The sequence below is a fragment of the Oncorhynchus masou genome, chromosome 2, assembly GCF_036934945.1.
Source record: "Oncorhynchus masou masou isolate Uvic2021 chromosome 2, UVic_Omas_1.1, whole genome shotgun sequence".
Classification (NCBI taxonomy): Eukaryota; Metazoa; Chordata; class Actinopteri; order Salmoniformes; family Salmonidae; genus Oncorhynchus; species Oncorhynchus masou.
Genome location: NC_088213.1, coordinates 45,435,301 through 45,579,479, shown reverse-complemented (window position 1 = coordinate 45,579,479; position 144,179 = coordinate 45,435,301). Strand labels below are relative to the sequence as shown.

Genomic DNA, 144,179 nt, shown 5'->3' with positions numbered 1-144,179 from the left:
CACATACACACAAACACACACACACACACATCACTCTACCCCTGGGGTCTCGCTCAAACAGCTGTTACTTCCTCGACACTTTAAACACTTCGCCGGTCACAGGTTGAGGAATGGTTCCAAAAAAATCACAACATTCACCTAAAATGAACCCTACAAATAGCAGTGTTGGGCGATTTTGGAAAGCGATAGTCAATACATAAAAGAATAATACTGGTAGGAAAGGTTTTCATCCTTAGCTCACAATCTGGGGATACTATATGATTAGAAAGGTTCAAAATGTAAAACAGAATAGCATAATTAAAAGATATATGGCACATAGGAACCAAATGAGGGTGGTCTATGGTGATGGGTAGGATGGGCTGAGAGTGGCTGAGGGGTGGGATTAAAGAGCTTATGGTTGTTAATGTATTATTATTTTGTGATTGATTTATGTACATGTACCATGTATGTAAAATATGTATGCTAAATGTGTATGTAATATCTATTTGTAAAATGTATGTATATGTAGCAGAAAAGCTGTAAAAAAAAAAAGAAAATAAAAAAAGGTGTGTCCTCCGAAAGGGGGGGTTAAATAATAATAAACTAAAAAAAATACAAAAAATCGAAAGGAAAACCAAAAAATACAAACTCTGCTGCTTTTCTGCTCCTCTCTCCTCCCTCCACTTCTCCTCTACCCTTCCTTTCTTTCCCTCCCTCCCTCACTCGTCTCCTCCTCCACTTCTTCTCTCCCATGCTCCTCTCCTCCCTTCTTTCATTCCTCATCTCCCCTGCTGCCATTTTACCATCTACCACTTTCTGGGCCACCGCTGCAACGAGCTCCTGTAAAACAGTAACCTGTGTGTGTGCGTGTGTGTGTGTGTGTGTGTGTGTGTGTGTGTGTGTCAGGATATGTTTTATGCCTTAGACCTTGTATCCTCTGGAGGAATGCTGTATTACTTCTCTCACTGGGTCCTTTACCTCCTCACTCACTCACTCACTCACTCACTCACTCACTCACTCACTCACTCACTCACTCACTCACTCACTCACTCACTCACTCACTCACTCACTTTCACTAAATGTTTCAATTCAATGTAAGGGCTTTATTGGCATGGGACACATATGTTAACGTTGCCAAAGCAAGTGAAGTAGATAATAAACAAAATTGAACCAAGCAATGCAAATGAACAGTAAATATTAGACTCGCGAATGTTACAAAAGAATGAAGACGTTGCAAATGTCATATTATGTGCAAAATGTAATAGTTAAAGTACGAAAGGGAAAATAAATTAACGTAAATATGGGTGCATTTACAATGGTGTTTGTTCTTCTCTAGTTGCCATTTTCTTGTGGCAACAGGTCACAAATCCTGCTGCTGTGATGGCACATTGTGGTATTTCACCCAATAGATATGGGAGTTTATCAAAATTGAGATTGTTTTCAAATTCTCTGTCTTTCTGTGTAATCTGAAATATGGTCATACATTTAGCAGGAGGTTAGAAAGTGCAGGTCAGTTTCCACCTCATTTTCTGGGCAGGGTACACATAGCCTGTCTTCTCTTGAGAGCCAGGTCTGCCTACAGCGGCCTTTCTCAATAGCAAGGCTATTTTCACTGTGTCTGTAAATAGTCAAAGCTTTCCGTAAGATTGGGTCATTCACAGTGGTCAGGTATTCTGCCACTTTGTACTCTGTTTAGGGCCAAATAGAATTCTAGTTTGCTCTGTTTTTGTTAATTCTTTCCAATGTGTCAAGTAATTCTATTTTTGTTTTCTCATGATTTGGTTGGGTCCAATTGTGTTGCTGTCCTGTGGCTCTGTGTGGTCTGTTTGTGTTTGTGAACAGAGCCCCAGGATGCTTAGGAGACTCTTCTCCAGGTTAATCTCTCTGTAGGTGATGACTTTGTTATGTAAGGTTTCGGGATCAATTCCTTTTTGGTAGTTGTAGAATTGAATTGCTCTTTTCTGGATTTTGATCATTAGCGGGTATCAGCCTAATTCTGCCCTGCATGCATTATTTGGTGTTTTACGTTGTACACAGAGGATATTTTTTGCAGAATTCTGCATGCAGAGTCTCAATTTAGTGTTTGTCCCATTCTGTGAATTCTTGGTTTGTGAGCGGACCCCAGACCTCACAACCATTAAGGGCAATAGGTTCTATAACTGATTCAAGTATTTTTAGCCAGATTCTAATGTCAAATTTTATATTCCCTTTGATGGCATAGAATGCCCTTCTTGCCTTGTCTTTCAGCTCGTTCACAGTGGCCTCTCTCTCTCTCACTCTCTCACTCTCACAAAAATTGCCAAAAACATGTAAATGTCAAATATCAGGTTATACAGCGGAGTTATAATGTGCAAGTATTGTGCATTCGGAAAGTATTCATACCCCTTCACTTTTTACACGTTGTTACATTACTGCCTTATTCTAAAATGTATGAAATAAATAAAAAGCCTCAGCAATCTACGCTCAATACCCCATAATGACAAAGCGGAAAAAAAGTAAATGTAAGATACCTTATTTACATAAGTATTCAGACCCTTTGCAACCTGTTTCTATTGATCATCCTTGAGATGTTTCTACAACTTGATTGGAGTCCACTTGTGTGAAATTCAATTGATTGGACATGATTTGGAAAGATACAAAGGTGTGTGTGTGTGTGTGTGTGTGTGTGTGTGTGTGTGTGTGTGTGTATGTATATATATATGTGTGTGTGTGTGTGTGTGTGTGTGTGTGTGTGTGTGTGTGTGTGTGTGTGTGTGTGTGTGTGTGTATATATATGTATATATATATATATATGTATATATATATATATATATGTGTGTGTGTGTGTGTGTGTGTGTGTGTGTGTGTGTGTGTGTGTGTGTGTGTGTGTGTGTGTGTGTGTGTGTGTGTGTGTGTATGTGTGTGTGTGTGTGTATATATATATATTTATAGATTTATATTTTTATATTAATTTATATAAATATATTAATTTGTATTTATATATATATATATATATTAATGTATATTTATATATTAATTTATATTTCTATATATATATATTTATATTATATTTATATATATATTTATATATTATATTTATAATATATTTAGATATATATTTAGATATATTATATTTATATATATTTATATATATAATATAGTGCATGTCAGAGCAATAGCCATGAGGTCAAAGGAATTGTCCGTAGAGCTCAGAGACAGGATCTTCTCGAGGCACAGATCTGGGAAAAAAATTCTGCAGCATTGAAAGTCCCCAAGAACACAGTGGCCTCAATCATTTTTAACTGGAAGAAGTTTGGAACCACCAAGACTCTTCCTGGAGCTGTCCAAACTGACCAATCAGAGGAGAAGGTCCTTGGTCAGGGAGGTGATCAAGAACCCAATGGTCACTCTGACAGAGCTCCTCTGTAGAGATGGGAGAAGCTTCCAGAAGGACAAACATCTCTGCAGCACTCTACCGATCAGGCCTTTTTTTTACTTTACCTTTATTTAACTAGGCAAGTCAGTTAAGAACAAATTCTTATTTACGATGACAGCCTACCAGGGAACAGTGGGTTAACTGCCTTGTTCAGGGGCAGAACAGATTTTTACCTTGTCAGCGCAGGGATTCGATCCAGCAACCTTTTGGTTACTGGCCCAACACTTCAGCCACTAGGCTAACTGCTTGCCTTTATGGTAGAGTAGCCAGACGGATGCCACTCCTCAGTAAAAGTTACATGTCAACCCACTTGGAGTTTGCCAAAAGGCACCGAAAAACAAGATTCTCTGGTCTGAAGAAACCCAGATTGAACCCTTTGGCCTGAATTTCAAGCGTCACGTCTGAAGGAAACCTGGCACCATCCCTACGGTGAAGCATGGTGGTGGCAGCATCATGCTGTGGAGATGTTTTTCAGCAGTAGTGACTGGGAGACTAGTCAGGATCGAGGCAAAGATGAACGGAGTAACATACAGAGAGATCCTTGATGAAAACCTGCTCCAGAGAGCTCAGGACCTCAGACTGGGGTGAAGATTTACCTTCCAACAGGACAACAACCCTAAGCACACAGCCAAGACAATGCATTAGTGGCTTCAGGTCAAGTCTCTGAATGTTCTTGAGTGGCCAATTTAGAGCCCAAATTTGAACCCAATCGAACATCTCTGGAGAGACCTGAAAATAGCTCTTCAGCAATGTTCCCCATCCAACCTGACAGAGCTTGAGAGGATCTGCAGAGAAGAATGGAAGAAACCCCCCAAATACAAGTGTGCCAAGCTTGTAGCGTCATACCCAGGAAGACTCGGGGCTGTAATCGCTGCCAAAGGTGCTTCAACAAAGTACTGAGTAAATGCTTATGTAAATGTAATATTTCAGGTTTTTATTTGTAATAAATTAGCAAAAACTTCTTCACCTGTTTTTGATGTTTTTGTCATTATTGGTTATTGTGTGAGGGTTTGAGTATTTCAAAAAAAAAGTTAATTCATTTTATTTTAAATCGGTAACTTAATTAACAAAATCATGAAAAAGTCAAGGGGTCTGAATACTTTCCGGAGGCATTGTAGTTAAAGTATGAAAGGGAAAATGAATAAACAGATAAATATAGGTTGTATTTACAATGTTCGTGCTCCAGTGGTTTCCCTTTTCTCATTCCAATGGGCCAAAAATATTGCTGCTGTGATTGCACCCTGCGGTATTTTCCCTAACAGATATGGGAGTTTATCCTTGTTTGATATGTTTTCAAATTCTTAGCGGGTGTGATCTATCGGAAATATGTGTCACTAATGTGGTCATACATTTGGCAGCAGGTTTGGAAGTATAGATCATTTTCAACCTCATTTTGTGGGCAGTGGGCACATAGCCTGTCTTCTCTCGAGAGCCAGGTCTGCCTATGGCAGCCTCTCTGAATAGCAAGGCTATGCTCACAGAGTCTGTACATCGTCAAGGATTTTCTTAATTTCGCGTCAGTCACAGTGGTCAGGTTTTCTGCCACTGTGTGCTCTGTTTAGGGCCAGATAGTACTCCAATTTGCTCCGTTTCTTTTGTTTGATTCTTTCCAGTGTGTCAAATATTTATAATTCTGCTTTCTCATAATTTGGATGGGTCTTAAAGTGTTTCTGTCCTGCGGCTCTTTGTTGTCTGTTTGTGAATTGAGCCCCAGAACCACCTGGCTGAGGAGACTCTTCTCAAGGTTCAGCTCTCTGTAGGTGAACGCTTTGTGGTGGAATATGTGAGGATCGCTTCCTTTTAGGTGGTTGAAGAATTATTTTCTTTTCTGGATTTTGACAGTTAGCGGGGATAGTCCTAATTCCGCTCTGCGTACAATGTTTGGGGTTTTGCATTGTACACAAAGTATATTTTTACAGACCTCTGCATGCGGAGTCTCAATTTGGGTGTTTGTACCATCTTGTGAATTCTTGGTTGGTGAGTGGACCCCAGATCTCACAACCATAGAGGGCAATGTGTTTGATAACTGATTAAAGTCCCAGCATCGTCCAGGTTTGGCCGTGGTAGGCTGTCATTGTAAATAAGATTTTAATTTAACTGACTTGCCTAGTTAAATAAAGATTCAAATTTAAATTAAAAGTATTTTCTCTCCCTCTCGCTCTCTCTCTCTGTGTGCTGATGCTTGTAATGCTTATAAAGGTTTGGCATGAATTCAGTCATTGCACTTCAGCAGTGTGTTTGGTTAACCCAACAGCTAGCTGTGTGTCCTGGATCGATGGCGTTAACACCTGGGACACGATCAGGAGGCAGACGTTGTGGAACTTTGCAGATAGACATGTCGTGAATAGAACTGTATCCACTTTTATATTATGTTCACTCTACCTATTTGTACCCAATGTTTGTAAACTTTGTGCAAACTCCTCTGTATGTCTTCTCTCTCTAAATCGTGTTTATCACTAGCAGCACCATATTACCAAGTAAAATTCTGAGTATGTGTAAATGTACTTGGTGAATAAAAGTGATTCCGATTTTGGCACGATTCCTAATTCTACATGTCAGAGAGCGTGTTTGTTCTACATAACGTATTTCTAATCCCTGCTCCCAGTCTGCACTGATTGAATTCCAGCTTCAGTCTTTTGCTATACCGACACAACTCTGGATATCCGTGGGTTCTCCCAGTCAACTTCTAGTGCCTAATGCAATATGTTAATGTGACGCTCTGATAAGAGCCACTCTTATCATACAGCATAGCTGCCGCTTATCAGCCCTTGTTAACTGGTGCAGCCTATTGGTGAGGTGTGTGCATCCGTGTGTGTGTCTGTGTGCGTGCATGCGTGTGTTTTTTTTCAGCCCAACCCTCTCAAAGGCCCAGCCCTCAGCAGCTGAGACGTATGTATGCATGTATGTTTGTGATTCCGATTAGACTAAGTGTCAGTGCCACAAGATATTACTTTTTATGGCAGTATTACTTTTACGATGAGTTAAAACTGGACCCTTCTCTTCTCGTATGAATGTGGAACAGAGATTAAACTCTGTAGAGAGATGAAACACTGATGTAAATGAATGTGTTTTTGCAATTTAAGGGTAATTGTGTTATTAGCACAGACATGCACATGTGTGCACACACACACACGCTGCTCAGCCAGCGGTGGTCAGATGTACTCTTTGACATTGTGACCTGTTACCATAGCGACGGATGGTCATTAATCATACAGAGGGAGGGGGGATAGGCTTCCAGCCTCTCTAACGTTTTAGAGCGGTGGGCCAGTAACCGAATGGTCGCTGGTTCGAATCCCTGAGCAAAGAACTTAACCCCCTAATTGCTCCTGTAAGTCACTCTGGATAAGACTGTCTGCTTAATGACTAAACGTTCCCCTCTGCCCTCCATGACCCATGCATGATGTATGACTTCAGAGTGACCCCTCTTTGTCCAATGGGACCCAGCAGTAAACCCTGAAGGTTCAAGCTTGTAAGTACCCTCTCCCGGGCCTCTTATTACTGATTGATGAACTGGTGGCGTGCTCTCTGGAGTGGACGACAAAAACAACGATGATTTCATGAGCTATTGACTAACGGAAAGGCCTGTACCTCACACTCTTTCTCATATGCCCACATTTTGTCATTAACATTCTCGCTCTCTACCTTGTACACTTTTCCCTATGCAATTTCCTCACCATATGTTCCGTCTCTCCCTTCATTTTATCCTGTTTTCTTTCGTTTCTTCGCTCTTTTGCTCAGTGGTAAATTGGCAGGGATGGCGGCAGACATTTCCGTATTAAGCCAAAATCTCTTTATTCCACCCATGGCTGATTTATGAACGACCACGCCCCACCCGCCCTCTCCTCTCTTTTCCCCATCCCTCTCTCCCCTCTAGACGCTCCCCTGTTCCTCTAACGGTAATGTTTTCTCCATTAACCCCACCTGATGGCTGTGCAAGTAATTATAAGTCTATTGACGGCCCTGTGGCCACACACAATGAGAAATAAATAATGCGTTCGCCCAAGCAGAAACACATTAGTTAGCTCTCTCCCTCCCTGCTCCCATCTCACTCACTCACTCACTCACTCACTCACTCACTCACTCACTCACTCACTCACACAAAACTCAAGAAGCTATAGGCCTTGATTTTTCCACAGAACTGCATTGTGCCTTACATCTCTCTTATTGGCTATTGTATGAGTTCTGACTCGCAGAGAGCCATGCTCTATTATCTTCCCTTCAACAGCAAGGCTGTGCCCTTTATCCACATACTGTGTGTGTTCCACTCCTCGTCCACTCCACTTTCAATCCACTCCCCCACCGCCATTATTATATGTATACAGTGTTCACAAATAGAACTGGTGAATGACGTGAATAGGTTGTTGAGTCCATCTGTATTCTTCTCTGACGTATGTGGAATATTGTATGTATGACCTATAGCCGTATCATTTTAGAGTGGAGCCGTGGCCATATTATCCAGCCTTTTTTTCCCACATGGGGCATCTTCCTATAGTACATGTCTAGCTTACCGCTCTGTTGGTAAATCTAAATGTGCATGTGTATGTGACTCCTTTCCTTCCTTCACACTTGACTCCTTTCCTTCCTTCCTTCCTTCCTTCCTTCTGTACTGGTGAAAGCATACATTTGGTTGGCGTCACACGTATCACTTTGACTTATCACTTGCTTTTATATCAGTGCAAGATAAAGTAGAGGAGAAGAAGCCCCTTTATTTTGAGATGCAAACATTGGTAACATTATTATCGTTTCATAGTCATCTTTTCCAGAGGTTAGGTGTCATAGTGTCATACATAAAGTCAACCCCTGCTCCTCCGGACCTGCTGATGCTGTTAAGTTACTGAGGCAATTTCAAGTTGTTATAACTCATATTTCATTCACTTTGGATTCATGCCACATTACTTATACTGGTTTGATTTATCGCTGGTTGTTAAATCTAAATCTCCACTGTGTGGTGTTGTGTGAGACATTAGGCAAGCCTAGGCGCCAGAATGATTTGCTGTGGTAGAGTCGAGCATGAAGACTTCTGATTGCTTGATTGATTCGAGGTCGTTGTTTGTTTGTTTACTCACTCGGATGTCTACCTCCGCAGTATGCCGAGAACGCTTGTCAGACTCGTGGCTTAGGGGTCGGCAATAACCATTAACTAGTGTAAGTCAAACTATGCTGTAACTAAGATGGTAAATCAACGTTTTTTTACAACTCATTTATCGAAGGCTCCCTTTTTGATTCATGCCATGTTGTGAAAATGTCGCCCGATGCCGTTGTATGCTCAATAATTTAATTAGGCACTCTGTGTATGAAGTGCTATTACACTTCACTGTGCCTGGAGTTTAAGACCCTCTCCAAGTTATAGAGGCTCAAAGAGGGAAGGAGGCAGAGAGAGAATGGGGTTGGTAGAAGTTCAATAGGAAATATTGAAGTACTTCTACTTTGTTACCTCCCATTACACGAAAGCATGCAGGAGGCACGTTGAAACAACGTGTTCACATCTAACGTTCATCCAACATCCATGCCACATTGTGGTGTATGTGTGTGTACTTTCAAACGGAGTGGGACAAAGCAGAACACAGACACAGAAAGAGATTATATAAAAATAAACTAATAAGTTATATGATTTAACTGTTCCTCCGTACTGGTTCAGATTCTTATGGGCGCGTGTAATCACTATCAGCCAGGATATCCTCTCAATACATTCTAGTTCTGTGTGTGCATGTGCGTGCGTTCGTGCGTGCGTGAGAACTGAGGTCATTTCGCTGCACTCGTTTTTCCTATAGACATCCAAAGCAAAGAGTCTGACGAGAGAGCCTTGGTAACCATCCCTCTCTTCCACATGGATAAACAGAGAGAAATGAAGACAAGGAGGGACGAGAGCGGGAGTATAAAGAGAGACTGGGGAGGATGGTTGAAATAATGGCCCCCTGTCCAACACGTTCCACTCATCCTGCTCTTTTCATATTGCGTTGGGTGAAGGGTTCCACCAGACAGACCGAGAGGAGTCAGGGTGTGCATGTGTGTGTATGTGTGAGACCTGTAGAGGTGTTGCCCCTCCTGATGCCCACCATTGTGCTCCGAAGAGATGGGCAGCACTTACTCAGTACCTATTATGCGGAACACTATAGGTGAATGGGAGTCAGGGGTCATAGAGCTGCAGAGACATGCGCGAGACTGACAATGTGGCCGATTATTCCGTTTCGTTCAGTTGATTTTAATCCATGACACCAATGTTAGCTAGTCCTTTAGGATAGGGGATAATTATGTTCTGAATAGGTAACTGGTACCTGCTTTATCCTCTCTTCCCCCTGCTCTATATAACATATGCATAACTGTTTAATTGCTAAATAGCCACTAATAGCTCTCCATGCCCCGATGCCTACATGGCTGAATAGGCTGATAGGTGCTTTACATAGAAATACCCCTGTACTATTGTGTGAGCGATTGTGTCTGTAGCAGCTGCCCCCAATAGACCAGTACATTCTTGTCAATATGGCCCAGTACATATTTTTTGAAGGTAATTACAGTATAATGTGACACAACATAACTTTTGTTGCTGTACAAGGCACTCTTACGTCCTCACAGTTGCGTGGTAGAATAAATAACACTGCTACCTCTATGCCCCAAAACTGCTATGTCGCGTTTTGAAGTGGCGTGATCTGTGTAGTACAATATAGATCGGGTTGGAGTTCCTAATGGCATGACTTTCTGTTGCTGCCATGTGTGTCTGTAAACTCAATTTGTAGATCTGTAAATTCAGTGGGAGATGCTTTGTCAGCTGGCTGTGTTCCCGACCTCCCTGTACCCGCGTGTTTAAAGGAAAGGTTCACTCATTTTTGGAATGTTATTGTTTTATGTGCATCTCTGAGGGATGCTCTATTGATTCCCAGCGTCATGTTTTCACGTGTATCTGAGCTGTTGCCGTTCAAGCGAGCAAGAAAGTATGACGTAGCATTGCGATAAAGCCACTCTCACTACGCTGGAGGTTAATAGGAATATGACTTTTAGATCACGAAAACCCCTGTCATATGTCGGATTTCAATACTGGCCGATGTCATAACGCAGAGCGTTGTCTTATCTTGAATGAGCCATTGATCATATTTTTGCGGTTTTCCTACTTCGAGAAATGTGTACTTTTAACAGAGGGTCTAGCACATTTCTTCTATTTGTCTGCCTCCTCAGTCCAGGGTGCATTGCATGGTGATGTTACATGGCTGTTGTGGATGTCAGACTCCATTCTGTGAGACATATCGATCTACAGGTTGAACGTGGTGAGATTGTTGACTCCTCAATTGATAGTGCAGTTTGCAGTAATACTTTGGTATTATTGTGTGTGGCTACATTTGCTAGCGAGCTAGCTACCTACCTAGCTAGCCAGCCAGCCAGCTCATAGAGAGCATTGCATTGTGGGTTTTGCTGCAACATATTATCACATGTTGCTAACAACCTTATTAAAATGACAAAATGAAACATTTGTTCACAAAAAATATTGTTCTCATATATTAGTGTTGTTTAACACTGTAAATTAATGAATTCATTATTTAATTTGTGGTTCTGGATAGGTTTTTCCTCCTTTTTTGTTGATCTACAGTGGTTCCTCCTTTAAAAGTTGCGTTGTACTGCAGCACACCTGGCGTGCTGCTGCAGCATTCAGTGGCATGTCATTTAATTATCAGTCATTTTTTCTGTTAGTGCAAGTAATTGCTAGTTTGACCACCAGAGGGCATATTTGAGAAGCATTTGATAGTTTTCCATATTGGCATTACCAGAGTATGTTAAACCTTTTTAGTAATAACATAAAATATGGGATTGATTTTAAGAAATTTGGCTTAATTCATTTAATTAATATTATGGGGTTTTGGTTTCGAAAACTAAACCCTCAGGGTTTGTGATAGGATGGAATGGAAAATATGGCGCTGTACAATGTGATGGTCGGGAGTAGGCTACAGGATTGGAAGATTCTAAATTGTTTGCCTTCATGAGACAACTTTGTTCCAATAATTCCGTAAATCAGTGATATTTATTCCCATAGTAATTCGTAATGGATCCAACTAAATCAACATCTGCATTTTGGAAGAGTATTTTTTTAACCATTATTATTTAGCTAAATAATCCCAGCAGGGCACGAGGAAGGAGCATGCTGTCCTTGTAAATAAGAATTTGTTCTTAACTGAGTTGCCTAGTTAAATAAAGGTTACACTAAGGGCATAACATTTCTGCACCCTAATTTTCTAATTCTTGTCTAAACAAAAAATCTCATTGATTTATCAAGACCAGTCCCCATGCTTGTCTCAGAGCAGTGCTAAAATAATTGTAGGCTTTTTCTTCTAAGTTTTATATGCTCTTTAAATAAATTAAACCTACACCATTAACAGCACATTACTCAACAATAGTGAGACTCATTTTGCCTGTGATAGGCCTATAGTATATCGAAAAATATTTTTTTCATTGACGTTACTCTCTGCCAATAATTGCATTTAGAGGATTGGAGGACTGTAAATTAATATCTAAGGGGCATTTTCCAGTAGGATCTGTAAGAATATATAAGGGGCTTTTATATAATTCTAAAATAATTAATAATAATAATAATCGCTTGTTTAAAAAGTAACAATATTTTGGAGATTTCGAGTTCATTTAACCTAGAATGAGCGAGAAAAGGGAAATTCTTGAACACGGTGTGAGACATTCTCACTCATTTGTAAGTAAAGCCAGTTTGTTATTTAGAATTGTTTATTTCTCGAGAAACCTAACTTGATTATTTAGCAGACATCACTTGCTTATATTCATGAAGATGATGAGCGATCGGCAAAGGCAATCTGTAATCTGCTGGCATCACGGCACGACACAGTCAGAAGACAGTCTAAGAAACTTGCGTGGACTTATGGATCGCTCGGTAAGAAATGTTCTATATATAAAGTTGAAGTCAGAAGTTTACATAAACTTCCGACTTCAATTGTAAATGTACATACATTTAGGTTGGAGAAATTAAAACTCGTTTTTCAACCACTCCACAAATGTCTTGTTAACAAACTATAGTTTTGGCAAGTCGGTTAGGACATCTACTTTGTGCATGAGACAAGTCATTTTTCCAACAATTTTTTACAGACAGATTATTTCTCTTATAATTCACTGTATCACAATTCCAGTGGGTCAGAAGTTTACATACACTAAGTTGAATCTGCCTTTCAACAGCTTGGAAAATTCCAGAAAATGATGTCATGGCTTTTGATGCTTCTGATAGGCTAATTGATATCATTTGAGTCAATTGGAGGTGTACCTGTGGATGTATTTCAAGGCATACCTTCAAACTCAGTGCCTCTTTGCTAGACATCATGGGAAAATCAAAAGAAAAAATCCAAACCCGCCATAAAAAAGCCAGACTACAGTTTGCAACTGCACATGGGGACAAAGATTGTACTTTTTGGAGAAATGTCCTCTGGTCTGATGAAACAAAAATAGAACTGTTTGGCCATAATGACCATCGTTATGTTTGGAGGAAAAAGGTGGAGGCTTGGAAGCCGAAGAACACCATCACGACCGTGAAGCACGGGGGTGGCAGCATCATATTTTGGGGGGTGCGTTGATGCAGAAGGGACTGGTGCACTTCACAAAATAGATGTCATCATGAGGGAGAAAAATTATGTGGATATATTGAAGCAACATCTCAAGACATCAGTCAGGAAGTTAAAGCTTGGTCACAAATGGGTCTTCCAAATGTCAATGACCCCAAGCATACTTCCAAAGTTGTGGCAAAATGGCTTAAGGACAACAAAGTCAAGGTATTGGAGTGGCCATTACAAAGCCCCGACCTCAATCCCATAGAAGATTTGTGTGTAGAACTGAAAAAGCGTGTGCGAGCAAAGAAACCTATAAACCTGACTCAGTTACACCAGCTCTGTCAGGAGGAATGTGCCAAAATTCACCCAACTTATTGTGGGAAGCTTGTGGAAGGCTACCCAAAACGTTTGACCCAAGTTAGCAAATTAAAGGCAATGTGTATAAATACATACACACACACACACACACACACACACACACACACACACACACACACACACACACACACACACACACACACACACACACACACACACACACACACACACACACACACACACACACACACACACACACATACACACATACACACATACACACACATACATACATACATACATACATTTTAACTCAGTTTTTCACAATTCACAATTCCTGACATTTAATCCCAGTAAAAATTCATTTTTTTAGGTCAGTTAGGATCCACTTTATTTTAAGAATGTGAAATGTCAGAATAATAGTAGAAATAATTATTTAGTTTGGCTTTTATTTCTTTCATCACATTCCCAGTGGGTCAGAAATGTATATACACTCAATTTAGGACCGTTTTTACAAAAACTTCTGCCTTCTTGAAGGCCAACAGGTCTCTGAGCAATAGTTTTCCCTTGGGCTAGCTAGCTAGCTTTTGTTTTTGGTTAGTTTGCAGCGCTGCACAGGTGTTATCAAATAGGATGTTGCTGCTAATGTGTTAGCTTCTCCCTTTTCAAGAATGAGGCATGTTTCAAATGATCATCATCATCTGGTGAGTGAAACTATTTTTTATTGCAGTGCATTTGCTATTGTTAACCAATCTATTTGAAAATAACTTATCTGTGTGAAACATTTTTGCATTGTAGCAACATGAAATCTTATGAATATCTGTTCAAATACACCCCCAGGAAGAATATGACACTTAAAGAAAATCTGCTACCACTTAGATCAGGTCCTTTTCACTTTTTCATAAATTCTTTGAATGTTTGGGAATGATGTATACTAAGGCATTTGAGAAAATTCTATAGCAATATAGAGTGGCAAAGCGGCCGTGCATTTGGACAATTTATAGACACTGCAATAAAACTAAAACAAATATCTGTCTTGTCCAAGGCCAGAGTCTACACACAGACCGGTGCTCTGTAGCCGATCAGAGCTACAGTAGGCCTTTCCAGTGCATTCGGAAAAGATTAAGACCCCTTGTCTTTTTCAACATTTTGTTATGTTACAGATTTATTCTAAAATAGATAAAACAAAATAATCCAGGTTTTTAGAGATGTTTGCAAATATATTTAAAATTAAAAACGGAAATACCTTATTTATATAAGTATTCAGACCTTTTGCTATGAGAATTGGAATTGAGCTCAGTTGCATCCTGTTTCCATTGTTCATCCTTGAGATGTTTCTAAATCTTTATTGGAGTCCACCTGTGGTCAATTCAATTGATTGGGCATGATTTGGAAAGGCACACATCTGTCTAAATAAGGTCCCACCATTGACAGTGCATGTCAGAGCAAAAACCAAGCCATGAAGTCGAAGGAATAGTCCGTAAAGCTCCGACACATCGAGGCACAGATCTGGGGAAGGGTACCAAAAAATGTCTGCAGCATTGAAGGTCCCCAAGAACACAGTGGCCTCCATCAGCACTTCCTAGAGCTGGTCGCCCGCCAAACTGAGCAATCGAGGGAGAAGGGCCTTGAACAGGGAGGTGACCAAGAACCCAATATTCACTCTGACAGAGCTCCAGAGATCCTCTGTGGAGTTGGTTGTCCTTATGGAAGGCTCCCCCATCTCTGCAGCACTCCACCAATCAGGCCTTTATGGTGGAGTGGAAAAACAGAAGCCACTCCTTAGTAAAAGGCACATGACAGCCCACTTGGAGCCAAAAGGCATCAAAAGGACTCTCAGACCATGAGGAACAAGATTCTCTGGTCTGATGAAACCAACATTGAACTCTTTGGCCTGAATGCCAAGCGTCACATCTGGAGGAAACCTGGCAACATTCATATAGTGAAGCATCGTGGTGGAAGCATCATACTGTGGAGATGTTTTTCAGCAGCAGGTACTGGGAGACTGTTCAGGATCGAGGGAAAGATGAACAGAGCAAAGTACAAAGATATCTTTGAGCGCTCAGGCTACCTTTCCAACAGGACAACAACCCTAAGCACACAGCCAAGACAACTCAGGAACTCAACTCACAACTAAAGTTTCTGAATGTCCTTGAGTAGCCCAGCCAGAGCCCAGACTTGAACCCAATCGATCATCTCTGGAGAGACCTGAAAATAGCTGTGCATTGACGGTCCCCATCCAACCTGACAGAGATTGAGATGATCTGCAGAGAAGAATGGGAGAAACTCTCCAAATACAGGTGTACCAAGCTTGTAGCGTCATACCAAAGACTCGAGGCTGTACTTTCTGCCATAGGTGCTTCAACAAAGTACTGAGGAAAGGGTCTGAATATTTATGTAAATGTGATATTTCAATGTATTATTATTTTTAAATTTTTTTCAACCCCTTTTTCTCCCCAATTTCGTGGTATCCAATTGTTTAGTAGCTACTATCTTGTCTCATCGCTACAACTCCCGTACGGGCTCGGGAGAGACAAAGGCATCCAACCCGGAAGCCAGCCGCACCAATGTGTCAGAGGAAACACTGTGCACCTGGCAACCTTGGTTGGCGCGCACTGCGCCCGGCCCGCCACAGGAGTCGCTGGTGCGCGATGAGACAAGTATATCCCTACCGGCCAAACCCTCCCTAACACGGACAATGCGTCGCCCCACGGACCTCCCGGTCGCGGCCGGTTACGACAGAGCCTGGGCGCGAACCCAGAGTCTCTGGTGGCACAGCTGGCACTGCAGTACAGCGCCCTTAACCACTGCGCCAACCGGGAGGCAAATTGATTTATTTTTGTCCCAAAATTTAAAAAAAACAACGTTTTTTTCATTGTCATTATGTGGTATTGTGTGTAGATTGATGAGGGGGAAAACAACTATTTAATCAATTTTAGAATAAGGCTGTAAAGTAAAAAAATGTGGAAAAAGTCAAGGGTATTTGGTATTACATTAGGATCCCCATTAGCTGTTGCAAAAGCAGCAGCTACTCTTCCTGGGGTCCACACAAAACATGAAACATAATACAGAGTTACATAATTGACAAGAACAGCTCAAGGACAGAAGTACATACATTTTGAAAAAAGGCACACAGCCTACATATCAATGCCTACACACAAACTATCTAGGTTAATTAGGGGAGAGGCATTGTGCCGTGAAGTGTTGCTTTATCTGTTTTTTTTAACCAGGTTTGCTCTTTATTTGATCAATATGAGATGGAAGGAAGTTCCATTCAGTAAGGTCTCTATATAATAATGTACGCTTTCTTGAATTTGTTCTGAATTTGGGGACTGTGAAAAGACCCTTGGTGGCATGTCTGGTGGGATACGTGTGTGTGTGTGTGTGTGTCAGAGCTGTGTTTAAGTTGACTATTTGTGATTTTCAACACATGAATGTTTCAGTATAAAATAAAGAAGTGATGCAGTCAGTCTCTCCTCAACTCTTAGCCAAGAGAGACTTGCATGCATAATATTTACAGCCATCTGATTACAATGAAGAGCAAACGTGCCACTCTCATCTGGGCCAGCTGCAGCTGAACTCGGTCGTTCCTTGCAGCACTGGACCACACGACTGCACAATAATCAAGATTAGACAAAACTAGAGCCCTCAGAACTTACTTTTTGGAGTGTGGTGTCAAAACACCAGAGCATCTCTTTATTAAGGCCAGACCTCTCCCCATCTTTACAACCATTGAATCTATATGTTTTGACCACAATCTAAGGTAACTGCAAGTAATTTAGTCTTGTTCAACAGCCACACCATTAATTGCCAGATTCAGCTGAGGTCGAGAACTTAAGGAATGATTTTTACCAAATACAATGCTCTTAGTTTTAGAGTTGTTCAGGACAAATTTATTACGGGCCACCCATTCCAAAACAGACTGCAACTCTTTGTTAAGGGTTTCAGTGACTTCATTAGCTGTGGTTGCTGATGCATATATGGTTGAATCATCAGCATACATGGACACGCATGCTTTGTTTAATGCCAGTGGCAGGTCATTGGTAAAAATGGGAAAGAGTAGAGGGCCTAGAGAGCTGCCCTGTGGTACACCACACTTTACATGTTTGTCATTAGAGAAGCTTTCATTAAAGAAAACCTTTTGACCTCTGACCAATCATATCGAGTGGTTTCCATGACGAATTGGACGCTATACCCTAAAATGTTTGGTATAAATATGAGTTGTGAACCTAGCTACGAACCTCCTAAGCGGGTTGTATGAACTTCAAAATAGTCTGACATTAAGTAGAATATAATGGATTGAGTAGAATATAATATAACTTTGTTTCAAGGATGCAAGTCGTAAATAAAGGTAGTTATTACCAAGGATGAGATCACCACATTGTAGCATGTATATTGAATATATTCACTGATCATGTACTCTACCTAGGCAAATAAAGGTGCAGTTTAGGTTTGAATGTCTGAGACATTCTTTTTCAGCCATATCCAATACCAGGAGTATCAGACTCCGGTCTTTGAATGATGCTGTGTCTGCATGTATGTATTACAATTATACACTTCAACAGTGTTTATCAATCCTGGTCCTGGGACATTGTTACACATTGTAACTATGTAATAGACTAGAAACATGATTTAACTAGTTCAAGGCTGATTTCTAATCCATTTATACAGAAACAGAATTTAAAAAACTGTACACTGCACTTCCTATGCATCATGTAAACACTCTAAAACTGGTTCCTCTCAATATCTAATTTCCTTCATTTGCACTGATCTGAGGACACAGGATAGGTGTAGTATTTCATAAAATTAGAGACTTATTTTCAACCAGTAGAGAATGTGAAAAGCTTTCTTGAAAGAAGTTCCTTATCCAAGTGTTATAAATACATAACGCTGTAACGGCGTTCTTGTTTAGTTGAAGGAGAGTCGGACCGAAATGCAGCGTGTAAGTTACTCATGTTTATTTAAAGAAGACAAAACGAACGAACTAACACGAATAACTAAATAAATACAAAAAAACAACAAACAGAACGAAACCTAATACAGCCTGACTGGTGCAACCTACACAGAGACAGGGACAATCACCCACAAAATGCAAAGCGAAAAACAGGCTACCTAAATACGGTTCCCAATCAGCGACAACGAGAAGCACCTGACTCTGATTGAGAACCGCCTCAGGCAGCCAACCTAATTAACACACACACACACACCCCTAACCAGCTACAATCCCAACTACTACAAAACCCCAATATGAAAATACAATACAATATAACCCCATGTCACACCCTGGTCTGACTAACTAATAAACTAAAACACACAATACTAAGACCAAGGCGTGACAGAACCCCCCCCCCCCTAAGGTGCGGGCTCCCGAACGCACCTCAAAACCATAGGGAGGGTCCGGGTGGGCGTCTGTCCATGGTGGCGGTTCCGGCTCCGGACGTAGACCCCACTTCATAATTGTCATTGTTCCTCCCCTTCGCGTCCATGGATAATCCACCCTAACCGCCGACCATGGCCGAATAGTCCTCACCCAGAACCCTACATAAAAGAGGAGCAGCTCGTGACTGAGGGGCAGCTCGGGACTGAGGCAGCTCGGGACTGAGGGACAGCTCGGGACTGAGGGGCAGCTCGGGACAGAGGGGCAGCTCGGGACAGAGGGACAGCTTGGGACAGAGGGGCAGCTCGGGACAGAGGGGCAGCTCAGTACTGAGAAAAAGCCCAGTACTGAGAAAAAGCCCAGTACTGAGATGAAGCCCAGCCAGGAAGTAGAATCCGGCAGATCCAGGCTGACTGGCGGATCCTGGCTGACTGGCGGATCCTGGCCGACTGGCGGATCCTGGCCGACTGGCGGATCCTGGCTGACTAGCAGATCTGGAAGAGTCTGGTTGACTGGCAGATCTGGAAGAATCTGGTTGACTGGCAGATCTGGAAGAGTCTGGTTGACTGGCAGATCTGGAAGAGTCTGGTTGACTGGCAGATCTGGAAGAGTCTGGTTGACTGGCAGATCTGGAAGAGTCTGGTTGACTGGCAGATCTGGAAGAGTCTGGCTGACTGGCAGATCTGGAAGAGTCTGGTTGACTGGCAGATCTGGAAGAGTCTGGTCGACTGGCAGATCTGGAAGAGTCTGGCTGACTGGAAGAGTCTGGCTGACTGGAAGAGTCTGGCTGACTGGCAGATCTGGAAGAGTCTGGCTGACTGGCAGATCTGGAAGAGTCTGGTTGACTGGCAGATCTGGAAGAGTCTGGCTGACTGGCTGATCTGGAAGAGTCTGGCTGACTGGCAGATCTGGAAGAGTCTGGCTGACTGGAAGAGTCTGGCTGACTGGCAGGTCTGGAAGAGTCTGGCTGACTGGAAGAGTCTGGCTGACTGGCAGATCAGGCTGCTTCATGCTGACTGACGGCTCTGGCTGCTCCATGCTGACAGGCGGCTCTGGCTGCTCCATACTGACTGACAGCTCTGGCGGCTTCATGGAGACTGGCAGCTCTATGCAGACTGGCAACTCCATGCAGACTGGCAGCTCTTTGCAGACTGGCAGCTCTGGCTGCTCCATGCAGACTAGCTGCTCCATGCAGACTAGCAGCTCAGGCTGATCTATGCAAACTGACAGCTCTGGCTGCTCAAGGTAGACTGGCAGCTCAGGCTGCTCTATATAAACTGACAGCTCTGGCTGCTCAATGCAGACTGGCAGCTCAGGCTGCTCTATACAAACAGGAGGCTCCGGCAGCGCTGTAGAGGAGGAAGGCTCTAAAACCGCTGAACAGACGGGAGACTCCGACAGCGCAGGAGAAGGAGAAAGTGCTGGCTGCGCTGAACAGGCGAGACGCACTGTAGGCCTGATGCGTGGTGCTGGCACTGGTGGTATTGGGCCGAGGACACGCACAGGAAGCCTAGTGCGAGGAGCTGCTACTGGAGGGCTGGGGTGTGGAGGTGGTTCTAGAAAAAGGACAGGCACAGGAAGCCTTTTGTGAGGAGCTACTACCGGAGGATTGGTGTGTGAAGGTGGCACAGGATGGACTGGACCGTGAAGGAGTACTGGAGAGCCTGAATGCAGGACTGGCACAGGACGTGCAAGGCTAGGCAGGTACTCAGGAGGCTTAGTGCGTGAGGCTGGCACACTTTCCACCAGCCGACTAACACGCACCTCAGGACTAGTATGGAGTGCTGACCCAGGTGCCATCAAATCCCCGACACGCTCCGTCGGCCGAATATTATATCTAAAGCACCAAACTAGCAACTCCCTCATTAGACTCTCCTCCAATTTTCCCATTAACTCCTTCACAGTCTCTGCTTCGCTCACCTCCAACACTGGTTCTGACCTCCTCCTTGGCTCTTCACAATAAACAGGGAGAGTTGACTCAGGTCTGTCTCCTGACTCAGCCACTCCCCCTGATAGCCCCCCCCCCAAACAAATTTGGGGCTGCTTTTCGGGCTTCCAACCACATCGCCGTGCTGCCTCCTCATATTTGCGCCTCTCCGCTTTAGCCGCTTCTAATTCCTCCTTGGGGAGGCGATAATCACCAGGCTGAGCCCAGGGTCCTTTTCCGTCCAGTTCCTCCTCCCATGTCCAATTCTCCAAATGGTGTAGCCTCTCCCACTGAAGCTGCTTCTGTTGTTTCTCGTGTAGCTCCCGTTTGCGCTGCTCCTGCCTGTTGACACGCTGCTCCTGTTTACTCTTCGCCTGCTGCGCTTTAGGGCGGGTACACTCTTCTGGTTTAGCCCAGGGTCCTCTTCCGTCCAGGATTTCCTCCCATGTCCAGAAATCCTTAAAACGAGGCTCCTCTTTACGCGGCTCCTCTTTGCGCTGCACCTGCCTGTTGACACGCTGCTCGGTCCGTGTTTGGTGGGTGATTCTGTAACGGCGTTCTTGTTTAGTTGAAGGAGAGTCGGACCGAAATGCAGCGTGTAAGTTACTCATGTTTATTTAAAGAAGACAAAACGAACTAACTAACACGAATAACTAAATAAATACAAAAAAAAACAACAAACAGAACGAAACCTAATACAGCCTGACTGGTGCAACCTACACAGAGACAGGGACAATCACCCACGAAATGCAAAGCGAAAAACAGGCTACCTAAATACGGTTCCCAATCAGCGACAACGAGAAGCACCTGACTCTGATTGAGAACCGCCTCAGGCAGCCAACCTAATTAACACACACACACACACCCCTAACCAGCTACAATCCCAACTACTACAAAACCCCAATATGAAAATACAATACAATATAACCCCATGTCACACCCTGGTCTGACTAACTAATAAACTAAAACACACAATACTAAGACCAAGGCGTGACAAATGCATGCATTATAAATATTATATTTGTAATATTATATTAGAAATACAAGTTCAAATTGAACTTCAATGCACATCTGGTGTCCATTATAAAAACAGAGGAAGAAAGAGAAGGTGGGAAGAGATGTGTGAGAGAGTGTAAAAGACAGAAAGGGAAAGAGGTAAGACAACATATGATTAATGAATTACAGTGCTACTAAACTTAATATTCTCTCAGTTCCTCACAATTACATTATACATCATAGTTCTAGGGTTTCTAGCTGTGTCTCCTTACCAGCCTTGTGCTCCCAGTTGGCATGAAGGTTATCTTATGAGCGGATGAGGTGGCGATGAAGGGACTGGGGTTTGGCATCCTCTCTCAAATCCAAACATACCTGCGGACAAGAGACAGACAGATGGATGGAGAGAGAGAGCATGATTAGGCCTTGTGTTTTGTTTATTCTAACACTGTCAGTCATCATAATCATCAGGAGGTGAAATGCAAAACTGACCTTGGATCATTAACTCTGGGACAACAACATCTCTATCTGTATTTCAATGTAAAGCATCTCTTGAATAACACTTCATGTTGACCCGACCAAGTGACCTCAAACCTCTGATCATGCCGTGCCCTCTATGTAGCCAGTTTTTATTTTATTTCAACTTTATTTAACCAGGTAGGCTAGTTGAGAACAAGTTCTCATTCACAACTGCGACTTGGCCAAGATAAAGCATAGCAGTGTGAACAGATAACAACACAGAGTTACACATGGAGTAAACAATAAACAAGTCAATAACACAGTAGAAAAAAAAGAAAGTCTATATGCATTGTGTGCAAAAGGCATGAGGAGGTAGGCGAATAATTACAATTTAGCAGATTAACACTGGAGTGATAAATGATCAGATGGTCATGTGCAGGTAGAGATACTGGTGTGCAAAAGAGCAGAAAAGTAAATAAATAAAAACAGTATGGGGATGAGGTAGGTGAATTGGGTGGGCTATTTACCGATGGACTATGTACAGCTGCAGTGATCGGTTAGCTGCTCAGATAGCGGATAGCAGTTCAGATGCGGGAGGGTTCACCGACAATGCTGATATAACCTAGAGGATTTAGGGAGAAGAGGGGGACAGGTGTAAAGTGAAGGAGAGAGACTTGTTGAGAAAATCAGGTAGTTAAAGAGAGTGTTCAACAGGCATCTGGGTGTGTGGCCTCACCTGGTGTCCACACTAAGTGGCTACAGAGTACTTTATACTGATAAACATGCACAGACACTCGTGGACAAACAATATAGCATAGTTATAGAAATAATGAAGTGTCTTACTATTCTCCATGGTTGGTCCTTTTGCCTATTCTTTGAAGGTGGAATAAGACACAGTACCACACCTGAGCCTGCTTACAACACAATCCATCAATCAGATTGATACACAAGTGTGTAGGTGTGGGTTATAGGGTGTCTAATTGTTCTATATTTTTCCAATATGGATGACTCTTAATAGAGCCTGTTTTGTTTTTGTACAGACATCACCCTTACCTAAACAGCACCCTCACCTGAGAAATAGAAGTCAAAGGGAGAGAAACTCGGAATTGAATAACTGCAGTTGACATAGCTAAGTAAATGGAAAAACACTATTTTTTTTACAAGCCTTTGGTCGTGTATAGTGTAGTCTATGGTGTTGCCAGGGAATAGCACCATCTTTGTTAAAGTAGGAGGTGAAGATCTCCTACACACGGATTGCCTCCCATGCTGCGATGTTGACCCCCATCCTTTAAACATCCTGCAGAGCAGCAGACCTCTCTGGCACATGGTGGCAAGATGCAGATCCCCTCCAACCTCATGAATTTATTCAGGACACAGTTAGCTTTCACATGCCTGAATTAGATAGATGCATGCACACTCGTGCACATGTAGCATGTGACAACAGCATGATCATATCAAGAATAGCATCACAAATGAATACATACATACCGCTTGAAGCTTGATGATGAGTTGATCATTTGAATCAGCTGTGTAGTTCAAAAACAAAAAATGTGCAACCCTTTGAGTCCCTAGGACTGAGAACCACTGCTCTTCATTGGGACCTCTTCATCTACAGACAGACTTTCATAGCTCTCTGTATCCGAGGACAGAAGACATCACAAGAAACAGACTTCATTATACTCAAATTAGACAGCACTGAATGTTATGTTACTATTATCTCTGTCCTCACTTCTAGGGACTGGAACTACACAAAAGTACCTGCCCTATCCAGATTAGCCTACTCTCTCACTTTGAGGGGCTGCCATCTTTTCACCCTTCTCCATGGCTGGTAGCTAGCTACCGACAAATGCACATATAGATAGCTAATATGAAGTTAGGTAGCTGGTGATATTGAATCGACTTAGCTAGCTAGCTATACAGTATGTAGAGTTTGTTAGACAGCTAGCTACATTAGCAGCTCATTTGAGTAAGCCTACACTGTAGCTGTAGCTTTTTTTACATTTTAAAAATGTATTTACTTACTTGAATAGGTTCTCCCAGCCATGTGGACGATTGGAAACAACGCAGCAAAGTTTTTTTTGGTCACCAGAGCAGTTTAGAGCATATTACAGTGCCTTGCAAAAGTATTCATTCCCCTTGGCATTTTTCCTATTTTGTTGCATTACAACCTGGATTATAAATGGATTTTTATTTGGATTTCATGTAACGGACATACACAAAATAGTCCAAATTGGTGAAGTGAAATGAAAAAAAACACATTTTTTTATATAAAAAAATATACAGAATTTGATGGTCTAAGGCCACAACAATGCTTAAACCACATCAATCTGATTGGGTGGGCCTCTCAGGGCCTGGCTCCCCAGTGGGTGGGCCACCCAGGCCCCATCCATGTGTATGCCCCTGACGCAAACAGTGCATGATGACAATTGCGCAACACAAATAGCCTAGCAACCAACACTCCAGACTAAATCTTTTCAATATCTGGTTTACATACCCATTGTTGCCTTAGTTAGCATTTACTGGTAGACAAGTGCACAACTTTGGTTTTAGAAGTGGGATTTTTTTAAATCCAGCCAGATAAACACTCCTAACAGCCTACCCGACCACTCAGAGGCATTTGTATGGTCCTAAAGCACACCGTTGCCTGGTTTTGTATCACATTCCAATGATAAAACGGGGGGCAAAAATGCTATTTATGAATGTACAGTATGTGTGGGGGGGGTTTCATCTTCAACTGAAATGTCTTTTCTACCCTACCGGCTACCAATGTCTTTCTTCTTTGAGCTGCTCCATGCCAAAACCAGTTCAGAGCTGCACAGTCTTGCTCCCTGCAGATTATATTCTGCTGAAACTAGGCTATGTGTGCGGCGCACGTTTGAATATATTTCACATGCTTTGCCATTGTGTAGGCTACTTTGTTCATGATTGCTCTATTGTTCTACATAATTCATAAGTCATATACCTCCACTACACTACTTTGATACGCATCAGTAGGGATTCAGAAGTAAGTGTACACAATGCCAACTGAAAATAAAATGTGTATACCCTCCACTACACCACTGGCCTTTGTGTTTTACAAAAAGTCACATACATGAAGACCTATAGGTTCTCTACTGTATGGACCTGTCACACACTGAAGACCTATAGGTTCTCCACTGTACTAACCTGTCACACACTGAAGACCTATAGGTTCTCCACTGTACTAACCTGTCACACACTGAAGACCTATAGGTTCTCCACTGTATGGACCTGTCACACTCTGAAGACCTATAGGTTCTCCACTGTACTAACCTGTCACACACTGAAGACCTATAGGTTCTCCACTGTACTAACCTGTCACACACTGAAGACCTATAGGTTCACTGTACTAACCTGTCACACACTGAAGACCTATAGGTTCTCCACTGTATGGACCTGTCACACTCTGAAGACCTATAGGTTCACCACTGTACTAACCTGTCACACACTGAAGACCTATAGGTTCACTGTACTAACCTGTCACACACTGAAGACCTATAGGTTCTCCACTGTATGGACCTGTCACACTCTGAAGACCTATAGGTTCTCTACTGTACTGACCTGTCACACACTGGAAGCCTATAGGTTCTCTACTGCATGGACCTGTCACACACTGAAGGCCTATAGGTTCTCTACTGCATGGACCTGTCACACACTGAAGACCTATAGGTTCTCTACTGCATGGACCTGTCACACACTGAAGACCTATAGGTTCACCACTGTCTAACCTGTCACACACTGAAGACCTATAGGTTCTCTACTGCATGGACCTGTCAGACACTGAAGGCCTATAGGTTCTCTACTGCATGGACCTGTCACACACTGAAGGCCTATAGATTCTCTACTGCATGGACCTGCCACACACTGAAGACCTATAGGTTCTCTACTGCATGGACCTATCACACACTGAAGACCTATAGGTTCTCTACTGCATGGACCTGTCACACACTGAAGGCCTATAGGTTCTCTACTGCATGGACCTGTCACACACTGAAGACCTATAGGTTCTCTACTGCATGGACCTGTCACACACTGAAGACCTATAGGTTCCCTACTGCATGGACCTGTCACACACTGAAGGCCTATAGGTTCTCTACTGCATGGACCTGTCACACACTGAAGACCTATAGGTTCTCTACTGCATGGACCTGTCACACACTGAAGACCTATAGGTTCTCTACTGCATGGACCTGTCACACACTGAAGGCCTATAGGTTCACCACTGTCTAACCTGTCACACACTGAAAGCCTATAGGTTCTCCACTGATTGGACCTGTCACACACTGAAGGCCTATAGGTTCTCCACTGTATGGACCTGTCACACACAGAAGACCTGTAGGTTCACCACTGTATGGACCTGTCACACACTGAAGACCTATAGGTTCACCACTGTATGACCTGTCACACACTGAAGGCCTATAGGTTCTCCACTGTATGGACCTGCCACACACTGAAGGCCTATAGGTTCTCTACTGCATGGACCTGTCACACACTGAAGACCTATAGGTTCTCTACTGCATGGACCTGTCACACACTGAAGGCCTATAGGTTCTCTACTGCATGGACCTGTCACACACTGAAGACCTATAGGTTCTCTACTGCATGGACCTGTCACACACTGAAGACCTATAGGTTCTCTACTGCATGGACCTGTCACACACTGAAGACCTATAGGTTCTCTACTGCATGGACCTGTCACACACTGAAGGCCTATAGGTTCTCTACTGCATGGACCTGTCACACACTGAAGACCTATAGGTTCTCTACTGCATGGACCTGTCACACACTGAAGGCCTATAGGTTCACCACTGTCTAACCTGTCACACACTGAAAGCCTATAGGTTCTCCACTGATTGGACCTGTCACACACTGAAGGCCTATAGGTTCTCCACTGTATGGACCTGTCACACACAGAAGACCTGTAGGTTCACCACTGTATGGACCTGTCACACACTGAAGACCTATAGGTTCACCACTGTATGACCTGTCACACACTGAAGGCCTATAGGTTCTCCACTGTATGGACCTGCCACACACTGAAGGCCTATAGGTTCTCCACTGCGCATACATGTCTATAATAGATAAGGCTCTTAAAATACTAATGTTTCAAGAAAGGAGTGTATATATTTGGCTTGGAAAAGCAGTTTTATGCGCTGACAGAATGGAAGCTGATAATTATTTGTTTTTTACCCGGCTGGTGTCTGGTAAGTCCTCACTGTCCGAGACCTAGTCAAGACCAAGTACAAATGTATCCGACACAGATACATTTGCACATTTGTGTTGGATACATTTGTACTCGGTCTTGAGTACTACAAGTCTACAACACTGGGTTTAAGGATTCAAAACATGACGATTGTACATCACATGTAGACAATGCTTTTAAACTTGGATTACTGGTGAAATGAAACTTTGGGGCTCAGTTAGAAACAGGGGTGTGCATTCATGGATGTCAAGGGAAGCCAGGCTTCCCCAAAAAATGGTCCAATAAAAAAAATCTAAAAGTACCTTTCCTCTCTGTGCTTCATTCATTTCCCTTCAATTCGCAAGATGCTGAATGTATCTCACTGGAGAAAGCACAGGAGTGAGAGAAACAGGGCCCCTATGTCTCTGTATGTGAAGACCATCTACAGTGCATTCGGAAAGTATTCAGACCCCTTGACTTTTTCCACATTTTGTTATTTTACAGCCTTATTCTAAAATGGATAAAATTGTTGTTTTCCCCATCACCAATCTACACACAAAATCTACACACTTTTTTTTTTTTTGCAAATGTATAAAAAAATCTGAAATATCACATTTATGTAAGTATTCAGACCCTTTACTCAGTACTTAAATTAAGCACCTTTGGCAGCGATTACAGCCTTGAATCTTTTTGGGTATGACCTTATAAGCTTGGCACACCTGTATTTGGAGAGTTTCTCCCATTATTCTCTGCACTACAACTCAAACTCTCTCTGGTTGGATGGGGAGAGTTGCTGCACAGCTATTTTCATGTCTATCCAGAGATGTTCGATCGGGTTCAAGTCCGGGCTCTGGCTGACCCACTCAAGGACATTCAGAGACTTGTCCCGAAGCCGCTCCTGTGTTGTATTGGCTGTGTGCTTAGGGTCGTTGTCCAGTCAGGTCCTGAGCCCTCTGGAGCAGGTTTTAATCAATGATCTCTCCAAGTGGGATGTTTTACTGAGGAGTGGCTTCAGTCTTGCCACTCTACCATAAAGGCCTGATTGGTGGAGTGCTGCAGAGATGGTTGTTCTTCTTGAAGGTTCTCCCATGTCCACAGAGAAACTCTGGAGCTCTGTCAGAGTGACCTTCGGGTTCTTGGTCACCCCCATGACCAAGGCCCTTCTCCCCCGATTGCTCAGTTTGGCTGGGCGGCCAGCTCTAGGAAAAGTCTTGGTGGTTCCACTGTGTTCTTAGGGACCTTCAATGCTGCAGAAATGTTTTGTTACCCGTCCCCAGATATGTGCCTTGACACAATCCTGTGTCGGCGCTCTACGGACAATTCCTTCGACTTCATGGCTTGGCTTTCCAAATCATGTCCAATTAATTGATTTTACCACAGGTGGACTCCAATCAAGTTGTATAAACATCTCAAGATGCACTTGAGCTCAATTTCGAGTCTCATAGCAAAGGGTCTGAATAGTTATTATTTTTACTAGATTTGTAAAAATGTCTAAACCTGTTTTCATTTAGTCATTCCGGTGTATTGTGTGTGTGTGTGTGTGTGTGTGTGGAGTGATGTTTTTTAAATGTTTTATCCATTTTAGAATGAGGCAGTAATGTAACACAATGTGGAAAAAGGAAAGGGGTATGAAAACTTTCCGAATGCACTGTAGGTTTACATTCCAGCACTCTCACACAGAAAACCCCCAAAGGCAAAAAGCTTCCTCAGCAGAGATTCTATAAAGGTAAATAAATAAATAACAAATCATTCAGGACTATATTTGGTGCCGCACAGTGGAGGCTCCTCAGAGGAGGAAGGGGAGGACCATCCTCCTCAGTGAATTTCGTAAAAATCTAAATAGTTAAAGTTATCCTCTTCAGATAAAACTATACTAAATATATTAATTTCACCAAAGAATTGATTAAAAGACACTGTTTTGCAAAGAGGGTGTACAGTAGCCTCTGTAGCACTCTGTAGGGTAGCACCATGGTATAGCCGGAAGACAGCTGGCTTCTGTCATCCTCTAGGTACATTGACTTCAATACAAAAACCGAGTAGGCTCATGGTTCTCACTCCCTTCCATAGATTTACACAGTAATTATGACCATTTCCGGAGGACTTCCTACAACCTATCAGAGCTCTTGCAGCATGAACTGACTTGTTGGCCACCTATTCCACGGATCAGAGAATGAATCTATAACCGAAAGCATAAGCTACAGCTAGCTAACACTGCAGTGCATAAAATGTAGTTGACTCAGAGAGAGAGAAAGACAATAGTTGAACAGTTTTGAAGAAATTATTTGAGATATTTTTCTTTGTTTTACATACAGTGGGGAGAACAAGTATTTGATACACTGCCAATTTTGCAGGTTTTCTTACTTACAAATCATGTAGAGGTCTAATTTTTTTATCAAAGGTACACTTCAACTGTGAGAGACGGAATCGAAAACAAAAATCCAGAAAATCACATTGTATGATTTTCAAGTAATTAATTAGCATTTTATTGCATGACGTAAGTATTTGATCACCTACCAACCAGTAAGAATTCCGGCTCTCACAGACCTGTTAGTTTTTCTTTAAGAAGCCCTCCTGTTCTCCACTCATTACCTCTATTAACTGCACCTGTTTGAACTCGTTACCTGTATAAAAGACACCTGTCCACACACTCAATCAAACAGACTCCAACCTCTCGACAATGGCCAAGACCAGAGAGCTGTGTAAGGACATCAGGGATACAATTGTAGACCTGCACAAGGCTGGGATGGGCTACAGGACAATAGGCAAGCAGCTTGGTGAGAAGGCAACAACTGTTGGAGCAATTATTAGAAAATGGAAGAAGTTCAAGATTACAGTCAATCACCCTCGGTCTGGGGCTCCATGCAAGATCTCACCTTGTGGGGCATCAATGATCATGAGGAAGGTGAGAGATCCGGCCAGAACTACACGGCAGGACCTGGTCAATTACCTGAAGAGATCTGGGACCACAGTCTCAAAGAAAACCATTAACACACTACGCCGTCGTGGATTAAAATCCTGCAGCGCACGCAAGGTCCCCCTGCTCAAGCCAGCGCATGTCCACGCACGTCTGAAGTTTAGCTAGGTTGTAGCCAACTCTTGATGGAGGTGATACAGGGAGTATCATGTAGTAGTCTCAACCTATACATGTTACATTGAGTTGGGTGAATGGAATATGAATGACGTTCATCCAATATGCTGTAATTGAAATAAGGCCATGTTCAAAGAAATTATCATCCTCCCTCATCTTAAACAGCAACGACCGCCACTGGTGTAGCATCACCCAACCTCACCCCTCACCCCTCACCTCGGATGCCGAGGAAGGACAAAGTGACAAGCTAAATTGAGGCACAAGAAATAATTAAATATTTCAGGAAGGTCAGGGGGAGCAGCTGCTTTCTGCATGGGATTGGGAGTGTGTGTGTGTGTGTGTGTGTGTGTGTGTGTGTGATGACTGAGGTTCTATGTTTGGTTGATCCTATAGTTCCATTCGGACTGACATTCTGTGCAGAGGCAGGGTGACACATGAATGGAGGCAGGGTGACGCAGAGGGAGGGAGGGTAAGATTGAGAGGCAGAGTGAGAGAGGGGTAGGAAGATAGGGGAGGAAAGACAGAGGATGGAATGGAGAGGCAAGGTAAGGCTGAAAACTTAAAGACCTGAACTTTCATCTCTCTCCTCTCTTTGCCTCTCTCTTTCTCTAGTAAATTAAATTCAAAGGGCTTTACTGGCATGGGAAACACATGTTTGCTTTGCCAAAGCAAATGAAATAGATAATGAACAAAAAGGAATTAAACAATAAACAATAGTGGTGCGGTAGGTAGCCTAGTGGTTAGAGCGTTGGGCCTGTAACCAACGCTAGTTCGAATCCCTGAGCTGGTAGGTAAAAATCTGTCGTTCTGCCCCTGAACAAGGCAGTTAACCCACTGTCCCTAGGCCATCATTATAATTAAGAATTTGCTCTTGACTGACTTGCCTAGTTAAATAAAGGTAAAAAAAATGTACATTACACCCACAAACATTCCATAGGAATACTTTTCAAATGTCATATTATAGCTAAATGCAGTGATGTAACGATGTGCAAATAGTACAAAAGGGAAAATAAATAAAGATACATATGGGTTGTATTTACGATTGTGTTTGTTCTTCACTGGTCACCGTTTTCTTGTGGCAAAAGGTCACAAATCTTGCTTTTGTGATGGCACAATGTGTTATTTCACCCAATATATATGGGAGTTTATCAGAATTGGATTTGTTTTCAAATTATGTGTGTAATCTGAAATAAATTATGTCTCTCTAATATGGTCATACATTTGACAGGAGGTTAGAAAGTGCAGCTCACTTTCCACCTCATTTTGTGGGCATTGTGCACATACTGTAGCCTGTCTTCTCTTGAGAGCCAGGTCTGCCTAGGGCAGCCTCTCTCAATTGCAAGGCTAAAGCATAGCCTTCCTCTCTCAATAGCAAGGCTATGCTTTACATAGTCAAAGCTTTCCTTAATTTTGGGTCAGCCACAGTGGTCAGGTGCCACAGTTCAGGACCAAATAGCATTCTAGTTTGCTCTGTTTTTTAAAAATAATTATTTCCAATGTCAAATAATGATATTTTTGTTTTCTCGTGATTTGGTTGGGTCTAATTGTGTTGCTGTCCTGGGGCTCTGTGGGGTCTGTTCATGTTTATGAACAGAGCCCATTAACCGGCTCTCTCTGGGCAGTGTTAATAGTGATGATGTGATTGGTTTCATAAGCACTTTAACCTGGTGTAAAATACTTGCATGCATGTGTGGGTATAAAGGGGTCTGAGTCATAGCGATAGTGTGTGGTAGGTACACCCCTCCACTTCTACACTTCTCTGCCTCTGTTCCTTCTATACTCACTGTGTACGTGGTCCGTATTTATATGGCTGTAGCAGGGTAAGCCCATGCGTGACTGGGGTATGTTGTGGGTGTCTGGTTTCGCAGTGAACAGATAAGGCTTCTCATCCACTTCTAACCAGACTATAAGTTACCTGTGTTCCTTGGTTATTACATTAGAGCGACGAGACAGATATTTCACCGAATGGTAGTGAGAGGAAGCCCAGTGGCCGTTAGTGGAGAAGATGGAAAGAGGGGTATTTTGTCTGACATTCTGAAAATGTTCTCATCAATGTTTATTTTTGATTTTATTTTATTTTTTACCTTTGTTTAACTAGGCAAGTCAGTTATGTCATGACTTTCCTTTGACGATCTGAAGGATCAGGTTACAGCGTGTCCGCTCTACAGCGTGCTCTCTCTCGTAGAGGGGGAGAGCGGGAAGTCTGCCGTTTTATGACGGCCATTAAATAGGATGCCTCTATGCTCTGTAGTGTTTGAGATTGGAATGTAAAACTGTGGAACACCGAGAGATCCTTGCACATCAAAAGTTGCAATATTTAAACCATATTTATATTTTTGAGAATGGGAGTGGTCCGCGGACACTTAAGGAACAATCCTGCCAAAGTTGTTTCATTTGGTGACCTCATGAAGGGCAGGAGACCCATATTACTGTATCTCTGTTTCTTTGTGTACACTTTTTAATTATCAGATTTACATCTAGATATTGGAGTAAATATGAAACTATTTGTGAAAAGATGTCATGTGATGTTAGACTTCTAAATGAGTGTATGTATTTTTATATAAAGTTTAACTAGTCAGTGGCCACGCCCCCGTGAGGCCATGGAATTGGCCATTTTACCAAACTGCTTCCTACAAAATGTACATTAGGTCAGAGAACGCTGGGACAGGGTCCCCACATTGGAATGGATACAATTCTATAGGCCATTAGGCCAGAAAATATGGAGCTGACGCTATGTTGAATTGGTTAATAACTCAACTCTATAGGCCCAGGAGACCAGAGGGTGTGTAGTGTTGACTACACGGCTGGAAATGGTTCAACTCTGAGACTATCGATCACTACAGAATAAGATCAAATCTTAGACGTATAATTACTGGTCTGCAGCTGGAAATTACGTAAGTCTAGTACGAGAATACCGTCAACCGAGGGAAGCATCTATTCTATGCAACGACCATCTGTACGCCTGATGTATACATTACGACAGACACTATCCAGAATTGCTGAGAAAGCGACAACTACGAAAGACATTGACTCTCTGATGAACTGACTCTCCAGCAGACAGACCGGCGATTCCAACAGAGAAGATAACATACGGGCGTAAATATATACATTGCAATTATTTTCGAATGAGCGGCCGTTCATGTGCAAATTATTAGCATTTCAATAAATATAATTATCAACTGTATAGTGAATCCATTTTGTCTTTCTTGCTTTTCATCTGTACCCACCCGTTTCCATTGTCTACCAAGCCATCATACCGGTATAGCCCACTAGTGACTTATCAATGCATTGTGTTAGTAACCAATAACTATATTGTTTGTTTATGTATTTCTGTGAGTTGATTAGTTAGTTCGTAAATAAATAATAAAGCCAATTTGTATATCGCTGACTCATTATGGAAACTAGGGTTTGTGCAGATATCCAAGGGTTTGCAACGTTCAGTAATGAGAACTGATGAGGTAATGATGATACATTAATACAAGACTATCTGAGGAGTCGATTCAGGATAAAGAGACTCTATAAACATTTTCCCGTGGTTCCCCGACTTCCTAGCTAATCAAAGTTTACACGATTAGTTTAATCACATAATAATAATTACACAGAGAATTTATTTGATAAAATAACAGTCCTCACATTCAATGATAGTCACAGACTCGACAGTTAAGAACAAATTCTTATTTACAATGACGGCCTACTGGGGAACTGCCTTGTTCAGAACAGATTTTTACCTTGTCAGCTCAGGGATTTGATCCAGACAACCTTTTGGTTACTGCCCAGTGCGCTAACCTCTAGGCTACCTGCCACCCCAATCAATGAAACATTTGATCTTAATACAGTTTTCTGTTCCCAAAACTAGAATCTGTTTACCCTGTTTTTTTTTACCCTTTGCCTACATCTTTTTTTAAATTGCGTTGTTTAGAATGAGTGCAAAGGCAAATTGAGTTATTGCACACTCGCACTTCAGAGTAGGCATTCCCTAATGGGAATATGCAAATGTGTGCTAGAACGCGCCAATAGGATCTCGCTAGCTAGTGCTTGGTGATGCCCACCTCCTGCTTGTTCTGCCCACGATGACTCATTTGTTCCCATTTGAAACGATGTGCTGTGGTCTATCTTGGTTAAGTTATAAAGAATCTTTGCCTTGTTACAGGGGAGGGCCTCCAGAGAACAGACAAACTCACTCACTAGCTGGTGGAGGTGAAAGGAAGCTTAATTAGAAGCCAGTTCAACTATCTTAAAGTAAATTGCTTGTGCTGGGACGCACACTAAAAAGATCAAAGAAAGAAAGGGGGAAACAAAATAATGATAGGGAGAGGGAGAAGGAAACATGGCAGGTGGGCAGCTGAAAGGTTATGCTGAAAAATCTGTCAGTGCCCTTGAACAATGCACTAGAACCCTAATCGCTCCAGGGTCGCCATTGATAATGGCAGACCCTGTGAACCCACTCTCCCAGGGTCTCCGGGGGAGTTGGGATGTGCAAAAAAAAACACATTTCCAATTCACACACGCGTATAATACACACACTTGTACAATAATATATAATAATACATATAGTATAATACACACACTTGTACACTTGAAATAGGACAAATATAAGCACCCACACACGCACTATCAATGTCACGCCTTGGTCTTAGTATTTTGTGTTTTAGTTAATTAGTTGGTCAGGCCAGGGTGTGACATGGGTTTATTGTTTGTTGTAATTCTTAGTGGGGTTTTTTAGTTATTGGGATTGTGGCTGATTAGGGGTGTGTGTTGCATAGGTTTGGCTGCCTGAGGCGGTTCTCAATCAGAGTCAGGTGATTCTCGTTGTCTCTGATTGCGAACCGTATTTAGGTAGCCTGGGTTTCACTTTGTATTTTGTGGGTGATTGTTCCTGTCTCTGTGTTAGTTTCACCAGACAGGCTGTATAGGTTTTTTCACGTTCTGTTTGTTGTTTTTGTTATTTCATGTATCGTCATTTGTTCTATTAAAAACATGAGTAACCAACACGCTGCATTTCGGTCCGACTCTCTTTCGACAAACGAAGAACGTCGTTACAATCAATGTTAACCATAAATAATGCAGACTGTATTTTGCCAACGCCCCTAAATTCAGCGCCCCGAGCGGACTGTGTGTGGACAAGTCAGAGCCCTGAGTGTTTGTTTGTGTGTGAGTGCTTGAGATTGCTGTCTTTGAAGACATTTTAGCCTAATGCAATTCCATCTCAGTGGAGGTTAGGGGGTGACTTCAAGCTAATTCTCTGGTAAATGTCAAACCCAGGTGCTTTGAATACATGTTTACATCATAGAGTGTTTGCGTGTGTGCACGTGTGGTTAACATTGCTGTGTGACCAACAGGAAATCCCCTTTGAAATGTTATGGACCAACAGTTAACATTTAACTGTGAAGTTTAGGCATTCATTCCAGCGGGTTAGGGCTAAGGTTTTGGGATAGGATAAACACACACACACTGGAAGCACAAGGTGCTGGGATTCAGTCAGGTGTGTGTGTGTGTGTGTGTGTGTGTGTGTGAACCCTCCCCTTTTAACACATTCTGATACCTTGACTGTAAGTTTGGTGAAAATCTCACCTATTATCGCCATAGATATCACACGCCAGTGTGTGTGTTTGTATATACGTGTGTCTGTTTGTGCATGTGTACTTGCGCTTGTGTGTGTCCCCTAGCCTTTTGTCTGCTGCTGTTCCCTTAGGGGTGCGTTCAGAGGCTAGCATTGATTCACACTTGACACCACATCCAGCTGCATCCACAGAGAGTGGGGTGGATTGGTGACAATGTGTTGAATGCAGCTGTAGTTCTAAAGGGTTGCTAAGTTGAACCGAGCTCATTCTGAAAATTGTCTTCAACTTCATCCAGGTATTCAACAATCTCCCAGAATAGCTTTACTGCTCACCATGTGGTGGAGCCCTATTCTGGGAAGCCCAATGTAGCAACCCTAGATTGCTAGCACACTGGTGTGGTCGTTGTTGCGTCGCTAACTGCATTGTCAGTGGGAGATGTGCTGTGGTGTGTGCTAAGCTAAAGAGGTGGCTGTGGGAAATTGCTACTGTTGCGCTGTATGCTAAGCTAATTTAGTGTTGTGCTGCTTTGGGAGCTATGGCTACTCCTGTGCTCTATGCTAAGCGAATGTAGCACAGTGCTACTTTGGGGAACATGGGTGTAATGGAGTAGAGAGAGATTACTGTTCTACATTAGCTTCATTATCTCTGTGGTCGTTCCTGAAGAGACAACAATTTCGCGTTAGCTTTAAATGGGATTGTTCTTAAGGTGTGTTGTGTGTGTGTGTGTGTGTGTGTGTGTGTGTGTGTGTGTGTGTGTGTGTGTGTGTGTGTGTGTGTGTGTGTGTGTGTGTGTGTGTGTGTGTGTGTGTGTGTGTGTGTGTGTGTGTTTTGGCTAGTCATGCATGGGATTTTTTGAGGGATACAGACACACGGGTCGCACTCTTAACACACACAATTGGTCTACACACCAAACTCACTCACTGCTCTCAAACTTGGCCAAACTATAAATCTCAATTTGAGAGGTTTTATTCTGGATTTGTATATTAGAAATTTAAAAGAAAATGTATCCTTATCTTTGGCCTGTTACCTTATTGTGACGACATCCAAGCTCTCTTGCGCACAAGGAAGTAATGTCATTTGAAACAGCAATGTAAGTTTTTCAGTGTTTGCTGCTAGCAGTAAGAAGTCATCTTTTTAAATCGCCTTGTTGGAGCCACTGTTCTCCCTCTCCCATTCTCTCTTCTCTCTTTCCCGCTTCTTACTCTTCTTATCTCTCTGCCCCTGTCTTCCCCTGGTTCTCTCTCTCTCTTTTTCTCTCTCTTTTTCTCTCTCTCTTTTTCTCTCTCTTTTTCTCTCTCTCTTTCTCTCTCTCTTTTTGCTCTGATTCTTGCCTCTAATTAACTTGTGTCCGTATGTACAGCCAAGACCCTGCTTGATTGATGATGAGTCAGAGTATCAGACTTGAATGATTGGACTGCTTGATTAGAGGGCAGTGCTGTCTCTACTATCTCCCTGAGTGTGTTATCTGTGTAATGTGTCAAGAGACACTGGTCTTCCCCCCCTACCTATGCCCCATCTCTCCCTTCACCCCTCCCTCCCCTCCTCTTCTTTCATCTCACTTCACCCCTACTCTCCCCCAGACAGTGTGGCTCTGTTTGGGTTATAGTAGGTTTTCCTCCCATTCCCCCTGGTCGTATAGAGCTTTACAGCAGCATTTCCATTATGGGCCAATCTGTCCCAGTCATGTCACCATCAGTGGCTGTTACCACACCGAGCTGCTATTAACAGGCAAACAATGGCAACACACCAGCTATTAACAGTCAACAGGAGGAGAAGAGTAGACAGAGACCTCGTGTGTGTGTGTGTGTGTGTGTGTGTGTGTGTGTGTGTGTGTGTGTGTGTGTGTGTGTGTGTGTAGCTCTGGGTGTACCTTTAATGCTTCAGGCCCCTGCTGTCAGTGTCTAGTATGGAGACAGTTGTGTAGGTGAGTATGTGTCTACTCCGAGTGCAGCAGGGCCCGGGGCCCAAAGGCAGCCATTTCTGGAGCTTTTGAAAGAGGTCACGTCCTCTGTTCTTTCTAAGAAGGAGATGGCCATCTGGAAACACAGCAAGGAGGAGAGAAGGATGGGCAAAGGACATGATACATTTATTCTGTTACTTACTCTCTTTGCTCTCGCTTCCATCTTAAAATACCCCCATTCTTTTCAGCCTCCCTCTCAGTCTCTTATAATGTAGTTCCATGTAACTTAGAGACTCTCAAACTCTGTAATGAACTCTCATTCACTGTATGTCTGGGCAACATGTTTATTATTTATTTATTTAACTAGGAACGTCAATTAAGAAATAAATCTTATTTACCATGATGGCCTACCCCGGCCAAACCCTAACCCGGACGACGCTGGGCAAGACGACGCTGTGCGCCGCCCTATGGGACACCCAATCGTGGCCGGTTGTGATACAGCCTGGAATGGAACCAGGGTCTGTAGTGACACCTCTAGCACTGAGATGCAGTGCCTTAGACGGCTGCACCACTCGGGAGCCCATGTGATTGAGAGGCTACAGAAAGGGAAGCTTTTGTGAAAAGATAGGCGTTCTCTGGCACACTTGCACACTTGAAAGCGCTGTAACAAATACTAGGATTGATTGATTAAACAAACTCCTGTTGTTGTTGGTACTTTTGATCAACTTCTGTGCTACTTGTCATCCAAATCCATGAACATGATTTTATGTTATTTATCTTTAGCTGTAATGCTCACTGTTTCCCTGTTTCTTTCCAGGTTGAGAGAGGAGGAGCTCCCTCTTGTATTTCCAGGCTGACCTGTGAGGTCTCTTGGTATTGAGGAGTTGCTTATCCCATTAAACAGAATTTCAGAGAGCGAACCTGGTGAGTACCAATGGGAATTCTGGAAGGGCGTGTGCCTGCATGCCTGTGTGTGTGCGTGTGAATGTGCGTTTCAAACTGTAGCCTGCGAGTCTTCGTATGTTGTGGTTCAATCAGCTTCTGTGCAGCAGCGCTAGACGGGTTCTTTCTGCTGAAATCTGTGTTATCCCCTGTCTGTCACCTGAGATTTGCTATGCAGTCCAATCAGTTTCCTTGGTCTCCTGATTTTGTGTGAGGATAATGTTTCATACACTGATCTTTACAGGAAACCTATTGATCGTAACAGTTTGTTGAGGGCTTCTCTTGAAAAACAGTTTTCCCTACAGCCAATTCTGTCAAATCAAAAGAATTTGCAAAAAAATAATCAGATTCCGACAGAAGAAAATTCAAGGGTAGAAAAATGGTCCGATTAATACTGCCATTGAGAAAATTCAAAACAAATCGAGACAAATCTCTTTCAAGGACAGCCTAGCAAAAAGAAGCATAATTGCGTTCTAAGCACCCGCTATTCAAAGTGCTCTGAACAAATTAAGGGAATTGTTCACAAACATTGGCCCATTCAAAGATCCGATGACAGTATTGGTAATGTGTTTACGGACCCTACCTTGGTTGTATTCTCGCGGGCGGGGCAGAAATCTCAGAGATCAATTGGTAAACTCTGATTTCCCCCCCAAAAAAAATATCCCTGCACTTTTATCCCTGCACTTTTATTTGCTCCTCTACTGGATGGAAACTACAAGCGTAATGGCTGCGTGCCAATGCAATGGCACTTACAAACGTAGATCATTCGAACACTCCCAAATAGGAAAACAGATCCCAATCAAAGGTGTTATCACGTGCTCCACTAAGGCGGTTATTTGTCTTATAACTTGTCCTTGTGGTAAAAATGATGTGGGTAAAAAGAAGCGCGAATTAAAAGTGCAAATCCCAGAGCAACATATTTATCCCGAATCTTTAATTTAAAGACCCTTGCTCCCTTCAGTCTCAACTTTGACTTTGATCTGAAGCCATTCTTGTGATTGTTGTGATTTTGCTATTGTAAATGTTTGTAGGCTTATGTAGCCAAATTGTACCTATGATCTTAAGCTATCATTCATGTTTTTTGTATATATTTATATCTAAGAATGAACCAATGATATCAGGCCACACCAGACACCCGTGTGTGTCCTCTGACACTATATAAACTAGTAACCGGCAGTGTTTGTCATTATACCGTGATGAAGAAAGCTTGTCTGTCGAAAATGTTTGATATTAGGTTATTAAATGATTGCATCTGAGCTCCTTTTATTTTTCTAGTGTTCTACTCCGCTAGCCAGCACCTCGTCTAACTAAACAGGTGTTCTACTCCGCTAGCCAGCACCTCGTCTAAACAGGTGTTCTACTCCGCTAGCCAGCACCTTGTCTAAACAGGTGTTCTACTCCGCTAGCCAGCACCTTGTCTAAACAGGTGTTCTACTCCGCTAGCCAGCACCTCGTCTAAACAGGTGTTCTACTCCGCTAGCCAGCACCTTGTCTAAACAGGTGTTCTACTCCGCTAGCCAGCACCTCGTCTAAATAGGTGTGCGCTTCTTTCGCCTCCAGGTCCCCTCTGTCAGCCTGCTGTCTGCCTGGCCTCCATTGCTTTGATCCAAGCACACTTAACATGGTTTGGCTTTATATTTGTCCTCACTAAACATTTAAAACACAATCTATATTCACAGCCAGATGTGGTGATGTGTGTGTGTGTGTGTGTGTGTGTGTGTGTGTGTGTGTGTGTGTGTGTGTGTGTGATGAAGTCCCCGCAGTTATATCCAGGGGCCAGGTGCATTTAGGGTCATGAAATATTGTGTGGATGAGGGGCGGGTCGAATAAAGAGAGAACAATAAATGTATCATTCATGTGCAATTTATATTTATAGGCTATATTGAGGCTTTTCTTTCATTATTTTGGGCTATCTGGCATCATTAGTGCGTAAGCTTTAGGGCCTCCTTAACAGCTTCTACCCCCAAGCCATAAGTGTCACGCCTTGGTCATTGTATTTTGTGTTTTTGTTATATATTTGGTTAGACCAGGGTGTGACATGGGTTTATTGTATTGTATTTTTTTATTGGGGTTTGTAGTAGTTGGGATTGTAGCTGATTAGGGGTGTGTGTGTTTAATAGGTTTGGCTGCCTGAGGCGGTTCTCAATCAGAGTCAGGTGATTCTCGTTGTCTCTGATTGGGAACCGTATTTAGGTAGCCTGGTTTTCGCTTTGCATTTCGTGGGTGATTGTTCCTGTCTCTGTGTTAGTTTCACCAGCCAGGCTGTAATAGGTTTCACGTTCTGTTTGTTGTTTTTGTATTTATTAGTTATTCGTGTATAGTTCGTTCGTTTGTCTTCCTAATAAACATGAGTAACTTACACGCTGCATTTCGGTCCGACTCTCCTTCAACAAGAGAAGAACGCTGTTACAGAATCACCCACCAAACACAGACCGAGCAGCGTGTCAACAGGCAGGAGCAGCGCAAAGAGGAGCCGCGTATTAAGGATTCCTGGACATGGGAGGAAATCCTTGACGGAAGAGGACCCTGGGCTAAACCAGAGGAGTGTAGCCGCCCAAAGGTGCAGCAGGCGAAGAGGAAACAGGAGCTACACGAGAGGCAACGACAGCTGGAGAAGCAAAGGGAGGAGGAATTATTCGGAGAATGGACATGGGAAGACGTGCTGGTAGGAAAAAGACCCCGGGCTCAGTCTGGTGAATATCGCCGCCCTAAGGAGGAATTAGAAGCGGCTGAAGCGGAGAGGCGCTGGTATGAGGAGGCTGTACGGCGACGTGGATGGAAACAGGAGCAGCCCACAATGGAATATAGTATGGATATAACGACGTGGGAAGAAATAGACACGACCCAGAGAGAGTGCCGGTGCCCGCCTGGGATTCGCTGGAGCAGTGCGAAGAGGGCTATAGAAGAATGGAGTTGAAAAGAAAGTCACGGCGGCGCAGAGCGAAACCCGAAAAGCAGCCCCAAAAATTTCTTGGGGGGGGGGCTATCAGGGAGTATGTCTGCGTCAGGTAGGAGACCTGCGCAATCTCCCTGTGCTTACCGGGGGGCTAGAGAGACCGGGCAGGCACCGTGTTATGCAGTGGTGCGCACGGTGTCCCCAGTGCGGGTGCATAGCCCGGTGCGGTATATTTCAGCTCCGCGTATCGGCCGGGCTAGATTGAGCGTCGAGCCAAATGCTATGAAGCCGGCTCTACGCATTCGGTCTCCAGTGCGTCTCCTTGGGCCGGCTTACATGGCACCAGCCTTGCGCTCGGTGTCTCCGGTTCGCCTACATAGCCCAGTGCGGGCTATTTCTCCTCACAGCACTGGCAGGGCAACCGAGAGTATTCAACCAGGTAAGGTTGGGCAGGCTCGGTGCTCAAGAGCTCCAGTGCGCCTGCACTGTCCGGTCTATCCAGATCCACCTCCACACCCCAGCCCTCCAGTAGCAGCTCCCCGCACTAGGCTTCCTGTGCGTGTCCTCGCCCCAATACCACCAGTGCCAGCACCACGCATTAGGCTTTCAGTGCGCCTCGCCTGTTCAGCGCAGCCAACGCTTTCTCCCTCTCCTGCGCTGTCGGAGTCTCCCGTCTGTTCAGCGGTTCTAGAGCCTTCCTCCTCTACAGCACTGCCGGAGCCTCCTGCCTGTATAGAGCAGCCTGAGCTGCCAGTCTACATGGAGCAGCCAGAGCTGTCAGTTTGTATAGAGCAGCCTGAGCTGCCAGTCTACATGGAGCAGCCAGAGCTGTCAGTTTGTATAGAGCAGCCTGAGCTGCCAGTCTACATGGAGCAGCCAGAGCTGTCAGTTTGCATAGAGCAGCCTGAGCTGCTAGTCTGCATGGAGCAGCCAGAGCTGCCAGTCTGCAAAGAGCTGCCAGTCTCCATGAAGCCGCCAGAGCTGTCAATCTGTATGGAGCAGCCAGAGCCGCCAGTCAGCATGGAGCAGCCAGAGTTCAGCCAGACTCTTCCAGATCTGCCAGTCAACCAGACTCTTCCAGATCTGCCAGTCAACCAGACTCTTCCAGATCTGCCAGTCAGCCAGACTCTTCCAGATCTGCCAGTCAACCAGACTCTTCCAGATCTGCCAGTCAACCAGACTCTTCCAGATCTGCTAGTCAGCCAGGATCCGCCAGTCAGCCAAGATCCGCCAGTCAGCCAAGATCCGCCAGTCGGCAAGGATCTGCCAGTCAGCCAGGATCCGCCAGTAAACCAGGATCTGCCAGATCTGCTAGTCAGCCAGGATCCGCCAGTCAGCCAGGATCCGCCAGTCAGCCAAGATCCGCCAGTCAGCCAGGATCCGCCAGTCGGCCAGGATCTGCCAGTCAGCCAGGATCCGCCAGTAAACCAGGATCTGCCAGATCTGCTAGTCAGCCAGGATCCGCCAGTCAGCCAGGACCCGCAGTCAGCCAGGATCCGCCAGTCAGCCAGGATCTGCCGGATTCAACTGCCTGGCTGGGCTTCATCTCAGTACTGGGCTTTTTCTCAGTACTGGGCTGCCTCTCAGTGCCGGGCTGCCTCTCAGTGCCGAGCTGTCCCTCAGTCCCGAGCTGCCCCTCAGTCCCGAGCTGCCCCTCAGTCCCGAGTTGCCCCTCAGTCCCGAGCTGCCCCTCAGTCCCGAGCTGCCTCAGTCCCGAGCTGCCCCTCAGTCACGAGCTGCTCCTCTGTTATGTAGGGTTCTGGGTGAGGACTATTCGGCCATGGTCGGCGGTTAGGGTGGATTATCCATGGACGCGAAGGGGAGGAACAATGACATTTATGAAGTGGGGTCCACGTCCGGAGCCGGAACCGCCACCATGGACAGACGCCCACCCGGACCCTCCCTATGGTTTTGAGGTGCGTTCGGGAGTCCGCACCTTATGGGGGGGTTCTGTCACGTCTTGGTCATTGTATTTTGTGTTTTCGTTATATATTTGGTTAGACCAGGGTGTGACATGGGTTTATTGTATTGTATTTTTTTATTGGGGTTTGTAGTAGTTGGGATTGTAGCTGATTAGGGGTGTGTGTGTTTAATAGGTTTGGCTGCCTGAGGCGGTTCTCAATCAGAGTCAGGTGATTCTCGTTGTCTCTGATTGGGAACCGTATTTAGGTAGCCTGGTTTTCGCTTTGCATTTCGTGGGTGATTGTTCCTGTCTCTGTGTTAGTTTCACCAGTCAGGCTGTAATAGGTTTCAACGTTCGGTTTGTTGTTTTTGTATTTATTAGTTATTCGTGTATAGTTCGTTCGTTTGTCTTCCTAATAAACATGAGTAACTTACACGCTGCATTTCGGTCCGACTCTCCTTCAACAAAAGAAGAACGCCGTTACAATAAGACTGCTGAACAGTCAATCAAATGGCAACTCGGACTATTTACATTGCCCCACCCCTTGGTTTTTACACTGCTGCTAATCGCTGTTTATTATCTATGCATAGTCACTTTACCCCCACACATTGACTCGGTACTGGTGCCCATTTTATTTTTTTACTTTAGTTTCAATTTTATTTGTCACGTTCTCTGCATCCATTTTGCTGTCATGTGTTACGGTGTTCAGAGTTTGATATAACCAATGTATTGATGTGATTATGATATGCTATATGTCAGCCCCTATTGTGCCCTATTTGGGAGGTTGGGTAATGTAATTATATGCACGAGCACAAAACCGAATTTGAGTCCCTTCTGAATCTGCCATGGAAGTATTTTTTACATGGCAGGAGAGTAATTCCAGCCAGAATAACCTACTGTTATTTTTGGCTATCTACTAGTCCCTTGCGAATCTACGTCCCTGTGTTTTGAGAGAAATGTCTGAGTTTGACATGTGTTGATTGCGGTTTGCTGCGCATAAGATACAGTATATATGAATAGCCTACATGTGGCCTATCAACTTTCACAGTGAATGCTTTTGTTAATGTTTTGTGCGTATGAATTGAATATTGCCAAATGCATCAGTAAAAATATATATTTAGGCTGTTTAATGCAACCCTTGATGTTAATAATAGATCGCAAAGCAGCATTCAACTGACCTAAACGTTTAGAAATTCTCGACCATAGCCTTTAAACAGTGTTTAATTCACATCTGAAGGCTGGGGGCATTTAGGACGTACTGCGGATCACTAAAATATCCTAATGATTATGATCACACTCCCTCAATGAAATATTATGGCGACACTATACCCTAAATGTTTTTCTATGACTTAGAAACTTGGGTACCGAGTTCGAGTCATCAGTGTGGCCCTATCACCTGAACATGTTGAAATACTGTATCTTCATGCCTAGAATAAAAACCTCCAGGCTTCCGTCACAATTTCTATAAAAATAATAATAATAATCATTTCAGGGGGCAGTTTAGAATAAACTAATCCCGTCCGAATCGTCCACAGGAATAATGGACATTCTGGAGTAATAATTACATAGTCAACATTCTCTAGTAATACTAGTCCCGTGAGAATAGGTCTTTGGTCACATGCAGTGCAATGCATACATGTGGCAAGTAAAGGGAGCAAGTGTTGAGGGAATAGGGAATGTTTTTCCTAAACAAATGAGGGCTTTCGGTGACAGAACTTTTCAGTCAGAAATGGCTGTGCTTATGTTGCAGCTTCAGCAACACGGACAGCGCAATAAAGACTGATGTTCTGTGGTGGTCTTTGCAGCAGGGAGGAGAGGGAGACACAGTTACTCGCTGTCTTTATTTTTTAATAACACAGTGCAGCAAGTCTGAGCCTGGCCCGGCACAATCAAATCAATTGCTGTTCGGACCCCCCCAAGCAATTTGTCTGTCTTAATGATTTAATCAAAGAGTGTGCTTAAAGCATCAGACCAGCTCAGTGAATATAGTTGATTCGATTTAAACACATAGGATGTGTCAATATATGGAAAAATCACGTTTAAAAATGTTGACTCATTAATTGGTCGAAGGAACAGACGACTCTTGGTCGACTAAGATATATTTTAGTCGGGGACAACCCTAGTGAGCATGCATATGTGTATGGGTGCATGTGTTCATCCTTTTGTTCAACACACTCTCTCCCGGTCGTGCTGTGTGACAGGCTAAATCCTGTGAGACTCATATAAGGTCTCTGACAGGGCATTGGATCATAATGAAATTGAACTCTAGGTGTAAAAGTTCACACTGATATGTAGGTGGTGGGGATTTGATGTGGTTCACAGGCTCTCATAGGCCCTTAACTCTACTAAACACACACACACACACACACACACACACACACACACACACACACACACACACACACACACACACACACACACACACACACACACACACACACACAGCATCCCACTGGTCCTCCCCTCACAGGAGCCAGACACATCATTGCAGAGCTGACCGGTTAGGCACAATACCTCTCTCGCCCTGACCCCTACCTCTTGACCTCAGACCCCTGACCAGTGAAAGTGGAAGGCGCTCATTGTCTTTACCACTGCCTGATTGGCTCTCCCACAGGGCTTAGAGGGTCAGGTGGTGTTCTGACTAAACACTTTGCACACAGGGGAGGGTAGAGTATCTCACAATATATCAGAGCCTGCTGTGCTGTGTGCTTAAGGTCAGTGCCATGCAGTGGGGGTTGTGTATAGGCCTCACTCAATCGAAACAAACAGTTAGCATTTATCCCTGTCAATAACTACTGGTGGACTCACACACAGGACAATGTAAAACTTCCACCTCACTGCCTCCCATCTCCATCCCTATAACACCCCTGCCCCCCACCATCCCTAAAACATATACACCGAGTGCAGAAGACATTAGACACCTGCTCTTTCCACGATATAGACTGACCAGGTGAATGGAGCTAGAAGGTGCCAGGGGCACCGGTTTGAGAGTGTCAAGAACTGCAACGCTGCTGGGTTTTTCACGCTCGACAGTTTCCCAGTTTCCCACTCGGTGTATATGTTTTAGGGATGATGGGGGGCAGGGGTGTTGTCTCAGGAGAGGCAAAGGTTGAGAGCTGTACATCCTACGAAACACTACCCAGCAAAGCCGCACTGTTTCTTGACACAATGCTCACATAACCCAGTCATACCAATGTGTCAGAGGAAACACCGTACACCTGGCGATCGTGTCAACATGCATGTGCCCGGCCCGCCACAGGAGTCGCTAGAGCGTGATGGGACAAGGAAATCCTTAGGAAAAGAGATCAGTGTGTTTTTTTCACTATGTAATCATGGAATTGGGTTGTTCAATGACACATTTATTTGTTTAAAATCTATCATATTTTATGGTTTCATTTCAGAGAGACAAATAATCATGCTTTCAAAAACATGCTATGATAACCTAATATCCAACATTTTCGACAGACAAGCTGTCTTCATCACGGTATAATGACAAACACTGCCGGTTACTAGTTTATATAGTGTCAGAGGACACACACGGGTGTCTGCAATCATGGCCGGGTGTGGCCTGATATCATTGGTTCATTCTTAGATATAAATATATACAAAAAAACATGAATGATAGCTTAAGATCATAGGTACAATTTGGCTACATAAGCCTACAATGGCTTCAGATCAAAGTCAAAGTTGAGACTGAAGGGAGCAAGGGTCTTTAAATAAAAGATTTGGGATAAATATGTTGCTCTGGGATTTGCACTTTTAATTCGCGCTTCTTTATACCCACATCATTTTTACCACAAGGAAAAGTTATTAGACAAATAACTGCCTTAGTGGAGCACGTGATAACACCTTTGATTGGGATCTGTTTTCCTATTTGGGAGTGCTCGAATGATCTACATTTGTGAGTGCCATTGCATTGGAACGCAGCCATTACACTTGTAGTTTCCATCCGGTAGAGGAGCAAATAAAAGTTGTGCAGGGATATTTTTTTTTGGGGGGGGGGGGGGGATCAGAGTACCAATTGATCTCTGAGATTTCTGCCCCGCGGGAATACAACCAAGGTAGGGTCACATTACACATAAACACATTACACATAAACACATTACCAATACTGTCATCGGATCTTTGAATGGGACAATGTTTGTGAACAATTCCCTTAATTTGTTCAGAGCACTTTGAATAGCGGGTACTGAGAACGCAATTATGCTTCTTTTTGCTAGACTGCCCCCTGTTGGAATATTAAACCATTGTCAATTTGACGTGCCTGCATCTGGGTCTTACCTTGAATTCTTGATACATTTAGCATATGTTTTTAGCCAGAGTAACTTCCAGTTGCATTCATCTTAAGATAGCTAGGTGAGACAACCGCATGTCACAGTCAAACATACAGGATACAAATATCCCATTCCAGCTTAACAATGGATATATACTGTAAAAGAAGATAAACAATTTCGATACACATCTAAAATCTTTGAATCAATCATTTGAGAACAGTCATATTTTACACACACAAGAACATAACCCATAAGCAATCATTTCTGATGAAAAAACACAAATGTGAAAAATTGGTTGACATTGCGTTTTGGAAATAAACTCTTCATATTGAAAGAGGAAAAAATAGGGAAGAGATTAACAGAGAGGAGATGTGATTCGTACAGGCTCATAATGGAAGTCTGTCCTATCCCTGAAGTAAGCATCCCTTCTTCACCACCCCTCTCTACACTTCTGCTGTCCTCATTGTCTCTCTTCCCCTCTTTCCGTCTGTTACACTTCTCCCTCCCCTCTCACCATCTCTAAACCTACCTCCATCCATTCTCCTCTCTCTCCTCTTCTCCCCTTCTAATTGCCTTTACCCCCTTCATCTTATCCACTCCTCCTCTCTTCCACCTCTCATCCACTACTCTTTCAGAGAGATAAATGCCTCTCATCTTCTGCTTTGGAAGGTAAGAAATTGAGCTTCTACTCCACTGGGGAAATAAACTGTACCCCACCCTTTATCATCCTTCTCTCCACTGCACTCCACGCCTCTCATCTCCTCTTCTCCACCCCCCCCCCATAAACAGTCCCTCTTTCTTCTCCCTTTTCCCATAAGGCCTACTGTCACACTTCCATCTCTCTTTCTCTTTCGCTCTCGCTCTCTCCCTCTCTATTCCTCTATTTTTCTCTCTCAGATGAGAAACCCTCACAGTTTACTCTCTCATACATGGAGATTGTTCTCTGATATTACGTGTTCTTTATGTTCATGATCTCTGTTTCTAGCGATTCATTTATTTTCTTTGAGTGCCGGCCAGCTTTGGATGATTAACTACTAAGTTAAGTTAATGATGTTGTTTTTTGAAGGCACTGAGTCACAGGTGACTACCTCGTGAAGCTGGTTAAGAGAGTGCAAAGAGTTTCAAAGCTGTCATCAAGGCAAAGGCTGGCTATTTGAAGAATCTCAATTATGAAATACATTTTGATTTGTTTAACACTTTTTTCATAGTTTTGGTGTCTTCACTATGATTTAAAACAGTAGAAATTAAGAAAAACCCTTGAATGAGTAGGTGTTCTTAAACTTTTGACTGGTAGTGTATATGTACACTGCCGTTCAAAAGTTTGGGGTCACTGAGAAATGTCCTTGTTTTTGAAAGAAAAGCACATTTTTTTGTCCATTTAAAATCAAATTGATCAGAAATACAGCGTAGACATTGTTAATGTAGTAAATGACTATTGTAGTTGGAAAAGGCCAGCATCCCTGAGACGCCTCTTCACTGTTAACGTTGAGACTGGAGTTTTGCGGGTACTATTTAACGAAGCTACCAGTTGAGGACTTGTGAGGCGACTGTTTCTCAAACTAGACATTCTAATGTACTTGTCTTCTTCCTCAGTTGTGTACCGGGTCCTCCCACTACTCTTTCTATTCTGGTTAGAGCCAATTTGCGCTGTTCTGTAAAGGGAGTAGTACACAGCGTTGTACGAGATCTTCAGTTTCTTGGCAATTTCTCGCATGGAATAGCCTTAATTTCTCAGAACAAGAATAGACTGACGAGTTTCAGAAGAAAGGTCTTTGTTTCTGGCCATTTTTAACTTGTAATCAAACCCACCAATGGTGACACTCCAGATACTCAACTAGTCTAAAGAAGGCAAGTTTTATAGCTTCTTTAATCAGAACACAGTTTTCAACTGTGCTAACATAATTGCAAAAGGGTTTTCTGATTATCAATCAGCCTTATAAAATGATAAACTTGGATTAGCTAACACAATGTGCCATTGGAACTCAGGAGTGATGGTTGCTAGTATGTCGTCTTTCCAGCTTACATTTGAAGTTGTTGTGTTAGCTGTGTTGTAGGCTAGCTCCTCTGAACAGCAGTGTCCTGACGGGTGAGCACATTTTCTATGCCAGGCGAAATCACGCCTCATTTGCTCATTGTTATGAATGTATCCAAATAAATGCCACGAGAAAATAGCTTCAACAAATTCAGCGACTGTTGTTATTCTGTCTGCACTGATTGACAGGGATAAGAACGTTGCCAGCCAATTTGGCAATGGCACATATAGAATGAACGACTGGGTCGCGTCTCTGGCAACCAAACCGCTAGAACAGCCAGCTTGGGTAGCAACCCTAGATTTGTGTCGGGACATGTGGAAGGATGAAATAGAATGAATAAATGAATCAAAATAATGTATTCAATGAAAATATGTCAATCATTATTTGAATATGTTGGTAACCCGTTGTATGAAAGTGATAATGCCCTTGAAGCCGGTGTTTGGGGGATATATTGGCACGGTTTTGCCGGCCTGAGACAAGACCGGTGCCAATGTATCCTTTATACACCGGCTTCTTGGGCGTTATCACTTAATTAACCCTTAAGAGTCTAAATCCTGTCCAAGCCCAAAAATGATTAAATAATTTGATGAAACATTGTTGGGGGCCTTACTACTATTAGCCCATACTATCGGATTGAATAACAGATTCACTACATGGACCAACAGATAGTCCCAAAAAAACATGACAAGGAAGTTTGTTCTGAGGTGTCTGTCTTATGTCTGATATAAATAAGAAAGATCAGGAAACATTTGTTATTTTTTGGACATGTGTTTATCCCCTTATTATTTGGCACTAAACATATATACTGTACCTCAATTGTTTTTATTTTCAACGGATCCTGGGGGACCTTCAGATGAGACTTGTGAGGCCTGTGGTCATCCTAGAGAGTCTCACCTTTTCACAGAGGAGTCAAATTAGCCCAAGCTGTTTGGACGTTCCAGACAGAAGTTGGCAGATCGGCTGTACCGACTTCAGACGAGTGCCAAGACGCATCGTGTTCGTAAGAGTCCCATAGTTTGTAGGCTAAACCGTTCGGATGCTACAGATGATTTTGTTAGAAGACAGATTTTGCTTGCTCTGCGGTAGCAGAGAGAACAGTCTATGACTAGGGTGGCTGGAGTCTTTGGGAATTTTTAGGGCCGTCCTTTGACACTGCCTGGTATAGAGGTCCTAGATGGCAGGAAGCTTGGTCCCAGTGATGTACTGGGCCATACGCACTACCCTCTGTCATGCCTTGCAGTCGGAGGCCCAGCAGTTGCCAAACCAGGCAGTGATGCAACCAGTCAGGATGCACTCGATGGTGCAGCTGTAGAACGTTTTGATGGTTTGAGGACCCATGACAAAACTTGACAGTCCCCTGAGGGGGAATAGGCTTTGTCGTGCCCTCTTCACAAGTGTCTTGGTGTGTTTGGACCATGTTAGATTGTTGGTGATGTGGACACCAAGAAACTTGAAGCTCTCAACCTGTTCCACTATAGCCCCGTCGATGAGAATGGGGGTGTGCTCAGTCCTCCTTTTGCTGCAGGCCACAATCATCTCCTTTGTCTTGATCGCGTTGAGGGAGAGGTTGTTATCCTGCACCACACTGCCAGGTCTCTGACCTCCTCCCTATAGGCTGTCTCATCGTTGTCGTGATCAGGCCTATCACTGTTGTGTCGTCAGCAAGCTTAATAATGGTGTTGGTGTCGTGCCTGGCCATGTAGTCATGGGTGAACAGGGAGTACAGGAGGGGACTGAGGACGCACCCCTGAGGTGGCCCCTGCATTGAGGATCAGTGTGGTAATATGTTGTTACCTATCCTTTCCACCTGGCGGCGGCCCGTCATGATATCCAGAATCCAGTTGCAGAGGGAGATGTTTAGTCCCAGGGTCCTTAGCTTAGTGATGAGCTTTGAGGTTACTACGATATATTCACCCTCTGAATGGCATACAATCCATCTCAATTGTCTCCAGGCTTAAAAATCCTCTCTCTTTCCCTTCATCTTTACTGATTTGAAGTAGATTTAACAAGTGACATCAATAAGGGATCATAGCGTTCACCTTGAATCACCTGGTCAGTCTATGCCATGGAAAGAGCTTGCCAGACCTAGAAGCACAGACAGCTCAGCTGCTGCTGCAGCAGTCAAGTGCAGTGGAGGCACGAATAAAAAGCAGAGACACGGACTGACACCGACAGATGTACTGCTAGTTGTACGTTTTGGCTCTAAATTATATTGTAATAGTAATTAACCCTTAGGATAGTAGTTAGGCTTTTATAAGGTATAATGAGCCAATGGTCATCTGTTAAGCATTTATTCTGTCATTATTCTTCTTTATCTGGTATATGAGTCTATTCATTCACGACTAGGATGTTGCTGGGCCAAGCATGATCCCCTGGTCTTCTGGTACCAGTGCTGTGGAAAAGGTCAGAGGTGAGTGCGGTGGAGGTAGGAAGTAACCAGAGAGAGACGGATGTACTGCCAGTTCCTTAATATGTTGGCTCTATGTGAAGTCGTGACAGACTGACAGTGACAGCAGAGAAGATACAGAGACAGACTGCACAGAAGGGAGGCAACAGAGGCACAGTTGTCGTGGTGAGTTGTGTTTCCCAAGTGTTGTATTTGTCTTAAACATGAGCTGGTTAAAAGAGGAGGAGGACGATGTTCCGGTCACTGGTTCAGTACATTTTGAAAAACGCTGTACTAGTGTGCTGCCTATGTTATGTGTAAGTAACATGGGGGGGGGGGGGCAGGTGCGTGCACAGTGACGTGGGCAGGTGTGGCTAAAATGCCAGGGTAAATTGTGTGTGTGTGTGTGTGTGTGTGTGTGTGTGTGTGTGTGTGTGTGTGTGTGTGTGTGTGTGCACATCCGCGATTGAGTGTCTGTCTATATGCGTGTGTGTTTTGTTAGCAGTTATCTGTCTTGCTCGGTGGTGCTGAGAGCCAACCCATTAGTTGTCTCCGCGGGGGAGAAAGGCAGTGATCAGATCAGCCCAGTGTCTGCAACTCCTATGGAGAAGAGATTAGCTGTCTGGCAGTTTGTTTATCCTGCGTTTTGAACACAGTAGCAGTCTTCCCGGCCACGCCTCCTTTTGAAGGTAGAGCAGACAAGTTGCACTGAGAAACTGTGTTTCTCATAGGAAGCATGGAGGCGTTCCCGAATGTTCTTGGGAGGGCAAATACAGCACCACCCCCCTCCTCACTATTTCCTACCCACCAATTTATGTGGAACATACGTGGGAGCCAGGGAAACCTAAACCATGTCATCCCTCTTCTCTCTCTTCCCCTTCCCACACATTTTATGCTGGTGGGGAAACCCAACCCTGAACCCTGGCCACCCCCCGTTTATGTCGGACCCCCTGTATGGGTGTTGTGGTGGGGGGACTTTAGGTTTACTGACCAAGGCCCAGCGAGACCTTTATCCTCATAATTAGGAGATTAGTCATCTGGTTTGACAGCCACCGGATCCTGAGCCAACCTCCCTGGACACAGATCTAAGGTCAGTTCCTTGCTGCCTCTCCTCTAATGGTTAAGGTTAGGAATGGCGGAAGGTAAGCTGACCCTAGATTTATAACTTTGCCTATGGGTAACTTCTACCCAAAGCAACCAGAGGAGAAAGAGCACTGGAGACTAGAAGAAAGCAGTGAAACCAGTTCAACTGACCTAAAGGTCCATTAGCAATGTGAAACCTTAAAATTGGTGGCTATAGAAGTACTGTATGAATCACTATCCATTTCATCAGCATGTTTTCTTTTTGGTATTGGTATAGAACGGCGAGCGCTGCTACCAGTTGTTTGTGCTGTTTCTACTGGAATCGGACTGTCTTGGTTTAGCTTGAAGGCTCAATGGGAAACTGGTGCTCTAGGGACTGAGATTGAATTTCAGGATGTAACTTTTTTTTTCTCACACACACACATAGACGTGTACACACACACACACACACACACACACACACACACACACACACACACACACACACACACACACACACACACACACACACACACACACACACACACAGTATCTCCCCACACATACATATCCCTGTGACTGGCCTTGCATGGTTAGATACAGTATTGTTGCGCTCCTGTGTAAGAGATAAGTAGTGCTGAGACTGTACTCTCTGCTCCTCAGCTCAGTTCAATCTCCCTTTAGACTTTCTCCAGTTATTACTGCCTCTGATAAGGGATCGATCATCACAGCTTAATTTAGATAGCAGGCCAGACGCAGGCTCCAACTAGCTCTCTGTTTAGCAAAAACAGCATTGTGTCTACTTTAATTAGAGAGCTGTACTCCCCCGTTGCATGAACTCACACACACACACATGCACATACGTACCTAAGCGCACACACGTTCCCTACTTAAGTGATAATGCCAGGGAAACCAGTGTTTGGAGGATATATTGGCACAGGTGTTGTTAGGCCCGAGACGAAGTCGAGCTAATAATGCAGGAAACTTCGTATATATCCATAAAAATGATGCCATCTGAGAAAAGCTGTCTACCTGTCTGTCTGTCTCATCCCAAAATGTTCATTACTATGGAACAGCTGGAGATCGAATTTGAATATTGAAACAATGTTGCAAATGTCAGAGAGACAGACAGCGAGGTTTATACAAATCTCTGCTGTTGAAAACCAAACGCTAGTCTAAAAGAAATGGGAGATAATGTCTAGATGCTTTTTATAGCGGAGATCAAGTTTATAAATTGCGTGGCTGGGCTGATGAGATAGTGGATTGCTCAGTGAGATGGAACAGAGTAAATAGGCATTTTGTCATGACGGAGCTGATAACGTCAAGCTCCCTCGCTTGTTCTTGAACGCGTTCCTCCAGGTCCATGGGCATAGTGTCCTCTCCTGCTGACTTCCTATAGGGTCAGAGATTCTGTCATGCATAGGTGTAATAGGTGGCAGGGAAGTTAGGCGCAGGAGAGTCAAATGGAGTGTAAAATGGAGTCTTTTAATAAAGTCCACGGAGTATGCTCCATAACACTAAATGTACATAACAAACAAACATGGGTACAAGGACCCGATGCGCACCTATCCAACAAACACACTACACTGACAACAAAACAATCTCTGACAAAGACATGAGGGGAAACAGAGGGTATATACACAACAGGTAATGAATGGGATTGAAAACAGGTGTATGTGAAGACAAGACAAAACCAATGGAAAATGAAAAAAGGATCAATGATGGCTAGAAGACCGGTGACGTCGAACGCCGAGCACCGCCCGAACAAGGAGAGGCAACGACTTCGGTAGAAGTCGTGACACATTTCAACTTCATAGCTTTTGTAATGGTTCTTGTCTGGTGAAGGAGAAGTGGACCAAAATGCAGCGTGGTATTTTTGAGACATGTTTGAGACTGGCGGCTCTGGCGCTGGAGAGGAGGAAGGCTCGGGCAGCGCTGAACAGGCGGGAGACTCCGGCAGCGCAGGAGAGGAGGAAGGCTCCGGCAGAGCTGGAGAGGCGAGGCGCACTGTAGGCCTGATGCGTGGTGCTGGCACTGGTGGTACTGGGCCGAGGACAGGCACAGAAAGCCTGGTGCGGGGAGCTGCCACCGGAGGGCTGGTGTGTGGAGGTGGCACAGGATGGGCTAGACCGTGAAGGCGTACTGGAGATCTTGAGAGCAGTGCTGGCACAGGACATGTAAGGCTAGGGATGTGCACAGGAGGCCTGGTGCGTGAGGCTGGCACCAACTTCGCCAGCCGACTAACACGCACCTCAGGACGAGTATGGAGCGCTGACCCAGGTGCCATCAAATCCCGACACGCTCCATCGGGCGAATTCCATGCAAAAAGCACCAACACAGCAACTCCCTCATTTCTCTCTCCTCCAATTTCCCCATTAACTCCTTCACAGTCTCTGCTTCGCTCACCTCCAACACCGGCTCTGTTTCTGGTCTCCTCCGAGGCTCCTCACGATAAACAGGGAGAGTTGGCTCAGGTCTGACTCCTGGCTCTGCCACACTCTCCCTGAGCCCCCCCTCCCAATACATTTTTGGGGATGACTCTCGGGCTTCCCTCCTCGCCGCCATGCTTGCTTCACCAACTTCATTCTCACATAACCTTCCACTCACTGCTCCATCGAATCCCAGGCGGGCTCCGGCACTCTCCCTGGGTCGACCTCCCACCTGTCTATCTCCTCCCAAGTTGTGTAGTCCAGATTTTGTTGCTCCTGCTGCCGCTGTTGCTTCTCCTGTGGCTCCTTTTGCTGTTGCCTGTTACCACGCCGCTTGGTCCTGTTGTGGTGGGTGATTCTGTAACGGTTCTCGTCTGGTGAAGGAGAAGCGGACCAAAATGCAGCGTGGTATTTTTGAGACATGTTTAATGACGATGAAAAAACACGAACAATACAAAAACAACAAACGGAACGTGAAAACCTATACAGCCTATCTGGTGACAACAAACATAGAGACAGGAACAATCACCCACGAAATACTCAAAGAATATGGCTGCCTAAATATGGTTCCCAATCAGAGACAACGATAAACACCTGCCTCTGATTGAGAACCACTCCAGACAGCCATAGACTTTGCTAGATAACCCCACTAAGCCACACACCCAACACCCAACAAAACCCCAAGACAAAACACACCACAATAAACTCATGTTACACCCTGACCTGACCAAATAAATGAAGTCAAACACAATATAATACGACCAGGACGTGACAGAACCCCTCCCTAAGGTGCGGACTTGTGGAATAAACACTGGCTGAAATTAGGTTTTAACCAATGAAATTCGGAATGTCTGAATGTAATTTAATTCAAACAATACATTCTAATTTGAATTATCCACACCCTACAGGAAGCAGAATAAAATGTGAATTGAAGGAATTCACACACACACACACACACACACACACACACACACACACACACACACACACACACACACACACACACACACCACACACACTGTTAATCATCCACTCTTTGGAATCAGGTTAGACAATGAGAGAGAGTCTTGCATTCCTGAGCTCCAACCAACTCCTGTCTTTTGTCACAGAGAGTTAACCGTGTGCACGGTGAAACCACTCCCCCTTTCTCTTGTTCTCCTTCCAGCTTCTCTCGCCCCTTTCTCTGAGAGAGAGACTTATTGAAAGCGTGGCTGTCCACAACAACGTGGACTTGCAGCTACACGCTTTGGTAGACACTTGACACACAGAGAGGAAACGATTGGAGCTTTACACAAACACGCCGGTCGAAAGAATGTGCAAAGGTCACAGCGGCTTTTCCCTATCGACTGTGTGGGTCTGTGTTTGTCCACTCGGTGTGTATGCCGGCGTTGTTTTCACCGTCAGCTGTCAATGTTCTTGTCAGACCTACAAGCACGTCTCACAGATGGAAAGGTGAGAGAGAGACATAACAAGAGTGTGTGTGTGAGAGAGGGACGGAAAGAGAGGTGTGTGTGTTCCTGTGTGAACAGGAGTGAGAGGTGAGCAGCACTCCTCTGTTCTCTTCTTCCGTTCCCCCTTGAGTGAATAAAGCATTTGTGCTGTCATTGTAGCCTTTCTCTACCCTTCTTTTACTTATGTCCCTCTCTTCCTACAGTATCTCTCTCTGTTGTCGTCTACCTACAGAATGTTTGTGTCCTGCATCTCTACATTTTCTGATATCTTTTCTCGCAATTATTTTCCTTAAAGGTACTATCTCCTAAATGTTTTCCCCAGGAATTTGACCTTGGTGTGCTGTGTTTACTATCTTGGATGTCCTTCTCTAGACTGTGTGTGTGTGTGTCCTCTTATGTGTTCTGTCTTTGTTTTATGTTGTTACTGAGTCATCCAGAGTGAGCCGTCGGAGGCGACAGTATGTTAGAACAAAAAAATAGGGCAGATGGGACGAGGTAACTATCTCTGCAGTTATTGTTATTTCTGCAGGCCATTGAAGGATACTCAACTTAATCTGTTGTAGCGTCACTCTCTACGGGGGGCTGAGGAGCACGTGTGTGTGCCTGTATGTATGCCTGAGCATGTTTGTGAGTATTAGTGTGTCGGCGTCCGTGCGTGTTTCTGCATAACCAGGTCAATTATTGATTGTAAACTGAAGTGAGATTAGTTAGTCTGTGATCTAGCGTAACCTTCAGCTTTAGTGTTTCTCAAATGAAATGTTTTTGGTCTCATACACATGGTTTGCAGATGTTAATGCGAGTGTAGCGAAAAGCTTGTGCTTCTAGTTCCAACAGTGCAGTAATATCTGACAAGTAATCTAACAATTCCCCAACAACTACCTAATACACACAAATCTAAAGGGGTGAATGAGAATATGTACATGTAAGTATATGGCTAAGCGGCATAGGCAAGATGCAGTAGATGGTATATGCATGTGATATGAGTAATGTAAGATATGTAGACATTATTAAAGTGCCATTATTTAGAGTGGCATTGTTTAAAGTGACTAGTGATCCATTTATTAAAGTGTCCAGTGATTGGGTCTCAATGTAGGCAGCAGCCTTTCTGAGTTAGTGATTGCTGTTCAGCAGTCTGATGACCTTGAGATAGAAGCTGTTTCTCAATCTCTCGGTCCCAGCTTTGACCTGTACTGACCTCACCTTCTGGATGATAGCGGGGTGAACAGGCAGTTGTTTGGGTGGTTGTTGCCCTTGATGATCTTTTTGGCCTTCCTGTGACATCGGGCACTGTAGGTGTCATGGAGGGCAGGTAGTTTGCCCCCGGTGATGCATTGTGAAGAACACACCACCCTCTGGAGAGCCTTGCGGTTGAGGGCGGAGCAGTTACCGTACCAGGCTGTGATACAGCCCGACAGGATGCTCTCGATTGTGCATCTGTTAAAGTTTGGCAGGGTTTTGGGTGACAAGCCAAATGTCTTCAGCCTCCTGAGGTTGAAGAGGTGCTGTTGCACCATCTTCACCACACTGCCTGTGTGAGTGGACCATTTCAGTTTGTCTATGATGTGTACGCCCAGGAACAACACTTTCCACCTTCTCTACTGCTGTCCCTTTGATGTGGATGGGGGGTGCTCCCTCTGCTGTTTCCTGAAGTCCACAATCATCTCCTTTTGTTTTTTTGACGTTGAGTGAGAGCTTGTTTTCCTGACAACCCACGCCGAGTGCCCTCACCTCCTCCCTGTAAGCTGTCTCGTCATTGTTGGTGTTCAAGCCCACTACTGTGGTAGTGATTTAATTGGAAGCGTGCATGGCCACACTGTTGTGGGTGAACAGGGAGTACAGGAGAGGGCTGAGCACACACTCTTGTGGGGCCACAGTGTTGAGGGTCAGCAAAGTGGAGATGTTGTTTCCTACCTTCACCATCTGGGGCGGCCTGTCAGACTGTCCAGGACCCATTTGCACAGGGAGGGGTTGATACCCAGGGCCTCCGGGTTGATGATGAGCTTGGAAGGTACGATGGTGTTGAATGCTGAGCTGTAGTCAATGAACAGCATTCTTACATAAATATTATTTTTGTCCAGATGGGATAGGGCAGCATGCAGTGCGATGGCGATTGCGTCATCTGTGGACCTGTTGGGGCGGTATGCAAACTAAAGTGTGTCTAGGGTGGCCGGTAAGGTGGATGTGATATGATCCTTGATTAGCCTCTCAAAGCACTTCATGATGACAGAAGTGAATGCTACGGGGCGGTAGCCATTTAGTTCAGTTTTCTTTGCCTTCTTCGGTACAGGAACAATGGTAGCCATCTTGAAGCATGTGGGGACAACAGACTGGGATAGGGAGCGATTAAATATGTCCGTAAACACACCAGTCAGCTGGTCTGCGCATGCTCTGAGAATGCGGCTAGGGATGTCATCTGAGCCAGCAGCCTTGCGAGGGTTAACATTTATAAAAAATTTACTCACGTCAGCCACTGAGAAGGAAAGAGCGCAGTCTTTGTTAGCGAGCCGCAACGGTGGCACTGTATCATCCTCAAAGCAGGCAAAGAAGGTGTTTAGTTTGTCTGGAAGCGTTCTCCTTCCACTGTGTCCCTGTGACAGCTGGGGATTAGCTAAGCAAACAAACATTATATGATTATGACATTGACCTTTTATTCACACTAGAATTTAATGATCTTAACCAGGAGTTGCTTTTTTTTACTATGGCTCTGATTGCTCACACACATTCTCTTGCTGTGTGGAGTGTGTGTGTTTGTGTATGTGAGAGAGTCTTTGCATTCATGCGTGAAGATTAACAGATTTTCAAACAGTTCAGAGAAAGCCAAATACACCTTACACACTGCTGAATCACCTTTTTTTCCCATTAGGAGAAGAGTTTCTTTACATTTTTCAAACCATATTCTGAAAGTATTTTTTTCTGGGCCTCTGTGATCGATGCCGATGATCGATGCCGATGATCTATGATAGATAGAGTCAAAGATCATGGATATTTGTCCAGTATCCTTTATTTTGCTTCTTGCTCTCTCATGTTTCTGCAGGCTGCTGCAGAACTTTAGTTAAATTTAAACAACACACTTTCTCCTTCTGGCCCTCAGTAACCTGAAAACCATTCACACCTAGAGTCCTCGATAGATTTATCTCTGTCTCCCAGGAATGCTACCCTAGTCTGCCCTCAAGCATGTAATTCCCTCATTTTTATTATTTTTAACCTTTAGTCAGTTAAGAACAAATTCTTACTTAACTGCCTGTTCAGGGGCAGAACGACAGATTTGTACCTTGTCAGCTCGGGGGTTTGAACTTGCAACCTTCCATCTCCTAGTTAAACGCTCTAACCACTAGGCTACACTGCCGCCCAACATGCCATGTGTTTCTAGTACTACATGTGCTTTCTATTCACAGTACCATTCAAATGTGTGGGGACACTTAGAAATGTCCTTGTGTTTGAAAGAAAAGCACATTTTTGCCCATTAAAATAACATCAAATTGGTCATTATTAATGTTGTAAATGACTATTGTCGCTGGAAATGGCTGATTTTTAATGGAGTATGTACACAGGCGTATAGAGGTACATTATCAGAAGCCATCACTCATGTGTTCCAATGGCACGTTGTGTTAGCTAATCAAAGTTTATCATTTTAAAAGGCTGATTGATAATTAGAAAACCCTTTTGCCATTATGTTAGCACAGCTGAAAGCTGTTGTTAATTAAAGAAGCAATAAAACGGGCCTTCTTTAGACTAGTTGAGTATCGGGAGCATCAGCATTTGTTAGTTCGATTACAGGCTCAAATAGCCAGAAATTATTCAAATAGCCAGACATTTATTCTGAAACTTGTCAGTCTATTCTTGTTCTGAGAAATTAAGGCTATTCCATGCAAGAAATTGCCAAGAAACTGAAGATCTCGTACAAAGCTGTGTATTACTCCTTCACAGAACAGCGCAAACTGGCCCGAACCAGAATAGAAAGACGAGCGGGAGGCCCCAGTGCACAACTGAGCAAGAGGACAAGTACATTAGAGTGTCTGGTTTGAGAAACAGACACCTCACAAGTCCTCAACTGGTAGCTACATTAAATTGTACCCGCAAAACACCAGTCTCAACGTCAACAGTGAAGAGGTGGCTCCGGGATGCTGGTTCCTCTGTCCAGTGTCTGTGTTCTTTTGCCCATCTTAATCTTTTATTTTTATTGGCCAGTCTGAGATGTGTTTTTTTCTTAGCGAGTTTGCCCAGAAGGCCAGCAACCCGGAGTCACCTCTTTCCTGTTGACGTTGAGATTGGTGTTTTGTGGGAGACAATTTTATGTTAATTTAATCGACAAAAAAAGGTCATTTTCTTTCAAAAACAAGGACATTTCTAAGTAACCCCAAACTTTTGAATGGTCGTGTGTGTGCGTGTGCGCGCGTGTGCTTTAATTAACTACCACAAGACAAGTGTGTAAAGACTGTAAAGTGGTTGCGACTTTAAAGGAAAACTTCACCCAACCACTGCCTTTTGGTATTTGTTTCATTAGTCTGTTATTGATATAGTCCCAAAAATGTTTTGCATGTCAGCCATCAAGTTTTCAAGATTTGTCACTTTCCAAAATACCGGACATCTAGCCTGTATGATGCATTTTGGATCATATGATGCTGGGTTTTGCAGTTTACCTATAATATCTCCCACTGATAATCAAACCCATTGTTTGTGAATTGTTGAGGCTGTGAGCTATCAACTTGGATTGGCACTGGAGAAGTGTAAATCTTTCCATTACCAGAACAGTAGAAGTGCTCTGAAATAGGACTGAGGGCGAGATGGGAATAGAGGGGAAAATTAGGAAAATAAGGGACTTTGAGACACAGACTGATAAAGGCTGATTTTAGAGGGTGGCCAGACGAGATGACAGATATTAGCTCGAGTTCAAATGACCAACAGACCATGTCACGCTGAATATTTGTGTGCGTGTTTGTGTGTGTGTGTGGCTGTTGATAACAGAGCCAAGTAGAGTTAACAACTTCACAGTCCCCCTAGAACTATTCCACAATCCTTATGGCAAAGCTACTGCAGTTAACTTTAGAGCTCTCTCTGTCTTTCTGCCATTCTTTCTCACTCTCTTTCTCTATGTCAATCTTCCTTATACAGTGCCTTCGGAAAGTATTCAGACCGCTTGACCTTTTCCACATTTTGCTACGTTACAGCCTAATTCTAAAATGGATTAAATAGTTTTTTTCCTCCTCATCAATCTACACAAAATACCCCAGAATGATAAAGCAAAACTGGTTTTTTATACATTTTTACCAAATGTATTAAAAATCTAAAACTGAAATATCACATTTACATAAGTTTTCAGACCCTTTACTCAGTACTTTGTTGAAGCACCTTTGGCGGTGATTACAGCTAGAGGTCGACCGATTATGATTTTTCAACGCCGATACAGATTATTGGAGGACCCAAAAAAGCTGATACCGATTAATCGGCCGATTTAAACAAAAAAAAATGATTTGTAGTAATGACAGTTACAACAATACTGAATTAACACTTATTTTAACTTAATATAATACATCAATAAAATCAATTTAGCCTCAGATAAATAATGAAACATGTTCAATTTGGTTTAAATAATGCAAAAACAAAGTGTTGGAGAAGAAAGTAAAAGCGCAATATGTGCCATGTAAGAAAGCTAACATTTAAGTTCCTTGCTCAGAACATGAGAACATATGAAAGCTGGTTGTTCCTTTTAACATGAGTCTTCAATATTCCCAGGTAATAAGTTTTAGGTTGTAGTTATTAAAGGAATTGTAGGACTATTTCTCTCTATACCATTTGTATTTCATATACCTTTGACTATTGGATGTTCTTATAGGCACTTTAGTATTGCCAGTGTAACAGTATACCTTCCGTCCCTCTCCTCGCCCCTACCTGGGCTCGTACCAGGAACACATCGACAACAGCCACCCTCGAAGCAGCGTTACCCATGCAGAGCAGGGGGAATAACTACTCCAAGTGACGTTTGAAACGCTATTAGCGCGCACCCCGCTAACTAGCTAGCTATTTCACATCGGTTACACCAGCCTAATCTCGGGAGTTCATTGGCTTGAAGTCATAAACAGCGCAATGCTTGAAGCACAGCAAAGAGCTGCTGGCAAAATGCACGAAAGTGCTGTTTGAATGAATGCTTACGGGCCTGCTGGTGCCTACCATCGCTCAGTCAGATTGCTCTATCCAATCATAGACTTAATTATAACATAATAACACACAGAAATACGAGCCTTAGGTCATTAATATGGTCGAATCCGTAAACTATCATCTCGAAAACAAGACGTTTATTCTTTCAGTGAAATACGGAACCGCGAATATGGACCGCATCGATGATATGCAACGCAGGACACGCTAGATAAACTAGTAATATCATCAACCATGTGTAGTTAACTAGTGATTATGAGTGATTGATTGATTGTTTTTTATAAGATAAGTTTAATGCTAGCTAGCAACTTACCTTGGCTTGCATTCGCGTAACAGGCAGGCTCCTCGTGGAGTGCAATGAGAGGCAGGTGGTTAGAGTGTTGGACTAGTTAACTTTAGGTTGCAAGATTGAATCCCCAAGCTGACATGGTAAAAATCTGTCGTTCTGCCCCTGAACAAGGCAGTTAACCCACCGTTCCTAGGCCATCATTGACAATGAGAATGTGTTCTTAACTGACTTGCCTAGTTAAATAAAGATTAAATAAAGGTGTAAAAAAATAATAATAATTAAATCGGCCAAATCGGTGTCAAAAAATACAGATTTCCGATTGTTATGAAAAATTGAAATCGGCCCTAATTATTCGGCCATTCCGATTAATCGTTCGACCTCTAATAGCAGGTCTGCTGATCCTCTCAAGCTCTGTCAGGGTGGATGAGGAGAGTCGCTGCAAAGCTATTTTCAGGTCTTTCCAGAGATGTTTGATCAAGTTCAAGTCCCAGCTCTGGCTGGGGTTCTCAAGGACATTCAGAGACTTGTCCCGAAGCCACTCCTGCATTGTCTTGGCTGTGTGCTTACGGTCATTGTGCTGATGGAAGGTAACCCTTTGCCCCAGTCTGTGGTCCTGAGCGCTCGGGAGCAGGTTATCAACAAGGATGTCTCTGTACTTTCCTCCGTTCATCTTTCCCTGACTAGTCTCACAGTTCCTCATAAATATCAAAAATAAGTAACAAAGACAAATAGAAACAAATTTGTGTTGATTTGGCACTCAAGCATCAGTTCATTACCCATCCCCTGACACTGTCAACCAAGAGTCAAGACTAAACCAATTCACCTTGGTGGTGTGCAGACTGGTTTATTAATATTATTCTTAACGATTTCACACAAAATAAAACCAAAAAAAAGAACAACAATTTGTCCGTGAAACTGTATATTCAAAGTATTATGAATGAATTGTGGTTCATTTGGTAGTGTGTCGTAGTGTGACCAATGACTAATTACATCCCCAGGTTGCTGCTGTAAATGAGATTGTGTTCTCAGTCAACTTACCTGGTCAGAAAAATAAATAAATAAAACATTAGTACTGTACAACATTGGCACACCTCTATTTGATAGATTCCCCCCCGCTCCCCCTATCTCGGGCTTCCAGTGGGTGTCACGTTCTGACCCTAGTTCTTTTGTGTTTTCTTTGTTTTAGTGTTGGTCAGGACATGAGCTGAGTGGGCATTCTATGTTGTGTGTCTAGTTTTCCCATTTCTATGTTTGGCCTCATATGGTTCTCAATCAGAGGCAGGTATTAGTCATTGTCTCTGATTGGGAACCATATTTAGGTAGCCTGTTTTGTGTTGGGTTTTGTGGGTGGTTGTTTCCTGTCTTCTGTGTTTGTGTCTATGCACCAGATAGGACTGTTTCGGTTTTTCACATTTGTTGTTTTGGTATTTTGTGGTGCTCACGTTTATGGTCTTTATTAAAGATGTTGAACTCTAACCACGCTGTGCTTTGGTCCGATCCTTTGTCCACAGAAGAAAACCTTTACAGTGGGGAGACAGCAGAGTCTAACTGTCTAAATTGCAGTTTCATGTTTTATGTGAAAACTCCCTGCTGTTACTGCGAAGTGTGTGAACCATCATATGAGCACAGATTATTGAACGGGGTGATAATTGTGTTTCTTACCCTGCTCTGAGAAAAATGCAGAAGAGAGAAAGGTGTGTGTGTGTGTGCTGCGTCTCTCTGTCATCTCCCCCGACACACGCCTGAACAGACTCCATTACTGTATATTGCCCCAAGTGACATAAAGCCTGATTTGACCTGATTTGAAGTGAACAGAAGTGATCTAGGGAGGCTGCAACAACAATACATTATGACACACAGTCAGCCAACCAAACGCTAACACAAACATTCACACACCCGCCCGAAATTGCTAATAAATATAGAAAATGCGCTGTAGGCTACAGTCAGAGAAGGAGCAATGCTTTTTTTGACTGGGGGTGCAGAATCGTTTTTTGCCTAATTTAAATATGTTTCTGCTTATAATTTCTGACATTTTGGTAGGCTATTTGTTATCAACTTGTCTGTAATTAGATACATGCAGCTTCCCTTCTGTCAGTATATGTTGCCCTTGAAGACCAAATCAACTTTTGCTCACCAGAAAGTTTGTTTAAAATAGATGTATATATATTTAACTAGGTAAGTCAGTTAAGAACATATTTACAATGAGAGTCTACTTGTAAAGCCCCCCTTGGCCAAACCCTCCCCAAACAACACTAGGTCAATTGTGCGCCGCCCTATGGGACTCCCGATCACAGCCAGTTGTGATACAGCCCGGGATTGAACCCTGGTCCTTAATGACACCTCTAGCACTGCGATGCAGTGCCTTAGACTGCTGCGCCACTTGGGAGTCTACACTGTTAAAAATAAGTGCTTTAAGGCATCCCGGGTGGTGCAGTGGTCTAAGGCAATGTATTGCAGTGCTAGCTGTGCCACCAGAGACTCTGGGTTTGAGCCCAGGCTCTGTCACAGCTGGCCGCGATGGGGAGGTCCATAGAGCGACGCACAATTGGCCTAGCGTCATCCAGGGTAGGGAGGGTTTGGCCGGTAGGGATATCCTTGTCTCATCGCGCACTAGTGACTCCTGTGGCGGGCCGGGCGCAGTGCATGCTAGCCAGGTTACCAGGGGCACAGTGTTTCCTCCGTAACATTGGTGAGGCTGGCTTCCGGGTTGGATGCACGCTGTGTTAAGAAGCAGTGCGGCCTGGTTGGGTTGTGTTTCGGAGGACGCATGGCCTTCAACGTTCGTCTCTCCCGAGCCCGTACGGGAGTTGTAGCGATGAGACAAGATAGTAATGACTAACAATTGGATATCATGAAAAGGGGGTAAAAATACATTTTAAGAAGTGCTTTGTAACACCAAAACTAGTGGCTACTGAGCTGCCACCAACTTGAAAGAGATGAAACTTTAACTTTGGTGGAGTATTGAAAACATTATCCTGAGATGTTTTGAAACATAACATGGTGTGTTGTAACGCCACTTAAGTGTTGTGTGCAACAACTTGCCAGAGACTGGGAGCACTAAAAAGAAATTATTAAAAACACTATTTTGGTGTTTTGAGTCCTGTTTAGTGCCGAATTAGATACCTTCTCTTTTGGTGTCGTTTCCTCACTCTAAAGCTCCTAAACACCATTACGATTAGAATCCCTTCTACTGCATAATTAGATCCCTTTTTCTGAAGTGTTTTAATGTTTAACATTGTTTTATATATTTGATCATTTGCCATTGTATAACATTTTGGCAGGTATTGTCAAGCTCAGTGTTCAAACCATCAACACTAACTGGTTGAACAGCAAAACTGTGGGACTCTGCACTTGCCCTCTTCCATTGACAATCATGAAGGCTTGAATGGGTGCTGTCTTCATTCAACATCAATTTGCCTGATGGTTTTGATATCCACTCATCATGATCCATTACACCTCATGGCACAACGAGCTTATTACTCATATAAAAATAGACTTTTCTTTTGTCAAACATGTATACAACATTGTGTGAAAGAATGATAAAGTCTAAAAATGTTGCATTATGCACAATCCTTTAACATCAGAGTCACATGGCAGGATATAAAATGCAAGGTGATTAAAACCAAAGACTTCCAATGAGTTCGATCATGACATGAAAGTTACAATCATTTTGAGGAATATATTTAGTTGAATTTATTCTTTGATTATTTTGGTAGAATGAAATGACTAAATCATAGAAATAACTTGCATACATATTTTTTAAAGGTATTTTGGTTGTATTTTGACACTATTGAAACAGTCATGAAATGACAGAGGGGATACAGATAGATGGGAGAAACAGATTGAAGGGTTGGAGCGGGGAATTTAAGCCCCGTCTTCGGTGGATAGAGAGGGGTGACATGTTTAAGCCGTGTGCGTTATTGCTAGACCACAGGCACTACACGACTTGCATTCATTTTTCACATTTGAGTTCATTTCAATTAACCCCAGAATAATTTCTTGCAGCGTGACTGTGTGGTTGAGTGTGTCAAATTCCATAAAAATGTACCATTTTACTGCCCTCCTGTTTCTAATCTGTCTTAAAAAAGCATTGAAAAAAGAAAGGTGTAATTCCACATCAAATATTCTCCATCGGCCCTTGTCATCAATCAATATTTAGGCTACAAACCATTGATTGTATGAGAAACAGTTTTTGTGTTTTCGATACTGTCTTTTATATGCACGAAAACCCTCACAATACTCTCTTCAAAACAACAATATTAAGGTTGAAGAACCACTTTGGGTGTTTCAGAGTACTTAATTTCTGTTTAAAAACACATTCTGTGCATTAAAACACTTGCATTGGGTTTACATTCAAACAACCTCCAAACACCAGATCTCAGCTTAGTTTTCATGGTTTCATTACACAATCATGGTGTTTTTGAGGCTTTTTACTTTTACCGTGTAGTTGACATCGCAAATCTGTGCTCTTGGGGACCTTCAATGCTGCAGACATTTGTTGGTACCTTTCCCCAGATCTGTGCCATGACACAATACTGTCTCAGAGCTCTGCGGACAATTCCTTCGACCTCATGGCTTGGTTTTTGCTCCGACCTGCACAGTAAACTGTCGGACCTTATACAGACAGGTGTGTGCCTTCCAAAATCATGTCCAATCAATCGAATGTACCACAGGTGGACTCCACTCAAGTTGTAGGATGATGATCACTGATGATAGGATGATGATTCTGTTTTGTATTATTATTAACTTTGCAAACATTTCTAAAGACCTGTTTTATGGGGTATTGTGTGTAGGTTGATGAGGAAAATGTTTTATTAAATCAATTTTAGAATAAGGCAGTAACGTAACAACATGTGGAAAAAGTCAAGTGGTGTGAATACTTTCAGAATACACTGTATGTATTATATGTATATATAGATATATTCCTGCCTCTGACATTGCTCGTACTGATAATTCTTAATTTCTTAATTTTTATGGATTATGCGTGTGTTTTATAAATGTTGTATTATTAGTGCTAGGTATTACTGCACTGTTGGTGCTATAAACAAAAGCATTTCGCTGAACATGCAATAACACCATTTGCAAATCTGTGTACGCAACCAATACACTTTGATTTGATTTGCCTCTCTATCTCTCTCTCTCTTTCTGTCTCTTTATCTCACACACACACGCACGCACGCACACACACACACACACACACACACACACACACACACACACACACACACACACACACACACACACACACACACACACACACACACACACACACACACACACACACACACACACACACACACACACACTCTTATGATAGCAGTCAGAGCTGCAGCAGATGTGATATGAGCAGCAGAGTCTAACTGTCTAAACTGCAGTTTCATGTTTCATGTGAAAACTCCCTGCTGTTACTGTGAAGTGTGTGAACCATCTTGTGAGCACAGATTATTGAGCGGGGTGATAATTGTGTTTCTTACCCTGCTCTGAGAGAAATGCAGAAGAGAGAAAGGTGTGTGTGTTTGTGTGCTGCGTCTCTCTGTCATCTCCCCCGACACACGCCTGAACAGACTCCATTACCATATATTCCTCAAACATTCTGTGCATTAAAACACTTGCATTGGGTTAACATTCAAACACTCTTCAAACACCAGATCTCAGTTTAGTTGTCATGATTTCATTACCAAATCATGGTGTTTTGAGACTTTCTACTTTTACAGTGTAGTTGACATCACAACATTGTTCTCTGTCATCTCTGCTTCTTTCATGGAGCAAAGACGTTTAGGGACCGGTGAGAAAATGCAATAATGATTTTTTTTTTATAGTTTATTATTTTATTTAATTTTTTACATTTGGTGTATCAATCAGCCAGGTCACCCGTGATACAAGTCAGTATTTGACGTCCATCCATGTCTGAGGATGTCTGGTGATGACGTGTAAACTGTCCACTAGGGGCAACAGTGAGCGCTGTTAACTTCAAGTAGGTTTCGGTTTTGCTCAGGTGTTGTGGAGTGGGATGGGCGTAAGCATCTGCCTCTGGTGCCAAAGGTTTGAATCCAGCAATAGAAAGTTGTTTTTGCGATTTTTGTTTTTAGCCTATCCCAAACTTTAACCCTTTACCTTAACCATTAGGAGGTAATGTCTCCTAATTAGGAGTTAATACCTAAACACTTAAAGACTTTGAAATTTGATGTTTGAGAAACATAGATGAACATCTAATTCTGACTTGAGCTTATTGGTATCAATCTACTGCAATAATTGCTTATTTCTGCAGGAGTTAATGTTAAGACTATGTGAGAGGTTATAGACCTACAGTCATTTTCCAGATTTCAGTTTCCGTTTAACCCATCTGAACAGTAGGCTACAGTTCCCTTGACGTGTCATAGGGCTATTTGAAGTCTCCGCCTAGTGTCTGTCGAATTCATATAGTGCCTCACACAAATCACACACAACATAGCCGACACTGCTATCATCCTCTTTTACCACTTCACCAAATATTTCCCAAAAATACATTTTCTGGCCCCTCCCTACTCTTTATTTTTAATTCTCCATTTTGCAGCATTTCTGTTATTGAATTAAACTCTGACATTGTACTTTTTTGCCTCAGTGGAAAGACATTCATTTTTTCTACCCGTTCCCAAAAGCTTGAAGGGATTGGTGTGTAGTCTATTTGGCAGATGTAAAGTTAGGCCCTAAAGCTTAGGTTTATGCACTAATGCCAGACCTCAATGTAGCCTATAGGCCTAGATGTAAATTACCCATGAATTATGCATTTAAATATATTTTTTTCTGTACTATTTTCTCTTTATTCAACCCGACAGCCACCCGCCCGACCCGCAGATATAACTGTGGGGACTGCAGGTTATGAGTCAACCCACGTATCAAACACACACACAGGACAAGACAGGTCAAACAAATGCAGAGGGACCCAATCCGTCTGTGCCACAGATACACTCACAGACATACAGACGGGTAAACGTATCCACTCTGAATGGATGGTCTGGTTTTCAATCAAGAATTTAATCTCAAGAGTGTGTGTGCGCGTGTGTGTGTGAACCCTGGGCTGAGGTCAAAATAGAGAAAGAGAGTAGATGATTAACTGTCTCTGTTATCATGGTTCTCTGATGCAGGAAGCGCCAAACTGATTATGCCCTAATCAGAGATATCTCCCTTCCTGCTTAGCTCAGGGCTAAAAGGCCCTTCACTTTTAATGGGGAAGCTACCGATAAATGCCTTTACACAATGGCGTCAGCTCTTAATTGCACTATTACTTGCATTATATATGTTTTATTGACAGCCATGCTTAGAAATACAGGAACAGGCAGGTTCCCTTGGCACCATTCACTATGCTCTACAATAATGTGAAATGGAAAACTTTGGCTGTTTTGTACCTAACAAATTAAGAATTTCTGCTTTGGAGGACAATGCATGGAGTGTTGTATTCTGTTTAGTTTTTATTCTTTTTCCAACAAATCTCGTGGTCTTGACTGCAGTATTCGACTTTTGACCATAAACACAGACATTTTGACGGTTAAGCTTAGGCATTAATTCCATATGGTTAAGATAAGGGTTAAAGTTTGGGGTAGGATTTTAAACCAGGGTTTGGAACCGGTTCAGGGAACAGAGCCGAAAACTGGAAAATAACAATCTTTTTCAAGGAACAGAATCAGAGCCAGTAACGGAAGTGATCTATGCTGTTCCGGAACAGAATCCTTGTTTTAAAAGCATGGGAACCGGTTAATAACGTTGTTTTATGGTCTGGGCGGGAGGGAGGGAGGGAAAAAGAAAGAGATTTACACCTGTGGTGTAAATCATTTCAGAATGGGTTTATCTTCAGCACACACACACAGAGAAAAGCACATGAAAGATCAGAGAGAAAATAAGAAAGATTCAAAAGCAGATATCTTGCAGTATTTATCACTTGATGCAGCCAAGGGTTTCTGGGGAAAAATCCCCTTCCTGATATCACCTTGACCAGGTGTTGTAGCTCCAGGGCGTAACCTCAATACTATGTGGATCACATGAACTCTTACTGTACTTTAACAGGCAAAGAGCAATAACTGTGCTTATAAAAGCACAGCAAGGAAATGTATGGGGTATTTGACATGAATGTATTTTGAGGTTATAGTTGAATCAACTGTGGATTTGAGGGGATTGTTGAACTATCCTTTTAAGGCAGGGTTGGCCAACCCTCCTGAAGAGGGCCCCGTTGAGGTGGGTGGTTCGGTTGAAACACCTCTCGCCTTTCTCTTCTGTATCTGCAGGCCTTGGCTCTCTTTCCTTATCCAAAGTACAAAAGCCCCATCTGACTGTTTTTTAAAAATTGTATTTATTTAACTAGGCAAGTCAGTTAAGAACAAATTCTTATTTACAATGACGGCCTACCTGAAGGCAAAAGAGACCTAAGACGACAACATTGCATGTCAGCAACACATGAAAGCACAGCATGGTAGCAACACAACATGACCACAACATGGTAGCAACACAACATGGTAGCAACACAAAACATGGTACAAACATTATTGGGCAGAGACAACAGCACAAAAGGCAAGAAGGTAGAGACAACAATACATCACGTGAAGCAGCCACAGCTGTCAGTTAGAGTGTCTGAGTCTTTGAATGAAGAGATGGAGATAAAACGGTCCAGTTTGAGTGTTTTTTGCAGCTCGTTTCAGTCGACAGCTGCAGCGAACTGAAAAGAGGAGCGACCCAGGGATGTGTGTGCTTTGGGGACCTTTAACAGAATGTGACTGGCAGAACGGGTGTTGTATGTGGAGGATGAGAGTTGCAGTAGATATCTCAGATAGGGGGAGTGAGGCCTTAGAGAGTTCTATAAATATGCATCAACCCTTGGATCTTGCGATGGGTATACAAAGATGACCCATTTACAGAGGAGTATAGAGTGCAGTGATGTGTCCCATAAGGAGCATTGGTGGCAAATCTGATGGCCGAATGGTATATAACATCTAGCCGCTCGAGAGCACCCTTACCTGCTGATCTATAAATTACGTCTCCATAATCTAGAATGGTCATCTAAATCGGGGACTGTGAGCCAGCTATGGCTTTGGTTGTTGTGTTATTAATGTTACTAATAGCATTTTCTATAGAATTATACTTTTGGTTAATATACTGCACATGTCAGAGTTGCTCTCCAGCATGTTGTGGTATTGTTGCTTCTCTCTTTCTCTCTCTATCTCTCGCTGGCATTATCAGCAGTGCTCTTTGTCCTTGTCGTTTTAGAGTCTGCTAGCTGTAGGCGCTGTGACGAGAATCCATTGGAATGAGAGACCTTGAGCAACCAAGTTAAGCGTCTGTTTTAAGTAAAGTTGCACACTGAAGGGCAGGATGTTCATTTGACAGTCTTGAGGGTGTGTGTGCGTGTGCGTGTGTGAGCACATGTCAAGTAGATGATAACCACAGGTTAGCGTTTTTCATCATGTGTCTTGTTCTGCTCTGCAGAGTGGTCACAAGCTGGTACAGTCATAGAATCAGATTTTAAACCTTAACCACACTGCTAACCTTAATGCCTAACCCTAACCTTAAATTAAGACCAAAAAGCACATTTTTGTTTTCATAAACTTTAAAAATTATAGCCAATTTTGACTTTGCAGCTGGCCCATTTAGCAGGAATCACTCAGTTCTGCCTCCAGGACAAGACTCATCCCAATAAACGTCAACCTGCATGAAAACCTGGGTCACGGAGCGAGTTCAGTTTAATCTCACCCCTATACCGTCCACCCATTCCACTTTCTCCTCCCTCTCTTCCCTCTCTCACCAGAGTTTTCACACCAGCAAAGCACAGGCCAGACACACTCTTCTTTTCATAAACTCCCAGATATGTTTTGACTTCTCTTCTTTAATTGGCAGCTGCATCCAATCTTGTTTCCTTCAGGCCTGCATCTAATTAAAGTGAAACGTGATTAATTAAGCTCATCATAAAACAAAGAGAGGACCTGGAACTCTTATAGCCTTTATATATAGAGGGAGGTAGAGAGAGAGAGAGAGAGAGAGAGAGAGAGAGTCTGCCCGCACTTGCCAATTGAGCCTGGCTGTGAATAAACTGTGTGTGTATGTGCGTGCTTGCGTGCACATGTGTGTGCGTGCGCGTTTGTGCATTCATGCGTGTGCTTGTATTTGTGTTATGAGAGTGAGATGACATCATATTTTAATTGTGCCCCTAGCATTTCCGTGTCCTAACTTCTGCTTTGCTGGAATACAAACTGCACTGTTATGCCACTAAAGCATTTTGTGATAGCATCATGCTAACCTTCTCCCTCCTCCTCTCTTTCTCCTCGTCTCTCCCTCCAGATGAGAGGATGCAGCAGGAAGCGGATGTGAGACTGAGCCCCACCTGAGCCCTCATCCCCTGCCCCCGCACCCACCCGGCCATCCCATCATGCACATGCCGTTTCGAGGTCGTCTGAAGCTGCTGGTGGCATCTCTGACCGCCGTCATCCTGCTCACCTGGCTCTACCTGCTGGCTGGGAACCTGGAGAGTAAGTAGTACCGGCATGTTGCCATGGTTACATGACTGACCGGAACTACTTTTCCACTGAGCTGCAGAAGAAAGGAATAGGAAACACATGTATGCATGTACTGTAGCTACTTTAAAAACACATTAAACAACGGTATACAGGTGCCGTATCTTAATTTGAGCCTCCTGTTGTTGCAGGAATATGGAGATTGCAAACTTGTAGTGCATTCAAGGTTTAAAAAGGCTTCTAAAGTTTGTAATTTACATTTTGAAATGTCAGACTCAAAATAATGTTTACGACCTTAAAATAACAATAACTAACCCTACATTTTTTACCTTACCTTACCTTACCTTTTTACCTGCTTAGGTATGGTGAACATGCCCACTCAATATCAAGGCATTTTGAGGAAGGCAATAATTATATTTTGGACAAACGTGCGCATGCCTACAGGAGACTTTTGAAGTAGCGCATATAAAAGGCCATACATTTTTTATGTTTAAATTTAGGCTACATTGAAGTGGCAGGTTCTAGGTGTACAAGGAATGGCCGCTCGGATTTGGAGAGGAAGCAGAGCGTGCGTTCAGCGTTCCCGAATAGCGGGGCCTGCCGAGAGCATACAGTTGTATATAGTATATATGGCCACATTATTATAGGATGACTTGGGAGAATGATGATCTGCAACACACGGCACATCTCAGTATCAGAAGTAAGAATACAGCCAGAATGGTCCGCTACTGTGCTTTTCTAGACCTTAACTGACCACCCACAACTGATCCAAATGGAACTTGAAACATTTAAAATCACAGGGCTTTATTCAAAGGACATTTTCACTGCAGCCTAGAGTAGAATGTTGTATTGCTGCCTATACAAGATCATGTCTTCAATGTTATTTTATGCACAATGATGCACCTGGCTTCTCGACTGCCTATCAGCTATTGCTATTTGTCCTTTTGGATTTATATTGAAAATGTATGCAGCTTTGAGGCATGTGAGGCATGATTGCCAGTTAGCCTCTTGCAGATCTTGACAAACGGTGCACCTACCACTGTTGTCACTATGAATGGTGGATAGAGGGCAGGATAGACTGGTAGACTACATTGAGTACACCAAACCTTAGGAATGCTTTGCTAATATTGAGCTACCTGCTGTCCAGGCTCTGTCGCAGCCGGCCGCGTTCGGGAGACTCATGGGACGGCGCACTATTGGCCCAGCATCGTCCGGGTTAGGGGAGGGTTTGGCCGGCAGGGGTGTCCTTGTCCCATCGCGGCACTACCGACTCCTGTGGCAGGCCGGGCGCAGTGCACGGTCGCCAGGTGTACGGTGTTTCCTCTGACACATTGGTGCGACTGGCTTCCAGGTTAAGTGGGCATTGGGTCAAAAAGCAGTGCGGCTTGGTTGGGTTATGTTTCGGGTGAAGGCACGACTCCCGACCTTCACCTCTCTGGAGTCCGTACGGAAGTTGCAGCTATGAGACACTGTAACTACCAACTGGATACCACAAAATTGGGGAGAAAAAGGGGTAAAAAAAAATGAATACATAGTTGTATTCATTTAAACTGTAATCTCCATGAATCACTATCAATCGACCCGAGCCCCCCCCCTTTTGCCCTCAGAACAGCCTCATTTCGTCAGGGAAGGGACTTTACAAGGTGTTGAAAGTGTTCTACAGGGATGCTGGCCCATGTTGACTCCATTGCTTCCCACAGTTGTGTCAAGATGGCTGGATGTCCTTCGGGTGGTGGACCATACTTGATACACTTGGGAAACTGTTGACTGTGAACAACCAAGCAGCGTCGCAGTTCTTGACACAGAACGGTGCGCCTGGCACCCGTTCAAAGGCACTTAAATATTTGGTTTTTCCCATTCACCCTCTGAATGGCACACACCCATTTTATGTCTTAATAGTCTCAAGGTTTAAAAATACTTTAATCTGTCTCCTGCCCTTCATCTATACTGATTGAAGTGGATTTCACAAGTGACATCAAGAAGGGATCATAGATTTCACTGGTCAGTCGGTCATGGAAAGAGTACGTGTTAATGTTTTGTATAATCAGTGTATATTGATTGACCTGTGGTATAGTAAAAGTTAGCATGCAGAAAAGCGTAGTGCATACGGGAAGTACCAAAACAACTTGATATACAGTGCCTTCGGAAAGTATTCAGACCCCTTGACTTTTTCCAAATTTTGTTACATTGTAGCCTTACTCTAAAATGGATAAATAAAACAATTTCCTCAGCAAATGACACGCAATACCCCATAATGACAAAGCAAAAAAACAGAAATATCTTATTTACATAAGTATTCAGACCCTTTGCTATGAGACTCGAAATTGAGCTCAGGTGCATCCTGTTTCCATTGATAAATTAAATTGACTAAAAATTATTTGGAAAGGCACACACCTGTGTGTGGTCCCAGCATAAGGTCCCACTGTTGACAGTGCATGTCAGAGCAAGAACCTAGCCATGAGGTTGAAGGAATTGTCTATAGATCTCCGAGACATGATTGGGTCGAGGCCAAGATCAGGGGAAGGGTACCCAGCCAAACTAAGCAATCGGGGGAGAAGGTCCTTGGACAGGGAGGTGACCACTCTGACTGAGTGACCATATGGGCGAACCTTCCAGAAGGACAACCACTTCTTCAGCACTCCACCAATTGGGCCTTTATGGTAGAGTGGCCAGACAGAGGCCACTCCTCAGTAAAAAGCCCATGACAGCCCGCTTGGAGTTTGCCAAAAGGCACCTAAAGACTCTCAGACCATGAAAAACAAGATTATCTTGTCTGATTGAACTCTCTTCACATCCTTGAGGAAACCTGGCACCATCCCTACGGTGAAGCATGGTGGTGGCAGCATCATGCTGTGGGGATGTTTTTCAGGGGCAGGGACTGGGAGACTAGTCAGGATTGAGGCAAAGCAAAGTACAGAGAGATCTCAGACTGGGGCGAAGTTTCACCTTCGAACAGGACAACGACCCTAAGCACACAGCCAAGACAATGCAGGAGTGGCTTTGGGACAAGTCTCTGAATGTCCTTGAGTGGCCCAGCCAGAGCCTGGACTTGAACCCGATCAAAACTGTCTAGAGAGAGATCTGAAAATATCTGTGCATCGACACTCCCCATCCAACCTGACAGAGCTTGAGCGGATCTGCAGAGAAGAATGGAGAAACTCCCCAAATACAGGTGTTCCAAGCTTGTAGCGTCATACCCAAGAAGACTCAAGGCTGTAATCGCTGCCAAAGGTGTTCAACAAAGTACTGAGTAAAGAGTCTGAATATTTATGTAAATGTAATATTTCAGTTTTTTTATTTGATAAATTAGCTAACATTTCTAAAAATAAAAATAAAGTTTTTGCTTTGTCATTATGGGGTAGATTGATGAGGGAAAAAAACGATATAATACCTTTTTGAAAAAGGCTGTAACTTAACAAAATGTGGAAGCGGTCTAAATACTTTCCGAAGGCACTGTAAGGTGAGGCGCATGCAAACAGATATGGAAATGTGGCTAGGATAGAATCAATTATATAATTAATCCTGCAAAAGAGTGAATGTAAACCAGGGACAAAACACACTACCTTTCCCTGTGCCCGATTAAAAATAAAAACTTCCCAATTTCGATCTGTCCCTAACAATTCACCTTTCCTCTTGCTGCAGGAATATAATCTTTCTGTGTGAAACTGGCTCAAATTAAGATACGGCATCTGTACTAACAATCTTGTAAGGCTGTTCAAGATTCGAGATATCTTCGTCCGGGAATGTGGTTAAGTATCCTGTTGTAAACAAAAACGATAGACCCTGGACGTACTGTCATACACTCCTAAAACCAATTTATGAAGCGCGCCAAAATTCACAAGCGCACACATGTGCATGCAAATCCTCTCTCACGCATACTGTACCTAAGATGACTGATGGGGTGTTATAGTGCAGTCTGTTCACTTCAGCTCTACGGAATAGCCGTAGGAAGCAGTGATTTACTGTGTACACACGAGAGGACAAGGCTGTCCTTGTACAGTATCTGTGTCAGTATTAGGTCTGACTGTCTACATATCAGTATTTCTCTCTCTCACCCACTTTCCTCTGGGCGACCAGGAACAGGGTGTGAGAGTGCCACATTCCAGCAGTGTCAGCTTCCTTCGTTATACAACTTTACAAATGAAAGATTTTATTCAACCCTAATCTTAATTCCCCTCTATCCCCTCCTCGCCCCCCCCCCTCTCCAGATGGCCGTTCTCTCCTCCTGTCCCCCTGTTTGTCAGAGACCCCCGAGGCACGGGTTCTAGAGCGGGCGGTTCTAGAGTCGCGGGTGCGCGAGATAGAGGAGGAGAACCGGCAGATCCGCCTGCAGCTCAGCCAATTGCAGGGCACGGCCGGCCAGCCCGCCGACGGTGGTAACTATGGCAACGCGGCGTGGGGGGCGTCAGCTGACACTGGGCCCGAGGATGTGGAGAACACGGCGGAGGAGAGAGCCAATCACACAGAGTGTCCCCGTTCGCCCACCGTACTGAAGTGTGAGGTGAGCCAGGATCAAATACTTATTTTAGCGCAGCTCTGTGTTTTTTACATGTGTTAGTTTAGCTTCACTGTTTGGTCATTGGTGTTAAGTTGATATGTCAAATCTACTGTCATTGGTGTTTATGTGTTTTGGATAAAATAACATAGACATAGTTAAAAAAAATATGGCTGTAGTGCTAAAATGTAGGGAGTTGATATTCACAACAGTGTTCTGCTTCTATCTTTTCTGCACAGCTGATCCATGTAGCGTGCGTGTGTGCCGGTCACAACGCCAGCAGAGATGTGGTCACCCTGGTCAAGTCCATCCTGTTCCACAGGTAACACAACAGAGCTTCACATACAACTACACCTGCTGCTTATAGCTTCAGCTACACTTTATAAAGCAACGGCAGTTGTTTGTTCGACTCGATGAATCCTGCGCCAATAAGGATGAAGTCAATTCGGAAGGCCACTTGTAAAAATGAGAATGATTTATTCATTCATTATTGGAAGTTTAGGAAATGTTAGACCCTTCATAATCAGAGAGATGAAGCACTTGAGTAGCTCTTGGTATATGTTTCTCTCTCTCTCTCTCTCTCTCTCTCTCTCTCTCTCTCTCTCTCTCTCCTGCTCTCTCAGGAAAAACCCTCTCCATTTCCACTTCATCACAGACGCAGTAGCCAATCAGATCCTGAGTTCTCTGTTCCAGTCCTGGATGGTTCCGTCTGTACAAGTTAGCTTCTACGACGCAGATGAACTCAAGGTAAATGCCAACTATGGTCCTCAGGAGCCTGAGTGTCTGCTCTACCTTTTCAATCCGTGTTTCGGAAAACAATGGCGTGGACTCTTTGAGCAACCATTGACATAAAAGGGGATTCCACCCCTTTCCAATCAATCAGTTGGCAGGAGAAAGAGAAATCCAGTAGACACTTCACAAGGACTGGAGACCATACTTGCTCTTATTCATTTTTCCTTGTTCTACATGCTCTTTACTCCCTCCTTCTCTTCCCTTTCCCTACTCTTACAACAGTGATGTGTCACCTCAGTCCTTCTACTCCTCTGGCCTCTCCGCTCAGTCACTGTGTGTCTGTGTAAATCGAAAAATGGTGTGTGTGTGGGTTGGAGGGGGTGTATGTATGCATGTGCTGTGTTTTTTGTGCGTGGTATGTGTGTTGCGTGCATGTACTGTTGGTGGTTGGATGTGTGCGTCTAGCTTTGGCTCTTTGCTCTTGACAAAGGGTTCATAAAGTAACATGTTGTTGGTCAACTCCCGTAACAACCTGGCCTCGACCTGTAATATGACTTGGTTCCGTCTCTGTCCCCATCATCAAATTCTCTCTCAGCACTCCGCAAGCTTAGCAGGAACAAAAGCTCCTTGTGCTCTCAAATGTCTCAACCTCCTCACCGTTTTCATTAACTCAGTTCAAACAGAGAAGGAAACACTGCATCTTCTGAGCTGATTATGTTTGCAAATGATTCACTTATGCAGATCCCGTTCTGTAGAATCAAGAGGCATAAATCAGACATGGTTGCCCAGATGCATACCGAGAGTTATGCAGGTTTCAGTATTCATTTGGATATCCTGGGCATAAAAAGAGATGACATTTTTTTAAAGATTGATGCTATTAAGTAAATAGCAGTAAAGCTCCAATTGCTTCACCTCTGCTTTAAAGGGACTTTTATACTAAAGGGACCTTAGGAAACAGATGGGTGTCTGAGCAAGTTAGCTATTTAAAGGAAGGAGAATACCCTTATACACCTGACAAAAGAACCACAGTGGTGTTGCTTCTAATGACATTATTTTTCATACCTTGCAACTTTATGTGTCCGTTTCTTTTTTAAATCAATATTTGTGAGGTCTAAAGTGGTTCAAACTCGCTCTTGCTTTCTCTCTCCATCCCTCTACCGTCTCTTCTCTTCCAGTCTGAGGTGTCATGGATACCTAACAAGCACTACTCAGGTATCTACGGCCTGATGAAGCTGACCCTAACCAAAGCGCTGCCCTCTGACCTCACAAAGGTCATAGTCTTGGATACGGACATCACCTTCGCCACCGACATCGCTGAGCTCTGGGCCATCTTCAGGAAGTTCACTGGTATGACCTTTGACCTTGATAAACATTTCTGGTTGATTGATTGAATAATTAATTCATTGGTTGAGTGATAAAGCAAATGAGTGAATTGTACATGTTTTTATGCTATAAAGCAAAAATCCCTTGAGGGCAAAAATGCCAAGAGAACAAAAATTATATTTGATAAACTAGTAGTTGAAAAGCTGTCTAAAAGCTGTCTATATGCTGAAGAATACACCTCGACCAATCACGTGGACTGGGATATGCTCCGCACTGCATCCAACAACAACATTGACGAATACGCTGATTCCGTGAGCGAGTTCATTAGAACGTGCATTGAAGATGTCGTTCCCATAGCAACGATTAAAACATTCGCAAACCAGAAACCGTTGATTGATGGCAGCATTCACGTGAAACTGAAAGCGCGAACCACTGCTTTTAACCAGGGCAAGGTGACCGCAAACATGACCGAATACAAAGTGTACCTATTCCCTCCGCAAGGCAATCAAACAAGCTAAGCGTCAGTATAGAGACAAAGTAGAGTCGCAATTCAACGGCTCAGGCACAAGAGGTATGTGGCAGGGTCTACATTCAATCACGGATTACAAAAAGAAAACCAGCCCCGTCACGGACCAGGATGTCTTGCTCCCAGGCAGACTAAATAACTTTTGTGCCCGCTTTGAGGACAATACAGTGCCACTGATATGGCCCGCAGCCAAAACATGCGGACTCTCCTTCACTGCAGCCGACGTGAGTAAAACATTTAAACGTGTTAACCCTCGCAAGGCTGCAGGCCCAGGCGGCATCCCCAGCCGCGCCCTCAGAGCATGCGCAGACCACCTGGCTGGTGTGTTTACGGACATATTCAATCAATCTTTATCCCAGTCTGCTGTTCCCACACACTTCAAGAGGGCCACCATTGTTCCTGTTCCCAAGAAAGCTAAGGTAACTGAGCTAAACGACTACCGCCCCGTAGCACTCACTTCCATCATCATGAAGTGCTTTGAGAGACTAGTCAAGGACCATATCACCTCCACCCTACCTGACACCATAGACCCACTCCAATTTGCTTACCGCACAAATAGGTCCACAGCCGATGCAATCTCAACCACACTGCACACTGCCCTAACCCATCTGGACAAGAGGAATACCTATGTGAGAATGCTGTTCATTCACCCTGGGTCTCGACCCCGCCCTGTGCAACTGGGTACTGGACTTCCTGACGGGCTGCCCCCAGGTGGAGAGGGAAGGTAACAACATCCTCCACCCCGCTGATCCTCCTGTACTCCCTGTTCACCCACGATTGCGTGGCCATGCATGCCACCAACTCAATCATCAAGTTTGCGGACGACACTACAGTGGTAGGCTTGATTACCAACAACGACGAGACGGCCTACAGGGAAGTGAGGGCCCTCGGAGTGTGGTGTTAGGAAAATAACCTCACACTCAACGTCAACAAAACTAAGGAGAGGGAGCACCCCCATATCCACATCGATGAGTCAGTAGTGGAGAGGGTAGTAAGTTTTAAGTTCCTCAGCGTACACACCACAGACAAACTGAATTGGTCCACCCACACAGACAACATCGTGAAGAAGGCGCAGCAGCGCCTCTTCAACCTCAGGAGTCTGAAGAAATTTGGCTTGTCACCAAAAGCACTCACAAACTTCTACAGATGCACAATCGAGAGCATCCTGTTGGGCTGTAACACCGCCTGGTACGGCAATTGCTCCGCCCACAACCGTAAGGCTCTCCAGAGGGTAGTGAGGTCTGCACAACGCATCACCAGGGTCAAACTACCTGCCCTCCAGGACACCTACACCACCCGATGTCACAGCAAGTCCATAAAGATCATCAAGGACAACAACCACCCGAGCCACTACCTGTTCACCCTGCTATCATCCAGAAGGCGAGGTCAGTACAGGTGCATCAAAGCAGGGACCGAGAGACTGAAAAACAGCTTCTATCTCAAGGCCCTCAGACTGTTAAACAGCCACCACTAACATTGAGTGGCTGCTGCCAACACACTGACTCAACTCCAGCCACTTTAATAATGGGAATTGATGGAAATTGATGTAAAATATATCACTAGCCGCTTTAGACAATGCTACTTAATATAATGTTTACATACCCTACATTATTCATCTCATATGTATATACTGTACTCTATATCATCTACTGCATCTTTATGTAATACATGTATCACTAGCCACTTCAAACTATGCCACTTTGTTTACATACCCTACATTACTCATCTCATATGTATATACTGTGCTCGATACCATCTACTGCATCTTGCCTATGCCGTTCTGTACCATCACTCATTCATATCTTATTGTACATATTCTTTATCCATTTAGACTTGTGTGTATAAAGTAGTAGTTTTGGAATTGTTAGGTTAGATTACTCGTTGGTTATTACTGCATTGTCAGAACTAGAAGCAGAAGCATTTCGCTACATTTTCATCTGCTAACCATGTGTATGTGACAAATACATTTGCTTTGATTTGATTACCAATGATAATCAGCATTTTAAAATCCGGATGAATGATGATTGGTGATGCTGTGATTGCAGACAAGCAGGTGATAGGTCTGGTGGAGAACCAGAGTGACTGGTACCTGGGGAACCTGTGGAAGAACCATAAACCCTGGCCCGCCCTGGGACGAGGCTTCAACACTGGGGTCATCCTGCTCTACCTGGAGAGGCTGCGACGGATTGGCTGGGAGCAGATGTGGAGGCTGACCGCCGAGAGAGAGCTAATGAGCATGCTCAGTACCTCTCTGGCTGACCAGGTCTGTTTATTTACTTTTATTCTATTCTAGTCTATTCTTTTTATTCAGAATATTATTAAATACTCTTTAGATCATTACTTTTCTTAACAAATGTTAATATAGGGCAGGGATCATAAACTAGATTCAGCCATTTTTTTTCTTGAACGGATAGTCAGAGGGCCGGAAAATAATTGCAAATAATTTGTAGACTGCAAATTGACTGCAAGAAGCCCAAACAGATATAATGTTTGACTAAAACATCATCATTTCAAACCTTACTCACATTTGCATACAATCAAGTGACTCTCTGTTATGCGTGGAAATAATTGGGTACAGATGTCTTGCATGAAAATCACTTGAAGATGATTTCCTGATGTTTTTACAGTCTTCTATGTCTAACAATTAAAAATAAATATAAATATATATATACTGTTGAAGTTGGAAGTTTACGTACACCTGAGCCAAATACATTTAAACTCAGTATTTCACAATTCCTGACATTTAATCCTAGTAAAAAAATCCCTGTTTTAGTTCAGTTAGGATCACCACTTTATTTTAAGAATGTGAAATGTCAGAATAATTGTAGAGAGAATGATTCATTTCAGCTTTTATTTCTTTCATCACATTCCCGGTGGGTCAGAAGTTTACATACACTCAATTAGTATTTGGTAACATTGTCTTTAAATTGTTTAACTTGGGTCAAACACTTCGGGTAGCCTTCCACAAGCTTCCCACAATAAGTTGGGTAAATTTTGGCCCTTTCCTCCTGACAGAGCTGATGTAACTGAGTCAGGTTTGTAAGCCTCCTTGCTCGCACACACTTTTTCAGTTCTGCCCACAAATTTTCTATGGGATTGAGGTCAGGGCTTTGTGATGGCCTCTCAAATACCTTGACTTTGTTGTCGTTACGCCATTTTGCCACAACTTTGGAAGTATGCTTGGGGTCATTGTCCATTTGGAAGACCCATTTGCGACCAGTTTTTTACTTCCTGACTGATGTCTTGAGATGCTGCTTCAATATATCCACATCATTTTCCCTCCTCATGATGCATCTATTTTGTGAAGTGCACCAGTCCCTCCAGCAGCAAAGCACCCTACAACATGATGCTGCCATCCCCGTGCTTCACGGTTGGGATGGTGTTCTTCGGCTTGCAAGCCTCCCCCTTTTCCTCCAAACATAATGATGGTCATTATGGCCAAACAGTTCTATTTTTGTTTCATCAGACCTGAGGACATTTCTCCAAAAAGTACAATCTTTGTCCCTATGTGCAGTTGCAAACCGTAGTCTGGCTTTTTAATGGCGGTTTTGAAGCAGTGGCTTCTTCCTTGCTGAGCGACATTTCAGGTTATGTCGATATAAGACTCGTTTTACTGTGGATATAGATACTTTTGTACCTGTTTCATCCAGCATCTTCACAAGGTCCTTTGCTGTTGTTCTGGGATTGATTTGCACTTTTCGCACCAAAGTACATTTGTTTCTAGGAGACAGAACACATCTCTTTCCTGAGCGGTATGACAGCTGCGTGGTCCCATGGTGTTCATACTTGCGTACTATAGTTTGTACAGATGAACGTGGTACCTTTAGGCGTTTGTAAATTGCTCCCAGGGATGAACCAGACTTGTGGAGGTCTACAATTTTCTGTGGTCTTGGCTGATTTCTTTTGATTTTCCCATGATGTCAAGCAAAGAGGAAATTAGTTTTAAGGTTGGCCTTGAAATACATCCATAGATACACCTCCAATTTAATCAAAATGTCAGTTAGCCTATCAGAAGCTTCAAAAGCAATGACATCATTTTTGGGAATTTTCCAAGCTGTTTAAAGGCACAGTCAACATATTGTATGTAAACTTCTGACCCACTGGAATTGTGGTACAGTGAATTATACATCAAATAATATGTCTGTAAACAATTGTTGGAAAAATGACATGTCATGCACAAAGTAGATGTCCTAACCGACTTGCCAAAACTATAGTTTGTTAACGAGAAATTTTTGGAGTGGTTGAAAAACGAGTTTTAATGAATCCAAGTCTATGTAAACTTCCGACTTCAACTGTATATACAGTATATAAAATTTTGGGGTAAAAATAAAACCACCCTCGGCCAAAATTCGACCCACGGGCCGCCAGTTGGGGACCCTGATATAGGGTAATCTTATGCCTCAAAGCATACTGTGTATGGGGCAAATGGTAATGTAAGTGTGTAAGACATCTCAAATGAACATTTGGTGCATGTGTAAATGTGAATGTTTACTATTGTGTGCCAGAGTTCTATATGATTTTAATGTCAAAATGAGTGTGTATAATACATTTGTAGAAAAAAAAGTGCAATCTTGAACCTAAAAGGGTTCTTCGGCTGTCCCCAAAGGAGAATCCTTTGAATAACCCTTTTTTGGTTAGAACCCTTTTGAGTTCCATGTAGAACCCTTTACACAGAGGGTTCTACATTGAATACAAAAGAGTAAACATGGAACCAAAAATGTTTATCCCATGGGGACACCGAAGAACCCTTTTGGAACCCATTTTTCAAAGAGGGTATTACACAGGTGTTTAATGTGAGTGGGTAATCTTGTGTGCAGGACATCTTTAATGCGTTCATTAAGCAGAACCCAGTCCTAGTGCATCAGCTGCCCTGCTTCTGGAACGTTCAGCTGTCTGACCACACACGCTCCGAACAGTGCTACACAGAGGTGTCTGACCTCAAGGTAGGGCTATGCAGTGAAATACACACACACACACACACACGCACACACACTCAATATAGCAAAATCCCTCACTTATTTCCTTATGAATGTACTGCGTATAGTCATCAGGCTGCAGGTCACCATGGTAACATGTTTATGTTCCGTGTCAGGTGATCCACTGGAACTCTCCTAAGAAACTTCGTGTGAAGAACAAGCATGTGGAGTTCTTCAGGAACCTCTACCTAACCTTCCTAGAGTACGATGGGAACCTACTGAGACGAGAGCTGTTTGGCTGCCCCAGCCATGCCACCTCAGAGAGTGTACAAGTGAGTAAAACATTACCTTAACGTTAACCATAATTATGTGATAAATCAAAACAAATCAAATCACATTTTATTTGTCACTTGCGCCTGAATACAACAGCTGTAGACCTTACAGTGAAATGCTTACTTACAAGCCCTTAACCAACAATGCAGTTTTAAGAAAATACCTTTAAAAAAGTAAGAGATAAGAATAACAAATAATTAAGAGCAGCAGTAAATAACAATAGCGGGGTTATATACAGGGGGTGCAGGTACAGAGTCAATGCGCGGGGGCTCCAGTGTTGAGGTAATTTAGGTAATATGTGCATGTAGGTAGAGTTATTAAAGTGACTATGCATAGATAACAACAGAGAATAGCAGCAGCGTAGAATGGGGGCAACAATGCAAATAGTCTTGGTAGCCATTTGAATAGATATTCAAGAGTCTTATGGCTTGAGGGTAGAAGCTGTTTAGAAGCTTCTTGGACCAAGACTTGGCTCTCCGGTACCGCTTGCCGTGCGGTAGCAGAGAGAACAGTCTATGGGTGGCTACATTTTTACATTTACATTTAAGTCATTTAGCAGACGCTCTTATCCAGAGCGACTTACAAATTGGTGAATTCACCTTCTGACATCAGTGGAACAGCCACTTTACAATAGTGCATCTAAATCATTTAAGGGGGGGTGAGAAGGATTACTTTATCCTATCCTAGGTATTCCTTGAAGAGGTGGGGTTTCAGGTGTCTCCGGAAGGTGGTGATTGACTCCGCTGTCCTGGCGTCGTGAGTGAGTTTGTTCCACCATTGGGGGGCCAGAGCAGCGAACAGTTTTGACTGGGCTGAGCGGGAACTGTACTTCCTCAGTGGTAGGGAGGCGAGCAGGCCAGAGGTGGATGAACGCAGTGCCCTTGTTTGGGTGTAGGGCCTGATCAGAGCCTGGAGGTACTGCGGTGCCGTTCCCCTCACAGCTCCGTAGGCAAGCACCATGGTCTTGTAGCGGATGCGAGCTTCAACCGGAAGCCAGTGGAGAGAGCGGAGGAGCGGGGTGACGTGAGAGAACTTGGGAAGGTTGAACACCAGACGGGCTGCGGCGTTCTGGATGAGTTGTAGGGGTTTAATGGCACAGGCAGGGAGCCCAGCCAACAGCGAGTTGCAGTAATCCAGACGGGAGATGACAAGTGCCTGGATTAGGACCTGCGCCGCTTCCTGTGTGAGGCAGGGTCGTGCTCTGCGGATGTTGTAGAGCATGAACCTACAGGAACGGGCCACCGCCTTGATGTTAGTTGAGAACGACAGGGTGTTGTCCAGGATCACGCCAAGGTACTTAGCGCTCTGGGAGGAGGACACAATAGAGTTGTCAACCGTGATGGCGAGATCATGGAACGGGCAGTCCTTCCCCGGGAGGAAGAGCAGCTCCGTCTTGCCGAGGTTCAGCTTGAGGTGGTGATCCGTCATCCACACTGATATGTCTGCCAGACATGCAGAGATGCGATTCGCCACCTGGTCATCAGAAGGGGAAAGGAGAAGATTAATTGTGTGTCGTCTGCATAGCAATGATAGGAGAGACCATGTGAGGTTATGACAGAGCCAAGTGACTTGGTGTATAGCGAGAATAGGAGAGGGCCTAGAACAGAGCCCTGGGGGACACCAGTGGTGAGAGCGCGTGGCGAGGAGACAGATTCTCGCCACGCCACCTGGTAGGAGCGACCTGTCAGGTAGGACGCAATCCAAGCGTGGGCCGCACCGGAGATGCCCAACTCGGAGAGGGTGGAGAGGAGGATCTGATGGTTCACAGTGTCGAAGGCAGCCGATAGGTCTAGAAGGATGAGAGCAGAGGAGAGAGAGTTAGCTTTAGCAGTGCGGAGCGCCTCCGTGATACAGAGAAGAGCAGTCTCAGTTGAATGACTAGTCTTGAAACCTGACTGATTTGGATCAAGAAGGTCATTCTGAGAGAGATAGCGGGAGAGCTGGCCAAGGACGGCACGTTCAAGAGTTTTGGAGAGAAAAGAAAGAAGGGATACTGGTCTGTAGTTGTTGACATCGGAGGGATCGAGTGTAGGTTTTTTCAGAAGGGGTGCGACTCTCGCTCTCTTGAAGACGGAAGGGACGTAGCCAGCGGTCAGGGATGAGTTGATGAGCGAGGTGAGGTAAGGGAGAAGGTCTCCGGAAATGGTCTGGAGAAGAGAGGAGGGGATAGGGTCAAGCGGGCAGGTTGTTGGGCGGCCGGCCGTAAGATTTCATCTGGAGAGAGAGGGGAGAAAGAGGTCAGAGCACAGGGTAGGGCAGTGTGAACAGAACCAGCGGTGTCGTTTGACTTAGCAAACGAGGATCGGATGTCGTCGACCTTCTTTTCAAAATGGTTGACGAAGTCATCTGCAGAGAGGGAGGAGGGGGGGGAGGGGGAGGAGAATTCAGGAGGGAGGAGAAGGTGGCAAAGAGCTTCCTAGGGTTAGAGGCAGATGCTTGGAATTTAGAGTGGAAGAAAGTGGCTTTAGCAGCAGAGACAGAGGAGGAAAATGTAGAGAGGAGGGAGTGAAAGGATGCCAGGTCCGCAGGGAGGCGAGTTTTCCTCCATTTCCGCTCGGCTGCCCGGAGCACTGTTCTGTGAGCTCGCAATGAGTCGTCGAGCCACGGAGCGGGAGGGGAGGACCGAGCCGGCCTGGAGGATAGGGGACATAGAGAGTCAAAGGATGCAGAAAGGGAAGAGAGGAGGGTTGAGGAGGCAGAATCAGGAGATAGGTTGGAGAAGGTATGAGCAGAGGGAAGAGATGATAGGATGGAAGAGGAGAGAGTAGCGGGGGAGAGAGAGCGAAGGTTGGGACGGCGCGATACCATCCGAGTAGGGGCAGTGTGGGAAGTGTTGGATGAGAGCGAGAGGGAAAAGGATACAAGGTAGTGGTCGGAGACTTGGAGGGGAGTTGCAATGAGGTTAGTGGAAGAACAGCATCTAGTAAAGATGAGGTCGAGCGTATTGCCTGCCTTGTGAGTAGGGGGAAGGTGAGAGGGTGAGGTCAAAAAGGAGAGGAGTGGAAAGAAGGAGGCAGAGAGGAATGAGTCAAAGGTAGACGTGGGGAGGTTAAAGTCGCCCAGGACTGTGAAAGGTGAGCCGTCCTCAGGAAAGGAGCTTATCAAGGCATCAAGCTCATTGATGAACTCTCCGAGGGAACCTGGAGGGCGATAAATGATAAGGATGTTAAGCTTGAAAGGGCTGGTAACTGTGACAGCATGGAATTCAAAGGAGGCGATAGACAGATGGGTAAGGGGAGAAAGAGAGAATGACCACTTGGGAGAGATGAGGATCCTGGTGCCACCACCCGCTGACCAGAAGCTCTCGGGGTGTGCGAGAACACGTGGGCGGACGAAGAGAGAGCAGTAGGAGTAGCAGTGTTGTCTGTGGTGATCCATGTTTCCGTCAGTGCCAAGAAGTCGAGGGACTGGAGGGAGGCATAGGCTGAGATGAACTCTGCCTTGTTGGCCGCAGATCGGCAGTTCCAGAGGCTACCGGAGACCTGGAACTCCACGTGGGTCGTGCGCGCTGGGACCACCAGATTAGGGTGGTCGCGGCCACGCGGTGTGGAGCGTTTGTATGGTCTGTGCAGAGAGGAGAGAACAGGGATAGATAGACACATAGTTGACAGGCTACAGAAGAGGCTACGCTAATGCAAAGGAGATTGGAATGACAAGTGGACTACACTTATCGAATGTTCAGAAAGTTAAGCTTACGTAGCAAGAATCTTATTGACTAAAATGATTGAAATGATACAGTACTGCTGGAGTAGGCTAGCTGGCAGTGGCTACGTTGTTGACTTTGTAGGCTTGCTGGCAGTGGCTGCGTTGTTGACACTACACTAATCAAGTCGTTCCGTCGAGTGTAATAGTTTCTACCGTGCTGCTATTCGGGGGCTAGCTGGCTAGCTAGCAGTGTTGATTACGTAACGTTACGTTAAAAGAACGACAATAGCTGGCTAGCTAACCTAGAAAATCGCTCCAGAATACACAATTGTCTTAGATACAAAACGGCTATGTAAGCTAGCTACGATCAAACAAATCAAACCGTTGTACTGTAATGAAGTGAAATGAAAATGTGATACTACCTGTGGAGCGAGGCGGAATGTTGGCCGGGTTGTTGAAGTTCAATTCGGAAGACGTTGGCTAGCTGTTGGCTAGCTAGCTAGCAGTATCTCCTACGTTAAGGACGACAAATAGCTGGCTAGCTAACCTCGGTAAATTAAGATAATCACTCTAAGTCTACACACTCTAAACTACACAATTACCTTGGATACGAAGACAGCAAAGACAACTATGTAGCTAGCTAACACTACACTAATCGAGTCGTTGAGTGTAATAGTTTCTACATTGCTAGTGGACGTTAGCTAGCTGCTGTGCTAGTGGACGTTAGCTAGCTGCTGGGCAGATAGCAGTGTAGACTACGTTAGGACGACGAAATACGATAATTACGCAATTATCTTTGATACAAAGACGGCTATGTAGCTAGCTAAGAAGAAATTGCTAAGATTAGACAAATCAAACCGTTGTACTATAATGAAATGTAATGAAAAGTTATACTACCTGCGGACCGAAGTGTAGATGCGACCGCTCGCTCCAACCCGGAACCGGAAATTCTCTATTCTCTGAAGCATATTCTGAAGCATATTCTGCCACGTTTCATCTGCCACGTTTCATCTGTAAACCTAAATCCTCTTCCCATTGGTTCTTAAGGTTCTTAAGAGAGTACAGGGAATCCAGATTGTGCGAGTTTAACCTTTTATGGCTGCAATCCCCCTATCGGGATAAGTGTCATCAACAACCGCTGAATAGCACAGCGCCACATACAATAAATATTACTATAAAAATTTATATTCATGAAATCACAAGTGCAATATAGGATAACACAGCTTAGCCTTTTGTTAATCCACCTGTCGTGTCAGATTTTGAAATTATGCTTTACAGCGAAAGCAATCCAAGCGTTTGTGTAAATTTATCGATCGCACAATAAAACATTAAGTACACTTAGAAAATCAGAAAAGCAATCAAATTAATAATTTACCTTTGATGATCTTCGGATGTTTTCACTCACGAGACTCCCAGTTACACAATAAATGTTCCGTTTGTTCCGCAAAGATGTTTTTTATATCCAAAATACCTCTGTTTGTTTGTCGCGTTATGTTCAGAAATCCACAGAAAAGAGCGGTCACGACAACGCAGACGAAAATTCCAAATAGTTTCCATAATGTCCACAGAAACATGTCAAACATTTTTATAATCAATCCTCAGGCTGTTTTTAAAATATATAATCGATAATATGTCAACCGCAAATGTCTTTCACAGTAAGAGAGGGGAAAAGAATGGCTGTCCAAATTCTGTTTCGCAAGCAAAACTCATGTGACCACTTGACGCGATGTTATCGTTCTGGCTCATTTGTCAAAATAAAAGCCTGAAACTATGTCTGAAGACTGTTGACACCTTGAGGAAGCGATAGGAAAAGGAATCTGGTTCATATGCCTTTAAATCCAGCAAAGCGAGGCTATGGAACATGAAGTCACTTCCTGTTTTGATTTTCCTCAGGGTTTCGCCTGCAATATCAGTATATATATATACTGATATACTCACAGACAATATTTTGACAGTTTTGGAATCTTTAGAGTGTTTTCTATCAAGCTACTCAATACTGCCCCTGCGGCCATGAAGTTAATAATGTATAGATCAAGATTATGTCCCCTTTGATTTAAGGGTTCACTTTAAAAAGAGAATATAGAAAGGAGGTAGGTGGGCGTGATGGGAAGTTACTGGAGTATGAAGGTACAAAACTATGCAATTGTAGGTATCTAATGAAATGGGATCCAGGAATTAAACTTTTGTACGAACTTTTCCAAAGATGAAAAATCCTTACCAATATACAAGTCGTTCAGTGAGGAGATCCCTTTTCCAGACCAGAAATGAAACGCACTGTCTAATACTGATGGAGAGAATGTATGGTTCTTTAATAATGCGACAGAAGTTGAATGTTCACCGAGATCAAACGATTGCCTGAACTGTTTCCAGATTTCTAGAGAATGTTTCACACTAGTGTTTTTAGTGTATTTGGAAACAGGCTCAGCTAATGCAAGTCTTGAGAAAGGTAAGGCAGCTAAGGAGGTGGGGCCACAGGACGAGATCTCCAAGGTCAACCATTTCGGACCTGTAACATCAGGGGTATCTGTCATCCAATATAGAATTATTCATATATTAGCTGACCAGTAATAATATTGAAAGTTCGGAAATGCTAGACCAACCTGGGGACGAGATCTCTGCAATATGGTCTTACGTATCCGAGGGTTTTTCTTGTTCCAGAAGAAAGCATATATCAGTGTATCTATGGAGATAAAATATATATATATATATACACTGCTCAAAAAAATAGGGAACACTAAAATAACACATCTGAATGAATGAAATATTCTTATTAAATACTTTTAATCAAATGTATCAACCCATGGAGGTCTGGATTTGGAGTCACACTCAAAATTAAAGTGGAAAACCACACTACAGGCTGATCCAACTTTGATGTAATGTCCTTAAAACAAGTAAAAATGAGGCTCAGTAGTGTGTGTGGCCTCCATGTGCCTGTATGACCTCCCTACAACGCCTGGGCATGCTCCTGATGAGGTGGCGGATGGTCTCCTGAGGGATCTCCTCCCAGACCTGGACTAAAGCATCCGCCAACTCCTGGACAGTCTGTGGTGCAATGTGGCGTTGGTGGATGGAGCGAGACATGATGTCCCAGATGTGCTCAATTGGATTCAGGTCTGGGGAACGGGCGGGCCAGTCCATAGCATCAATGACTTCCTCTTACAGGAACTGCTGACACACTCCAGCCACATGAGGTCTAGCATTGTATTGCATTAGTAGGAACCCAGGGCCAACCGCACCAGCATATGATCTCACGAGGGGTCTGGGGATCTCATCTCGGTACCTAATGGCAGTCAGGCTACCTCTGGCGAGCACATGGAGGGCTGTGCGGCCCCCCAAAGAAATGCCACCCCACACCATGACTGACCCACTGCCAAACCGGTCATGCTGGAGGATGTTGCAGGCAGCAGAACGTTCTCCACGGCGTCTCCAGACTCTGTCACGTCTGTCACATGCTCATTGTGAACCTGCTTTCATCTGTGATGAGCACAGGGCACCAGTGGCGAATTTGCCAATCTTTGTGTTCTCTGACAAATGCCAAACGTCCTGCATGGTGTTAGGCTTTAAGCACAACCCCCACCTGTGATCGTCGGGCCCTCATACCACCCTCATGGAGTCTGTTTCTGACCGTTTGAGCAGATACATTCACATTTGTGGCCTGCTGGAGGTAATTTCGCAAGGCTTTGGTAGTGCTCTGCCTGCTCCTCCTTGCACAAAGGTGGAGGTAGTGGTCCTGCTGCTGGGTTGTTGCCCTCCTACGGCCTCCTCCACGTCTCCTGATGTACTGGCCTGTCTCCTGGTAGCGCCTCCATGCTCTGGACACTACGCTGACAGACACAGCAAACCTTCTTGCCACAGCTCACATTGATGTGCCATCCTGGATGAGCTGCACTACCTGAGCCACTTGTGTGGGTTGTGAAAGCACCGCCAGCATTCAAAAGTGACCAAAACATCAGCCAGGAAGCATAGAAACTGAGAAGTGGTCTGTGGTCACCATCTGCAGAACCACTCCTTTATTGGGGGTGTCTTGCTAATTGCCTATAATTTCCACTTGTCTATTCCATTTGCACAACAGCATGTGAAATTTATTGTCAATCAGTGTTGCCTCCTAAGTGGACAGTTTGATTTCACAGAAGTGTGATTGACTTGGAGTTACATTGTGTTGTTTAAGTGTTCCCTTTATTTTTTTTGATGAGTGTATTTTGTTAGAAAGATAGGAATACATTGAAGTAAGTATAAAAGCTTAAGTAAGACATTAGTTTTAACAATGCTAATTCTTCCCGGCCAAAGAAAGAGAAAGTAAATCCCGCCGTTCAAGATCCTGTTTCAGGCGGAGTATCAAGGGAGGGAAATTGGCATTATAGAGATCTTTTAAATTGTGCGTGACCCAAATTACCAAACATGTCTGTGTAGTCATTCTGAAGGGCACATAGCTAAAATAAGTTTGCATGGCAGAAAGATTAATAGGCACCAATTCAGTTTTTTGTGGATTAACTTTATAATGAGGTTGTATTTCACATGGCAAAGAAAATGTGTTCTCTCGTCAGGACACTGTTGTTCAGAGGAGCTAGCCAACAACACAGCTAACACAATCACTTTAAACTGAAGCTGGGAGGACTTTGTTTTACCTTCTTTCTATTGACATTTCTTTGTATATACCCATTAAAATGATGCCAGCTGATTTATGATTTGGACTGGCTGAGAAACGCTGCCTGCCTGTCTGTCACAGTCCCGACTCCAAGACGTTCATTACTATGGGACAGCTGGAGATAGAATTTGAATATTGAAACAATGTTGCAAATGTCGGAGAGAGATAGCAAGGTCTATACAAATCTCTGCTGTTGAAAACTAAATGTTAGTCTAAAAGAAATGTGAGATAATGTCTAGATGCTTTTGTAGTGGAGATCAAGTTTATAAATTGCCTGGCTGGGCTGATGAGACAGTGGATTGCGCAGTCAGATGGAACTAGGTAAATAGGCATTTTAACGTTATAGATTTAGCCGGTGGTAACTTGTGGAATAGACACCGGCTGGAATGCGGCTTTAACCAAACAGCATTCAGGATTTTCACCACCCATTGTATAACATTTAACAAACCACTCCCTAACACCTCAAGTATGTTTTAACATTCACCATACCTTTATTCACGATACTATCATGGACATCCAGACAGAATACAACAGAGTGTGCAGGTGTGCCGCATGCATTCATGAAACCATGTTAGCCTATTAGAGGGAATATTTACAATCTGAACATGGGTTTTGACCTCCCTCTGTCCATCACTCTCCAGTTACAAGGAGCTCTGGAGGAGCTGGATGAAGACGACCAGTGTTATGACTTCCGGCGGGAGCGAATCACAGTACACCGCGTGCACCTCTACTTTCTGCAGTACGAGTACACTCCCACCGGGGACGACACGGACGTCACACTGGTCGCACAGCTCTCCATGGACAGGTGAACCCTCACCTTATAGCTCTGACCCTACTGGCCTTTGGTTTACTAGTTATTGGAGATGTGAGCTTGAATTCATTATCACGTTATGGCTAATCAGGAGGGCACCTCTCCACAAATACGATTGTATTTAGCTTATTTCTCTACCTCTTCCTCTTCCCCCTCCTCCATCTTTTCTTCTCTACTTCCACCACTGCTTTTAATATATACATGCTTGTGATACTATACTACTCTGTTTGTATTTTATGTCTTCCCTATTTCTCTCAGGTTACAGATGCTGGAGGCCATATGTAAGCACTGGGAAGGCCCTATCAGCCTGGCTTTGTACATGTCAGACGCCGAGGCCCAACAGTTCCTGCGTTACGCCCAGGCCTCCGAGGTGCTGAAGAACCGTAAGAACGTGGGATACCATATCGTTTACAAGGAGGGACAGTTCTACCCTGTCAACCTGGTGAGAAATGTGGCCCTGAGGAACGCCAACACACCCTATGTGTTCCTGGCAGACGTGGACTTCCTGCCCATGTACGGACTCTATGATTACCTCAGGTGAGTCGTAGTTCTTCCCAAAGATGTTCCATCATAAACATAGACAGAACACTGGCTGGGATTTTTTTTTTTGTCATTTAGCAGCCATTTTAATCCAAAGAAATGTACAGACAACATATGTATGATGTTCATATATGGCCCATGTGGGAGTCGAGCCCACAGCTAAGGTGTTGCCAGCAATGCATTCCTACCAACTAGTGGCAGCTGTGGCTCTAGCTGCTGAAGAGTATTCATTGTAAATGAATGGTTTCTCTATCTTACCCCCACAGAAAGTCAGTGGTCCAGTTAGACATGGACAACACTAAGAAGGCTCTGGTGGTACCGGCCTTTGAGACGCTGCGCTACCGCCTCTCCTTTCCCAAATCCAAAGCCGAGCTGCTCTCCATGCTGGACATGGGGACCCTCTACACCTTCAGGTACACCAGCACTAACAGCTCACCCCATTGGTCAATCTGGCTTGTAGATCAGGAGGTTTGAATGGCCCTTCTGAAATAGACCCAGATGACATAACTTGGAACAGCCATCCTGATGTTGATACTATGTTTGTTACATTGAAACATTGAAGTCATTTGATAATTATATATGGTACCGGTCAAAGGTTTGGACACACCTACTCATTTCAAGGGTTTTTCTTTATTTGTAATATTTTCTGCGTTGTAGAATATTAGTGAGGGCATCAAAACTATGGAATACTGTAGTAACCAACATTTTTTGGATTTGTTAAACAAATCAAAATATATATATTTTTTGAGATTCTTCAAAGTAGCCACCCTTTGCCTTGATTACATATTTGCACACTCCTGGCATTCTCTCAATCAGCTTCATGAGGTAGTCACTTGGAATGCTTTTCAATTAACAGGTGTGCCTTGTTAAAAGTTAATTTGTGGAATTTAATTCCTTCTTAATGCATTTCAGCCAATCAGTTGTGTTGTGACAAGGTTGGGGTGATATACAGAAGATTGCTCTATTTGGTAAAATACCAAAGTCCATTTTATGGCAAGAACAGCTCAAATAAGCAAAGAGAAATGACAGTCCACCATTACTTTAAGATATGAAGGTAGAAAGTACACTAGGTGTGTCCAAATCTTTGACCTGTACTGTATACAGTGCATTCGGAAAACATTCAAAACGCTTGACTTTTTACATTTTACACATTTTGTTAGTTTACAGCCTTATTTAAAAAAATATATTTTAGTTTTTATAAATGTTTGAAAATGTATCAAAACAGCAAACAGAAATACCTTATTTACATAAGTATTCAGACCCTTTGCTATGAGACATCCTGTTTCCATCGAGTCCACCTGTTTTAAATTCAATTGATTGAACATGATTTGGAAAGGCACACACACACCTGTCTATATAAGGTCCTACAGTAGACAGTGCATGTCAGAGCAAAAACCAAGCCATGAGGTCGAAGGAAGTGTCCGTAGAGCTCCAAGACAGTATTGTGTCGAGGCACAGACGTGGGGAAGGGTACCCAAACATTTCTGCAGCATTGAAGGTCCCCAAGAACATAGTGGCCTCCATCATTCTTAAATGGAAGAAGATTGGAACCCCTAACACTCTTCCTAGAGCTGGCCACCTGGCCAAACTGAGCAATCGGGTGAGAAGGGCATTGGTCAGGGAGGTGACCAAGTGCAATCTCTGTGAAGATTGGAGAACCTTCCAGAAGGACAACCATGTCTGCAGAACTCCACCATTCAGGCCTTTATGGTAGAGTGGCCAGACAGAAGCCACTCCTCAGTAAAAGCCACTTGACAGCCCACTTGGAGTTTGCCAAAAGGCAACTAAAGGACTCTCAGACCATGAGGAACAAGATTCTCTTTTCTGATGAAACCAAAATTGATCTCTTTGGCCTGAATATCAAGTATCAGCACTATCCCTACGGTGAAGCATGGTAGTGGCAGGGACTAGTAGACAAGTCAGGGTGGAGGGAAATATAAACAGAGCAAAGTACAGAGAGATCCTTGATAAAAACCTGCTCCAGAGCACTCAGGACCTTAGACTGGGGCAAAGGTTCACCTTCCAACAGGACAACGACTAAGCACACAGCCAAGACAACGCAGGAGTGGCTTCGGGACAAGTCTCTGAATGTCCTTGAGTGGCCCAGCAAGAGCCCAGACTTGAACCCGATCTAACATCTCTGGAGAGATCTGAAAATTGTTGTGCAGCGATGCTCCCCATACAACCTGAAAGAGCTTGAGAGGATCTGCGGAGAACAATGGCAGATACTCCCCAAATACAGGTGTTCCAAGCTTGTAGCATCATACCCAAGAAGACTCGATGCTATAATCGCTTCCAAAGGTGCTTCAACAAAGTACTGTTTAAAGGGTCTGATTACCTATGTAAATGACAAACATGTTTTTGCTTTGTCATTATGAGGTATTGTGTATAGATTGATGAAAAAAACTAAAGATTTAATCCATTTTAGAATAAGTCTGTAACGTAACAAAATGTGGGAAAAAGTCAAGGGGTCTGAATACTTTCCCAAATGCACTTAATGCAATCTTGTTCAAAACTATTATTAACACACCTGCACACTTCTCTTTCTCCTTGCCTTCCCCAGGTATCACGTTTGGACCAAGGGCCATGCTCCTACCAACTACGCCAAGTGGCGGACAGCCACCACGCCCTATAAGGTGGAGTGGGAGGCAGATTTTGAGCCCTATGTGGTGGTGAAGCGGGACTGCCCTGAGTATGACCAGCGCTTTGTGGGCTTTGGCTGGAACAAGGTCTCCCATATCATGGAGCTGGATGCACAGGTACAGTATGGAGGATAATGGTGGGGAGTTAAAATATAATATATCTATTTTCCTCCAGTATACATTATCACACCACAGTACATTTGCACACATTGGGTAGACCAATCAACCATAGCAGACAAGATGGGCAGACAAAGAGATGTAGTTAAAGTCTGCATATGCTCATCTGTTTATGGCTTGTTGAGAAGAAAAATGTTTGTTAAAGTTATTGTTCACATTTTATCCTCAGACTCTTCTCCCAAATAATCTGCACATAATAACTCCTTTTAATTTTAATTTAATTCAAAACCTCAACTCACCTTTGGAATTCAGTTAAGGTTATGCTAATGATTAGAACAGATTTGATTCGCAGTAGACCTCTGTTATTAGGTTTAATGCTTTCGCTAAGTCAGGAATAATAGCTATTGTAATGGCCCATAAATCAAAGTCGAGCCGTGACATTTCAGTGTTCAGCACCTCAGAGCAACGAACGTGACTATTCTTCTCGAGTCTTAAATGATTCAGTCACAGCCGGGACTGCAGATGAGTATTAGCTACGTGGCTAAAATGTGGTGCCTGTTGTACACGGACCGTGTCCAACAAACAAATCAAATAAAACCCATTTTCACCCCTTTCCCACCCCCCAGGAGTACGACCTGATGGTTCTGCCCAATGCGTTCATGATCCACATGCCACACGCACCCAGCTTCGACATCTCCAAGTTTCGCTCCAGCCCGGGCTACCGCTACTGCCTGCAGACCCTGAAAGAAGAGTTCCACCAAGACCTGTCCCGGAAGTACGGCGCAGCTGCCCTCAAGTACCTCACTGCTCAGAGGAACATCTAAACCAGGACTCCCAAGGGCCACTGGGCTCCATATCTAGGGCCCCAACGGCCCCACTCGCCCCCATGCTCTTCCCTGGCAAGTCTGAAGGGGTTTGGAAATATTGGCAACTATCCTCCAATATCTCGACTAATCTTGGATATCAAGATGGAGCTTTAAAGTCTTGTAGAAATTTCTGGAGATGTGTTAAACTTTCTGGGGTGGTTTGGGCTGGGATGACCCACCCAACTATGCTAGAATGGATTATGGCCCAAACTGGAATAAAAAAATGAACCAAACAGAACAGACATGACAGTTGTCGCAAGATGTTGGGATCCCAGTGGAAGACGTTCCTCTGAGAGGGATGAGTGGTTGACTGCTTTAAGCCAGGGAGTAAGTGACGATTATCATGATTTGTTCTGACAATCAGGGCCTTTTCTGAGGAAAATACATTTCAAACCAATACGACCACATGGGATATCTGTACCTGGAACTCAATGACAGGACATTTGGGAAACACAGAACTGAAAGAAAGGGAAGTTGCATCTTCCCTGGTCTCTTCAAGGGGACGAATCGGAATCACTTTCGGAGTGACCAAACGAACTGGATAAACGTTTAAGCCTTATAATTTTCCATTATATTTAATAAGATATTTAATGATATCAGTATTTTTCTCAATGTAAATGATTAGCAATTAATAACAAACAAATATGGCATATATATGTTTTGATTATGATGTTGCATAATAATTACATTCTATTTCCTTTCTCTATTTTTGGGCCCCCCATGAAAGGAAAGAGTATGTCTTTGTTTGAAAGCCTCTGAAGGGTTGAGCGGGGAGAATAGCCAGGCATCATGGTTAAACTGGACATTGTGTATGTGTGTGCACTCACTGACTAAATGAGCTGCTCACTAAGTCACCATGCTATGTCATATTACATTCGTACCTCTCAATGTCATATACTTTTCTCTTTCCTCTACATCATACTAATATCATCATGCATCTAAATAATATATGCATACTGTATCAGTCAAAAGTTTGGCCACACATACTCATTCAAGGGCTTTTCTTTATTTTGACTATATTTTACATAGTAGAAAAATATTGAAGACGTTAAAACTATGAACCAGCACATATGGAAACATGTAGTAACCAAAAAAGTGTTAAACAAATCAAAATATATTTGATATTTCAGATTCTTCAAAGTAGCCACCCTTTGCCTTGATGACAGCTTTGCACACTCTTGGCATTCTCTCAACCAGCTTCATGAGGTAGTCACCTGGAATGCATGGAGGATGGGGAATAATTTAGGTGTACCTAATTTGTGGAATTAATTTTCTTCTTAATGCGTTTGAGCCAATCAGTTGTGACAAGGTTGGGGTGGTATACAGAAGATAGCCCTATCTGGTAAAAGAAAAAGTCCATATTATGGAAAGAACAGCTTAAATAAGCAAAGAGAAACAACAGTCCACCATTACTTTAAGATATGAAGATCAGTCAATCGAGAATATGTCAAGAGATTTGAAAGTTTCTTCAAGTGCAGTCACAACAAACATCAAGCGCTATGATGAAATGGCACTCATGAGGACCGCCACAGGAAAGGAAGACTCAGAGTTACCTCTGCTGCAGAGGATAAGTTCATTAGAGTTAACAGCCTCAGAAATTGCAGCCCAAATAAATGCTTCACAGAGTTCAAGTAATAAGACAGATCTCAACATCAACTGTTCAGAGGAGACTGTGAATCAGGCCTTCATGGTTGAATTTCTGCAAAAAAAACATTACCAAAGGACACCAATTAGAACATGAGACTAACTTAGACCAAGAAACACGAGCAAAGGACATTAGACGGGTGGAAATCTGTCCTTTGTTTTTTTTGTTTTTTCAACGATGTGTCTTTCAGAAACAGAGTAGGTGAATGGATGATCTCTGCATATGTGGTTCCCATCGTGAAGCATGGAGGAGGAGGTGTGAGGGTGCTTTGCTGGTGACACTGTCGGTGATTTATTTAGAATTCAAGGCACATTTAACCAGCATGGCTACCACAGCATTTTATAGTGATACGCCATCCCATCTGGTTTGCGCTTTCATTTGTTTTGCAATAGGACAATGACCCAACACACCTCCAGGCTGTGCAAGGGCTATTTGACCAAGAAGAAGAGTGATGGAGTGCTGCATCAGATGACCTGGCCTCCACAATCACCTGACCTCAACCCAATTGAGATGGTATGGGATGAGTTGGACTGCAGAGTGAAGGAAAAGCAGCCAACAAGTGCTCAGCATATGTGGGAACTCCTTCAAGACTTTTGGAAAAGCATTCCATGTGAAGCCGGTTGAGAGAATGCCAAGTGTGCAAAGCTGTCATCAAGCCGAAGGGTGCCAACTTTGAAGAATCTAAAATCTATTTTGATTTGCTTAACAAATGATATGCTTTTTTTGTTGTTTACTTCATCATCTCATGTGTGTTATTTCATCGTTTTGATGTCTTCACTATCATTCTACAATGTAGAAAATAGTCAAATAAAGAAAAACCCTTGAATGAGTAGGTGTGTCCAATCTTTTGACTGGTACCGCATAGGTGTTAATATTAAGATTCTTGTTTTTCCTTCTGCATATATTTATCCCCTCTAAGCCAAATATGCACCCAACTTCAGTCAAAAATACAAGTCACCACTGATTGGGACCATCGCAAACAGACCCCAAAAAATCAAAATAGCAACAACAAAAAAGCATCTCGCCAGGAATGCAATGGCTGAAAATAAACAGCCTGTTGTTGAATTGTTAACAATCACTACAAAAATGCCATGAACGATTGGAGCATTACCAGTGCCATGTCGAGATGAGTAACACACTGTATGCTATGTGCCATCTACTGTAACAAACCTTGTCATCTACCAAACAAGCCGTTCTCCTTTTACGATGAACCTTTCCCCTTTTCTTTAAAACGTCATTCCTTTTTCTATTGACCCATTCCTTGTTTTTTTCGTATACCATCAGGAAACCCACTTCTGTTCTCACAAACCATCCCTTCTTTCTCTAATCCCAACCCCATCCTAAATCTGTATATGCTACTACTACTGTTTTGAACTCTATAGTACACATAATCCATGGGACAACCGGGCAGTAACAAATCAACCTTTCAACCCCAATGAACCTACCACTCCAAATGCCAAATAATAGGTATACGCCTAAAGTCACGAGAAACGGCAAGTGTTCAAGCCTATTTGCTACTGTAATGACTTTGTAATGACTGAATGGTCACATATAATGCCACTATGGGGTCGGCACATACAACACAACTATGGGATGGGCACATACCCTGCATCGTTACTATGGGTTAGGTTTATACACAGCTGCCATTGAATTGGCTACCAAGGAATGGATCAAGACACCACCTCTCCCTGCCACCTTCCATGCCTCCCACAACCCCTGTCGACTGTTCTGAGTGCAGTAAATGCTAGTGCCTTTGCTGTATTGTGTAACTGGATATTGATTGTACTGCTGTACGTTACCAATGGGGCCTGAGGATAGTCAGGCACTCTATTTATTATTGTCGACTCAAATCAATCATATTTTTCTATGTCGGGGACAAAGTGCTTTAAATAAATATGCCCTTTTTCAACCAGTTTGTCTGAGGTTTGTCTCCATTGGAACATAAGTGGAACGGATTGAAGGATATGGTATCACCACTATAAGTGTGGAATTATATACACATTATTTATTTTCAGAGTTAATTGGTTTTAAAACATCAAGGATTCTCCTCTCATTCATGTTTTTATATGAAGACATAATGTACGCAATGACTTTACACACACACACACACACACACACACACACACACACACACACACACACACACACACACACACACACACACACACACACACACACACACACACACACACACACACACACACACACACACACACACACACACCACCAAGGAGGGAAAACAAAACAAATTGTAATTCTCCGTCAGCTGTTTGTTATCTTCTGTGACATTTATTACCAGCCTGAAAATGGAATTGTCTCTTATAGATGTACTGCTTGTCTTAAGGACATAATCGGCCGCCAGGCAGGCAGTTTTCTTTCACCAAAAAATAGAATAAAAATAGTTTAGCATTTCTTCATATCCACTTTCCCATCTCCGATATCATCAGAAACAACTGTGGCATGATTATAGTAATCTATGAAAACAGTTGTGTGTCACTTCACTGCATAAACAATAAAAAGTCTGATATTTTCACATTACAAAATGTAGAATGGATCACCGAGATGATCTATTAATGGGCATTCACTCACAGAAGGCACAACTAATCTGCAAATCATCATCACCTAAGTATAACATGAATTGCTGAATACGGATCATTCAAAGATTAGTGGGAAAAAGTCAAATACAAATGATATACTTACACTAAACATTTAAAAAACTTTGTAACAGGGGCCATTGTCGAACTAAAAGACAAGACATAATGCAATAAAGTATCTGTATTCTCCTTACGAGAACGAAAAAGGATAGATTGGGCTGATCTAGCATAGAGCTACAGCTTCGTTAATGGCCTTTTCAAGGAGCCACATCAGACAAGTCCTATCAAACCATTAGACTGATACATTGGGTATTCACAATTAAAAAATGAATTATCTTCAATGACATTTCTTGACCTTTGAATGACCCTGGTAGTAATAACCAGCTAAAGACTTGTTTGACCTCTCAACATATACAGGGTCAAGTTGTTCTGAAGTTCTTCCAAGCCGATTGGAGGGAAGAGATGTAGGGCATCTTGAATGGATGCGATGCTTCTTACAAATTGAATTAAACACTTTATGTAAACCCTCTTTGTATGGACAAATTTACACCACCCTCACTTTCTCCTTCCCTCCATCCATCCGGCCCTCCTTTCCTTCCTCCCCCTCTCTTATCTGCTCGCTAATAATGGAGTAATTGCTGGATGTGGTCCTTTATGACGTTATGAATCATCTCGCCCACTGCACACATTAGACGGGCCTGACACAAGCACTCTTAATATAACAGGAGTTCACATAAGACCAACCATGTAGAGGCGTACTGGAAGTTTCTCAAGAGGAGAGTCAGCAACATAAAGCTTCAAAAATCCAGTAGAGGAATGTACTCTTGCTTTACATTGAATTTCCGATAGGTGTTTATGAAAATACTGACTCAATTTTGTTGTTCAAACCTGTTCTAATTTGTGATTCATGAATGGCTGTCAAAATTGGTTTGTTTCTAGTTATGAAATGCTCGACGTGGAAGCACGGAGGTGAGCTTGAGCGCTATTTTACCCATGTTTGTTTCGACTCCTTTTGTTTTTGTTCCATTTGCTTTGCAGAAGCTTAAACCGTGTGCTAGGTTAGATATATTTAGAAAGAGTTTAGCCTGCTCCAAACAGACACAATCTTGAGTTACACAACAGTTTCTAAGATTGCCTATCAATGTACAAAGAGAAGGAAATGATTCAAAGTGTTGCAAATGAGTTGGATGATGTGATCAATGATGTTCTGTTTCAGATATATTTTCCCCCAGTTTCCAAAAAACAAAGGGGTCAACAATTAAGTTAGCAAACTGTAAACTTGGAAAATCTAGAGGGTATGCAGCAAGATTCGGCTGAGGGCAATTTTTTTTAAATGATGATAATTTTTACACTGCAAATTGATCTCAAATAAGCCCAAAATAGATTTGAAAATAGTAACGTCATACCTGGATTATCTTGAGACACAATCATATATGTCTCTTTTTTTAAATGTGTGGGAATACTTGGGAACAAATTTCCTTAATTAAAGGAATTTCTTGCTGTATTCCTGGTGATGTTATATTATTTTTTTGTACAAAAAACTGCCTATATAGATAGGCCCAAGCAAGTCTCTAATTATTGGTGTCCTTTATGAGTTGTTTCTTTGCAGCAATTCGACAATGAAGGGCTGATTCACACAGTCTCCTCTGAACAGTTGATTTTGAGATGTGTCTGTTACTTGAACTCTGGGAAACATTTATTTGGGCTGGAGTTTCTGAGGCTGGTGACTAATGAACTTATCCTCTGCAGCAGAGTTAACTCTGGGTCTTCCTTTTCTGTGGCGGTCCTCATGAGAGCCAGTTTCATCATAGCGCTTGAGGATTTTTGCGACTGCACTTGAAGAAATTTTCAAAGTCCTTGAAATGTTCAGGATTGACTGACCTTCATTTCTTAAGGTAATGACGGACTGTCATTTCTCTTTGCTTATTTGAGCTGTTCTTGCCATAATATGGACTAATATGGTATTTTCCCAAATAGGGATATCTTCTGTATTCCAGCCCTACCTTGTCACAACACAACTAATTGGCACAAACGCATTAAGAAGGAAATAAATTCCACAAATGAACTTTTAACAAGGCACACCTGTTAATTGAAATGCATTCCATGTGACTACCTCATGAAGCTGGTTAAGAAAATGCTAAGAGTGTTTAACACTGTCATCAAGGCCAAGGGTGGCTACTTTGAAGAATCTCAAATATCAAATATATTTTGATTTGTTGAACAATTGTTTGATTACCTCATGATTCCATATGTGTTATTTCATAGTTTTGATGTCTTCACTATTATTCTACAATGTAGAAAATAGTAAAAATAAAGAAAATCCCTGCAATGGGTAGGTGTGAACAATCGTTTGACTGGTACTGTATATGAACTCAGCAAAAAATAGAAACATCCTCTCACTGTCAACTGCTTTTATTTTCAGCAAACTTAACATGTGTAAATAGTTGAATGAACAAAACAAGATTCAACAACTGAGACATAAACTGAACATGTTCCACAGACATGTGGCTAACAGAAATTGAATAATGTCCCTGAACAAAGGCGGGGTCAAAATCAAAAGTAACAGTCACTGTCTGCTGTGGCCACCAGCTGCATTAAGTACTGCAGTGCATCTCCTCCTCATGGACTGCACCAGATTTTCCAGTTCTAGCCCTCACCATCCGATCCAACATGTCTCAGACGTGCTCAATGGGATTGAGATCCGGGCTCTTCACTGGCCATGGCAGAACACTGACATTCCTGTCTTGCAGGAAATCACGCACAGAATGAACAGTATGGCTGGTGGCATTGTCATGCTGGAGGGTCATGTCAGGATGAACCTGCAGGAAGGTGACCACATGAGGGAGGAGGATGTATTCCCTGTAATGCACAACGTTGAGAATGCCTGCAATGACAACAAGCTCAGACCGATGATGCTGTGACACACCGCCCCAGACCATGATGGACCCTCCACCTTCAAATCGATCCCGCTCCAGAGTACAGGCCTCAGTGTAATGCTTATTCCTTCGAGAATAAATGTGAATCCGACCATAACCCCTGGTGAGACAAAACCACAACACGTCAGTGAAGAGCACATTTTGCCAGTCCTGCATGGTCCAGCGATGGTGGGTTTGTGCCCATAGGTGACGTTGTTGCCGGTGATGGTGAGGACCTGCCTTACAACAGGCCTACAAGCCCTCAGTCCAGCCTCTCTCAGCCTATTGCGGACAGTCTGAGCACTGATGGAGGGATTGTGCATTCCTGGTGTATCTCGGGCAGTTGTTGTTGCCATCCTGTACCTGTCTCGCAGGTGTGATGTTCGGATGTACCGATCCTGTGCAGGTGTTGTTACACGTGGGCTGCCACTGCGAGGACGATCAGCTGTCCGTCCTGTCTCCCTGTAGTGCTGTCTTATAGGCATCTCACAGTACGGACACTGCAATTTATTGCCCTGGCCACCTCCTTGCAGCATGTCTAAGGCACGTTCACGCAGATGAGCAGGGACCCCGGGCATCTTTCTTTTTGCGTTTTTCAGAGTCAGTAGAAAGGCCTCTTTAGTGTCCTAAGTTTTCATAACTGTAACCTTAATTGCCTACCGTCTGTAAGCTGTTAGTGTCTTAACGACCGTTCCACAGGTGCATGCTCATTAATTGTTTATGGTTCATTGAACAAGCATGTGAACAGTGTTTAAACCCTTTACAGTGAAAATCTGTGAAGTTATTTGGATTTTTACGAATTATCTTTGAAAGACAGGGTCCTGAAAAAGGGTGTTTATTTTTTTGCTGAGTTTATATTATTTGACAAAACACTGTGGGGGTTCAATCACTTGCGGGATGTTTTTTTCTTCCCATGGGCCACCTGTTGTCCACCCTTGATACAGTATGATTACTCTCTCGGTGTCATTTTGTGCCACAGTGCTGGCAGACAGTCCCAGACATGCGAGATGCCAAGGAGTACTGGAGATAGACCCATCAGGGGACAGAGTGGGTGGCACCAGTCTCATTATTGGTGTCAGCTGTGGGATCGATGTCCTACCTCCGAGTCTCCAAATAAAAATGAACTCCCACAACCGCCCCCCTCCACACTACTCTTCCACCGCTGCCTCCACTGAATCAATGGCAATAACCTCTCCCTCTCTTTATTTTCCCCTCCGTCTGGTCAATAAAGTGTCCCCTAACAATCCATCCCACTCTACTGTGATTGTGCCTCCCGGTTGGGGGAATGAAAATATACCTTTCACACTTTAAGGTCTTTATTGTCCTATCCTATAGCGATAATCTTATGGAGCAGACTATTTGTTTACCGGAGGATGTTATTATATTTGTTTAGCGTGTTTCTGGAAGATTTCGTTTGTTACTTGATACCTGTAATTCCAGGCCATTTCTCTCCTCTAGGCTACCTGGATCAATATGGAGCCGGGGTCAAAGGGCGCAGGTCGTGAGGGGTGGCGGTGGCATTTACACTCATCAACAAGGGTCAGGAGAGCGTCTAGATCTATAGCGCCTTGTAATTGTTTTTCTCCAATTGGATTTTTGCAGCTAGAGCTGATTATGGATACAATGACTTGTTTATTGTACTGAGGTTCAGTTCACTGATGCTTATGGACTCTGATTTGTTTTGCACGCCTTGTACAAAATAATAAAATGCAGTACGACAGGATATTTCTTAAAGTAGCTCTTTATTAGCTAGCTATAACTGGCATGTTTACGTGTCTCATACCATGACCAACCGAAAATGACCTCACCACCTGGTTGGTCTTAATGTAGTATGATGTGGCGGTAAAATGCATCCAATTACAATTCAGTATGTTTACACATATGAGATCCCCCTTCTTTTAAAACAAATATATATATTTTTTTTACATATTGTAAATGTTTCTTTTGAATACCTGCTCTGTAGTTTGAACTCAAGGTAAGTGACCATTTATACTGCATTCTGCACCAACGAAATCAACATAAAAGACTCTGAAACAATGATTCAGCGTACTGTTACTTTTAGAACAAAGAATTCTCAGTAACTCAGCTTTCACTCTAGCAATGGCATCTTAAAATTTCAAACAAATACAATACCAAAGCATTTCAAGTCAACTTTTCAGGAACAAGTTCACAATCCAGAACTCTTTTAGGGCAGCTACCCGCCTATACCTTTTGACATTTCACAGGTCTAGGACAGCACTGGGCTTGACCTCTCTTCCTGACCTGGTGTGATATGATGCTGAGTGTGCTTCCGTGTCAGTCAACAGTTCTTGTGATGTTGCAGGTAAGTATGGTGTATGTTGTCTGTGTGCTTAGTCCATCACATTCTCTTTCAGGGGAACGGTTCATCTCGTCAGTGTGTTGCTCGTTTGTGCTCAGTAGGTGACGACGATTGCGGCGGTACAACCACTCCTTCTGCGGTGCAAACGTGGTATGAACGTTCAGTGTCAGCTGGCTAGATGACAACTGCTGGCTTCCAGTGGCCATGCTCCTAGATTCTAACTGGCTCTCCGTCGTTCAGTGGTGGCAGTGGTCTAGCTGACCTGTGGTAGTATCATTTGTGTTGTTGTTGTCTCTGCGCATGTTTTTCATGCATTTCCGTGTAGCTGACAACCTCCGGCTGCAGCTGCTGGTTGGTGCTGGGAAGGGTTGAGCGAAGTCTGCGGCTCATCAACAGCTGGGCTGGTGATTTGAAGTTGTCAACCGGAGTGTTGCGGTATTCAAGGAGACTGAGGTAAGGGTCTCTCTTGTCTGCTTTTGCTTTGTCCATGAGGGATTTAGCAATCTGCACAGATTTTTCAGCAAGGCCATTACTTTGAGAGTAATGCGGGCTTGTGGTGAACTCCCATGCTTTTGTGAAGGATTCAAACTCATTTGATTTGTAACAGGGGACATTGTCAGACATTAAAGTCTCTACAATGCCGTGCCTAGCAAAGATTGTTTCCAGGATTCTGTATCACAGCTGCAGATGTGGTGCTGTGAAGTTTGTCAAGTTTGAAGTATCTGCTGTAGTAGTCCACTGTTACGATGTAATCTTTGTTGTTCCACGACCTGCCAGGGTTGGTCTGGGATACAGTGAGGTAACATTGGCTCTTAGGTGTTTGAGGGGCGTTGTTCAAGACAGGTGGGGCATTTACCAACAATGGCCTCTATTTGTTTGCACATTCTGGGCAAAAAGCAATTTTTCAATGCCCATGTGTCCAGCATGGATCTTTGTCAAAATCTCTTCTCTGAGACTGGAATGATTATTTTCTCTCCTTTGAAAATGATTCAGTTGATCTGTGATAGTCCATCATGATGGTTCCATAACTTTGAGACAATCAGAGGGGATTTTCTCCTCTCCTCAGGCCATCCATCCTGTATGACTTTCCTCAGCTGTGTGAGTTGTGTCCTTTTATGTTTCTGCTATTTTTGTGGTTGAAGGATCATTCTCTGTAGCTTTTGGCGAGGCTTGCGGCTAGTGGTTTCCTTTTGATTAACTCGAGGGCCTTGTGGTTGGATTCCATAATGACTTGTCATCCATATACAGTGGGGAGAACAGGTATTTGATACACTGCCAATTTTGCAGGTTTTCCTACTTACAAAGCATGTAGAGTTGTGTAATTTTTATCATTGGTACACTTCAACTGTGAGAGATGGAATCTAAAACAAAAATCCAGAAAATCACATTGTATGATTTTTAAATGATTAATTTTCATTTTAGTGCATGACATAAGTATTTGATACATCAGAAAAGCAGAACTTAATATTTGGTACAGAAAGAAACCTTTGTTTGCAATTACAGAGATCATACGTTTCCTGTAGTTCTCAACCAGGTTTGAACACACAATATGGTGCAGTCGTCCTGTCCCCTTTGTAGAAAAGCATCCCCAAAGAATGATGTTTCCAACTCCATGCTTTACGGTTGGGATGGTATTCTTGGGATTGTACTCTTCCTTCTTCTTCCTCTAAACACGGCGAGTGGAGTTTAGACCAAAAAGTCTAACTCGCCGTGTTTGGAAGGAAAAAAAAGCTCTATTTTGTCTCATCAGACCACATGACCTTCTCCCATTCCTCCTCTGGATCATCCAGATGATCATTGGCAAACTTCAGACGGGCCTGGACATGTGCTGGCTTGAGCAGGGGGACCTTGCGTGCACTGCAGGATTTTAATCCATGACGGCGTAGTGTGTTACTAATGGTTTTCTTTGAGACTGTCGTCCCAGATCTCTTCAGGTCATTGACCAGGTCCTGCCATGTAGTTCTGGGCTGATCCCTAATCTTCCTCATGATCATTGATGCCCCACGAGGTGAGATCTTGCATGGAGCCCCAGACCGAGGGTGATTGACTGTAATCTTGAACTTCTTCCATTTTCTAATAATTGCTCCAACAGTTGTTGCCTTCTCACCAAGCTGCTTGCCTATTGTCCTGTAGCCCATCCCAGCCTTGTGCAGGTCTACAATTGTATCCCTGATGTCCTTACACAGCTCTCTTGACTTGGCCATTGTGTAGAGTTTGGAGTCTGTTTGATTGAGTGTGTGGACAGGTGTCTTTTATACAGGCAACGAGTTCAAACAGGTGCAGTTAATACGGGTAATGAGTGGAGAACAGGAGGGCTTCTTAAAGAAAAAGTAACAGGTCTGTGAGAGCCGGAATTTGTTCTGGTTGGTAGGTGATCAAATACTTATGTCATGCAATAAAATGCAAATTAATTACTTAAAAATCATACAATGTGATTTTCTGGATTTTTGTTTTAGATTCCATCTCTCACAGTTGAAGTGTACCTATGATAAAAATTACAGACCTCTACATGCTTTGTAAGTAGGAAACACTGCCGATTTTGCAGGTTATCAAATACTTGTTCTCCCCACTGTACATACTGATGTAAAAGCTTTCATCCGAACAGAGGGGCATACAGCTCCTTTTCGATTTGAGCGTGGTTGATTTCAGTCTGTGAGAGATTTGGAAGCGCTAGCCGGTGGGCTTTCCTTCTTGCAGTAGCACTGCACCTACACCCAATCCTGGTTCTCTTGTGATCAAGTCTTTCACTCTCTGGAAAGCAATGTCTTGTTGCTTGTCCCAGAGAACTCACTGGACTGCTTTAGCAGCTGATGCATGGGTGCACTGGCTTGATTCCATTCGCTGTGAGAAGATGTCCAAAGTAGCTTACCTCTGTAGTGCAGACTGCTCTTCTCGGGGTTGAGCCGGACTCCTCTCTCACGGGACCTTTGCAGCATTGCCCGAAGGTTTCTGCCGTGTTCCTCTTTGGTCCGACCATAGACAAGGATGTCATCCACAATTGTCACAACTCCGTAGAGGCCTTCGTACACTTTGTTGATCCTTTGCTGAAACTCGTCTTGGGCTGAGATAATCCTGAAAGTCAGGCGACAAAACCTGTAGCGTCCAAACAGTGTGTTGAACGTTGTGAGATTAGATGAATATTCTGTGAGCTTGATAGCCCAGTAGCCTGATCTGGCGTCCATGACACTGAAGTAGCATGCTCCCGTTAGCTTGTGTGTGATGCCATCTAGCATCGGTAAAGGGAAATGGGGGCGTTTGATAGCCTTGTTCAAGTCTCTTGGGTCGAGACATACTCGGAGCTTGCCTGTGCGTGGTACTCTCCACCACCACTAACCCATTTACCCAATCTGTCGGTTCTGTAACCTTGGTGACTATGTCAGATTGCTCCATGCTATCCAGCTCTTTCTTCAGACGGACACAGAGAGCAAGGGGAATCTTTCTTGGTGGGTAGACCACAGAGGTTGTGCCTGGGTCAAGGTGAATGGTACATTCTCCTGGGAATAATCCTATTCCTGTACAAACATCAGCAAACTCCTCCATTTTCTGTCTCTACTGGTGCTGTCACTGATAAAATTAGCTTAATGAGGTCCATGTCTAAACATGCTTTAAGACCTAGCCTTGCAGGTGCTCTAGTGTCAACAAGGTAAAAATCCAACATGTGCATGTGCCTTTTACTAGGAGCTGTTCACCACCATAACCAGTCAGTCAGTCTGCGTGTGGTGGGCTGTAGCTCACACTCAGATGTCAAGCTGCAGCAGTTATTCAGAGGAATAATGCAATATCAGTATTTTACTCTTTGATTGACATTTTATCTTCACTCACTGTGTGTACTGTTTTTTGCATGGTAAGCTCTGCACACTTTTGCAAAGTAAACCCATTTCCCACATTTAGTAAACTGTTTGCCTTTAGCTGGGCAATTTCCCTGTTCGCCATGTACTTTGTATCCACAATATCCACATGTTTATTATACCGTTCAGTATTTTATCTAACGAATGGCATCCCTACGTCTAAATGTTCTTGTTATATTGCACAACCTTCAATGTTATGTCATAATTACGTAAAATTCTGGCAAATTAGTTCGCAATGAGCTAGGCAGCCCAAACTGTTGCATATACCCTGACTCTGCGTGCAATGAACGCAAAGAGAAATGACACAATTTCACCTGGTTAATATTGCCTGCTAACCTGGATTAGTAGTTATAACTAGTGATTATGATTGATTGTTTTTTATAAAATAAGTTTAATGCCAGCTAGCAACTTATCTTGGCTTCTACTGCATTCGCGTAACAGGCGGACTCCTCGTGGAGGGCATGTGGTTAGAGCGTTGGCCTATTTAACTGTAAGGTTGCAAGATTGAATCCCCTGAGCTGACAATGTGAAAATCTGTCGTTCTGCCCCTGAACAAGGCAGTTAACCCACCATTCCTAGGCTGTCACTGAAAATAAGAATGTGTTCTTAACTCTTGAAACTCCCCATCCCGGATCCGGGATTGTGACTAAGCCTCAGGCTCATTAGCATAACGCAACGTTAACGATTTCTGAAAATCGCAAATAAAATTAAAATAATGCGTTTGCTCTCAAGCTTAGCCTTTTCTTAACAACACTGTCATCTCAGATTTTCAAAATATGCTTTTGAACCATAGAAATTGACTAATTTGTGTAAGAGTATGCAAAGCTAGCATAGCATTTTGTGTAGCATGTAGCACGCAACATTTTCATAAAAGCCAGATAACCAAATAAATAAAATAATTTACCTTTGAAGAGCTTCTGATGTTTTCAATGAGGAGACTCCCAGCCACATACCAAATGCGCAGTGTTTCCTGAAAGCGTCTGTGTGTAGGAGAAATCGTTCCGTTTTCTACATTGCGCCTATTCGAAACGAACCGAAAATGCAGTCACCTACAACGTAAAACTTTTTCCGGATTAACTACATAATATCGACCGAAACATGGCAAACGTTGTTTGGAATCAATCCTCAAGGTGTTTTTTCACATATCTCTTCATTGACATGCAGTTCGTGGAAGCTTGCTTCTCTCTCTGTGCCCCATGGAAAAATACTGGCAGGTGACTTTTGCGCACCAATTTCGGCGCAGGACACCGGGCGGACACGTGGTAAATGTGGTCTCTTATGGTCAATCTTCCAACGATCTGCCTACAAATACGTCACAATGCTGCAGACACCTTGGGGAAACGACAGAAAGGGCAGACTCATTCCTCTTGCGTTCACAGCCATATAAGGAGATCATGAAAGACAGAGCCTCAAAAATCCTTGTCATTTCCTGGATGCCAAGTCATCTTGGTTTTGCCTGAAGCTCACGTTAAAGGGCACGCACAGAGAAGATATTTGTATTTCTGGACACGTCAGAGTGTTTTCTTTCGAACAGTAGCAATTATATGCATAGTCGAGCATCTTTTTGTGACAAAATATCTTGTTTAAAACGGGAACGTTTTTCTTCCAAAAATGAAATAGCGCCACCATAAGTGTAAGAGGTTAACTGACTTGCCTAGTTAAATAAAGGTCTAAAAAATATATATAATAATCGGAAATCGGCGCCCAAAAATACAGATTTTCGATTGTTATGAAAACTTGAAATCTGCCCAAATTAGTCGGCCATTCCGATTAATCGGTCGACCTCTAGTCTTAACCAATCATAGCGCAGTATGATGTGGCGGTGAAATGCGTCCAATTACAATTCAGTATGTTTACACATATGAATATTACAGACTCCATTGACATTGTGAAGTTCTGTATCTTTTTCAAGGTGGCTATGCAAATACATAAACCCAAGTTATGCATCTAATATGTGTTCTTCTTCTGGCCTTCCAACACCTTCTTGAACATCTAAACAGCAATTTAAACAAAGTGCAGGCTCTATCATCAGATAGGTCTTCTGTTGCTTAAACTGCTATAAAATCAAGTAAACCTGATTATTCTATTGATGTCATCTGAGTTAAAGTTCTAAATATTAATAGTCGTTTGGAGAAGGAAAAAGGGCGGGAACAGACAAAAATTACAGCCAAGTTTTTCCATGAGCTTCAATCAGGTCTGGACTTGACTGATTACTGTATGTGAAAAGGCTGTTATTGATATATTTTGAAAGGTGTGTTTGGCCTTGTCTGGGTGCCGAGGAGAGTTTGGAGTGCGCCTGCCATCGAACAAAACACACACACACACACACACACACACACACACAAGCGATGGATAAAGATGGTCTACATACACTTCAGAATCATGTGCTCTCATTTCAAAGTTTTGCATGGTGAACAACACGTGAAGTGTTGACCAATGTAAAAGCAATGAAGGGTGAAGGTGAGGTGAGATCAGGAGTGTAGTTTACCCACTTTTTTTGTTTGCACTAAAGTATATGGAGCATTACTTTTTCACTGCAACCGGCGATCAGAGATACCCACCTATTTTTTGTTTACAACTACAAAGCTGGGTGAGATTGATGTCCTGTTGTTACTTTGTCTCTTTCTCAATTCAGGTAAGCCTTGATTCCTCCACGTCCTCTCTCATCGCCTCCTCAAAACACATTTGTGCAGAAGGTCTGAGGGGAGGGAACTTAGGCCTTCTCCAATACAGTTGAGAAGGAGGTGAGTACATAAGATGTTAGGAATTGAGGATGAATTGAGAAAGGGCCCATTAAGTACTATGTCATGGGCATCCCAGTCTTTCAGATGGTTTGTTAAGTCCATTATAATCAAATGTATCTATTAGCAGCAAGCAGAAAATCTGATTGTTGGGGAATAACTGGAATCTCCGGAGACTGGTATTGACTAGAACATGTAGAAAGATCTGCATTGTGTCACGAACCAGCTCGTAATCCGTAACAAAGAGGGAGACAATGTGGAGATAAGGAATAACAAAAATATATTGATTAACTGAGGTAACCTATGTGTGTATAGATGGGATAATGAGGAGTGTTGAACGATGCCAAAGCAAACAAAACGGCCACAAAAATGCCAAAGTAAAAAACAGTGTGTCTGCATCGAGAGAGTCTCCTCAAGGAATGGAGAAAGAGGTGTATTCATCCCGGAACACACCCGAAGCCCAGGTGTGTCTCATTTCGCTGACGACCCTCCCGGCTCCGCCCACAGACATCCTATTAAGGAAAACAAGAGCAAAGAGAAAGAATTCGGCAGACAGAGTAGGAGGGTCGTCACAATAGCCCTCTGGCCCATAATAGAAGAACATCTTCTATCATCAACAAGTTACATATTATAACCAGTGGTGTGTATTCATGGATGCAAAGGGAAGCCAGGTGTCCCCAAATATTTGACCAATAAAAGAAAATTAATTATAAAATCATTTATCTTTCGGCTCTCCCTGTGTTTTCAGAATTGTACGTCAATGGAAACAGCGCCCCTCTATCTCAGTATGTGGAGCCCATGTCTCTGATGCTGTCTTGACCAAAAGAGTATAACATGTTGCCGCCTTAGCATTTTATTGATTGATGCCAGCAAGCATTTGGCCTTCCTTGAATCAGTGTTGCGCACAACTGTGGGTTGTCCTGATGCATCAAAAGCCCCCCAAGAGAGGCCCGTTTGGATTTGGCTTCAAACCAAGCAAATCACTTCCTTTGAAAAACATAATTGTCTGAAAAACGTGTGTGTTTCTGGTCTGCTTGTGTTGACGTGATGCGGTTGCTAGCTTGCTAGATGTAACCTAGAAGGCTCACGTTAGCTAGGCAGCTTATGAAAACCAAAACTAAAAGTGTACTGTATGACAGAGCCATAGACCGTTTTGCCAACATGAAAGAGAAGAGGATTGCATTGGCGTTCAACTAGTCTATAAGTAGGGTGAGTAAAACAAAACAAAAATATTTTACTTGCATGCGCACTCATGGATGCCCACGCGTACATACATACACAGAAATGAATACCATGGACATCACATGACATTTAGCAACATTGATTGGACTAAATTGTTTTTGGTATCTTTAAGTTTATTTTCAGTGTATTAAAAGTAATCATATTTAGCCTTGTTGATTTGATGATGTTTAAATGGAAATAGTGCAGGGATAGTAGTGCGCCTGTTGTCATTGTGCTGACTTGCAGTATCTCCGTGATTCTAAATCAGTAGTTGTTGAAAACATTAACTTGCTTGACAGTGCTGTAGGTGATAACTATTTTTATGCAATATTTGCTATGAGGACTTCACCAGACAGATGTTGCTCTCGGTTTTGTGATGAAACAAATGTACGTGTAGTTGAACTAACTCCGCCACTCTGTGACTGTTGTATTTTTGTTGTCACGGACTTGTTGTATATCACGTGGTGTATGAATGAATTGGTTATAGAGCAAACCGCGCAATTATCATAACATAGGTTGTAGTATGTCTTTTTACCTGATTGGCTTCCTCATTGATTTTACCCACACATCACTACTGATTTTAACATGCTATAAAATGATTGGCCGCCCAGTCCTGCCCCTCAGTGTGTGTGTGTGTTGGTGTAGGGTCTCCATGCTCCAGACCTCCAATTACAAGCCAAACCCCTCATCTGGTACACAGGCCAAAACACCTGTTCACAACAGCTGCTGAGATCTCTAGGGAACATTTTTGTGTTTGTGTCCTGAAGACTCATGTCTGAGGCCAGAGCTAATACCTAGACATACTGGACGCAGAGACATACACATAATATCCATGAGTTCATCTGACTTTGGGTAAGTAGACAAAGAAAAACGGTCAAAATCTCGCACCATCCCTGAAAAGTCTGAAAGGTTATATCACTAACTTGTCTGTGATCCGGCTTTTGTTGAGCCAGGTGAGATGAGGTGAAATGAGGATGACTTTGTTCTGACAAGCCTGTAAGAGATGAATTCTAAGAGGCTTTTTTTTCAACTCACTACATTTTATCATGTCAAAAATGCTTTTCTTAGAACTCTACATTTCTAAAATACATTTCAAAATGTTACTCTTTTATTTTGCCTTTGTGTTTTGTTCATCAGAGATATGAAGCAGAGAACAGAGTGTGCAGAGGAGAAAAATAAAGAGATAGAGAGCAAACAGACCATCAGAGAGCTAGGGCTTTTAATAATAATCTGTCTCCGACGGCAACGTTGGACGGTGAAAAGCTGATTGATGTGCTATGAGATCATTACAATAATTAAACACTCAGATGCTCTTATCAAATGGTGTTTAATTTGACGCAGCGTTATGATGCGTAATGGGAGAGACAAAGCGTGTGTGTTAGCCAACCTTCATTAGACTAATTGAACAGCACACTGTCAAGCCAAACACTGTTAAAATCAGCAAACAAGCTAACAGTTTAGCGAAGCGCTACAGAAAGCATCTCGCATCCGCCCTCCAACACATCAATAACACTTCCGCTGTGTCAAACTTAACACTTACGGCAGCTGGAGTGTGTTTGTGTGTATGTTTGTTTGTGTGTGTGTGCATGTGTTACCTACCACAGCAGTAGCTGAGGCTTCCTGTCAAAACTCTTTTAACGTCATCTCGTATTTCTCTCTCTCTCTTTAACACATCCATCCATCTCTTTAACCTGATCCCTCCATCTATCACCAAGCTGATAAATATGTGTCCACAGCTAATGGCAAACTGTCTCCCAGCCAAACCCTTCTGTGGGTGGTTACAGCTCTTCCACATTGATTAAAGTATACAGGGGGTGTTCTATCTACATCCTCTTTGTAGTGATTTGTGTTATAACCCGGCTCCTTTCAGCTGAAAGTTTTTGTAGGCGTTTACTTGGCATTTTTCCTTTTTTTTTCTCCCAGTTGGTGTAGATATTTCCTAAAAGCACTATGGTGTTAAAAAATATTTACCGTCATTCTATTCGGCGATAGGATGTAACAGACTAAAGATTTCAAATGTACTGTTTCACGCAGTTAGATACTTTGTGACCCACAAGGTTCTATGTATTTTTCATGTGTATAGGCTGTGGGCTCCGCCCCGGTCGCTGGCAAGCCACACCCAGTCATTTCCTGGTAAAATAGAAATCTTTGGTAACTAGAAAACTGATCATAATTTAAAAGCCCAGGGTCTACAGTGCATTGGGAAAAGTATTCAGACCCCTTGAATTTTTCCACATTGTGTTACGTTAGTCTTATTTCTTCCTCATCAATCTACACACAATACCCGGTAATGACATAACAAAAACTATATTTTAAAAATAAAAAACTGAAATATCATATTTATATAAGTATTCCGACCCTATACTCAGTACTTTGTTGAAGCATCTTTGGCAGCGATTACAGCCTCAAGTCTTCTTGGGTATGATGCTACAAGCTTGGCACACCTGTATTTTGGGAGTTTCTCCCAATCTTCTCTGCAGATCCTCTCAAGCTCTATTAGGTTGAATGGGGAGCGTTGCTGCACAGCTATTTTCAGGTCAGAGATGTTCGATTGGGTTCAAATTAGGGCTCTAAATGGGCCACTCAAGGACATTCACAGACTTGTCCCAAAACCACTCCAACGTTGTCTTGGCTGTTGTATACTTAGGGTTGTTGTGTAACGGCTCTCGTCGGAATGAGTGGACCAAAGAACAGTGTGGAAAGTGTTCATGATTTTATTTATCAAAGAAACACTCGAACAAAGTAACACAACGAAAGTGAACAGTTCTGTCAGGTAAACAAATACTAAACAGAAAATAATTACCCACAAAACCCAGGTGGAAAATAGGTTGCCCAAGTATGATTCCCAATCAGAGACAACGATAGACAGCTGCCTCTGATTGGGAACCACACTTGGCCAAAACAAATAAATAGACATTTAACATAGAATGCCCACCCCAAATCACACCCTGACCTAACCAAATAGAGAACTAAAACGTCTCTCTAAGGTCAGGGCGTGACACGTTGTCCTGTTGTAAGGTGAACCTTTGCCCCAGTCTGAGGTCCTGAGCACTCTGGAGCAGGTTTTCATCAAAGATCTCTCTGTACTTTGCTCCGTTCACCTTTCCCTCAATCCTGACTAGTCTCCCAGTCACTTCTGCTGAAGATCATCCCCACAGCATTATACTGCCACCACCATACTTCACTGTAGGGGATTTACTCCTGACGTGACGCTAAGGATTCAGCCCAAATAGTTCATTCCTGGTTTCATCAGACCAGAGAATCTTGTTTCTCATGGTCTGAGAGTCCATTAGGTGCCTTTTGGCAAACTCCAAGCGGGTTTTCATGTGCCTTTTACTGAGGAGTGGCTTCCGTCGAACATAAAGGCCTGATTGGTGTAGTGCTGCAGAGATGGTTGTCCTTCTGGAAGGTTCTCCCATCTCCACAGAGGAACTCTGGAGCTCTGTTAGAGTGACATCGGGTTCTTGGTCACCTCCCTGACCAAGGCCCTTATCCCCTTTTCTTTGAAATGTAGAAAGAAGCACTTTAATTGTGTTAGTGGCCGTGTCCGAATAGCCTTACCTGAGTTCTAAATAGTAGTCATTCTGGGTATGTGGGAGAAAAAAAAAATGAGTATGCTTTAAATGGCAGGATATCAAACTAATGTTGCCTTGTCATCTAGTAGAATTTGCTGCACACTATTGAGGAAGAGAATCGTATTTAGAGACCTGTAACTGACAACAGCTGATAATCAGCTGGGGGACACGCTGTACCAAAATGAATTTATGTAGGGAATCAAGGAAATTGCACATTAGATTACGCATTCTCAGGATAAGCCTAGTATGCTGATATTTGTTGCTTACTGTATTTGTTTTACTAAACAGTACTTTTGTCACGTGTGCTCCCTCCCCGGCCGCGAGGTCACCAAGCTGCTCGTTATGGTGCACACCTGTCACCATCGTTACGCGCACCTGTGTGTCATCAGACTCACCTGGACTCCATCATCTCCTTGATTACCTGCCCTACATATGTCACTCCCTTTGGTTCCTTCCCCAGGCATCATTGTTTCTGTTCCTGTGTCATGTCTGTGCGTTGTTCGTGTTTCTTATTTTGTATTTTGTTGTGTTTATTTGAAAACACTCACTCCCTGAACTTGCTTCCCAACTCTAAGCACACATCGTTACAACTTTCTAAATAGTATATAGTACAATTAGTAGTTGCCAAGCCAGATTTCAGACACAGCCAGTGTGTTGAGAAAGGTGCAGACAACAACTTGACGTGTGATGTAAGTGCCTTAATGTGTTTGGAACCCAGGAAGAGTAGCTGCTGCCTTGGCTCCCTAATAAATACAAAATACTATACAAATTAAAGATTAAGAATGAATTTTAATAAGGAGCTACAGTACCAGTAAAAACTCATTCCAGGGTTTTTCTTTAGTTTTAATATTTTCTACATTGTAGAATAATAGTGAAGACATCATCGCTGTGAAATAACACATATGGAATCATGTAGTAACCAAAAAAGATTAGATTTGAGATTCTTCAAAGAAGCCACCTTTTGCCTTGATGACAGCTTTGCACACTCTTGGAATTCTCTCAACCAGAGATTCATGAGGTAGTCACCTGGAATGCATTTCAATTAACAGGTGTGCCTTGGTAAAAGTCCATTGGTGGAATTTCTTTCCTTCTCAATGTGTTAGAGCCAATCAGTTGTGTTGTGACATGGTAGGGGTGGTATACAGAATATAGCCCTATTTGGTAAAATACCAAGTCCATATTATGACAAGAACAGATCAAATAAACAAAGAGAAATGACAGTCCATCATTACTTTAAGACATGAAGGTCAGTCAATCCTGAACATTTCAAGAATTTTGAAATATTCTTCTAAGCCGGTCGCAAAAAGGCAGTCGCAAAAATCACTATGATAAACTGGCTCTCATGAGGACCGCCACAGGAAAAGAAGACCCAGAGTTATCTCTGCTGCAGAGGACAAGTCAATTAGAGTTATCAGCCTCAGAAATTTCAGCCCAAATAAATGCTTCACAGAGTTCAAGTAACAGACCCATCTCAACATCAACAGTTCAGAGGAAACTGTTTGAATCAGGCCTTCATGGTCGAATTGCTGCAACGAAACCACTACTAAAGGACACCAATAAAAAGAGACTTGCTTGAGCCAATAAACACGAGCAAAGGACATTAGACCGGTGGAAATCTGTGCTTTGGTCTGATGAGTGCAAATTTGAGATTTTTCGTTCCAATCACCGTGTCTTTGTGAGACACGGAGTAAGTGAATGGACGATCTCTTCATGTGTGGTTTCCACCGTGAAGCTTGGAGGAGGAGGTGTGCTGGTGTGGGGGTGCTTTGCTGGTGACACTGTCAGGGATTTATTTAGAATTCAAGGCACACTTAACTAGCATGGCTACCACAGCATTCTGCAGCGATGCCCCATCCCATTTGCGCTTAGTGGGACTATCATTGGTTTTTCAACACACCTCATTTGTTTTTACTGTCTAAGGGTTATTTGACCAAGAAGGAGAGTGATGGAGTGCTGCATCAGATGACCTGGCCTCCACGATCACCCGACCTCAACCCAATTGAGATGGTTTGGGATGAGTTGGACCGCAGAGTGAAGGACATGCAACCAACAAGTGCTAAGCATATGTGGGAACTTCTTCAAGAAAACATTCCAGGTGAAGCTGGTTGACAGAATGCCAAGAGTGTTTATAGTTGTCTTCAAGGTAAAGGGTGGCTACTTTGAAGAATATAAAATATAGTTTGATTTGCCTAACACTTTTTTGGTTACTACATGATTCCATATGTGTTATTTCATAGTGTTGATGTCTTCACTATTATTCTACATTGTAGAAAATAGCAACAATAAAGAAAAACCCATGAATGAGTAGATGTGTCATATTTTTTACTGGTACTATCAATCTTCAGCCTTGTAGACGAACACAAGGGCCTAAAATGTATATTACATAACATGTACACCTAAATAAATTCCTACAACGATTTTTGTGTATTTTTATAACGATCTACTTCGTGACATATGCGTTATTTGACATGAGGACCAGTGCCCAGATGCACAAAACGTTCTTAACCTCTTACATCTATGGGGGCGCTATTTCATTTTTGGATGAAAAACGTTCCCGTTTTAAACAAGATATTTTGTCACAAAAAGATGCTCGACTATGCATATAATTGATAGCATTCGAAAGAAAACACTCTGACGTGTCCAGAAATACCAAGATATTCTCTGTGCGTGCCCTAGAACGTGAGCTTCAGGCAAAACCAAGATGAGATGGCATCCAGGAAATGACAAGGATTTTTGAGGCTCTGTTTTCCATTGTCTCCTTATATGGCTGTGAATGCGAGAGGAATGAGCCTGCCCTTTCTGTCGTTTCCCCAAGGTGTCTGCAGCATTGTGACGTATTTGTAGGCAGATCATTGGAAGATTGACCATAAGAGACCACATTTACCAGGTGTCCGCCCGGTGTCCTGCGCCGAAATTGGTGCGCAAAAGTCACCTGCCAGTATTTTTCCATGGGATACAGAGAGGAAAGCAAGCTTCCACGAACTGCATATCAATGAAGAGATATGTGAAAAAACACCTTGAGGATTGATTCCAAACAACGTTTGCCATGTTTCGGTCGATATTATGTAGTTAATCCGGAAAAAGTTTTACGTTGTAGGTGACTGAATTTTCGGTTCGTTTCGGTAGCCAGACGCAATGTAGAAAACAGAACGATTTCTCCTACACACAGACACTTTCTGTCAGGACCCGGTTTCGAACCTGGGTCTCCGGAGTGAGAAACAGTCACTTAACCAACTGAGCCACGAATAGACAGCAGAACCCAGAAGATGAGGCAGACACAGCAGTACTTAAGACGGTGTAATTTAATAAAGAAAAAATCCTAAAATACAAAAAAAATGGCAAATCCAAAAGGTGGAAGGAAAAACACAAAAAGACCTCAAAAGAAACTCACCAAAAATAAACAAAAACAAAAAACAGAATACCACAAGAACTTCACCCGGAATCGACAAGAGCACACAGAACACTAGGGCAGGGTGCTAACATACAAACACAGAGCACAGAACTGAGGGAAACAAAGGGTTTAAATACAATCAGGGGAAACGAGACACAGGTGCAAATAATAATGGGGATCAAGGGAAAAACATAGGGACAAAAAGCACAATGGGGACATCTACTGACCAAAACCCGGAACAACCCTGGCCAAATCCTGACAGAATCCCCCCTAGGAACGGCTCCTGACGTTCCTACCAGCTCTCTCAGGGTGGAGGACCCTGAACTGACGAATGAGGTCAGGGTCCAGGATGTCTTTGGCAGGAACCCAGGAGCGCTCCTCAGGACCGTAGCCTTCCCAGTCCACCAGATACTGCCAGGACCGCTGCACCCGGCGGGAATCCAGTATCCGGTGGACGGTATAAGCCGGCTGGCCTCCAATGACACGAGGCGGAGGGGGAGGTCTGTCTGCCGGGACAAGGGGAGAAAAACAACAGGTTTTAACAATGACACATGAAATGTGGGATTAATCTTAAGGGATCTGGGTAAGTGTAGGCGATAAGAAACTGGGTTAACTCTCCTGGCAACCTTGAAGGGACCGATGTATTTTTGGGACAGCTTGCGAGACTCCACCCGTAGAGGTAAGTCTCTTGTGGAAAGCCAGACTCTCTGGCCGGGGCGCAGGGTAGGCCCGGGACGGCGACGTCTGTTGGCTTGTTGTTGATACCTCTGTGAGGAACGCATCAGATTAAGACGGGTCTTCCTCCACATAAGCCGACAGCGTCTGACGAACCTCAAGGCTGAAGGCACTCTGACTTCTGCCTCCTGGTCCGGGAACAATGGAGGAGCATAGCCAAACTGACACTCGTGCGGGGACATACCAGTGGAGGAGGAGCGCAAGGTGTTGTGCGCGTATTCGGCCCAAACAATAAAGGATGACCATGTGGACGGGTTGTCACGAGTCATACATCGGAGGGTGGTTTCCAGCTCTTGATTCATCCTCTCTGTTTGGCCGTTGGACTCCGGATGGTACCCTGAAGATAGACTGGCAGAAGCCCCCATGAGTTGGCAGAAGGCCTTCCAAAACCTTGAGGCGAACTGGGGACCTCTGTCAGAAACCACATCTTGAGGAATGCCGAAGACTCGGAACACATGATTAATTACCAACTCAGCCGTTTCCTTGGCAGAAGTTAACTTAGTCAGAGGGACGAACCTGGCCGCCTTTGAAAACCTGTCGATTATGACTAGGATAGTAGTATTGCCATGGGATGGAGGAAGTCCAGTAATAAAGTCCAATGAGATATGGGACCAGGGTCTGTGGGGAACAGGTAAAGGATGAAGGAGTCCTTGAGGGCGGAGGTGAGAAGATTTGCCCTGGCAGCACACGGGGCAGGCATTGACGAAAGTGGCAACGTCTTCTCTTATGGTAGGCCACCAGAACTTACGCTGGATGAACTCCAAGGTGCGACCTACGCCCGGATGACAGGTGAGGCGAGAGGAGTGCCCCCACAGAAGGACCTGAGTCCTCACTGCCTTGGGGACAAACAACCGATTGGCAGGGCCTCCTTTAGGGTCCGGTTCGCTAGCTTGAGCACGTCTCACGGTATCCTCAACTTGCCACGAGATCGGAGCCACAATCTTAGCAGCAGGAAGGACAGGCATGTCCGTGTCATCTCGAATGGCAGGAGCGTAGACTCGGGACAGGGCATCCGGTTTGAGATTCTTCGACCCGGGCCGATAGGTGAGGATAAACTGGAATCGATTGAAGAAAAGAGACCATCTAGCTTGTCTAGAGTTCAATCGCTTCGCCTGCTGGATATACTCCAGATTTTTGTGGTCCGTAAGCACTTGAAACGGGTGAGAAGCCCCCTCGAGCCAGTGTCTCCATTCCTTCAATGCCATCTTAACCGCTAGGAGTTCACGATCCCCACATCGTAGTTCCTCTCAGTCGGGGTAAGCCGGTGTGAGAAGAAAGCGCACGGATGAAGCTTCTTGTCTTCACCCCTCTGAGACAGGACAGCTCCAACACCAACCTCTGATGCGTCTACCTCCACCACAAATGGTTCATCCGTAGTCGGTAGTATCAGGATGGGAGCAGAGAGGACGCGCTGCTTGAGTCCTTGGAAGGCCGTCTCAGCTTCTCTTCCCCACACAAACCTTGCATTGCCACCTTTGGTTAAAGCTGAGAGAGGAGCTGCCACCAAACTGAAGTTCTTGATGAACTTGCGGTAAAAGTTTGTGAAGCCCAGGAAACGCTGAACATCCTTAACGGATTTGGGAGTGGGCCAATCCGCTACCGCCCCTACCTTCCTAGGGTCCATTTGGACTCGACCGGGTTCCACTACAAATCCCAGGAATTGTACTCGGGATGAATGGAATTCACATTTTTCCGGCTTAACGTACAGATGGCTGTCCAGGAGGCGTTTAAGTACTTGTCTGACATGCTTAGTGTGTTCTTGAAGGGAGCTCGAAAAGATGAGGATGTCATCCAAGTAAACGAACACAAATATGTTAAGCATATCCCTAAGCACATCGTTTATGAGCGCTTGGAACACCGCTGGGGCGTTGGTCAGGCCGAAGGGCATCACCAAGTATTCATAGTGACCAGTAGGCGTGTTGAAAGCGGTCTTCCACTCGTCACCAGGTCTGATCCGCACAAGATGGTATGCGTTCCGCAGGTCAAGCTTAGTGAAAACAACTGCTTCCTGGAGCAGCTCGAAGGCTGTGGCCATAAGGGGTAGCGGGTAACGGTTACGGACGGTTATGTCATTGAGTCCCCGGTAGTCGATGCAAGGACGTAATCCACCATCTTTCTTGGCCACAAAGAAAAACCCTGCTCCCGCCGGGGGAGGTAGATGGACGCATGAGGCCTGCTTCCAGAGAGTCCTTGATGTAGGTATCCATAGCAGCTCGTTCGGGTGGAGATAGGGAAAAGATCCGACCCCTGGGGGGGCAAGTGCCCGGAAACAGGTCGATGGGGCAATCGTAAGATCTATGGGGTGGTAGCATGGTGGCCCTCTGTTTGCTAAACACCAGTTTGAGGTCATGGTAACACTCGGGAACTCGGGTCAGGTCGATGGATTCTAAAGACTCGGGAGTAGAACTCGGGGAATTCTGGAAAATACAAGTAGCTTGGCACGTAGGACCCCACTGCTTGATAGTGCCCACAGACCAGTCGATGTGAGGGTTATGGCTGTGAAGCCAGGGGTATCCAAGGACGAGAGGGAACTCGGAACAGGAGATCAAATGAAAGTTCATCAATTCCTGGTGTTGTGAAACTGAAAGTCTCAAGGAGGTAGTGACATGAGTGACAAGTCCAGATCCCAAAGGGCTTCCATCCAATGTAGTAACCCTCATGTGTTCACCCAGAGGTTCAGAGGGAACGCCATTCTCCTTCGCCCAGACACCATCCATGAAGTTACCTGCGGCTCCAGAGTCTACCAAGGCTTGAAGGTGAAGCTTGTGGTTGTCCCAGGAGAGGGTGACTGGAATGAGCAGACGGGAGTTGGACGGATGGGAGGAGGTTATGTTTCCCGTTACAGTTCCCCCCGGTCTGTACGGGACAGAGCGTTTCCCTGGAGCCCGGGACACGTGGAACGGAAATGGCCCGGTTTGCCGCAATATAGACAGCGTCGCTCCCTCATCCGGCGGTCTCTCTCAGCCTGGGAGATGCGTCCAATCTGCATGGGTTCCGGTGGAGCCAGCGATGATAAAGGTGGGGACTCGGAGCTGGGACTGATAGGGGCTAGAGGTCTACGGTTGAGTTCTCTCTCTCTCAGACGCTGGTCAATGCGTGAGGCCAACTTGATCAGGGACTCGAGATTGTCCGGTGGTTCCCGAGTGGCCAGTTCATCTTGGATAGTGTCGGAAAGGCCCTTCAGAAAGCACACCGTGAGCACCTCGTTGTTCCAGCCACTCGCTGCTGCCACCGTGCGGAACTGGATGGCATAGTCCGTCACGCTGCGCCAACCTTGATGGAGAGTCAGGAGCTGTTTGGCTGAGTCAGAACCACTGCTTGGGCCTTGAAACACTCGTTTGAATTCCTCAGCAAAGGCAGAGTAGCTGGCACAGCAGGAACTATGGGCATCCCACACAGCAGTAGCCCAGGCCAGGGCTTTTTCCGACAGCAGGGTAATGATATATGCGATCTTAGACCGGTCGGTGGGAAACGACGAGGGTTGCAGCTCAAAGGAGAGAGAACATTGAGTGAGAAAGCCTTTACAAGCACTTGGATCACCTGAGAACCGTTGGGGAGGTGGAAGACAAGGTTCAGCCAGGGGTTAACTGCCATGGGTACGTGAACCTGAGGTACTGGGACGGAAACTGTTGCCGGGGTAAGTCGATCAGATATTTGCTTAATGGAAGTCAGCATCTCCGACAGAAGATGAGAATGTCTAGCCATTAAGGCCTCTTGCTGAACCAGGACGGCTTCGTGGCGTTGGACAGTCTCCTGGTGGTGGGACAGCGTGGCAAAAAGGTCCTGGGAACTGGCTGCCTCTGGGTTCATTTTTGGCTCTGTGTTTCTGTCAGGACCCGGTTTCGAACCTGGGTCTCCGGAGTGAGAAACAGTCACTTAACCAACTGAGCCACGAATAGACAGCAGAATCCAGAAGATGAGGCAGACACAGCAGTACTTAAGACGGTGTAATTTAATAAAGAAAAAATCCTAAAATACAAAAAAAATGGCAAATCCAAAAGGTGGAAGGAAAAACACAAAAAGACCTCAAAAGAAACTCACCAAAAATAAACAAAAACAAAAAACAGAATACCACAAGAACTTCACCCGGAATCGACAAGAGCACACAGAACACTAGGGCAGGGTGCTAACATACAAACACAGAGCACAGAACTGAGGGAAACAAAGGGTTTAAATACAATCAGGGGAAACGAGACACAGGTGCAAATAATAATGGGGATCAAGGGAAAAACATAGGGACAAAAAGCACAATGGGGACATCTACTGACCAAAACCCGGAACAACCCTGGCCAAATCCTGACACTTTCAGGAAAAACTGCGCATTTGGTATGTAACTGAGAGTCTCCTCATTGAAAACATCAGAAGCTCTTCAAAGGTAAATGATTTTATTTATTTGGTTATCTGGTTTTTGTGAAAATGTTGCGTGCTAAATGCTACTCAAAATGCTATGCTAGCTTTGCATACTCTTACACAAATTAGTCAATTTCTATGGTTCAAAAGCATATTTTGAAAATCTGAGATGACAGTGTTGTTAAGAAAAGGCTAAGCTTGAGAGCAGACGCATTATTTTCATTTTATTTGCAATTTTCAGAAATCGTTAACGTTGCGTTATGCTAATGAGCCTGAGGCTTTAGTCACAAACCCGGATCCGGGATGGGGAGTTTCAAGAAGTTAAGAATACAAAGCTAGCATAGCATTTTGTGTAGCATGTAGCACGCAACATTTTCACAAAAACCAGATAACCAAATAAATAAAATCATTTACCTTTGAAGAGCTTCTGATGTTTTCAATGAGGAGGCTCTCAGTCACATACCAAATGCGCAGTGTTTCCTGAAAGCGTCTGTGTGTAGGAGAAATCGTTCCGTTTTCTACATTGCGTCTGGCTACCGAAACGAACCGAAAATGCAGTCACCTACAACGTGAAACTTTTTCCGGATTAACTACATAATATCGACCGAAACATGGCAAACGTTGTTTGGAATCAATCCTCAAGGTGTTTTTTCACATATCTCTTCATTGACATGCAGTTCGTGGAAGCTTGCTTTCCTCTCTGTATCGCATGGAAAAATACTGGCAGGTGACTTTTGCGCACCAATTTCGGCACAGGACACCGGGCGGACACGTGGTAAATGTGGTCTGTTATGGTCAATCTTCCAATGATCTCCCCACAAATACGTCACAATGCTGCAGACACCTTGGGGAAACGACAGAAAGGGTTGACTCATTCCTCTTGCGTTCACAGCCATATAAGGAGATCATGAAAAACAGAGCCTCAAAAATCCTTGTCATTTCCTGGATTCCATCTCATCTTGGTTTTGCCTGAAGCTCACGTTATAGGGCACGCACAGAGAAGATCTTTGTATTTCTGGACACGTCAGAGTGTTTTCTTTCGAACGGTAGCAATTATATGCATAGTCGAGCATCTTTTTGTGACAAAATATCTTGTTTAAAACGGGAACGTTTTTCATCCAAAAATGAAATTGCGCACCCAGAGCATCAACAGGTTAACTGCCATTTTCCTTAACTATAGACCTAAGAAGAAAGTGAAGCGAAGTTGCTTTTCCTCCGAGAGGAGTATATCTCATGATTCTTGCGACGAGCAATCCCGGATCAGGGATCGTAATCATAGCCTCAAACGCATTAGCATAACGCAGCGGACATAAATACCCCTAGAAACTTTTCCTATTCATGAAAATTGCAAATGAAATGAAATAAATATATTCAAACATAAGCTTAGCCTTTTGTTAACAACACTGTCATCTCAGATTTTCAAAATATGCGTTACAGCTAACGCCAGACAAGCATTTGTGTAAGTTTATCATGGCATAATGCTATGCTAGGCTCTGCTGGCAGCAGGCAACATTTTCACGAAAATAAGAAAAGCAAACAAATTTAACTTTAAATTCTTGAAAATCAAGTTATTGAAAATGTTATTGCGCTATTTCTTATTTTTCTCCTTAAGCAAAAAGTTAAAACAAAATTTGATTTTTGAAAATACATTTATGGGAAATTGCCTTAAACTCAGGACAGTGATAGAAAAAGCTCATGAAAGCAATAGATTTTTTTTATTCACTCACACACTTAATCTGAAAGTTTCAGTATTGGTTATTTTAAACCCAGGAACATGTTTCAGAACAGTAATATCACTAAGAAATATGCTAACATGATTGCCATTGCTAGCTAAATAGCTAGCTAAAATGGTTTCCTAGCAACAAACATCTTATAAAGATTTGTAAGAAGATATTTGGGAAGTTCGTAAGAAAATCATAAAATCTTTAGATATTATTAAGGAATTGCACTTACAAACTATCTTATGAACTTCTTATTTTTTTATCTTAAGAAGCTTCTTAAGTTTTAGTGTAAGAAGTGTTTTGTTAATCTTAGCCCAGCAGTGGAGCGTTATTTCCTTTAAAAAACATTTGGCCAAAATGGGATTTGAACTCACAGCTGTCGCATCCCACAAACTTCAAACCTAATAAAATACAGCCATTTAACAAGACCACCATCATGTTCATCTTTTTTAATAATGTAGCTATGAATGTAAGCATATAATCCTTCTACATGTTTGACTTGTGGTTGCCAGACGGCTAATTGTGCCAGGTTTGCCTATGAGAAAAATAAGCAGCTAGACATTTTAAACCAAACGTCTTAACCTCAGGGAGGACCCAGTATAGACTCAGTGTTTCCTCACGCCATACAGGACGAGAACATTCCATAGACTTAGATAGATGACTCATCTTTGTATCTGTCCTATTAAGGCATCTGTGAGATTGGACATTGTCATTGAGGCCATCTCCATTTTGAGGTAGTCAATTTTCTTTTTCTACTACTTCTATGAGTTGGTAAATAAACTGAAAGGGTGCATACTGCCACCTGGAGTGTTTTGTTTGAACAGGTATAAAGCCAAGCAGTTATGGAATGTTTGCTCACAAGTGTAATTCATTGGCTAATCCCTCCTGATGACCTCGATGGAATTACAGTGGGGCAAAAAAGTATTTAGTCAGCCACCAATTGCGCAAGTTCTCCCACTTAAAAAGATGAGAGGCCTGTAATTTTCATCATAGGTACACTTCAACTATGACAGACAAAATTAGGAAAACAAATCCAGAAAATCACATTGTAGGATTTTTTAATGAATTTATTTGCAAATTATGGTGGAAAATAAGTATTTGGTCAATAACAAAAGTTTATCTCAATACTTTGTTCTATACCCTCTGTTGGCAATGACAGAGGTCAAATGTTTTCCGTAAGTCTTCACAAGGTTTTCACACACTGTTGATGATATTTTGGCCCATTCCTCCATGCAGAACTCCTCTAGAGCAGTGTTTGGGGCTGTTGCTGGGCAACACGGACTTTCAACTCCCTCCAAAGATTTTCTATGGGGTTGAGATCTGGAGACTGGCTAGGCCACTCCAGGACCATGAAATGCTTCTTACAAAGCCACTCCTTCGTAGCCCGGGCGGTGTGTTTGGGATCATTGTCATGCTGAAAGACCCAGCCACGTTTCATCTTCAATGCCCTTGCTGATGGAAGGAGGTTTTCACTCAAAATCTCACGATACATGGCCCCATTCATTCTTTCCTTTACACAGATCAGTCGTCCTGGTCCCTTTGCAGAAATCAGCCCCAAAGCATGATGTTCCCACCCCCATGCTTCACAGTAGGTATGGTGTTCTTTGGATGCAACTCAGCATTCTTTGTCCTCCAAACACGACGAGTTGAGTTTTTACCAAAAAGTTATATTTTGGTTTCATCTGACCATATGACATTCTCCCAATTTTCGTCTGGTTCATTCAAATGCTCTCTAGCAAACTTCAGATGGGCCTGGACATGTACTGGCTTAAGCAGGGGGACACGTCTGGCACTGCAGGATTTGAGTCACTGGCGGCGTAGTGTGTTACTGATGGTAGGCTTTGTTACTTTGGTCCCAGCTCTCTGCAGGTCATTCACTAGGTCCCCCCGTGTGGTTCTGGGATTTTTGCTCACCGTTCTTGTGATCATTTTGACCCCACGGGGTGAGGTCTTGCGTGGATCAGTGGTCTTGTATGTCTTCCATTTCCTAATAATTGCTCCCAGAGTTGATTTCTTCAAACCAAGCTGCTTACCTACTGCTGATTCAGTATTCCCAGTCTGGTGCAGTTCTACAATTTTGTTTCTGGTGTCCTTTGACAGCTCTTTGGTCTTGGCCATAGTGGAGTTTGGAGTGTGACTGTTTGAGGTTGTGGACAGGTGTCTTTTGTACTGATAACAAGTTCAAACAGGTGCCATTAATACAGGTAACGAGTGGAGTACAGAGGAGCTTCTTAAAGAAGTTACGGGTCTGTGAGAGCCAGAAATCTTGCTTGTTTGTAGGTGACCAAATACTTATTTTCCACCATAATTTGCAAATAAATTCAGTAAAAATCCTACAATGTGATTTTCTGGATTTTTTTCTTCTCATTTTGTCTGTCATAGTTGAAGTATACCTATGATGAAAATTACAGGCCTCTCTCATCTTTTTAAGTATGAGAACTTGCACAATTGGTGGCTGACTAAATACTTTTTTGCCCCACTGTATGTGATCCTTCCTTAAGCCATAGGAAGTCCCACCCAGTTGACTATACTTCAAAATGGCGATAGTCCTTAATGGTGCCACCCATTAACTTTTGCGGACTACTTTCCTTTGGATTATTACACAAAGGAACAGCTGCACTGATAAGATCAATCCTTATTTCATTTCTTGCACCTGGATTTTTTGGGGAGGGGGATTTTGGGACTGAACTCAATAGAAGATTTACTTTTATTGCAAGACAAAGGCATTATTGTTGCTCAATAACTCGGCGCGGCAGTGTAGCCTAGTGGTTAGGCCATCAATAAAAGACAGTACTGTGCAGCCATCTTCATCGACCTGGCCAAGGCTTTCGACTCTGTCAATCACCATATTCTTATCAGCAGACTCAGTAGCCTCGGTTTTTCTAACGACTGCCTTGCCTGGTTCACCAACTACTTTGCAGACAGAGTTCAGCGTGTCAAATCGGAGGGCATGTTGTCCGGTCCTCTGGCAGTCTCTATGGGGGTGCCACAGGATTCAATTCTCGGGCCGACTCTTTTCTCGGTATATACCAATGATGTTGCTCTTGCTGCGGGTGATTCCCTGATCCACCTCTACGCAGACGACACCATTCTGTATACTTCTGGCCCTTCCTCGGACACTGTGCAATCTAACCTCCAAACAAGCTTCAATGCCATACAACACTCCTCTGTGGCCTCCAACTGCTCTCAACTGTTCGCTGCCTGCACGCGCACGCCCGACTAGCATCACCACCCTGGATGGTTCCGACCTAGAATATATGGTCATCTATAAGTACCTAGGTGTCTGGCTAGACTGTAAACTCTCCTTCCAGACTCATATCAAACATCTCCAATCTAAAATCAAATCTAGAGTGGGCTTTGTATTCCGCAACAAAGCCTCCTTTACTCACGCCGTCAAACTTACCCTAGTAAAACTGACTATCCTACCGATCCTCGACTTCGGCGATGTCATCTACAAAATAGCTTCCAATACTCTACTCTGGATGCAGACTGGATGCAGTTTATCACAGTGCCATTCGTTTTGCTACTAAAGCACATTATACCACCCACCACTGCGACCTGTATGCTCTAGTCGGCTGGCCCTCGCTACATATTCGCCGCCAGACCCACTGGCTCCAGGTCATCTACATGTCCATGCTAGGTAAAGCTCCGCCTTATCTCAGTTCACTGGTCACGATGGCAACACCCACCCGTAGCACGCGCTCCAGCAAGTGTATCTCACTGATCATCCCTAAAGCCAACAACTCATTTGGCCGCCTTTCCTTACAGTTTTCTGCTGCCTGTGACTGGAACGAATTGCAAAAATTGCTGTAGTTGGAGACTTTTATCTCCCTCACCAACTTCAAACATCTGCTATCTGAGCAGCTAACCGTTCGCTGCAGCTGTACATAGTCCATCGGTAAATAGCCCACCAAATTTACCTACCCCATCCCCATACTGCTCTTTTGCACACCAGTATCTCTACCTGCACATGACCATCTGATAATTTATCACTCCAGTGTTAATATGCAAAATTGTAATTATTCGCCCACCTCCTCAGGCCTTTTGCACACAATGTATATAGATTCTACTTTTTCTACTGTGTTATTGACTTGTTTATTGTTTACTCCATGTGTAACTCTGTGTTGTTGTCTGTTCACACTGATATGCTTTATCTTGGCCAGGTCGCAGTTATAAATGAGAACTTGTTCTCAACTAGCCTACCTGGTTAAATAAAGGTGTAAAAAAATAATAATAATAACAAATCCATAATAATTTTTTTTTGAAAGGATATGGAACCACAGCAAACCTGCCAAGAGAGGGCCGCCCATCAAAACTAATGGGCCAGGCAAGGATGGCATTAAACATAGATGCAGCAAAGAGACCTAACATACCCCTGAAGGAGCAGCAAAGCTATATGTCCATAGGACCACTTTAAGCCGTACACTCCACAGAGCTGGGCTTTACGGAAGAGTTGCCAGAAAAAAAGCCATTGCTTAAAGAAAAAAATAAGAAAACACGTTTGGTGTTTGCCAAAAGGCATGTGGGAGACTCACCAAACATATGGAAGAAGGTACTCTGGTCAGATGAGACAAAAATTGAGCTTTTTGGCCATCAAGGAAAACGCTATGTCTTGTGCAAACCCAACAGCTCCTCTTCACCCCGAGAACCCTATCCCCACAGTGAAGCATGGTGGTGGCAGCATCGTGCTGTGGGGATGTTTTTCATAGGCAAGGATTGGGAAACTGGTCAGAATTGAAGGAATGATGGATGGTGCTAAATACAGGGAAATTCTTGAAGGAAAACTGTTTCAGTCTTCCAGAGATTTGAGAATGGGACGGAGGTTCCGCTTCCAGCAAGACAATGGCCCTAAGCATACTGATAAAGCAATACTCATGTGGTTTAAGGGGAAACATGTAAATGTCTTGGAATGGTCTAGTCAAAGCCCAGACCTCAATCCATTTGAGAATCTGTACACTAGCAGAACCCATCCAACTTGAAGGAGCTGGAGCAGTTTCACATTGAAAAATGGGCAAAAATCCCAGTGGCTAGATGTGCCAAGCTTATAGAGACATACCCCCAAGAGACTTGCAGCTGTAATTACTACAAAAGGTAGTATTGACTTTGGGGGGTGAATAGTTATGCATGCTCAAGTTTTCCGTTTTTTTTGTCGTATTTCTTGTTTGTTTCACAACAAAAACATGTTTGCATCTTCAAAGTGGTCAACATGTTGTGCAAATCAAATGATACGAACACCCCAAAAATCTATTTTAATTCCAGGTTGTAAGGTAACAAAATAGGAAAAATGCCAAGGGGGTGAATACTTTCGAAAGCCACTTTCCATCCAAGGACTAGCCGTGCTTCCCAGTTCTGAGCCAACTGCAATTTTCCTAAGTCCCTCTTTGTGGCAGCTGACCACACGACTGAACAGTAGTCCAGGTGTGACAAAACTTGGGCCTGTAGGACCTGCCTTGTTGATAGTGCTGTTAAGAATGCAAAGCAGTGCTTTATTATGGAAAGACTTCTCCCCATCCTAGGTACTGTTGTATCAATATGTTTTGACAGTCCGACAGTTTACAGTTTACAAACCAGGGTTACTCCAAGCAGTTTAGTCTCCTAAACTTGCTCAATTTACACATTATTCATTGCAAGATTTAGTTGAGGTTTAGGATTTAGTGAATGATTTTTACCAAATACAATGCTTTAGTCCTAAATATTTCTAAACTAACTTATTCCTTGCCATCCATTCTGAAACGAACTGCAGCTCTTTGTTAAGTGTTGCAGTTATTTCAGTCGCTGTGGTATCTGACGTGTATAGTGTTGAGTCATCCACATACATAGACACACTGGCCAGTGGCATGTTGTTAGTAAAGATTGAAAAAGGTAAGTGGCCTAGACAGCTGCCCTGGGGAATTCCTGATTCTACCTGGATTTTGTTGGAGATGCTTCCATTAAAGAACACCCTCTGTGTTCTGTTAGACACGTAACTCTGTATCCACAATATAGCAGGGGGTATAAAGCCATAACACATATACATTTTTCCAGCAACAGACTATGACCGATAATGTCAAAAGCCGCACTGAAGTCTAACAAAACAGCCCCCACACTTTTATATCATCAATTTCTCTCAGCAATCAACAGTAATTTGTGTAAGTGGTGTGCTTGTTGAATGTCCTTTCCTGTAAGTGTGGTGAAAGTCTGTTGTCAATTTGTTTACTGTAAAAATACATTGAATTTTAAAAAAGTTTACAAAGGGTTAGCAATAGGCTTGGTCGGCTATTTGAGCCAGTAAAGGGAGCTTTTATATCCTTAGGTAGGTGAATGACTTTTGCTTCCCTCCAGGCCTGAAGGCACACACTTTCTAGTTGGCTTAAATTGAAGATATAGAGTGGCAATATCGTCCGCTATTATCCTTGGTAATTTTCTATCCAAGTTGTTAGACCCCGGTGGTTTGTCATTGTTGATATGTGCAAGGTTGTGAATTTCAGTTCTATAAATTATGGAAGTAGTGCAGTGAATGCTGCTCCACTGTATCTGGTACAATGCTCACTCATTCTCTCCCTCTTGTTCTCTTTTCCTCCTCTCCTTCTCTTTCAAAAACCATGGTAATGCAGTATATGATGTGTTGACCTCATTCAATCCTAACCCCCCCCCCCCTCTCCTCTCTCTGTGTTTCTCTCCACCTCTCTCCCTGTGCTATTCTTGGCTCTGTGATCCAAAGCTAGGAGCTCTAAATGGGTCCTGTCCTGCTTCTGTCCTCGCCCTCTGGGTGACCACGGAGACAGATGGTCCTGCCCTGGGTGGAGATGTAGGATAATGAGGAGACTGGTGATGTCACTGGGGCTCTAATGCACATCTTAAACGTACAATGTGACTTGTTATATGTATGTTTTGCTTTCATGTAAGCGGTTGGCGAGCTGGGCCAAACAAATGTCATTTGTCAGAAATAGTTTGAACAGAATGCCCCAGAGGCACAGTGAAAGGATTTGGTTCTGTTTGAAAGTTTTTAGATTATGTCTGAACTCGATTGTCCTGCCATGCGTGACTCAGCTGAGGCCATGCAGATGTCTGCTAAGGATGTGTGTGTAGTCAGCAGTGAATCTCACACAAACAAACACACACGAGTAGGCACACACACACACACACACGCACACACACACACACACACACACACACACACACACACACACACACACACACACACACACACACACACACACACACACACACACACACACACACACACACACACACACACACTTTTAAACTCTTGTCATGACCGAGACTTCATGAGACATTTCATCCCTTCCATTACAATAGCTGACCTTTTAGATGATGCTCTGGGTCACCATGTCAACCCAAACAAAAATCATATTAAACACACAAGCTAAAAAGGGCATTCCGTGAATGGATTGGGAGGATTTGGCAAAGAGCAAAATTGGCAAATTTTCCATCCCCGTGTCGAGCATGGGAGATTAGAAAATCATTAAGGCCTGTAATCATTGGGAATCCTGTTATCTGCGGATTAAGAGAGGGATATGGAGGGATGAAAAGAGGGATAGAGGGATGAATAGAGGGATATGATAGCTGGGGACTGGTTGTCAGTGGGCAGAATTTGGGAACAGAATCACAACTGTTGTTGAAGAGCGATTCTGTGGCCAATCTACAATTTCACCCGTTTCTGTCTCATTTCAATACACTTCAGGCTGTTCATCTAGGAATGACATTTATATGACAATACAGATTAACAATGTTGCTACCAAATGACCACAGAGAAATTCAGCCTGAAGTATCATAGGTGGTTTCTAACCATTTTTCTCCTTAATAGGAATGTTTGCCTTAAATGATAAAGGCTTGGGCCCAACTGTTCTCTGTTGAATATGAGCCTTTGGGGAAAAAACACTCTGGAAATGCATTTTAATCATATCATAATTGAAAAGATGAAATTTCACTGTTCTGATAACGATGCAGCAATCATTGTTGGTTTTCCGAGAAGTAGATGTAAGGATTCCATTTGCGCCCATGGGAGAATTCCATTGTAGCCATGACAGTAAGCAGAAAGGCTCTCGCTGGTGAATGGGGCAACGGCAGAGTGCACTCGCACCCATAATTAATCTTTCTCCACCTCTGTGTCCCTTCGTCTCCACATCCCACTGTCCCTCCACACCACCATTTTATCTCCATCTTTCGAGCTCCATCGTTTCCGAGGTGAAAGTGTGTCATTTTGAGCGTGGGTTCTGAATGCTGAATGCTGAATGGCACCTCTTGACGGGAGAAATAGTTGTTCAACCAAGCTTTTATGACTTTAAGATAAGCATTATTATTGGTTAGTTCATCCATCTTTTGTGTTCAAACCTCCCCGCTGCGCTCCATCCCTGTAGGGAGTCTCCCATTGTTAGGTCGAAGATAGTCACATAGAAGGCCTATTTCAGGATGTTGGAGAAGAATAGACTGTCATGGTATCCTCAATTCTCATCTCCTCAGTTCGTTAATCTCCCGTCAGTGAGGGAGGCTGTAGATTCATTTCAAAGGAACCTCTCACTGAGCCTCTCTGAGGAGCTCCATTAACAGATTAGATCATTGTTAAAGTCAAATGGATTAATTCAATAGGTTCAGTTTAACGTAGAGTTGTTGGTTTTTTTGCAGTGTAAAGAGTAGGAGACATGGATTGTTTCCTCTTGTAACATGTGTTACCATGAAAGCTTAAAAGTGAATATTTTATTAAATATTGCCCCATACTAAAATAAATCTTGCTATATGAGTCACGTTACAATTCCCACCGAATGGGTGTTAGAAGTGGGATGACAGCATGAGGCCATCGGAAGGCACGGCCGGATGTGTGAGGGGGGCCATGAGGACGTACCTTACCATTCAGGGAGAGCAGTGTATCAATCCTCTCTATATACTGTAAGCCATTTTACAATTCCCACCAATTGGGTTAGCCCAAATGGCACGATGCATGGTATGTTTGCTTTTCTTTCACGCCAATGACCCAGGTTCGCTTCCCTGCCCCGCCATTGGCTACAGTATGAAATTATAAAAAAGAATGTGTTAATGAATGTAATTGATCAAGACTATCTTAACACACTGTAATGTGATGATAAGTTCCTATTGAGTAGTAAACGTTTAACCCTCATACTACCGACTGGGGTTGTTTTGATCCCAGGGCCATTTTTTAAATCATATCCCAAAGGTAGTTTATTCAATTTTTAAAAATGTTTAAATTGTTCTTAGTAAATCAAAATCATGTTTCTGTATCAATATGGATTTTTTTTTTCAAGCAAAACTCACCTAATTCCATCTATAGTAATTTGATAGATGGGACCATTATTTGAATGCAGGTTTCTCTATACAAAATAACAAGTTATCCAAACATACCACCAGAGGGTGGGGGGACCTGTATCAGTGATTTTGACCAGATAGACAGATCATCTGCAGAGATATACAATACCAGTCAAAAGTTTGGACACACCTACTCATTCAAGGGTTTTTCTTTCTTTATACTATTTTATACAATGTAGAATAATAGTGAAGACATCAAAACTATGAAATAACACATATGGAATCCTGTAGTAACCCAAAAATATTTTAGATTCTTCAAAGTAGACACCGTTCACTCAGCGGTCCAACTCATCCCAAAACATCTCAATTGGGTTGAGGTCGGGTGATTGTGGAGGCCAGGTCATCTGATACAGCACTCCATCACTCTCCTTGGTCAAATAGCCCTTACACAACCTGTAGGTGTGTTGGGTCATTGTCCTATTGAAAACCAAATGATAACCCCACTAAGCGCAAACCAGATGGGATGGCGTATCGCTGCAGAATGCTGCGGAAGCCATGCTGGTTAAGTGTACCTTGAATTCTAAATAAAACACTGACAATGTCACCAGAAAAGCACCCCCCACCCTCACAACCCCTCCTCCCATCACACCTCCTCCTCCATGCTTCATGGTGGGATCCACAGGTGGAGAGATCATCCGTTCACCTACTCTGCGTCTCACAAAGACACGGCGGTTGGAACCAAAAATCTAAAATTTGGACTCATCAGACCAAAGGACAGATTTCCACCGGTCTAATGTCCATTGCTCGTATTTCTTGACCCAAGCAAGTCTCTTCTTCTTATTGATGTCCTTTAGTAGTTTCTTTGCAGCAATTCATCTATGATGGCCTGATTCACGCAGTCTCCTCTGAACTGTTGATGTTGAGATATGTCTGTTACTTGAACTCTGTGAAGCATTTATTTGGGCTGCAATTTCTGATGCTGGTAACTCTAATGAATTTATCCTCTGCAACACAGGTAACTCTGTGTCTTCCTTTCCTGTAACGGTCCTCATGAGAGACGGTTTCATCATAGCGCTTGATGGTTTTTGCAAACTGCACTTGAAGAAATTTTAAAAGTTCTTGAAATGATGCGTACTGACTGACATCCATGTCTTAAAGTAATGATGGACTGGCATTTCGCTTTGTTTATTTGAGCTGTTCTTGCCATAATATGGACTTGGTATTTTACCAAATGGCCTATCTTCTGTTTACCACTCCTATCTTGTCACAACACAACTGATTGGATCAAGCACATTAAGAAGGAAAGAAATTCCACAAATTAACTTTTAAGAAGGCACACCTGTTAATTGAAATGCATTCCAGGTGACTACCCCATGAAGCTGGTTGAGAGAATGCCAAGAGAGGGCGGCAGGTAGCCTAGTGGTTAGAGCATTGGACTAGTAACAGAAAGGTTGCAGGCTTGAATCCCCGAGCTGACAAGGTAAAAATCTGTCGTTTGGCCCCTGTACATGGCAGTTAACCCATTGTTCCAAGGCTGTCAATGAAAATAAGAATTTGTTAATAACTGACTTGCCTGGTCAAATAAAGGTAAACAAAAAAAGTTGGAGACTTATATCTCCCTCACTAACTTTAAGCGTCAGCTGTCAGAGCAGCTTACCGATCGCTGCAGCTGTACACAGCCCAACTGTAAATAGCTCATCCAACCAACTACCTACCTCATCCCCATATTTGTTTTTGTTTTTCTGCTCTTTTGGACAACAGTATTTCTACTTGCACATCCTCATCTGCACGTATATCACTCCTGTTTAAATTGTAATTACTTCACCACTTTTGGCCTATTTATTGCCTTACCTCCTTACCTCATTTGCACACAATCTATACAGATTTTTCTATTGTGTTATTGGCTGTACGAAACGGGAAATGTTACATAAATACCAGAATTCCTATAATATCCTACAATATTCAATGTGTGCAAATTGTTATGGTATTTGGGTTGCTCTAACATTTGATTTACAGTGACATTAAGGATTTGACCATGCTTTTTGAAGTGTCATGCCATGGGCCCTACCACTCTCATTGTTTCACTAGCAGCGATGCTAATGCCGACTGTGGGGTAAGTAAATAAAGACACTTATGCCATATTGTTGGTCATTTTGTCTCTCAGGATCAATGGATGAATCAATTTATGTCAATTTAAGAATATTCCACGTTGGTGTACAACCACTTTTATTTCTCTAAAATGTAGTTTGCTTACATCCCTGTTAGTGAGCCTTTCTCCATTGCCAAGAGAATCCATCCACCTGAAAGGTGTGGCATATCAAGAAGCTGATTAAACAGCATGATCATTACACTGGTTCAGCATGTGCTGGGGACAATAAAATGCCACTAGAAGGTGCAGTTTTGTCACACAACACAATGCCACAGATGTCTCAATTTTTGAGGGAGCGTGCAATTGGCATGCTGACAGCAGGAATGTCCACCAGAGCAGTTGCCAGAGAATTGAATGTTAATTTATCTACCAACGCTGTTATAGAGAGTTTGGCAGTACGTCCAACCAGCCTCACAACCACAGACCAATTGTAATCACGTCCGTAACTCCACATCTTCAACTGCAGGATCGTCTGAAACCAGCCACCCGGACACCTGATGAAACTGTGGGTTTGCAAAACTGAATATTTTTTTGCACAAGCTGTCAGAAACTGTATGGGTGTGGTTGGAGGCGTGGCCAAATCTACAGGTGCCAAACCACGAGGTGCCAAACCTAGAGGTGGCATCTGGGGTAGGCCATCATTTCAAATAAGAACTTGTTCTTAACTGATTTGCCTAGTTAAATAAAATGAAAAATGAAAAATAAATAAATACATTTAGGTTGAAAAAATACGAATTTAAGTCCTCTTCTCCTATATTGCACACTGTTTTGTCTGAAAATATACATGGAATAGTTCAGAGCCACCTGTGTCCATTGGACTTGAATTTATGTTGGATTATGGACTTCATTACCTTTTTGTGTTCTTAGAGGGTTTTTCAATTATATGTTTTATATCAATATTTTGTTGATTTACGAGATGGTCAGTTTGGAATATCTGTAAGTCTGACAGTATAGGAGTGTTTGGGAAATGTACAGTACCTGCGGAAAGTATTCAGACTCCTTGACTTTTTCCTGATTTTGTTAAATTACAGCCTTATTCTAAAATTGTTTGTTTTTTTAATCCCTGAAGAAATCTACACGCAATACTAATTTGATTTGCTTATGAGACTCGAAATTGAGCTCAGGTGCATCCTGTTACTGTCTACTTGAGATGTTTCTACTACTTGAATGGAGTCCACCTGTTGTAAATTCAATTGATTAGACATGATTTGGAAAAGCACACACCTGTCTATATAAGGTCCCACAGTTGGCAGTGCATGTCAGAGAAAAAACGAAGCCATGGGGTTGAAGGAATTGTCCGTAGAGACAATGTTGAGGCACAGATCTGGGGAGGGTACCAAAAATGTCTGCGGCATTGAAGGTCCCCAAGAACACAGTGGCCTCCATCATTCTGAAATGGAAGAAGTTTGGAAGCACCAAGACTCTTCCTAGAGTTGGCTGCCCTGCCAAACTGAGCAATCAGAGGAGAAGGGCCTTGGTCAGGGAGGTGACCAAGAACCTGATGGTCACTCTGACAGAGCTCTAGAGTTCCTCTGTGGAGATGGGAGAACCTTCCAGAAGGACAACTAGATCTGCACACTAATCAGGTCTTTATGGTCGAGTGGCCAGACGGACGCCATTCCTCAGTAAAAGGAACATGACAGCCCGCTTGATGTTTGCCAAAAGGCACCTAAAGCCTCAATATTCTCTAGTCTGATGAAAACAAGATTGAACTCTTTAGCCTGAATGCCAAGTGTCATGTCTGGAGGAAACCTGGCACCATCCCTACAGTGAAGCTTGGTGTTGGCAGCATCATGCTGTGGGGAGGTTTTTCAGTGGTAGGGACTAGGAGACTAGTCAGGATCGAGGCAAAGATGAATGGAGCAAAGTACAGAAAGATCCATGATGAAAACCTGCTTCAGAGTGCTCAGGACCTCCGACTGGGGGCGAAAGTTCACCTTCCAACAGGACAAAGACCTTGTGCACACAGCCAAGACAATGATGGAGTAGTTTCGGGACAAGTTTCAATGGCCTCGAGTGGCCCAGACAGATTCCAGACTTGAACCCAATCGAACCTCACTGGAGAGA

At 43.4% G+C, this 144,179-nt stretch overlaps 1 protein-coding gene across 3 annotated transcripts; it reads left to right on the top strand.

The window, feature by feature from the left end:
• The first annotated feature begins 38,594 nt into the window (after positions 1-38,594).
• LOC135505975 (xylosyl- and glucuronyltransferase LARGE2s) lies at positions 38,595-108,523 on the top strand. 3 transcript variants are annotated; one of them, XM_064925296.1, is made up of 14 exons: positions 38,595-38,686; positions 73,883-74,070; positions 78,264-78,556; positions 78,790-78,872; positions 79,174-79,297; positions 80,458-80,629; positions 83,177-83,394; positions 85,949-86,074; positions 86,224-86,379; positions 95,312-95,475; positions 95,740-96,018; positions 96,288-96,434; positions 98,585-98,780; positions 99,407-103,203. In XM_064925296.1, the coding sequence occupies exons 2-14, from the start codon at positions 73,971-73,973 to the stop codon at positions 99,602-99,604; spliced, it is 2,256 nt and encodes a 751-aa protein (XP_064781368.1). In that variant the 5' UTR covers positions 38,595-38,686; positions 73,883-73,970; the 3' UTR covers positions 99,605-103,203. The 3 variants fall into 3 exon arrangements, with proteins under 3 accessions (XP_064781368.1, XP_064781376.1, XP_064781359.1); XM_064925304.1 differs by lacking the exons at positions 38,595-38,686; positions 99,407-103,203 and adding exons at positions 56,891-57,139; positions 108,259-108,523; XM_064925287.1 differs by lacking the exon at positions 38,595-38,686 and adding an exon at positions 56,891-57,139.
• Positions 108,524-144,179: the final 35,656 nt, after the last annotated feature.

Coding starts and splice junctions, on each gene's coding strand:
- LOC135505975 (XM_064925296.1), top strand. CDS start 73,971: ATGCACATGCCGTTTCGAGGTCGTCTGAAGCTGCTGGTGGCATCTCTG. Junction 78,873..79,173: donor AAGTCCATCCTGTTCCACAG/GTAACACAACAG, acceptor CTGCTCTCTCAG/GAAAAACCCTCTCCATTTCC. Junction 98,781..99,406: donor TCATGGAGCTGGATGCACAG/GTACAGTATGGA, acceptor CCCACCCCCCAG/GAGTACGACCTGATGGTTCT.